Source organism: Staurois parvus, unplaced genomic scaffold (genome assembly GCF_062004578.1).
Source record: "Staurois parvus isolate SC_StPar_1 unplaced genomic scaffold, SC_StPar_1.0 ptg000438l, whole genome shotgun sequence".
NCBI lineage: Eukaryota > Metazoa > Chordata > Amphibia > Anura > Ranidae > Staurois > Staurois parvus.
This window is the reverse complement of record NW_028318234.1, coordinates 4,940-132,885: the sequence shown is the minus strand read 5'-3', so window position 1 is coordinate 132,885 and position 127,946 is coordinate 4,940. Positions and strand designations below refer to the sequence as shown.

The following is a 127,946-nucleotide window of genomic DNA, read 5'->3' as shown; positions in this document are numbered from 1 at the left end:
GGTTGCCACCTGTGCAATAAGTCCATCCATGAAATTTCCTTGCTACTAAATATTCCACATTCAACTGTTAGTGGTATTATAACAGAGTGGAAGCAACTCCTAGATTGTAAGCTCGAAAGAGCAGGGCCCTTGACCCCCTCGTGTTTTGTATTGTTACTGTATTGTCTCATGTTCTGTCCCCCACTATAATGTACAGTGCTGAGCAAACCTTTTAGCGCTATATAAATACTGTATAATAACTGGGAACAACAGCAATTCAGCCACAAAGTGGTAGGCCACGTAAAATGACAGAGCGGAGTCTGCACATGCTGAAGTACACAGTGCGCACAAGTCGCCAACTGTCTGCAGAGAAAATAGCGAAAGACCTCCAAACTTCACGTAACCTTCAGAATACCATGACAACAGTGCGTAGAGAGAGTTTCATGGAATGGGTTTCCATGGCTGAGCAGCTGCATCCAAGCCTTACATCACCAAGTGCAAATCAAATCATCAGATCCAGTGGTGTAAAGCACACCGCCACTGGACTCTAGAGCAGTGGAGACGTGTTGTCTGGAATGACCAATCACGCTTCTCTGTCTAGCAATCTGATGGACATGTCTGGGTTTGGCGGTTGCCAGGAGAACGGTACTTGCCAGACTGCATTGTGCCAAGTGTAATGTTTGGTGGAGGGGGGATCATGGTGTGGGGTTGTTTTTCAGGGATTGGGCTTGGCCCCCTAGTTCCAGTGAAGGGAACTCTTTAAGGCATCAGCATACCAAGCATACAGAGTTTGGGGATGGCCCCTTCCTGCTCCACCATGACTGCGCACCAGTGCACAAAGCAAGGTCCATAAAGACATGGTTGAGTGAGTTTGGGGTGGAGGAACTTGACTGACCTCCGCAGAGTCCTGACCTCAACCCGACAGAACACCTTTGGGATGAATTAGAGCGGAGTCCGACATCAGTGCCTGACCTCACAAATGCTCTTCTGGAAGAATGGATAAACATTCCCATAGACACACTCCTAAACCTTGTGGACAGCCATCCCAGAAGAGTTGAAGCTGTTATAGCTGCAAAGGGTGGGCCAACTCAGTATTGAACCCTACGGACTAAGACTGGGATGCTATTAAAGTTCATGTGCGTAAAAAGCCAATACTTTTGGCAATATACTGTATGACTGTATATCTTGTATATTGTGACAGCTGCTATTTTTTACAAATTTGTGTTTTTTTTTCAAAATTTAATACTTTTTTTAGCGCAGAGTTTTAAATTAATTTTTAAAAGGAAGATTATTTATTTGCAAAATTTTAAAGGAATATTTCTTTTATTTACCAAAAATGTTAAAATTACCCAGGGGTGGTTAAATACTACTAAAAAAAAAGCTCTATTTGTGGGAATAAAATGATACAAATTTCATTTGGTAAAAGTGTTGCATGACCAAGTAATTGTCATTTAAAGTGTGAGAGCACTGAAAGCTGAAAATAAGCCTGGGCACGAAGGGGGTGAAAGTGTCCAGTATTGAAATGGTTAAAAAAAAGTGCCAGTTGGAAATTTGAATTTGAAGTCTTCTCTTCCAGGATGGTTTAAAGGGCCCTACTCAGCAGACACTGAAGGGAAGCCGTACTGACAGCAACTCTGATGTGTTTCTCCTGCGATTTTCACATATCTGTCATCTCTTGTCCAAATATCCACTTGTAAATATACATATACAGTAATATATATATATATACACACACACACACACACACACATATATATATACATACACACACACACACACATATATATACATACACACACACACACACACACACACATATACAGTTGTGTCCAAAATTATTCAACCCCCACTGAAATTGAGTGTTTTGGCCAGTTTGACATTGCTTTTGATCATTCAGTCATCTTGCTTACATTTACATTAAAGAGGCACTTGTAGGTCAGACAAATATAACATAACAGTTATAATGAAATAACCACAAATGTCTTTTCTGTGCTCACAGCATTATCAGTTTTATTCAACCCCCAAGTGACATTCAATCTTAGTACTTAGTACAGCATCCTTTTACAGTTATAACAGCTTTTAAACGTGAAGCATAGCTTGACACAAGTGTCTTGCAGCGATCTACGGGTATCTTCGCCCATTCTTCATGGGCAAAGGCCTCCAGTTCAGTCACATTCTTAGGCTTGCGCACTGCAACTGCTTTCTTTAAGTCCCACCAGAGGTTCTCAATCGGATTTAAGTCTGGTGACTGCGATGGCCACTCCAAAATGTTCCAGCCTTTCCTCTGCAACCATGCTCTAGTGGACTTGGAGGTATGCTTGGGATCATTGTCCTGTTGAAAGGTCCAACGTCTCCCAAGCCTCAGGTGTGTGACGGACTGCATCACGTTTCCATCCAATATCTCCTGGTACTGAAGAGAATTCATGGTACCTTGCACACGCTGAAGCTTCCCTGTACCTGCAGAAGCAAAACAGCCCCAAAGCATGATTGACCCTCCACCATGCTTCACAGTAGGCAAGGTGTTCTTTTCATCATAGGCCTTGTTCTTCCTCCTCCAAACATAGCGTTGATCCATGGGCCCAAACAGTTCTAATTTTGTTTCATCAGTCCACAGAACACTATCCCACAACTTTTGTGGTTTGTCCACATGGCTTTTGGCATACTGCAGTCGACTCTTCTTATTCTTTGGAGACAGCAAGGGGGTACGCCTGGGAGTTCTGGCACGGAGGCCTTCATTACGCAGTGTGCGTCTTATTGTCTGGGCTGAAACTTCTGTACCCACATCTGACAAATCTTTTCTCAGTTCCTCAGCAGTCACACGGGGACTTCTCTCCACTCTACGCTTCAGGTAGCGCACAGCAGTCGAAGTCAGCATCTTCTTTCTGCCACGACCAGGTAGCGTTTCAACAGTGCCCTTTGCCTTGAATTTGCGAATGATGCTTCCTAAGGTGTCTCTTGGTATGTTTAACATCTTTGCAATCTTCTTATAGCCATTGCCCTTCCTGTGAAGAGAAATCACCTCTTCTCTTGTCTTCCTGGACCATTCTCTTGCCTTCACCATGTTTGTAACCACACCAGTAAATGTCTAGAAGGAGCTGAGTATCACAGTCATTTTAAAGCTGCCTAATTGGTGCTTATTATGCTTGATTGCTGCTCGGTGACATCCACAGGTGTTTTCAATACCTGATGGAAAGCACCTGTATGAACCTCTGTTCTTCAGAGTGGTAGTCTTTAAGGGGTTGAATAATTGTGGCAATGAAGAAACCACATAAGAACCATTTACTACTGTATTACATAAACAATTGATGTCATTTTAGTTGCATTTGGGTAGTTACAACGTCCTTGTAGGATTTGATTCTGAATACAATTCCAAATGTACACTATAGTCCCTAAACCCCTTTACAGCATTGGGGGTTGAATAATTTTGGACACAACTGTATATATATACAGTTGCAAGAAAAAGTATGTGAACCCCTTGTGATTACGTGGAGTTTTGCATGAATTGGGCATAAAATGTGCTCTGAACGTCATCTAAGTCACAACAATAGAAGAACACAGTCTGCTGAACATAATACTACACAAACATTAGATGTTGCCATGGTTTAATTGCACATAACATGTAAACATTCACAGTGCAGGGAGGAAAAAGTATGTGAACCATTGGACTTAATAACTGGTTGACCCTCCTTTGGCAGCAATAACCTCAACCAAACGTTTCCTGTAGTTGCAGATCAGACCTGCACAACGATCTGGAGTCATTTTGGACCACTCCTCTTCACAAAACTGTTTCAGTGTAGCAATATTCTTGGGATGTCTGGTGTGAATCGCTCTCTTAAGGTCATGCCACAGCATTTCAATCGGGTTGAGGTCAGGACTCTGACTGGGCCACTCCAGAAGGCGTATTCTGTGCTGTTGCAGCCATTGTTTTGTTGAATTACTTGTATGCTTTGGGTCATTGTCCTGTTGCATCACCCATCCTCTGCGGAGCTTCAGTTGGCGGACAGATGGTCGTACGTTTTCCTGCAAAATGTCTTGATAAACTCTGGAATTCATTTTCCCATCAATGACAACAATCCGTCCAGGCCCTGAGGCAGCCCCAAACCATGATGCTCCCTCCGCCATGTTTTACAGTGGGGATGAGGTTTTGATGTTGGTGTGCTGTGCCTTTTTTTCTCCACACATAGTGTTGTGTGTTCTTCCCAAACAACTCAATCTTGGTTTCATCTGTCCACAGTATATTTTGCCAGTAGTGCTGTGGAACATCCAGGTGCTCTTTTGCAAACTTCAAACGTGCTGCAATATTCTTTTTGGACAGCAATGGCTTCCTCCGTGGTGTCCTCCCATGTACTCCATTCTTGTTTAATGTTTTCCTTATTGTAGATGTGTCAACAAAAATGTTAGCATGTGCCAGAGATTTCGGTAGGTCTTTAGCTGACACTCTGGGATTCTTCTTTACCTCATGCAGCATTCTGCGCTGTGCTCTTGCAGTCATTTTTACAGGACGACCACGCCTAGGGAGAGTAGCAACAGTGCTAAACTTTCTCCATTTGTAGACAGTCTGTCTTACCATGGACACATGAACATCAAGGCTTTTGGAGATACTTTTGTAACCCTTTCCAGCTTTATGCAAGTCAACAATTCTTGATCGTAGGTCTTCTGAGAGCTCTTGTCTGCGAGGCATGGTTCACATCAGACAGTGCTTCTTGAAACCAGTAAACCCAAAACAGGTGTGTGTTTTTTAAGGGCAGGACAGCTGTCAGCAACACATCCAATATCATCACACTGATTGGAGTCAAGGTTGGCTCACTCCTGGCTCCAATTAGCTCTGGGAGAAGTCACTAAGCTAGGGCCTCACATACTTTTTCCTCCCTGCACTGTGAATGTTTACATGTTATGTGCAATTAAACCATGGCAACATCTAATGTTTGTGTATTATTATGTTCAGCAGACTGTGTTCTTCTATTGTTGTGACTTAGATGACGTTCAGAGCACATTTTATGCCCAATTCATGCAAAGCTCCACGTAATCCCAAGGGGTTCACATACTTTTTCTTGCAACTGTGTATATATATATATATATATATATACACACATATATATATATATATACACATACACACATATATATATATATATATATACATATATATATATATATATATATACACACACACACATATATATATATACACACACACATATATATATATATATATGTACATACATACATAGGCATCTAACAACACAAAGATGCCAGGAGAAAATCGAGGCTATTCACGATGTAATATCCGTGAATAGGGAGAGATATCCATAAGTTATGTGTGATTTAAGGATAGACCCAGTTCATTATTATTGTTCCTTACCAAAATGTGCTTTTCATTAATTTTTGAACTGCTCCTGTGACGCCCTATAGCACAAATACTGCTACAGGGCGGCACAGCTGCACAAAATCATGTTTATATACGTAATTTTGCAGTTCCGGGTAGGGGGTGCGCTGGCACCCGGTGATCTCTGAGGATTTCCGACAGGGAGAGACCTGTATGTAAACAATACAGATCTCTCCCCTGTCAGCTCCTGCACACTACAGTGTGCTTACAGTGTAAAGCACACACAGCACACAGTTAACCCTTTGATCACCCCTCATGTTAACCCTTCCTTCCAAGTGCCATTAGTACAGTGTCAGTGCTTTTTATTAGCACTGATCACTGTATTGGTGTCACTGGGGATGTCAGTGGCAGTTAGTCAGTTCCCACCCATTGTCAGAATGCCCGCTATAAGTCGCTGATCGCCGCCATTACAAAGTAAAAAAAAAAACAAATTCCAGTACATATACTGCCATTTGTAAACGCTATATCTTTCACATAAACCAATTAATTTACACATATCGGGATTTTTTTTTTAGCAAAAGACATGTAGCAGAATACATTTTGGCGTAAATTTTTGACGAAATTTGATTTTTTAAAATTTTTTTTACTAGGAAAAAGTCAAAAATATAGTTTTTTATTCCAAATTATCAGTTTTTTTTGTTTATAGCTCAAAAAATAAAAAAACACACAGGCGATCAAATACCACCAAAAGAAAGCTCTATTTGTGGGCAAAAAAAAGGATTTGGGTGCAACGTTGCATGACTGCGCAATTGTCAGTTAAAGTAATGTAGCGCCATATCACAAAAAATGGCCTGGTCAGGAAGGGGGGGTAAATCCTCTGGAGGGCAAGTAGAGTAGTTGTTATAATTGATGACCCCCAGAACAAAAATAGGTATTCCCATCAAAGAGAGTCAGTAATGAGTTTCCAGTCAGATCTAATATATAGGAAATAGAAGTTTGTATCTCTAAAACTAGTGGCAGGAATGGATTTCTTCAGAGGCTCATATCGCACGGCTTTAACACAAGCAGAAGGTGATCTATTTTTAGACACATAACTGTTTTTGTTTTCCAAATCTCATCAGAAAATAACTGCCAATTCTTGGAAAAGATCTTGGAGTGTTAGCTTTGTGAATTGAGCCTATGGCTGATGGAGCCACATATTTTATATTCTAGATTACAGTCATAATAAAAGATCCTACTAACAGAGCAATCAGAAATAATAAATCATTTAATGTGGTTGTAGAGACTGAAGGTTTTTTTTACCTTCATGCATTCTATGCATAAAGGTAAAAAACCTTCTGTGTGCAGCTGCCTTCCAATACTTACCTGAGCCTGATCTTGATCCAGCGATGTGCATGAGCAGGTAAGTATAATATGTTTGTTTTGCTTTTTTTTTTTAAGGAGTCTTTAAAATCACTTTAATGTTTTAGATCAGTGTTGATCTCTGATAGGTTACTCTCCTTCTGAGTGTGGAGTCATCACACACATTCACATTCTTGGCATTACTTCTTTAAAGAGGTCTTATTGTAACAAAAGACTTATGAAGCTGCTTTGTATTATTGTCTATTTGTGAAAGTTAAGTTAAAGTGTTGCTAAACCCAGGACTCTGCATTCACTATATCTGGTCTCCCACAGCACATTGACATGAATTTATTTTAGTAAATATAAAGTGCTAAATACCTTTTCTCATAAGCAGTTAGAGTAGTCTTGTGACTTGTATCAGTGTCCAGCAGAGCACTGGCCAAAGCTTGTAGGAGGTGTTTTCACTCTTCCCCAATTGTCCTATGAGGCTGCATAACCCCTGACCAGGGCTGGGACAAGGGGTGGGCAGGAGGAGCAGCTGCCCTGGGCACTGTGGTATCAAGTGAGGTGGGGGGCACCATGATTGGCAGGGAGGGGATTGTTGGTTATGTGTTAGAGAAGACACTAGTAGCTTGTGATGAGGCAGAACGTGGTTTACTTGTGTGGCTTAAGTTGCAAACATACAAAACATTTCAGCAAACTGTAACAGCAGACATCTTGGTTATAAAGAGAGAGAGAAAAGAAAAAAGAACCAACAAGTTTTACAGATATGCACAACTGGTAACCTTAGTGTACAGTGCCATCTACTGGTCAAGTGATATTAACACACAATACTGTATATAGTACATGCTGTTGCATCCCCAACAGGGATTTGTGTTGAAAGGGGGAATTTGGGGGGGAGGCAGGGGGTAAGAATTGTTCTAGAAGGGGAAATGTGGGGAGTGGTGATTTGTGTTGAGAGGAGGGATAGAGTATGAGGATTTTTGCTAGGAGGAGGGTTTTGTACTAGAAAAATGAATATGGTAGAGGGGGGAGGGGATTTGTGCCTGGAGGGGAATTTTTTTTTCTTCTGGGGGGGGGGGGGGGGTTATGCTAGGATGGGGGATTGGTGAAGGGGAATGTGTGCTGGGAGGGGGGAATTTGGAGTTGAGTGAAAAGGATTTGTGCTCGGAGAAGACATTTGAGGGCCAGAGGATTTGTGCTAGGAGGGGGAATTTGTTTTTTTTTTGGGGGGGGGATTTGTGATGGGGGCATATGGGAAGAAAGAGGATCTGAGCTAGGGGGATTTCAGCAGAGGGCAGATCTGTACTGGGAGGAGGGGGGATTTAAGTTTAGGGGGTGAACATGTGGATTGGTGCCCAATTTTTTTTTTCAGTGGGGGAGGGGATTTTTGCTAACACATAATGCCCATACTGTACATCTTGAGGGGGGTGCAATTTGGCATGTTTGCCCTGGGTTCTAGATGACCTTGTCCCTGCCCTGGGTTCTAGATGACCTTGTCCCTGCCCTGTCCCTTTGTATTGCTGTACACTGTACAGCACTGATTTGCCCTGTGCTGATCACATGCACTCTCCCAAGTAAAAAAAAACTTTTGCAATACACACCAAACTGAGCATCAGCAGCTTGCCCCCAAGGCTTTGTTCTATCAGCAGATGGACTGAGGACAGTAGAAGGGGAGGATCACAGAAGACAGGATCAAACGTTCTTTTACACAATGTGGAGAATTAACCCCTTAGGTTCCACAGTGAGTATAACAAGCATGCTTTACTGCATATACAGACTGATTTTACTGTTGTGGTTTAATAACACCTTAAGTTAGGTTGAGGTTATTAGATAGTTACGGATCTATGCTCATGCAAGTGCACCTTTTCTACTGGGAAAATGCAAGTGACTTGATGGGTGTAACTTTACATTATTACAGTGCCCCTTACTTTGTTACCAAACTAGTCAATGTCTGTTGATTATAGAAGCTACTTATGTCTGTTTAGTTTACTTGAACCGTCACTGTCCGCATACTTTAGTTTGTTGTGTGTGAAGTTCCGCTATTGCGGCTGTGTGCTTAAAATTTGAAAATTAATAATAAAAATGTATTCACCATTATTGTCAGAGTGATGATTGATCCCACATTTAGGGATTCACCATTTTTTATTTATTAATATCTTTCACATTATTGTAGTTCCATCAGGACTTTTTTTCTCCTTCACTGGCATTTATTTTCAACATTTATTCACTTTTCAGTCTTACTATGGATCCCCTAGTGCAGGGCTTAAAATTTTGAGTCTAGACCTACTAGCCAGGCACAAACCTTATGCTCCACCAGTTGCCCCACCCAACCTTGCCCAGGTCCGCCCCCAACCCCACCCCTGGCCCGCTTCCCACCATGCCCCCTTACATCTTATGAAATTACATTTTTCTTTAGAATAGAGTCTAATAGAAAGCTGGTTTACATAATCAAGTCTCATAGTGGATAAGAGGCCAGACTGAGCCTAGAACCTAATTTATGAAACCTTTGTAAACTTGTAAAGTGTATTCACAGCAACTCTGTTATTATATTAGAAAGTCACATAACACATTTCTGCCATTAAAGTATTAAAAAAGGACATTTTAATAACCGGATGTAAGGTCTATCCATAGACATAGGACAATTGTCACCAAATCCTGGCAGACTGCCAGAGGCATCCCCTGGTGACCATTTGTTGCATATACTACTGTATGTGTATGTTCATGTCACTGATGTGTAAAGGTATGACACCATGTCTGGTGAAGACAACTCAGTATTCTAAAAAGCTTGCACTAAAGTATATTAGGTTAGCTAGCAAAAAGGTGTTGCTTACATTTTCACATCCTTTCTACTATCTATGGCTAACGTGGCATATTATTATTACCGTATTGAGTACAGACACCAAGAGAAAGCACTATAAAAGTTTTCAGGTACTACTAAAAGCTATACAACATGTACAATAGGGTGTTTAATAAAAGATTAAACTTTATAAAAACTGTAGGAGTAGAGGATGGACCTCTAACCGTACACAAAGAATTGGCGGGAGAGCAGACCTCTCTTCGAGTCCTCTGCGGCGGTGGAGAGCAGGCCTCTCCTCGTGTCCCCCTTGGCGGTGGAGAGCAGACCTCTCTTCGAGTCCTCTGCGGCGGTGGAGAGCAGGCCTCTCCTCGTGTCCCCTTTGGTGGTGGAGAGCAGACCTCTCTTCAAGTCCCCCGCGGCAGTGGAGAGGGTGTCTCCTCTCAGCAGAACCTCACCTGCACCTGTCCCCTCAGCGGCGCTGCCAGTGTAATGGCGGTGCCGAAGAAGCCGGAAACTGGAAGTTGGAAACGGGAACCTGGCTTCACAATGAGGCTTGGAGTGCAGGTGCAGCCGCTCCATCCATCATCTGTGCTCGCCACACAGGAATTTCTCCTCGCATTTGGCGAGCTGCTTTTTCAAGCCCTGCCCTAGTGGATCAGTTCATTTTATGATTGGTGAGGGAGTTGCATATTTATCCACTGTATGCACTGAGGATAATGATTAGTCACCATCAAGATATATTTGGTATGAGACATATTGGGTTTTAATACCGTTTTGTAGTATTATATTTGTTTTTTTGTTATAAGTCAGTGTTATTTAGGGTAGCGCTGCACATACTCTTTATAATAAAAATGATCTGACTTGAAAAAAAAAAGGCTTTAGAAGCCTTTTTGTCCCAGAGAAACCCTTGAAATAACATTTAGATCTCGAGGAACCTCTGTTATAACCAATTCATTGGGGATGAGTGGGAAAATGCCCCTTACATTGGTGGCCAGTGGGAAGAATGCCACCCTTATAGACAGTTAAATAGTTGGTGTCATGCTGATGGCTCTACCAAGTGGTTTTGGCCCTGAAACTATGCAGACACAATCAATGGGAGGTCAGTCAGCCACAGCTCAAGGAACCCCTAGCATCCTCTAGAGGAATCCTAGCTGACAAAGGCTAGAGTAGATGAATAAAGCCTTCCTGCTCTGTTAAGGAACTTTAGATTGAAACAAAATAATGATTTGTTTTGTAATTACTCTGAATTAAATTAAGTCTGCTGTTTTATTTAGCTTTTTATTTGACAAACATGACAAAGGTCTTAAAGGGCCAGTGTACCTAAAACTGATTTATCCTTTTTTGGTAACTGATAATGGGAAAAGTGAAGCTCCTTGTGTCATTGGGAAGGAAGTGAGTAGAAATCTCATCCGTCTCTGTCAGTATAGTCTCTATAAGGGGTTTACTGATTTATGTGACAGTATTCCTGGACAGCTAAGTGCAACAGTTTGCAAAGTTCAAAGATAGATTTATTACTGAAGGTAAGACAGATTACCTTAGATTGTACACCCCTTGAGGGTTAGGGACTGATGTGAATGTACAATATATATGTAAAGTGCTGTGTAAATTGACAGCGCTATGTAAGTACCTGCAATAAATAAATACATTTCCACTCTCAACAGACAGGTAATTAAGAAGTGACCAGGGTCAGGTTTATTGCAGTCGCAAGTGCAGCCAAAAGGAGGAATTTATGACTCAGGTGGTAACTTAATAAATCGGTTTCATGATGGAGCTCACTGCTCCTGTTTACCTTTGCTTTACCTTGTGACAGGAGTGATAAATGTTTCAAGGTCATTGTTGTGATTTAATACTTATGAAAAAAATCAAACTTATGAAAAAAAAAAAAATCAAATTTAAAGAAATATTTTTAATTTGTCTTTTAATGGTCTCATTTATTGTTATTGCAGGGCAAGTCTCTCCCATAACTCAGAGATCAAGATCTCTACTGCGGGGTAGACCGTCTGAACGTCATTTCCACCAGAGATGTTAGAACCCTAAATTCTACCCTGAGACACAAAATGCAGTCATCCTCCACGACTGCACATGAGCTGCAGCAGAGACATCATCCTGATTGTCCCCAGAGATAACAGCGTAATGTGGTCATTCAGAACAGCCAGATCCGGGGGAACATTCAGAGTCCCCTTCTTCATGATCAGTAGAGGAAGGAGCGTCCTGCTTACAGCAATTGGAAGAAGGAGCAGAAACCACCAGCCTATCCTGCTCCCACCAATTTCACCACCATTGTATCATGAGAGGGGCACTGGAGAGGGACTCCACCTGTCCTATCTGCCAGCAAAGGTTCTCTTTTTATATAAGACGTGTCATTCCTATACCAAATTACGGAACCGTGACCCTCATGGCCTCTGGCCCACTTTGGGTCAGTCGGGCCTAATTTTCCATCAACTTTGTTAATGGAGAGTCAACTATACAAGGAATGCCAGGTAAAATAACATAATATTTGTTGGGTTAGCGGAAAAAAAAGCCTTCTACTCTGTGAAAGAAGCTTGGGTTGGTTACAAAATGAACAATAGCTTTGTATTTGCTGGGTACACACTGGCCAAAAACTGGCTGGTTCAGCAGGACCCGACTGACTTTCAGCCAGTGTGTACAGCAGTCTGTTCGATAGAAGCCAGTCTAATTAACAGCTTTTCTCGAAGGGACAAGCTGAAAAACCAGCATCCAATAGCCCTTGCAGTCAAGGGCTGCAGTCGCTGATCAGTGTATTCTGGTTGTGGGGGGGTCCCGCTGTCAAGATACAAAAGCATGTCGCTTGTGTTGGTACAGAAACCTTACAGTGTGTACCAGGCTTAAGAATCTTCTCTGCTTTTTTATTCAAACGGTTTGCTTGGCTGCCAGAAAACAAGCAGCTCTTAAAGGGCCAATCCATACAAAACTGAGATCTCAAGGTAAAAGTGAAGCTCCTGGTGTCACTGAGGAAGGGAACAGAAATCTCCCTCCTCCCCAGGAAGCAAGCTTTACTTGTAAACAAAACATATGTTTATGTTTGGAGCCATATACATGAGGATCAACGCATCCTCCACATAGATATACAAATGAGTATATACATTGCTGGAGATCATAAAAAATTAGGTTAGCATTGCAGAAATTTGTCCCATGTCTGTTTGCCCGCAGGGGGGGGCTATTCTCCATATTGGATACTAAATAGATTTGATAATATAGAGAATAGAGGGACATTCTATACTGCTACTGAGGATAATGTCTTAGGATCCCCGCTGTGACTTTATAAAAAAAAAAAAAAAGAAAAAAGTTAAAAGTATAGAAATAACATTTGGAACATGTCTTTAGCATTAGAGAGGAGGGAAGCATTTCCCATTTACTAAACAGGTTCTCCTATCTATCATATCAAAGAACCCAGAGCTTCAATATGGGCCGCAGAGCCTGAAGAACAGCTGTCCCAGGGTTCTGGAAGAGATCAGAATTCTGACATTAACTATTCTCCAGTTGATTAGAACCATCCACAACCAGGGAGCTTCCAAAGTCCACCTGTCTGTAACCAGGACAGGAAGGAGCTGCCTGAGTGCAGGATCTGTCTTCTGGAGATAGAAGAGGAGCTGCATCCACCAGAACTCCCTGCTGTAACCAATTTCACACAGACTGCATTACACGGTAGATGCAGGAGAGCAGAACCTGTCCACTCTGCTGGGATAGGGTCGCTCACTATGTAAGTGCCTTACATCTGTTAGTATTTTCTATCACTTTTACTATTTAGGAGTAAAAAAAAAAGTGATTTTTTTAAATTTCTGCCAAACATGTTTAGAAATGAATTTGAAACTGCCTTTTCTTCTCTCACCTACAGTCCATGTTTGATTTCCCAAATTATGGACAGATGGTTGCTGTCATTCCTGGAGAATTTTAGTCCATGGATCCACCAATTACTACAGAGTTTAATCTGGCAGCATGAACGCTGCAAATTCAATAACTGAACAATGACATCTACAGCAGATAAGCCATGCCTGATATAAGGATAGATTTCCCCCATTACAATATTATTCCCTCCAACTACCAAAATTGTCACTTTCGGAGAAATAAGGATCCTTATCCTTGTGTGAAAGCTTTGTGAATAGAGCCCATTCACAATGGAACCCGTTCTAATGAATTTAATCCGATTGGTTTGCTAAAATGCAGATCCTTATTACACAGCGATCAGACGGGTAAAATCTATTAATACATTGGTGGATCAGATAAATAAAGCCTTCTACTGTGTGAAGGAAGTTTGGGTACTTACAAAATGAACGTTATCTTTGCATTTACTCAGAAGCATGACCACCAACTTTATTTGGATTGTCTATTTATCTGCCAAAGGCTATAGAGCTCTTACAGGGCTAATTCACCAATATTTGATACCAAATTGTTGGTAAATGATGGAGGTAAGAGTGAAGCTCCTGATGTTAATGAGAAGGACATGCTAAGCTTTCTATGCTCTGTGCAAAACAAGAAAACATTTTGTTAGGTGCGATTAGTGGTTTTGGATGAATCATGAGATGGATGCAAGACAAGAATCTGTCCACTGAGCTGGCAGGGGGTCACTCCGCTGATTCTAGAATGTGTCTTTTACCAGTCGCTCTTTTCTCCTAAACAGCCCACCTTGACCATTGTTGGGTAACAGCAATTGTTTTGTTAGCTGGTAAAATTATTCAGAATTTTTTTTTTTTGGATAAGCATATTTTTCTTTTGAAAAACCCTTAAAATTTTTTTTCTTCTCTCTCCAGATACAGCTGCCGAATTGTGAAAAGGTGATCAACATCACCGGACCAAGCCATCCGTTTCCATTTAAGATACATGGTTAACTAAATAACTTTACTAACTTAATTACATATGGGCAGCACAGTAGCATAGTGCTTAGCACTCATGCCTTGCAGCACTGGTTCCTTGGTCTCTTATTCCAACCAGGATACTACCTGCATGGAGTTTGCATGGTTCTCCCTGTGCTTAAGTGGGTTTCCTCTGGGTACTCCAGTTTCTCCCACTCCAAAGACATGCTTTATAGGTTAGGTTAAGTAGAGTAGGAACTGGCCAGAGAGGGATGACTTTGACATAGTTGGCCAGCTTAAACATGCACTGCAATGCAGGTAAACTAAAAATCCCTGATTTTATGCAAAGTTTCTTAGAAAGGATGTATAGCAGTGTGCAGAGAGCTCATTCAGAATTTTTAGTGTTAACGTGGTCGCACCCAATAGGTTTTCTAATTCTACCTTTATACCTAAAAAAATAAGGAATAATTCAGAACGCCAATCTCCATTGCTGGAAACTGTTGTGTCATCACAGCAGATCCAAATCCGTAATTAATCACCTATTGGGTAGAAATCTGCAATTTAACATCCTAAAATAATTTTCAGCGGTACTCCGCTACTGAATTGGTGCACCAAAGCTAAAAATGCCACAGAGTCAGTAAAAAGACTTTTGAAAATCACATCTATAGGAAGAGAACATAAGCTCTCTCTTTTTATTACCCAGAAAAGTGGCAAGCTTAATCACTTGAATACCAGCCTGTAATAGCCCTTCATTATCAAGCCATTTTTCATAGTTTGATAGTTTGACTGACAACTATTCCAACACATCCCTCAAATGAAATTTAAGTCCTTTTACATACAGACAGGAGAATGAAGATGTGGAGGTTAAGGTGCAGTCAAAGGAGGTAAAGGCCTAATATACTGGTTGCAGAGAGACAACAAGGAGATGACATGTATGGGGAGGTTGAAAGGTTTTAAAAAACAAAACCACACACCAAAAAAAACAAAAACAAAAAAAAAACCCCACTATTAGTTAAAACACAATTTCAGAGTGCTGTTGCCGATGATCCCTTCAGTTAGCCAATCTTCATTTATAGTGATTTCTTCCCCCATTATAAGAGGAGGGGGAGGTGTCTCAGATGTAAATACTACAATGGTTACTGTAAAATTAGCGATTACTTTGATTGGTCTTGACAGCAAACACAAGGTGCACAGTTCTGTTCTGCCAGGCAGCAAAGCCAAGCCGCTGCCCTCACCTCTCTATTGCAATTCAAGCAGACCTTCTTCCAGGAAAATACCGCTCTCTATCCCGATTCCTCCCCATTGCTCTTGTGAGTGGAATGACATATGGTTCTGCCCATTGCCTCCTGGGATGTCCATGTCATATCTTAGGAGGCAGTATTTTTGCCTAGGGGGTGCATGCTCAGACATGATACCGCTCTCTACCAGTTATCTGGTAACGGGCAGAGACCCTCAGCATGTCTATACAGGGCAATTCCTGTTCATGCACGCACATGGAACAAGTATCTACAAAAGGTACCAGATGCCAGGAACCAGTAGCATCTGAGCACATGCATGGGAATTCCTGCACGTGTGCAGATGTGCCGCAGGTCTCAAAGACCCGGCAAAGACCCGTGCTACATCTAAGCATGTGTGGCATAACTAAAATGGCAGCACAGAAGAGCTCCTGAGAGTCAAGAACGTTCCAGGAATTAAGTTCATATTTAAGCAACATAGCTTGACCACCTCACTACCCCTAGCTTGTAGCTGGACAAAGAGGGAGCAATAATATGCCAAGAAGCTCATCTCTTCGCGCTATTCTGTCAGAATAGTTCTTGTTAATATATTTGATTGCACCGCACCTGATTGTCTGGGAGAGCGAGGACAGCACTGCAAGCCAAAGTTCTACAGTAAAGAGGATTAAAACAGGCAGATGCCAAGTAATCCTTAGACACGAGCTGCATTTAAAAATACATTTTTTGTTAAAGAATACATAAGTACATTAACTGCTTTAATTCTTTATTTATATTTTGCAAAAAAGAAAAATGCAGACAATTCTACATCTTAGTGTATCATAACAATTCAGAGAGATATACAGCACTCATAGGTCCATCCACACAAGGCAATGTGCAGATTTATAGAACCGTTTGTATGACAGAGGACAACAAGACTATACTGAGACTGTATGTAATGGGCTAAAGACATAACATTGGGCCCTCAGCTGTATGACTGCGAACATGCAGTCATCTTAACTATTTGAGGAAACAGTTTAACAGGCTCTCAAACATTGAGGTAGAATATGAAGAACGCCCCGTTATTAATACTTCAAAACCCGTCATCAAAAATGTAACATTCCCATTAGCTAAATATGAAGGTCAGAACAAGAGAAATGGCAGATAGACTTCAGCAAATAGGCTGAGCAACCAGGTAGAAATGTGTGGGCAAGTATTCCATGAGGGCAGGGGTCCCTCACAATAAAGAAACTCTGGAGAAGAGAGAAAAAAAAAGCTGGAGTAGAGATAGGGGAAGAGAAAAAAAGGGGAGCAAGAGAAATTAAAAAAAAAAAAAAAAAAAAGGATTAGTTCCCCTTTTATAAGATGTGGCACCCATATTCAGGTGTAACATGTGAGATGTTATGAATGGACTGGGCTCTGCCCGCCCGGCCGCTTCACTCACAGTATTCTGTGAACAAGAAAACTACAAGTCCCGAAAGTGTTAGAAGCTATCTGCTTGTAGTTCTCAATGAACTGCCACAGTGCTATGAGCGTTGTGGTAGTTCATAAACTCTTCCTGTCAGAGTGTATCGGCTTGCTCGTATGGGATGTATGGGCAAGCAGATATACTGACAGGTCTGCAGGAAGGGGATGGACACACACACACGTATTTGATCCCCTGCTGATTTTGAGTGTTTGCCCACTCACAAAGAAATGATCAGTCTAAAAATCTTATGGTAGGTGTATTGTAACACAGAGACAGAATAGAAACAAAAAATTCAAAAGAAATGCATGTCTAACAAATTATACACTGATTTGCATGTTCATGAGGGAAATAAGTATTTGATCCCCTTCACAAAACATGACTTTGTGATTGCCAACAAGGGATTTGCCACCAAATACTGAGGTCAGATGTTTCTTGTAGTTGGCCACTAGGTTTGCACACATCTCAGGAAGTATTTTGGCCCACTCCTCTTGGCAGATCTTCTCCAAGTCATCAAGGTTTGGTGGCTGACATTTGGCAACTCGAACTTTCAGCTCCCTCCATAAATTTTTAATCAGATTAAGGTCTGGAGATTGGCTAGGCCACTCCAGGACCTTAATGTGCTTCTTCTTGAGCAACTCCTTTGTTGCCTTGGCCGTGTGTTTTGGGTCATTGTCATGCTGGAACACCAATCCACGACCCATTTTCAATGCCTTGGCTGAGGGAAGAAGGTTCTCACCCAAGATTTGACGGTACATTGCCCTGTCCATCATCCCTTTGATGCGGTGCAGTTGTCCTGTCCCCTTATCAGAAAAACATCCCCAAAAGCAGAATGTTTCCACCACCATGTTTTACAGTTGGGATGGTGTTCTTGGGGTCATAGGCAGCATTCCTCCTCCTCCAAACACGGCGAGTTGAGTTGATGCCAAAGAGCTCAATTTTGATATCATCTGACCACAACACTTTCAACCAGTTGACCTCTGCATCATTCAGATGTTCAGTGGCAAACTTCAGATGGGCTTGGACATGTGCTTTCTTGAGCAGAGGGACCTTGCAGGCACTGCAGGATTTAAATCCTTGTCGGCGTAGTGTGTTACCAATTGTTTTCTTGGCGACTGGTACCAGCTGCCTGAAGATCATTGACAAGATCCTCACGTGTAGTTCTGGGATGATTCCTCACTGTTCTCATGATCATTGACATTCCACAAGTTGAGATCTTGCATGGTGCACCAGACCTGGGGAGACTGACAGTTGTTTTGTGTTTCTTCCATTTGAGAATGTTTGCACCAACTGTTGTCACCTTCTCACCAAGCTACTTGGCAATAGTTTTGTAGCCCAGTCCAGCCTTGTGTAGGTCTACAATCTTGTCCTGACATCCTTGGACAGCTCTTTGCCATGGTGGAGAGTTTGGAATCTGATTGTTTGATTGCTCCTGTGGACAGGTGTCTTTTATACAGGTAACACAATGAGATAAGCAGCACTCCCTTTAAGAGACTGCTTCTAATCTCAGCTTGTTACCTGTATGAAAGACACCTGGTAGCCAGAAATCCTGCTGAATGATAGGTGATCAAATACTTCTGCACTGATTTGCATGTTCATGAGGGAAATAAATTTGTTAGACATGTATTTCCGTTGAATTTTTTGTTGCTATTCTGTCTCTCAGTGTTACAATACACCCACCATAAGATTTTTAGACAGATCATTTCTTTGCGAGTGGGCAAACATTCAAAATCAGCAGGGGATCAAATACTTATTTCCTTCACTTCTCTCTCTCTCGTAACGTAAAAAGCAAAACTAATGAAGCGGCTGCCACGAATGTCATTTAACTGCTTTTTTTCCCCTTTGAGTTCAGCTATAAAATGCTCTAAGGGTCATGAAGAGGCATCATCAAAAGGGTTTTGGAGGGGGGTTTGTGTCAAATTATAAAGACATATAAATCAAAGCTAATCCAACCTGGGCCTACACATCTCCAAATCCGAACATTGTCTGCATTTCTTTTTTAATGTATATGACTTGTTCTGTATTGTAAAATATGAGTGACTCATCGACTTATTCATCCATTTGAACACTGCTGATATGATCTAGCAGCTAGAGGAAGAATTACGCCCTCCACCTGTAGTAATACCAATATTAAAGCGACTGATGGAACTGCCGCTTTGATGCCGAAATCTGCTCTCCATAAGCCAGAAGTTCTGCACTGAAAGTCACAGAGACCGATAAGCTGCAAATTTATCTCTTGAACTTTGGTGCCGCAAGTAACAAATCAACCAGGGCCAGTTATGAGGACAAGAACTGTAAAAATGCACTGGAGCATAGATGACACAGGCTTTTCCAGGTTTCAAAGTCTGTGATTTTGTTCTATATAAATAGTTTTGACTAATAGATTTGCTGAATTTATATAATAGAGTATAAGGACTATACAGTACATGGACTGCTTACCAGTGACCCATTTCTACCACTCTAGAATTTATGAAATAATGACTTAAATTATTAACCACTTGCCCTCCAGAAGATTTACCCCCCTTCCTGATCAGGCCATTTTTTGCTATACGGCGCTGCGTTACTTTAACTGACAATTGCGTAGTCATGCAATAGTATACATAAATTAAATTTATGCACTTTTTTCCCCACAAATAGAGCTTTCTTTAAGTTGTATTTGATTACCCCTGCGTTTATTTTTTGCACGGTAAACAAAAAACACCAACAATTTTGAAAAAAAAAAAAAAAAAAAAACAAACAAAGAAAAACAAAACAAAAAAAAAACCACATTTTTACTTTTTGCTATAAAACATATCCCATAAAAAATGGAAAAATAAAAAAAATCTAAATTTCTTCATAAAATTTAGGCCAAAATGTATTCTGCTACAAAAAAAACCCCAATACATGTAAATTAATTGGTTTACGTGAAAGTTATAGCGTCTACAATAGGCGGTATATATTATTATTATACAGTATTTATATAGCGCCAAAGGGTATGCTCAGCGCTGTACAGTACAGGGGGGACAGAACATGAGACAAGACAGTAACAATACAATACACGAGGGGTTCGAGGGCCCTGCTCTTTTGAGCTTACAATCTAGGAGGGAGGGGAAGGTGGTACAGGAGGAAATGGCTGTGGGGGATGGAGTGGTGGGAGGAGTGGAGGAGGTTAGTTGTTAGGTGAGGTCAGGTTGGTGTAGGCTTCCCTGAAGAGGAGTGTTTTCAGGGAGCGCCTGAAGGTGAGGAGGGTAGGTGACAGTCTGATGGATTGGGGTAGGGAGTTCCAGAGGATGGGGGAAGTCCTAGAGAAGTACTGCAATCGGGCGTGGGAGGAGGAGACCAGGGAGCTAGAGAGTAGGAGGTCCTGTGAGGAGCGGAGGGCATGGGTAGGGTAGTATTTGGGTATCAGGTTGGTTATGTAGTTTGGGGCGGCATTGTGAATGGCTTTGTAGGTCAGAGTTAGCAGTTTGAATTTGATACGTTGGGCAATCGGGAGCCAATGAAGGGATTGGCAGAGGGGGCAGGCAGATGTGGAGCGGTTGGTGAGGTGGATGAGTCTAGCCGCTGAGTTTAGGATCGACTGGAGTGGGGATAGCATTCTAGCATTCGTTTGGGTAGGCCAGTGGGAAGGGAATTGCAATAGTCCAGAGATAATGAGGGAGTGTACGAGTTGTTTGGTGGTGTCTGGGGTGAGGAATGTGCGTATCTTGGAGATGTTGCGGAGGTGGAGCCTGCAAGATCTAGATAGCAGTTGGATGTGGGGTAGGAAGGAGAGGTGGGAGTCCAGGGTGACACCCAGAACTTTGGCGTGTGGGGTGGGAGAGATGGTGGCATTGTTAGTGATGGAGAGGATGGGGGGGAGGCCAGGAGCTCGGTTTTGGATAGTTTAAGTTTGAGGAAATGGAGCGACATCCAGTCTGATATGTCGTTTAGGAGGTGGGCGATGCGGGCGGAGAGTGAGGGGGTGAGGTGGGGGGTGGAGAGGTAAACTTGGGTGTCGTCGGCATAGAGGTGGTAATTGAAGCCGTGGGAGTGAATACGTTTGCCAAGGGAGGAGGTATAGATGGAGAAGAGGAGGGGCCCGAGGACAGAGCCTTGGGGGACCCCAACAGGGAGGGGGAGGTGGCAGTGTTGTAGGTGACGCTGAAGGAGCGTTGGGAAAGGTAGGAGGAGAACCAGGAGAGAGCAGCATCCCTGATGCCAAGGGAGTGCAGTTTGGCAAGGAGGAGAGGGTGGTCAACAGTGTCGAAGGCCGCGGAGCAGGAAGATAGAATAGTGGCCATTGGCTTTGGCGGTTATACAAGGAATTTAACATTATTATAGTAGTATTGGGGGCGATCAGCGACTTATAACGGGAATGCGGGTGTTTCTAATTCTATAAAATTCCAGAGTCTCCTGAGTAGGAACACATATAGCAATGGATCAAGGGCAAGTGTGCCTAGAGGGAGCCCATTCCTCCTTAAAAGGCACAGTGGATGCCTGTGACTAAGGAGATTGAAATTTATAGAGAAGCCTTGACATGGGCACTGCAGCTTATGCATATATTTGCAAAATGTGTGCAAACAAAACCCTCCATTTTAATGATTGTTAGGGCAAATTGGTTGTTTTGCAGGCTGGCTGGCAAGTGTGCCATGAAATCTTCTGTTTGTGACAAGCGTTGCAATTCAATGTGCACCTTACTACAAAGGCTAGTTAGAATCATCATCATGACAGAACGAGGAGAGGGAAAATCTTCCAATGATGACAAAATGATAAAGTGACATCTGACTTGAGATAAAAATTCCCCTCACTTTTGGGAAATTCGCTTTTAATGTTGCATCTCCAAATTCAGGACATGAAGGGAAATCTCTCCAGTAGAACACAGACAGCAAAAAAATAACGTGACAGGAACTTTGACACTTCCCTACCCGGATCATGATTTAACCACTGGCCCTCCAGAGGATTTACCCCCCTTCCTGGCCAGGCCATTTTTCACGATAAGGCCCTGTGTTACTTTAACTGACAATTGCGTGGTCTTGCAACACTGTACCCAAATGAAATTGATGTCCTTTTCCCCCCACAAATGGAGCCCTCTTTCGGTGGTATTTGATCGCCTGTGCAGATTTTATTTTTTGCGCAATTAAAAAAAAAAAAAACAAAAAACAAATATTTTTGCCTTTTTACTATTAAAACTTGTCCAGTAAAAAAAAAAAAAAAAAAATTAAACAGCCAAATTTCGTCATAAATTTAGGCCAAAATGTATTCTGCTACATGTCTTTGTGAACAAAAAAAAAAACACAAAAAAAAACAAACACGTGTAAATTAATTGGTTACATGAGCATTATAGCGTCTACAAATGACGAATATATACATATATATATACACATACATACATACATATATATATATATATATATATATATATATATATATATATATATATATATATATATACACACATATACATACACACACACACAAATTTTTTTTTTCCTAGTAATGGCAGCGATCAGCAGCAGCCATTCTGACACTGGGGGGAAACTGACTGTCACTGACACGAATACAGTGATCATTGCTAATAAAATGCACTACATTGATCAGTGTTAATAAAAAGCACTGACACTGTACTAATGGCACTGGGCAGAAAGGGGTTAACATGAGGGGTGATCAAAGGGTTAACTGTGTGCCGTTTTACTGTGTGCTGTGTGTGTCTTTCACTGTCAACACATTGCTTTGTATTGCTCTTCTTCGCAGACTAATACAAAGCAATGAGCAAGAGTTGACAGGTGAGAGATGTGTATTGTTTACACACAGGTGTCTCCCCTGTCAGTGATACTCGGCGATTGCCAGGTGCTGGCAGGGAATCACCGGCTGGGACCCGGTGATCGACAGCTGAGGCCACCAATGGCAGCACGTGTAGGGCACACGCGCCCCCTACCCGGAAATGCAAAATCATATATATACTGTAGACGTGATTTTTCACAGTCCTGCCACCCTGTAGCAGTATTTCTGCTATAGGGCAGCAGGAAAACGGTTAAAAAAAAAAAAAAAAAAAAAAAAACATTTTTTTTTTTTTTGGCTGAACACGTTACGGTGACTGAAATAAAAAAAAAACACAACACTAATTATGCCCCTAGCACAGTGTTCTCCAAACTGCGGCCCAGGAGCCGGATGTGGCCCTTTGCCCACCTTTATCTGGCCCTTGGGGCATTACTCCACCAATGACAGAGAACCAATTACCCTACTAACATCATCAATGGGGCAGTATTCTTCTTGTTGATAACAATGGGGAGCTTTTCCTACCATTAAAACCAATAATGGCACTGATGCCAGGCATTTTCTACTCCCACTGGCCACTGTCCGGCCCCCTTAAAGCCTGAAGTACAGTAAACTGCCCTTTGCTTAGAAAGTTTGGAGACCCCTTACCTAGCAGATAGATTCCTCCAATTTCTAACCTGCACTAGAAAATGAAAATAATGCTATGCTTTTGACATTACTTTGCAGTGATGTATAACCATCTAAAAGAAAAAACATTTGATGGAATGGTTTTTATTAAGAAAAGAGACCGCAAACCTTCACTCCCATCATTAGAGGCACACTGTCACCTAGTCCAGGCTTCCATTTGCAGTATGACAGTCACAATTTATGTCGGACCACTGCCAGCAGTACACAGTATAAATATCCTCCGATATCCTAAGTCATGTGCAGCAGATTTTACTTTCTGGAGGAAAGCAGTATGTCAATGTCTTTTATGGCCTTTGATGTCTTTTCCAAAATAGAATGTATATTCATGTCACCCATTGTCTGCTGCAGGCTGTCATCACTGCCGTGCTGGTTGTGGAGTTTCACATCAGCTCCGTGGCGCTCTGTACTCCCATTCTCCAGAAGAACTAGACACCGGATGGTTAAGGATGTAAACCAGAAAGTACAGTTTTTGCTTTTTAAGTAAAAGTAATCTATTTAAAAAGCAGGTCAAATGCTTCTACCTATTTTCAATGTAATGGAAATGTAGCTAATATGTACCACCTCTCATAGCCTCAACATAGCTACACTTCTATATTCACTCCCCACCAAGACAGTATGCTGATTCACAGCACAGATTATCACAAATATAGGACAGTGCTACTAAACTGTGTCAAAAACAAAAGTAATGTGAATAACTAAAACGTGTATATACTCCATTAATAAGTGATATGCATAAATCAATATAACCATAAATCTCCAAAGTCATCCAAAAAACACCATGGGGGAGATTCACCAAGACTGGAGCACTCAGAATTTGGAGCAACTGTGCATGGTAGCCCTATAGCTTCTAACTTCAGCTTGTTCAAGTAAGATTTGGCAAAATCTGGAAGCCGATTGGTTTATATGCAGAGCTGCACCAGATCTTGCACTAATTGCAGTAAGTAAGCCCCAAGTGATATTTTTCAAACTACATAAATTCATTCAAGTGTCCAGCACAAGAAAACTGCATCAAACAAAGTGTCCTGTGCTTCAAAAGGGTGCACAAATCTTCATCCAGGGTGCTCACACCCCCTGTGTATCCACCACCTTCCAATCTAAACTCACCAGGAGGTACGTTTTCCCTGATAAGCAGACCCAGGGCCATCTGTAGTACACCTTCCCAATGTCCTGCTCCACAGGCTAAACATGTACGGCAAGTGTTCCCAATTACAACATAACCGCTGCCAACCAGACCACAGTGATCCCTGCTTCTGTGCTCAGTACTCTACAAACAGTTCTGTTCTCTGACATGGTTTGCACTCACACTGAAGCAAACTGTTCCAGACCACAAATGAACTGTGCATGGGATGACCTCTTTCAAGTGGTCCTGGAATTGGTGCATTTAACTGTTGAAAGGCATGGTTTGGAGCACTCACTACCAGGGTGGATTTGATTTAAATCAAACTGATTTAAATCACTAGTCAGTAAGGCTTGATTTAAATCCTAGTTTTCTACATAAAGACTAATTCTTGCTGGTATAACTTTAATATGCAAGTAGACGACGTTTTTTAGAATAACAACTTTTCATATTAGTTTTTTTATCCCCAGTTTAATAGGTTAATCATTCATATTTGGACAACTTTTCTGTTGTACTTAGGAAGGAGAAAAATAATCATTACCTTAATAATAACAATTTAAATAGATTTATTCAACTGAAACAACAACATTACAGCATATGGTATTTGCTTAAACAAACATCCATGTTTGTTAACTAATTTGGCTAAACAAAATATATATATTTTAAGAAACCTAGACTGTCAGCCCCTTCCTCCTCACACTTAGTTTCACTTTCTTCTTGTGCAGATCTATTCCACTCCAAACAATCAGAAAAAATATTGTTTGTATTCTATTCACTGAACTTCTTGAAACTTAGCACTGAAGGGGTTGATTCTGTATTCATAGGTTTGTAGAAGTTAGGATGAAGGTCTTTTTCTTAACTCTGTTCATGTTATAACATTTTTGCTGTGAAGAAGAGGCATGTGATCTCCGCTGAGTCAAATTCAGTTTTAAGAACTGCAAAAGTAAACCAATCATCTGTGATAATATCTTGTAGGCAGAGAAACTGCCCAATAATCTTACAAAAACCTCTGGAAGAGCATGACATTGTGAATGGATTCATGGAATTTATGTACCAAAAAAATTAAACATATACAGCCTTATTCTACATAATTAAAAAACAAATCTTTATTTTATGATGGAATAACCTTTGGGTGGTAATATATTTTCCTCAAAAAGCATTTTATTTAAAAAAAATCCGATTTAAATAAAAAAAATCCGATTTAAATAAAAAAAAATCTAATTTTTAAAAAAAAATAATTGATTTTTATCCACCCTGCTCACTACACACACTGGCACTTTTAACCGTGTCTGGCCATGATTTACCACCTTTTTACAGTTTGAGTGCATCCATACACACCCAAGGGTGGCACGTGTCTGCCCAGTAGTGAGTATGGTCCAAAACAAAATTCACAAAATCTAAAAACACACAATGACGTGTCAAAAAGGATACACTGAAACCTCTGAATTTTCTTGAGTTCATCTTCCACAGACCTAGGGAAAACAACAAGGTCTTAACAATAAAACTTATTTTTTTGATTAACATTTATTCTTTTAATGCTAGAAAAGTGCTTCAGCACAATTTAGCAGTATTAGAGAAGAGGGGGCACACCATATAAATGTAACTTGCAATGATGCTTGAACAAGAATATGTAAATGCATTCACTTTGTGAGTCAAGCTCAGCATGTTAATATGGTTATCTAAGGTTGCTGAGATCGGCAGGAAAGTAGCTGATATAAGCAGAGTTTTGCCCGGAGGCGACTGAATGTTGAAGAAGGAAGTGCTACTGTGCTTGGTGATAAGAGTCCTGGACCTGGAATCCTCGGCCCACTCGGAGGTGTCAGAGATGGGGGTCGCCATGTTCAAGGGGGCGTGGTTTCACGCTTTGGGGCTCTGCCCCTTTGTCAAACCTACCAGAGCACAGCTGCTTGCCTTGCTGATCTCTGCAATCTTACAGATAACCATGTTAACATGCTGAGCTTGCTTCACACAAAGTGACTGCATTTACTTGTTCAAGCATCACTACAGAATACATTTAAATTGGTGCACCCCCTCTCCTGCTCTAATCTAGACTATCTCAAGACCTGATCTAGGGGAGCATTGGGCATCACCCTCATGACCTTTTTCAATGGGGACTCAGTAGTGCCAGAGTTTTCATTTATACTTTTAAATAATTTAGCATGATGTCACTCCACAAATCAGCGATAGAGGAAGGCAGATTGGACTCATGCCAAAGATGTTCAGCAGTTTTAAGGTCAGGGTTCTGCACAGTCCACTCAAGTTCCTCCACATCATCCATCAAACCATATCTATGGAGTCGACTTTGTAAACAGGGACACAGTCATGGTTACGAAAAAATGCCTTTCCCAAACTGCTGCCACAAGTTTGGAAGTGGACAATATTCTAAAAAGGACTCTGCATGTTGTAGCATTAACAGTGCCCTTCACTTGAAACAGCTAAACTCAATATTTTGGAGAACCTACTTTATGTCATATAGGTAGATGTGTTGGTAAGGTGTCCAAATGTTTGGCCATATAGTGTGTCTACTAGAACAGATCTATGGCCTGGTGTTTTTAACGATAAGATTTAGATCTATTGCTAGTAAACCAGATGGAGTAAAAGTCATAAAGAAAAAATTTACTTTTATTGTAGCTTGCCAATCCTTTAAGTGTTACTAAACCCCGGACCCTGCATTCACTATATCTGGTCTCCCACAGTACACAGAACATGGAAGTTATAAACTGCTAAATACCTTTTCTCATAAGCAGTTAGAGCAGTCTTGTGACTTCTATCAGTGCTCAGCCAAGCACTAGCTAAGGCTAGTAGGAGGAGTTTTCTCTCTGCTCTAGGAAGATGCAAGACCTCTGTCTGACCAGTGCTGATTGGCCCTGTGCTCATCACATGCACTCTCCCAAGTAAAAAAAAAAACCCCTCTCTAGCAATATACACCAAACTGAGCATGTGCAAAATGCCTACCCGTTCAGTCTGTCTTATCAGGAGAAAAGAAGTGGTCGCCTAAACAAGGGGAGGAACAGAGCAATCAGGATCAAAAATGGCCTTTTTACACAATGCAGAGGATTAACCCCTTAGGTTCCACAGCAAGTACAACAAGCATGCTTTACCGCATATATTGGATGATTTCACAGTGGCTGAAAAAAGGGCTGAAATGTGGAAGATAATTTACTTATGGTTATTTTAAAGTGGTCTTAATTGTCCCTAAGGTTCACTCCAGGAAGAAATGGAGTACTGCCTCATGTACATAATATAATATATGCAGCACCTACTACCATCACCTACCAATTTTCTGTAACAACTGGAGCTTGTATACTTCTCTGAGATCTGTCATCCAGACTGCGGCACCAGGCTGCTGCAGGTCTGATGTAGCTGTAAGGAAGAAGAACAATGTGTAATCAGCCTGGCTGCTGGTAACTATCATGGAGTGTATTTGGTTATCTTAGGTATACCTTGCATACTCTTCGGGACTCTCCAGTTCAATCAGTTTTGATGCACCATTTGGAAACTGCAATCTGCACCATCTGAGATGATTGTGTTTACGAACAAAAGAGATGGGAGAAACATTCATGCTGTCTTGCAGCTAAAAAAAGAGCAAAGATAAAAATAGGTTTTCTTTTAGACACATAATAACATTTCAAACACACAGAGGAACACGCCTGAACTATGGTGGAAACTCTAGTGACATACTGGTAAACCTGCTCCATCTTCAAAAGCTGATTAACTTATTCAATGCTGCTCATTTTTTTTCAAGCGTTTAAAATTAAAATAGTTATAAAAGAGGATCACTGACATTACAATGGTAGTCAGGCAATGTACGATTTCACCTCCAATTACTTTTTCAAACTTTCAAAAAGGTCAATGAACCCAAATGAGAGTGCTGCTACAAGAACCTTGGGAGCAAAAGCTGCATCTGCGCAGAGGATTGGACGACTACCTGGTAGAGTTTGGAAAAAGCATGAACAGAAGATCACAAGGAGGCCTTACAAGGTTGGGCAACAGAGACTGCTCCTTTAGTGTGTAAGCTCTTCAGGACTTATCCAACAAGAAATGGTGGATCTTGAAGCAAGATGTCCCTTGTGAGGTCTTGAGGTTAGGACAAATAGGGTTCCATCTTCCTGATAGAAGCTGTAGCATTTAGGTACCCTCTGGTGGTTCTGACTACATCCAGACAGTCAAGAGCCAACTCATTTGGGTGTTTAGGAGCAGAGCCAAAGGATGGAAGGATTTTGCCTTCTTCAGGGAGGGAGGCTGACACCACCTTAGGAAGAAATGAGGGTCCTGGGTTCAAGACTTTATCCTTGTGAAAAATTAGCAACAGCCTCTTATAAGAGAGAATTTATCCACAATGTTCCTTGATAGGCTTAAAAGGGTGTTTTATTCAGGCTGGCGAGGACCAAATGAGATCCCAAGGAAGCACAGGGTACTTTAAAGATTCTCAAATCTGAGAAACACTTTTCCAAAAAAAACTGACCTAATTTTCTCTGGTAAAAACTTTTATTGAAAAGGATGGACAAAGCTGAAACCTGTCCCTTAACTTAAGACCAAGTATTTGTCAAGTCCTGATTGTAGGAAGGCCACAATGCGAGGCACAGAGTAATCTCTTGGATTGAAGTGTCTGCGCTCACACCAAGCAAAAAGGGATTTCCAGTTATGATTGCAGATCTTTCTGAAAGTGGATTTCCTTGCTTTTAGCAAGCTGGAAATGACAGAATTAGAGACCCCCTCTGTTCCTGGATGTGGACTTCAATAACCATGCTAATAAAGCCATTGACTGAGAAGACGGATATAACAGGGGGCCCTGAGACAGCAGGTCTGGTCCATTTGAAAGAAGTCAAACTATGTCTGTACCAGGTGCTTGAGGAGGGCCAGTGAAATCACTTGTTTATTCTTTTGCTCCATTTTGTGGAATAGTTGAGGCAGAAAGACAAACTATCCTGAACGGAGTACATCAGATGTCAAAGTAAAAGGATTCCTATTCACAGACAGAGGAAATTTGTTTTTGAACCTGGAGGGCAGAATATTCACATCTGGAGTACCCCATCTTTAATCAGGCTGAAAAATGGTGGGGTGAAAGGCCTATTCCCCTTGGTGCAGTTGGTGACGACTGAGGTAGTCTGCCTTCCAATTTCCACTCTTGGGATGTAACTGCAGAGACTGCTGGACAGTGTTTCTCTATCCAAAAGATGATCAGGCTTACTTCCCCCAAGGTTGCCTGACTTCTAATACCACCCCCCCCCCCCCCAGTCATTGCGGTAGGTCACACCATGGCATTGTCCCTGAAGAAGGAGGTCTAATTTTGCAAAACAACGTTCGCTTTGAGCTCTAAGATGATGTTGGGGAGCTGGTCTTTCTTGGATGATCACATTTTTTGCACAGTGAGAGGTCAGAACATGCGGAGAGGCTGGCATTAGTTAACACCTTCCATTAATATGAAAGAAAAGACTTCTCCATTGTCAAACCTGGGTTGGATATCCAGCAGACTAGGAGTTCTTTGCTTGGCTAGATAAAACATAGGGAGGCCAAGAAACAGAGCTTGTTGGAAAGGCCTTGAATGGATTGGGCAAATGGAACAGCCTTGAAGGCGTCCACCAAAAAGCCCTTTAACTCGCTAAGAGAATCTCACAAAGGTCTATTGACCTTAAGGCCTGAGTGTGAGATCTCAGAGAGACCAGTTTGTGTTTTCTGAAAGAAAAGACCTTTGCTTGGGATTTGTCTAAAACATGGCCCAATTATTCCAGGCAAAATGAAGGAAGGAGAGTGCAATTTTGAAAGTTGATTACCCAACCAAAAGCTTGAAAAATCTGAATAGTGTTTGCAAAAAGCTGGAAAGGAGAGGATTTCTTCAGAAGACAGATATCTAGATACCCTGTAAACTGCCATTGGTTCTTAGGAGGGCAAAAAGGTGTGCAAGTACCTTTGTGAATACTATGGGAGCCAAAAATTGACCAAAGGACAGTTAGACAAACTGGAAGTGTGTCTCTCCTACTGTGAAGTGCAGAAAGTGCTCATGAGAATCTTTTCAAGAAGCAATATCTTCCATAGGTACAGTGAGATGTTTGTTTAAAGCTGAGATGGCAGGGTCTACTACTAGAAGCATGTCTTTTTTTTTGTGAACTCTTTTTCCACTGGATATAGCTCAGCAGTAATTCTTGGCTGAAAATCTTTTCAGGACTGACCCAATTGTCAGAAATTGACCATTGTGTTTGTTCAGGAATAAGACAAGTCTTTTTGACTTAGCAGGTCTCTCAGTACTAATGACAAGATAGAAGAGCATCAATGACAATGCGTGACAAATGCCGAGGCTTTTACGAACAGCTGAAGTGATCATATCAAAAGTGGCAAACAGACTGCATGAAGTCTACACTCAGGTGTAGAAGAGGAAGAGGAGTACAGGATGTAAGGCCAAGCAGATATTCTGACAGGAAGCTTGAATGAACTACCACAGTGCTCCACAAAGCCATGGTAGCTCATTGAAAACTACAAGCCGACAGCCACTAAGGCTGCGAGGACTTGTAGGTACTCATTCACAGAATTCACGGCCTTCACTGCGCTATTTTCAAATCTTGCAGATTGTACAGGGCAACATCTTCCCATATTATCTGTAAGAGGGAGGGGGAGCGGCAGGCGCTGCTGTGGCTATGGGAACATGTTACATGTTCCAAAGGTGAACTTATCCTTTAAGGAAATATTCAGGTTACCATTATGAACATCTCTTTGCAGTACATCTATTGGCAGGACTGCAGCCTATTGCCAGTAATTGTATGTTATTTATCCCCCTTCAGAGCAATATTTCTATGCAAATGCAGTTCGGGTGTAGCAGGGATGTAACTTTTTCTTAAAAACTAGAAAGGGTCATCTATGTGGCTGGAGCTGAGAATCCCTGGATCAGCATTGCATTACCAATAGAGAATTTCACATAGGTGACTGCCCTGTTGCACTCAAATAGTGTCAAGGTAAAAAGGAAACACATGCTTCTATGTCCCCTGAATGCCTTTCTATTCTAAGCTCTGAGGAAGAACTGTATAAATAAACCACATTCATAGATACATCAGTTTCCTATGTGCAGATATGTGGGATTCCACAACTATACTATTTTAATGATGCTTAGAGTAGCCTGAATGCTTTTAGGACAGCCGTATGAACCAAAATGTATATAAATAATTTTAAAATAACCAAGCATCAATACAAAATTATCAGATTAAAAAAAAAACAAAAAAAACCCAACAACCAAGCTATTGTATTGATGTGCCATTCTAAAAACTATCATGGCTGGCTTCATGGAACCATGTAGTAACCAATACCAGTACACAGAATAAGTTGCTAATAACGTGCGAACCAGTGAAACAAAAAATATTACATAACAAAATGAAAAAATAAAAAATTACCTCTTTCTCTTTAATAAAATTAGTAAAATCCCAAATCATGAATAAAATGACACCATCCAAAAAGTTGCCAATAATTAGATTGTCAGAATAAACGGAAAACTTTCCTTTGTCCGGCATGAAACACTGTTCCAACAGAATTGGCATTGTGACTCCAGAATCAGCCCCAGATTCCTGCAATGGAAGGGAGATTTATATATTATTTATTTATACTGGGACCAAAGGAGAAGTAGGCTGGAATACAAAGCTAGTACAGGTAATTGTTTGTGGACACCAGACCATCACCAGACATGAACTTGTTAGAAAATTACACTACAAAACAATTAAACGAAAAAAAAAAGCTCTGCACCCACGGCACCCCCACCTTCCTTCCTCTGAAAAACTGACAGGCAGACCCAAAATCGGTCCACTCATGTGAAAGGGGCCTTAACTGCTTCAATACCGGGCACTTTTACCCCCCTCCTGCCCAGGCCAAAACTTCAGCTTTCAGCGCTGTCCCACTTTAAATGACAATTGCGCGGTCATGCAACACTGTACCCATATAAAATTTTTACAATTTTTTTCACACAAATAGAGCTTTATTTTGGTGGTATTTAATCACAACTGAGTTTTTTTCATTTTTTGCTAAATAAAAAACAAAAAAAACAAAAAACCCTGAAACGTTTTGAAAAAAACAAAAAAAAACAAAAACAATTTCTTTGGTGAAAATACACTAGGGTAGTACAAATACCCCCCAAATCACCCATTTTTTGGAAAATAGACAGTTCAAAGTATTTAGTAAGAGAGGCATGGGGTTTTTGGAGGTTGTATTTGTTGCAGTTTTTTGGAAAATGTAGAAAATAAAAAATAATTTTTTTTACGTACTGTCACCAGTCTAGTGCAGCGTAATTATATAACTCGAGTGGCGTTGATCAGAGACACTGACTGGTGGTAGTATGTAAAAAAAATAAAATAAAAACAATCATTTAATTTGTATTTTTTTTCTTAATTTTTCTCTTTTTTATTACAATCTTTTTTTTCAACACACTGTGACCAAAGCAATACAATATTACCATAGTAACATTGAACTGCTCTGGGCAAGTGATCAGGATTTTTTTTTTGCTTGTTTAAAACATTATAATTGCTAATACCAATGTATTTCATTGATATTTGCAATCATTGTTACTGAATGAAACGGATTCAGGTCTTTTTTCTTGTGATTAGCGGTGATTGGGCAAAGCTCATCACATGATACAGATGGGCTATGATTGGCCCGGTCTGTATCATGTGATTGCTTTGACCAGTCACAGCTAACAACATAATTGTATACAATGGATGGCATGACAGAAAGCTATCCATTATATACAATTGACATGTGATCTGTTGTGATTGATCACAGCGGTCACATGACACTGGCAACGGGGCGGTGTAGTGATATGTGATCGGCTGTGTCCCATGGACAGAGCCGGTGACAGATCGCACCACTGCACGGCCGCATGAGCGGCTCGTTTTGTCAGGACATCACATGAGGCCCAGTCACGCCCGGCTATCAATCTGCTATAGGCCAGGCGGGAAAGTGTTAAGGTAAGGGCACTGTGCAGTCTTGGTCTGAAGATGGCTTTGCTCACAGGGGCACAGTTATGCTGGATCAGAAAAGGGCCTTCCCCAAACTGTTGCCAGGAGATTTATAAAATGCACAAATTGTCTAAATTGTCCTTTTATGATGTAGTATTAACAGTGCCCTTCGATGGAAACACCTGAATATCCTTTTGGCCATATATGGTGTATCAGCTTTTACCCCTTTACCCATGTTATTTTGGGCTAGACTGTGCAACTATATATGATCAGTTATAATAATCAAACTTTGCTTTACTTAATACAGAAATTTTAATAAGAACATCACATTTCTTTAAATACTTGACTGGGATATCTTAAAAAGGTCTTGAAAACTGCAGAGCTCAATGAAAACTAATGGCTTTTGTCAATTTTATTTCATATCCTCTTTCAGTTTAAAACAAACAATGAGATTTTATATATATATATATATATATATATATATATATATATATATATATATATATACACACACACACACACACACACACATACATACATACATACATACACACACACACACACATATATATATATATATATATATATATACACATAATCTATAACAAGTAAGACACTAGACGCATTCATTTGTGACTTAAATTTCAGCTTGAGCCATTGTGCTCTATAACTGGAAGATCTGAACAGAATGAAATTGTGCCAAAAAGAGCAAGGAGTTCTACATGAGCAATATGAAATAAAATAATCATATGCAATGTTTTATACTTACCTGACTATAATAAATTAAAAAACACTGTAAATTAAATTTCTATACATTCTTTTTTTTTTTTAAGGGTCAACGTTTAATGGCTGGTGTTTGGGGAACTTCCACAATTCTCACCTAGGCAAGAAAAGTGGAATTTGGAGTAGGTACCGATCAGAAAAGAAAAAAAAAAAAAAAAAAAAAAAAAGAAGAAGGAGGAGAGCGCAGGTCTGGCTTCCATGGGTATCCATTTTCCCTGAACATGGAGATTGAAGCATACCTATCAAACGAGAGGCTGCCAGCTGTTATTGCCTTTCATTGATATGGAAGAAAGGACTTCCCCACAAGGCTGGACTGGAAAATCAAGCAGGTTTCTTCGTAAGGGAGAGGAGCTTAGGAGTGATACTAAAGTCTTGTGTTTTTTTTTTTTTTATTAAATAGCAAACATGTTATACTTACCTGCGCTTTGCAGTGGTTTTGCGCAGAGCAGCCCGGATCCTCCAGACCCTTCTAGAGTCCCCCGCCGGCACTCCTGCTCCCCCCACCCATCGGGTGCCCCCACAACAAGCAACTTGCTATGGGGGCACCTGAGCAGGCACGCTGCTCCCAAGCCACGACTCTGCGTGTCCATTCACACACACAGCCATGGTTCGGCCCTGCCCCCTCCCTCTTCTGACTGGCTCGCTGGCTGTGGTGGACAGGAGTGGGAGCCACTCAGGAGAGTCCCCGGAGAACTGAGGCTCTAGTGGACATCGCTTGATCGGGATAGGGCTCAAGTAAGTGTTGGGGCTGGGGGAGGGGACTGCTACACACAAAGTTTTTTTACCTTCATGCATAGAATGCAAGAAGGTAAAAAACCTGCTTTAAGGATACTAACAAAAACTGGGGACTCAGAGTGGGGTAGGGCTATATGGGGATGCCCAGGGGGTATCTCCTTAAAAGTTTTGCCAGTGTTCAAATCACCTAAAGGTACCGGCTTATAACCCGGGGTCTATAAATATCAAGCCCGTGTCCCCTGTACTGTATGAGTAACAAGCTGTTGTTGAGCTGCATGCAGCGTACACAGGAAAAGCCACATACAAATTAAGTATATCAAAACTTTCCAAAGATTTTTAAAGCAGATACAAAATCAATCGGCATGTAAAATACATGGCAAGCAGGATGCAAATCTGTTTAGAAGAGGGCCTTTTCTGTACCAATTTGCATTGTGGAAAGGAAATTGGTTATTCTAATAAGCAAGAAAATACATTTTCAACAGGTGGCTTATCATACCATCTTCCAGCAGCTGGAGTAGGAAAGGGAATTTAGACTAAGCTTCTTACTGCAACAGAGTTCCAGAAACCTACAAGCAGGGGAACAGATGGGAAATGTAAATATGATGCCCAGGAAGTTTAGTACAGAAAATCAGCTGCAAATACAATGGCTTCAGTTAACTGCTGAATCTGCCTGAAATGGTGTGACAGTGCCAAGTCAAAAAGTCCATCCAATTTACCATACATAAACAATACAATAAAAGGGATGAAGGTGCCATGAGGATTTAGTGAGCTGGGCAGCTAGGTACACAAGACAACCGCCTGAGGCATAGCTGGACCTACTGGGCAGATAGGCTGTGCATGAAGTTTAAACATTTTTGCATGTTTGACTAAAGGATTACTTAGGATAACCTGTTATCAGGGTCAAATTTCTGCAGAGTCAACATTCACAAGTAATACATTCTGTGTATAATAAAAGGTTTCAGATTGCTGATCTGCCTGCCAGTACTAGTGATGAGCTTGGGTTCCGTTAATATAATTGGCCCAATATAGCCACATGCACATATTTGGTCAATGATGTCAGGAGGAGCAGAGATGGATTCCTATACATGCAGCCGCACCACCGCTCTTCCCATCTAGCTTCTTTGGGCTGCACCTGAGCTGAGAGAGTTATTGCTGACAGTCCCCCCAAACCCTCTCCCCTACTGCTTCTGCTCCTCCTCCTCCCTCTGCTCCACCAACAGGAAGTTTGAAGCCCAGGGAGAAGAGGAAAGGTGATGCCTGTCAATTGACTGAGTGAAGTCCACCCCCCCCCCCTCTTTTCTCTCTTGCCTCCCAGTGTGTACTGTAATGTAAGAAGCATTCCTTTCTCTTTCTTCCTTCCTTTGCTCCTTCTCTTTCCTTCCTTCTTTTCTCCATGCCCTTCCTTTTTTCCCCCCATCTTCCTTCCTTTTTTCCTCTTTTCTTCCCTTCCTTTTCACACTCCTGATATCTCACCTAAGCCCCCCCAATGGGGCCCCTTAACAAAAAAAAAAAAAAAACCAAAACAAAAAATTGTACAAAATAAATATTTAGACCCCCCCCCCCCCAAAAAAAAAAAACAAAAACCACACACACACACACACACACACACACACACACACACACACACACACACACACACACACCACAAAAAAAACTACTGACACCAGTGGTGGAACCACCAGGGTCAGGGCCCTGGCGTTCCAACACTTTCCTTGGAGGGAAGGGTCCCTTCATGGTTTCTCACACCGGGGCCCTGAAGGTTCAAGTTACGCCACTGCTGGTAGGTTAATTGGCTCTGGTCTACAAATTGTCCCCAGTATGTACATGGATGTGGAGGTACAGATCTTATAATCAGACTGTCATCCTTTTTCCCTAGTGGAACCCATAAAATAATTTTCAGATCTCAAGAAACATCTGGTTTAATAAGTTCATTGGGAGTCAGTGCCCTTACATTGGTGGCGAGTTGGAAGAATGACCTAGATGTAGTCAGAATGCCACCCTTATAGAAAAATAAAAAGATCATTGTGTGTACATACACACACACACACACGCACACACGCACACACACACACACACACGATATAAAAAGTCTACACACCCCTGTTAAAACGTCAGGTTTCTGTGATGTAACAAAATGAGACAAAGATAAAATGATTTTAGAACTTTTTCCACCTTTAAATGTGACCTATAAACTGTACAACTCAATTGAAAAAACAAATAAAATAATGTGGTTGCATAAGTGTGCACACCCTCTTACAAATGGGGATGTAGCTCAGAATTAAGCAATCACATTTAAAATCATGTTAAATAGGAGTTAGTACATATCTGCCATCATTTAAAGTGCCTCTGATTAACCCCAAATAAAGTTCAGCTGTTCTAGTAGTTCTTTCTTGACATTTTCTTAATCACATCCTACAGCAAAAGCCATGGTCCGCAGAGAGCTTCCAAAGCAGCAAAGGGATCTCATTGTTAAAAGGTATTAGTCAGGAGAAGGGTACAAAAGAATTTCCAAGGCATTATATATACCATAGAACACAGTGAAGACAGTCATCAAATGGAGAAAATATGTTGCAACAGTGACATTACCAAGAACTGGATGTCCCTCCAAAATTGATGAAAAGATGAGAGGAAAACTGGTCTGGGAGGCTGTTAAGAGGCCCACAGCAACAATAAAAGGAGCTTCAGGAATATCTGGCAAGTACTGGCTGTGTGGTACATGTGACAACAATCTCCCGTATTCTTCATGTCAGGGCTATGTGGTAGAGTGGCAAGACGGCAGCCTTTTCTTATGAAAAAAAAAAAAACAAAAACATCCAAGCCCGGTAAATTTTGAAAAAACACATCTGAAGCCTCCCAAAAGCATGTGGGAAATGGTCTGACGAAACCAAGGTTGAACTTTTTGGCCACAATTCCAAAAAATATGTTTGGCACAAAAACACTGCACATTGTGAAAAGAACACCATACCCATTGTGAAGCATGGTGGTGGCAGCATCATGCTTTGTGGCTGTTTTTCTTCAGCTGGAACTGGGGCCTTAGTCAAGGTAGAGGGAATTATGAACAGTTCCAAATACCAGTCAATATTGGCACAAAACCTTCAGGCTTCTGCTAGAAAGCTGAACATGAAGAGGAACTTCATCTTTCAGCATGACAACAACCCAAAGCATACATCCAAATCAACAAAGGAATGGCTTCACCAAAAGATTAAAAGTTTTGGAATGGCCCAGCCAGAGCCCAGACCTGAATCTGATGGAAAATCTGTGGGGTGATCTGAAGAGAGCTGTGCACAGGAGATGCCCTCGCAATCGGACAGATTTGGAGTGTTTTTGCAAGAAAGAGTGAGCAAATATTGCCAAGTCAAGATGTGCCATGCTGATAGACTCATACCCAAAAAGACTGAGTGCTCTAATAAGATAAAAAAATGTTTCAACAAAAGTATTAGTTTAAGGGTGTGTACACTTATGCAACCAGATTATTTTTACTTTTGTCCACCTACAAGATTTCAGTTTGTTGTTCAACTGAGTTGTACAGTGTAAAGGTTACATTAAAATAAGGTGGAAAAAAGTTCTGAAAGGATTTATCTTTGTATAATTTATTTTACATCACAGAAACCTGACATTTTAATAGGGGTGTGTAGACTTTTTATATGATAGATAGATAGAGTTGTGTTCAAAATAATAGCAGGGTGTTGAAAAAAGTGAATAAAGCTCAAAATCCTTCTAATAGCTTTTATTTCCATACACACAAATGCATTGGGAACACTACACATTCTATTCCAAATCAAAACATGAAGAAAAATATATCAAATTTGTGTTGTTCCTCTAAAAGAATTGAAGAAAAGTGAATATTAGACTGTTCAAAAAAATAGCAGTGTTTGTATTCTTCTTTACAAACTCAAACATTCACTATATAAACTGAAAAATGTTTGAAGATTTTGCTTTCCTTTGAACCACTTAATTAATATTTAGTTGTATAAGCACTGTTTCTGAGAACTGCTGTACATCTGTGTTGCATGGAGTCAACCAACTTCTGGCACCTGTGATCAGGTATTCCAGCCCAGGATGATTGGACTACATTCCACAGTTCTTCTCTATTTCTTGGTTTTGCCTCAGAAACTGCATTTTTGATGTCACCCCACAAGTTTTCTATTGGATTAAGATCCGGGGATTGGGCTGGCCACTCCATAACGTCAATCTTGTTGGTCTGGAACCAAGATGTTGCACGTTTACTGGTGTGTTTGGGGTCGTTGTCTTGTTGGAACACCCATTTCAAGGGCATTTCCTCTTCAGCATAAGGCAGCATGACCTTTTCAAGTATTCTGATGTATTCAAACTGATCCATGATCCCTGGTATGTGATAAATAGGCCCAACACCGTAGTATGAGAAACATCCCCATATCATGATGCTTGCGCAACCATGCTTCACTGTCTTCACAGTGTACTGTGGCTTGAATTCAGTGTTTGGGGGTCGTCTGACAAACTGTCTCCGGCCACTAGACCCAAAAAGAACAATCTTACTTTCATCAGTCCACAAAATGTTGCGCCATTTCTCTTTAGGCCAGTCAATGTGCTCTTTGGCAAATTGTAACCTCTTCAGCACATGTCTTTTTTTCAACAGTGGGACTTTGCGGGGGCTTCTTGCAGATAGCTTGGCTTCACATAGGCGTCTTCTAATTGTAACAGTACTCACAGGGAACTTTACACCTTCTTTGATCTTCCTGGATCTGATTGTTGGCTGAGTCCTTGATATTTTGGCTATTCTTCTATCCATTTGAATGGTAGTTTTTCGCTTTCTTCCACGTCTTTCAGGTTTTGGTTGCCATTTTAAAGCATTTGCGATCATATTAGCTGAGCAGCCTATCATTTTCTGCACTTCTTTATATGTTTTCCCCTCTCCAATCAACTTTTTAATCAAGGTACACTGTTCTTCTGAACAATGTCTGGAACGACCCATTTTCCTCAGAATTTCAGAGAGAAATGCACTGTACAAGGAAGGCAGCAAATGTACAACATTTGCTGCCTTCCTTCCTTAAATAAGGGCAATAATTGCCACCTGTTTTTCAAAGAATGAATGACCTCACTAATAGAACTCCACACTGCTATTATTTTGAACATGCCCCTTTCAATTAGTGATTCAATTACACAGAATCAGCAGCATGCATGTCATGACTGTTGGGTCTGTTGGATTTCTATGACTCTACTACACCTGCTAGGAAATTATTTGCCATGTAGAAATATCATTTCTACCAAAAACAGTGATTGATCTGGTTAGTGATGTCCGACTGCTATTATTCTGAACGCAACTATATATATATATACATATATATATACATATATACATATATATACACATATACATACATACATATATATATATACACACACATACACACAAAACACACACACACACACACACACACACACACACACACCCTTATTTTTTATTTTTTTCTTTTGCTGCCTTCCTTCCTTAAATAAGGGCAATAATTGCCACCTGTTTTTCAAAGAATGAATGACCTCACTAATAGAGCTCTGAAGAAGGGGGTACAGCTCCCGAAACGCGTTAGCTTATCCGCATCACTAGACACAGCCATATTGTGACTGTTTTTGTGGACCACCTTACTGCTTTTTATCACGTTGGTTTGTGAGCATATAATCCTTTTTTATTAATAAATACGTGGACTACCACGGTAATGCACGATGAGAGTGCGCCCTTGTTTGTTTTTTTTCACTAATAGAACTCCACACTGCTATTATTTTGAACACGCCCCTTTCAATTAGTGATTCAATTACACAGAATCAGCAGCATGCATGTCATGACTGTTGGGTCTGTTGGATTTCTATTACACCTGCTAGTAAATTATTTGCCATGTAGAAATATCATTTCTATCAAAAACAGCGATTGATCAGGTTAGTGATGTCTGACTGCTATTATTTTCAATCTCTCTCTCTCTCTCTCTCTCTCTCTCTAAAATTAATAAGTAGCCACAATATCTATGGTTGATTTAAAACCTGAGCAGTGACTGCATCTGATACCATACAGTCACAATTCAGGTGAAAATTTTCCACACAACACGGACACCCATGGTTCAAATTCTAGCAGATTAAGCAGGAAGTGGATGAAATCTGAGCCATGTATGACTAGCTTATGGCTAGACTGAGGACAGTCTAAAAAAAAAAAAAAAAGCCAGAAACTGGGAGTGGGGGGGTTATGGCACAAGGGAAGTAGTAAGCAAAAATCCAGCCCCCCCCCCCCCGGTTGTTAGTACACATAGATTTAAGCAAGACCATCACAAAACTTGCTTTTGAAAGTGCAAGCTCTGGGGCTTTCATTACTACTTAATCATGCACTGACATACAACAAATATCCAGATCAGGAATAACTAACATTCACGGTTTGCATGCTTGCTTCAGGGCAGTGACTTGGCAAGGATAATGCACTGGAGCTTGTGCCATCCAAACAAGTTGAAAATAGAAGCTCCTAAATCTCTTCTGTTTCCAAGCAAAAGCCCTTTAAAAGCACAAAGTGTTAAAAGCTCAGAGATATGGCAGAGCAAGTCTGCAGACCCAATATTATAAAACCTTTTCTTCTGCAGTGTGGACTGAATACTTATACATGTGGATGAAATGACAAAAAGGAAGTGAGAACAACAAAAGAAGATGAAAAGGCTTATGTACTTATAAACCAATATTCCATTAAAGTGAAAAATGAGTCCTGCTGCAGTGCGTATGCATGATGTACAGATGATGGATATCAGAAAATTCACAATACGTACACTAACAGAATAATAAGTGATAGCCAATAAAAATTTCAAAATATAAAAATTGTAAAGATATTTTCAAGGGAAAATTCATATATGGCAGGCAAGAGACATAATTATTCATTCTTATTGCAGGGCTACGAGACCTAATTTACAATATTGGTAATTAAACAATCTCATTAATATACTGCTACTGTCACATATCACCGAAACACACTAACATGGGATCTGTCTAACCCACTAAAAAAAAAAAAAAAAAAGTCTTTAACCACTTTCCAAAAGCACTAAAAGTACTGTGGGCAGGCAGCATGGGCAGGCCGAATCACATACATGAACGTCATTCAGCCCGCTCCAGGTTAGGGGGTGTGCAGCGCATTGCTCCTGGACCACTGTGTCCAGAATGCAGATCATGGTATTTGGGACCCAGTGATCATGTGATCCCTATGAATAAACATGTATTAATTCAGAACGGCTATGTTAGCTATGCGGTGATTGGCCACAGCTATAACATGGTTCCTGAGCCAATCACAGTACCCTGTACCATGCGATTAGCTATAGCCAATCACATATCACTAATGAGCTTTGCTTTTACATTGACAATTCCAATATTTCCAACCTGACAAGTTCCTTTTAAGCTATATAGCCTTGTAGCACAACAGCGATTGCTGCATTGCTTTAACCACTTGAGCCCCAGAAGGTTTTACCCATTTTTTTTGTCATTCAGCACTGCACTATTTTAACTGGCATCTACACGATCATGCAGTACTGTACACCAATGACATTTTTATTGATTTTTGCACAGAAATAGAGCTTTCTTTTGGTGGTATTTGATCACCACTGGGTTTTTTGTTTTGCAATATAAAAATGAGTAAACAGCCAAAAATGTTGAACAGAAAAAAAAACAAAAAACGACCACACAACATTTTCTACTTTCTGCTATAAAAACATATCCAATAAAATCAAATTTCATCATAAATTTAGGCCAAAATGTATTTTGCTACAGAAAAACAAAATCCCAATACGTGTAAATTAATTGGTTTATGGGAAAGTTATAGAGTCTACAAATAGCGGTATATATACACACTGAAATTTTTATTTTATACTAGTAATGGCGGCGATCAGTAACTTGTAGCAGGACTGCAGTGGGTATTCTGACACTGGGTGGGAACTGACGGACACTGACACCCCCAGCGACACGAATACAGTGATCAGTGCTAATAAAAAGTGCTGACACTGTACTGACACTGGGCAGGAAGGGGTTAACTTCTGGGTGATCAAAGGATTAACTGTGTGCACTTTACTACAGACACAGAGAAATACAAAGCAGCATGTCCTTGTTGGCAGGAGAGAGACTTGTATTGTTTACACACAGGTCTCTCCCGTCAGTTCTACACGGCAATCGCCAACGGGGAATCTTCGGCCGGGACCCGGTGATTGGGCAGCGCGCGCCCCCTACTAGAAAATTCAACACACACACTTTTCACAGTCCTGTAGAAGTAGTTCTACTTTAGGGTGGCAGGCAAGCTGTTAAACAGAACCAATAGTGTGGAAGCAAACTGTGGCTCTCGTGCAGATACTTCCTTTACTACTCAATGGTCACTGACATGAAATAAGCATGCGTCAGGTGTCCCAAAACCCTTTAATACTTCAGCATGGCCAGCGCCATATCAAATATGGAAAGAATAAAAACGACACCTTGGGAGTTGCATCTTCAAAAATCAGTTGGCAGAGGGAGAGTCCATATTGGATAGGTTTCTTTTAAACTGTCTGTACTTACCTCTACACCTGTAATGTGTAAACAGAATACCTTCCTAGTTGAAGTCAGTATTTACATAAGGTAACCAACGTCTTCATCATAAAATGCATCTAAAAGGAACAAGTGTCCATGTTCTTAGTGCAATATGTCATGATAAACGGGAGAATCAATGGAGAAGGTTTTACTAGGAAGTACCAAAGCTCTGCCCAATCAGCATAATTTTCAGGCTTAGAAAAGACAGTGAAAGGTGGTGTAGGTTTGTGGAGGATGCTTTAGGTGCCTGCATGTTATACCGCCTATGACAGCTTTAGCAGTTCAGTAAATGAAATCCAATTGTTCCGTGGACTGATGTTTGAACCAAGCACCAACCTTTTAGCTTGAGATAGAATGGAACGGACTGAATACAAAGCTCTTGGCTTGTCTGGAGGCAGGTCTCTGACAGTATACAGTCGGTCTTCTATCTAGAACACAAAAGGAAATTGAAGTTACAGACTTGTGGGCCAGTCCAGAAGCTTATCCTGCATCTTCCATTATTGTGACTAACATCTTGCGCATCCCCCCCCCCCCCCCCCCCGGGACAAAACCTTCACAGCCCCATTACTATCCTTTGTGTGAAATATTTAGGTAAGCTGCTTTTCCCTCACAACCATCTTGGGAAACCCTCTGAGCATCCCTGTGCAAGCCTTTTAAAATACTTAATTTAATTTTATAGAGACTGCTGTTATTTAACAGTGCATAAACATCTCACTTAGCAAAACAGAACATAAAAAAAATGTTGCTCCTCTTGAAAAGTCTAAGACTGATGAAATGCAGTGACAGGGAAAAGCAATGTGACGTCATAATGCACGCAGATGGCTGGTGGTGTGCAATTTTCCGATCTTATTTCTACCTCTACCTATGGGGTATATGCTATATCTGGAACCCTATTATAGGAGGAGTAGATCAGGTCTGAGGGGCTTTGGACAAGTCTAATTTCACTTACCTATAAGTGGTCAACTGTATCGGATGAGTGTGCCTGGATGGGGGTGTCTGGGGTGGTAAAAAAAAAAAAAAAAAAAAAAAAAAAAACAACATTATGAGCACTTTGGAAATAAGTGATCAGTGCGTCAGTTGTAATGAGAGTATTTGTTGGTATTGGGGTATTGGGATATTGAGTATTGGGGCAGCACAGTGGCTAATTGGTTAGCACTTCCGCCTGGCAGTACTCGGGTTGTTGGTTTGAATCCCAGCCACAGCACCACCTGCCTGGAGTTTGCATGTTCTTCCTGTGCCTGCATGGGTTTCCTCAGGGTGCTCCGGTTTCCTCCCACACTCCAAAAACATGCCGGTAGGTTAATTGGATCCTGTCTAAATTGGCCCTAGTATGTGTACGTATGAATGTGAGTTAGGGACCTTAGATTGTATGCCCCTTGAGGGTTAGGGTCAGATGTGAATGTACAATATATACAGTCAGGTCCATAAATATTGGGACATCGACACAATTCTAACATTTCTGGCTCTATACACCACCACAATGGATTTGAAATGAAACGAACAAGATATGCTTTAACTGCAGACTGTCAGCTTTAATTTGAGGGTATTTACATCCAAATCAGGTGAACGGTGTAGGAATTACAACAGTTTGCATATGTGCCTCCCACTTGTTAAGGGACCAAAAGTAATGGGACAATTGGCTTCTCAGCTGTTCCATGGCCAGGTGTGTGTTATTCCCTCATTATCCCAATTACAATGAGCAGATAAAAGGTCCAGAGTTCATTTCAAGTGTGCTATTTGCATTTGGAATCTGTTGCTGTCAACTCTCAAGATGAGATCCAAAGATCTATCACTATCAGTGAAGCAAGCCATCATTAGGCTGAAAAAACAAAACAAACCCATCAGAGAGATAGCAAAAACATTAGGCGTGGCCAAAACAACTGTTTGGAACATTCTTAAAAAGAAGGAACGCACCGGTGAGCTCAGCAACACCAGAAGACCCGGAAGACCACGGAAAACAACTGTGGTGGATGACCGAAGAATTATTTCCCTGGTGAAGAAAACACCCTTCACAACAGTTGGCCAGATCAAGAACACTCTCCAGGAGGTAGGTGTATGTGTGTCAACGTCAACAATCAAGAGAAGACTTCACCAGAGTGAATACAGAGGGTCCACCACAAGATGTAAATCATTGGTGAGCCTCAAAAACAGGAAGGCCAGATTAGAGTTTGCCAAACGACATCTAAAAAAGCCTTCACAGTTCTGGAACAACATCCTATGGACAGATGGGACCAAGATCAACTTGTACCAGAGTGATGGGAAGAGAAGAGTATGGAGAAGGAAAGGAACTGCTCATGATCCTAAGCATACCACCTCATCAGTGAAGCATGGTGGTGGTAATGTCATGGCGTGGGCATGTATGGCTGCCAATGGAACTGGTTCTCTTGTATTTATTGATGATGTGACTGCTGACAAAAGCAGCAGTATGAATTCTGAAGTGTTTCGGGCAATATTATCTGCTCATATTCAGCCAAATGCTTCACAACTCATTGGACGCCGCTTCACAGTGCAGATGGACAATGACCCAAAGCATACTGCAAAAGCAACCAAAGAGTTTAAGGGAAAGAAGTGGAATGTTATACAATGGCCAAGTCAATCACCTGACCTGAATCCGATTGAGCATGCATTTCACTTGCTGAAGACAAAACTGAAGGGAAAATGCCCCAAGAACAAGCAGGAACTGAAGACAGTTGCAGTAGAGGCCTGGCAGAGCATCACCAGGGATGAAACCCAGCGTCTGGTGATGTCTATGCGTTCCAGACTTCAGGCTGTAATTGACTGCAAAGGATTTGCAACCAAGTATTACGAGTGAAAGTTTGATTTATGATTATTATTCTGTCCCATTACTTTTGGTCCCTTAACAAGTGGGAGGCACGTATGCAAACTGTTGTAATTCCTACACTGTTCACCTGATTTGGATGTAAATACCCTCAAATTAAAGCTGACAGTCTGCAGTTAAAGCACATCTTGTTCATTTCATTTAAAATCCATTGTGGTGGTGTATAGAGCCAAAAATGTTAGAATTGTGTCGATGTCCCAATATTTATGGACCTGACTGTATGTAAAGTGCTGCGTAAACTGACGGCACTATATAAGTACCTGAAATAAAATAAATACATTTGTTTCTACATTGTTTATTAGACTGTATATAGCATAATCTGGCACTTCTTTTACACTTACTCTGGACTTTTATTCACGTTTTATGGTCTATTTTGCTTAGCGGCATGTTTATGCACAATTGCTTTCATTTCATTTATCTACATACTGTAGAGTGGGTATAGAAAAGTATCAATCCTTCAAAATAATCACACTTTGTTGCTTTGCAGCCTGAAATGAAGACACAGTTTTTGTTTCATCCAGCTGTATTTACTCAGTGCAACCTATAACATCCAGGTGAAAGATATACCGTATTTGCCGGCGTATAAGACGACTGGGCGTATAAGACGACCCCCCTACTTTTCCTGCTAAAATGTAGTGTTTGGGCTATACTCGCCGTATAAGACTACCCCTCTTCCAATGCACACCAGTGGGAGGAATAGTGCCCCATCATTGATGTCAGTGGGAGGAATAGTGCCCCATCATTGGTATTAGTGGCAGGAATAGTGCCCCATCATTGGCATTAGTGGCAGGAATAGTGCCCTATCATTAGTATCAGGGGAGGAACAGTGCCCCATCATTGGTGTCAGTGGGAGGAACAGTGCCCCATCATTGGTATCAGTGGGAGAAATAGTGCCCCATCATTGGTATCAGTGGGGGGAATAGGTGCCCCATCATTGGTATCAGTGGGGGGAATAGGTGCCCCATCATTGGTATCAGTGGGGGGAATAGGTGCCCCATCATTGGTATCAGTGGGGGGAATAGGTGCCCCATCATTGGTATCAGTGGCAGGAATGGTGCCCCATCATTGGTATCAGTGGCAGGAATGGTGCCCCATCATTGGTGTCAGTGGGAGGAATGGTGTCCCATCATTGGTGTCAGTGAGGGGTGGAATAATGCCCCATCATTGGTGTCAGTGGGGGGGGGGGGGGAATAGTGCCCCATCATTGGTGTCAGTGGGGGGGAGGAATAGTGCCCCATCGTTGGTGTCAGTGGGAGGAATAGTGCCCCATCATTGGTATCAGTGACACCAATGATGGGGCACTATTCCTCCCACTGAGACTTGCTGACCCTGTTCTCGTATGGTGCTGCTGCAGCCAGCATATGTGGTTGCAGCAGCACCTCTACACAGAACACTTACCTGCTGCTCCGGCACTCAATTTTCGCGGGGCCGCTCGGCTCCGCCCCATCGCCGGTGATTGGCCGCCTGTGTGCCTTTCCTGAGCTACAGTTCTGGCGGCCAATCACCGGTGAGGAGGCGGAGCCGAGCAGCCGCACGAACATCCAGTGGCCGAACTGAAGGAGACGCCGCGCTTCCTGGACCGGATCGTCGTGGGACTGGATCCAGGTAAGAGACATCAGCCCCTGCAAACCCCTGTACTTAATGCCGCAGCCCCCCTAAACATGTGTACCGGCGTATAAGACGACCCCTGACTTTTGAGAAGATTTTCAAGGGTCAAAAAGTCGTCTTATACGCCGGCAAATACGGTAATACCAACATGTCAGAACCCCCCTCCCCCAAAAAAAAAAACAAAAAAACAGAATGACTGGGTTGGAAAAAGGATCACTCCCTCCTAAAAATGACTTGTAAACTAAATCAGGTGCAGTTAATCACCTTCTCAAATGGAACACAAAGCCAACTGACTTTTCAGTTCCTGGTACTGCAACTGAAGCAATCAACCAACTAAGGGTGGTAAGGCACTGTCAAAAGATCTCCTGGATAAAGCTGTGGAAAGGCACAAGGCAGGAGATGGATACAAACATTTTTCAAAGGCTTGATTAATGTTTAGAAGCACAATGAAATCTTATTAAGAAGTGGAAGGTATTTGGTACAACCAAGACCCTCCCTGGATCAGGATATCGCTGTAAACTACAGGCCTACATCAGTGAAGCAGTTGCAGAAATTTATGACAAGGTGGTCATTGTGTGCATATTACACAGTTAGTCGGGCTGAAAAAAGACAGTACATCTAGTAAAAAAAAAAAAAAAAGTTATAATCCTATATTCACAGTTGATCCAATCCAGAGGAAGGCAAAAAAATAAAAAAAACCCCAGCAAAGCATGATCCAATTTGCTCCTGCAGAGGAAAAAGAAAAAATTCCCCCCCCCCCCCCCCCCCGAGACAATCAGATGTTCCCTGAATCAACTTTAAACTTAAAATATTAGTATTCAGTTATATTCTGTGTATCTAGGATAGAATCCAGGCCTTTTTTAAACCAATCTACTGAGCTGACCAGAACCAACTCTTGAGGGAGTCTATTCCACATTTTCACAGGTCTTATTTGTGAGGAAACCTTTCCATATTTGGGGATTAAATTTCTTTTCCTCCAGACGTAAAAAGCCCCCCCCCCCCCATCCTCTAATGACCTTAAAGGTGAATAACTACACCAAGTTCACTATATGAACCACTGATGTATTTATACATGTTGATCATATCCCCCCCTTAATCTCCTCTTCTCAAGAGAGAATAAATTCAATTCTTTTAATCCTTCCCCATAGCGGAGCTTCTCCATGCCTCTCATCAGGTTGGTTGTCCTTCTCCGCACTTACTCCAGTTCCCCAATATTCTTTTTGTGAATTGGTGATCTGACAATATCACAAATTATCCACAAATGTGGGAGGTGTCCTGGTCAGAGGACACTAAAACTGAATTATCTGGCCTCAACACTAAACAATATGTCTGGCAGAAATCCAATCCAGCTCACCATCCAAATAGCACCATTCCTACAGTAAAGCAAGGAGGTGGTAATATCCTGTTATGGTGGTGTTTCTCTGCAGCAGGGACTGGAGCACTTGTCAGGATGGAAGGAAAAACGGATGGGGCAAAGTACCATCAAATGCTTGAGGAAAATGTGCTGCCCTCTGCCAGAAAGTTGTCAATGGGAAGAAGGTTTACCTTCCAACATGACAATGACCCAAAGCACACAGCAAAAATAACCACACAGTGATTGAAGGAGAAAAAAGGTGAGTGTCCTTGCATGGCCTAGTCAGAGCCCAGACTTAAACCCCATTGAAAATCTGTGGAGTGACTTTAGGACTGCAGTCCACAAATGGTCACCATCAAATTTAACTGAACTTGAGCAGTTCTGCAAAGAAGAGTGGGCAAATATTGCAAGGTCTAGATGTGCAAAGTTAGTAGAGACATATCCCAACAGACTAAAGACTGGAATTAAACCAAAACAAAAATACTGACACAAGGGGGTTGATCCCTTTTCCAACTCAGTGATTCTGTTTAATTTTTCTGACATGTTGGCGTTAGATCTTTCATTTGGATGTTACAAGTTGCACTGAGTAAATATAGCTTGATAAAAGAAGAACTGTCTTCATTTCAGGCTGCAAAGCAACAAAATGTCATTTTAAAAGGTAAGGCGATTCTTTTCTATATCCACTGTATTGTACCATTTAGGTTTTCATACAGCCGCTGACTTAATGGTTATAGATATACCTCTTAGCACATAAACTTTGGTTTGTTTAAGCCTTTTTAACTAGTGGCACCAGAAAAACTTTGATCCTCTCTTCTCACCTCTGGCCTCAAGACCTTTGAATGTCTATGGGTCTCTTTAGATCTATGGGCCTATAAGAATGATAAAATGTTTTTGCACAGAAATTATTTTTCCACATAGCAAGAATATTTTAAAATGGATCAGATTTTTTATTATATACAAAAAATACAGATGTTTAATACTTTGATAAATAAATTACTTTATTTAAAAAAAAAAACAAAAAAAAAACACCTTTGCTAAAAAGCTAGCTGCATCGGCTATACCCCTGATGTAATAATAAAAAGTGTGAGTTTGTTTAGAGGGCAATAGAGCATAGTCAGCATATAGCTTGAGTCTCACAACTCCTGCTGAAGTATCTGTAAAAACAAGCAAACATTTCAGAAAGGAAAGGGAGACAGCCATATCTGACACAGTCTACAGCAGATGGGTGGAGCTGGGGCAGAGATCTGGCCACAGAGCCCCAGAAAGTGGTAAATAATTAGACCCGCCCTTCTAAAGTATTCTTCATGAAAGTGCACCTGTTATATATTACCTGTCCCATCTCTTTATTAATGAAGCAATGCCTGAAATATTTTCCGACGTTCTCTCCCTGTGAACAAAAAACAGATCCATCTCCTGGGTATATTTCCACTGAGAGAGTGTCATCCATATTGAACCTAAAATAGATGATCAAGTTTACATATAAGTCATGATAATGATGAAAAAATAGCTTAGAAGAATACCAGTGATGTCATGTGCCTAAAGTTGGAGTAGAGCAGGGCTTAAAATTTCAAGTCCTGAGTTACTAGCCAGGCCTTAGGAGTTACTCACCACCAACAAACACACACAAACAGACACCTGTACACACACACACACACACAAAATTGTACATGAATAGACAGACACACAAACACACCACCACCCGCCCCCCCATAAAAAGTTGCAGTACTTAGTTGTTCACTCACAGATCCGGGTACTGCACTCTAGGGGGAGGCAGAGAGCACAGCACACACTCCTTGCTTTGCTTTCACTGCACTCAGCTATTGAGCAGTCTGACGGCTCCCAGTGCCAATGACAGATCCGGCCTGAGCTCTGAGCCTGTTCAGCAAGACGGCCCTGGGGGACACTCGCCCCCACCATAATTTCCACTCGCCATTGGCGAGCAGGCGAGTGGAAATTTCAAGCCCTGGAGTAGAGTATAGTATTAAAGGCAATTATAACCATTAACACTTGTGCTGAATACTTTTTTACCCCTATACTCTAGCTACTGTATTTCACACAACCATGTGCTTAATCAATATTCCTCATCAGTGTTAGCACTGTAGACTATAAGGAATACAGTATTAAAGGGTCTCTTCGTATAGCACATATATTTCAATTATTGACAGACACTGGTGGTTTGATTCCCTATAAGAGTGCTTATTACTCTTCCAATAGGTTGCACTGTGCAGAAATAGAAGTCTCATGGTTCCTGCTGATTCAACTCATGAGAAACCATCCACTACCTATATATCAGTTCTGGATGGACTCAGGTTTGCCTAAAACACCTGTTACTTAGGGAGTGACATGGGCAGACAGGAATGGCCCTTTAAGTCTTTCAACATGTCTATTACTCTGCTGGGGAGGTCCCCCCCCCCCCCTCCACAGGTATGACAGTAACTTCACAGTGATAGTACCAACACCCAGCCATGCTAACCTCCGTATGTTCCAGCACAGCGCAGATGGCAAATGCAACGCCACACCAACATAACACACCATTCAAGCAGACCATTATGATCTGTAGGATGTTCGCTGAATTTGCATATATATTTGCTAGATATCTGGATAGCATAAAAGAGGATTTTAAAATGCTATATAGTCAGCAACACATCTAACCTGTAAAGGACACCATTGAAAATCACCACTTTTAAAGGCAGAGGATGAGCTGTCAGAAAATCTTCTTGTTCCAAAGTGAAATTAGAAAAATTCCATCTAAAATAGAAAATATATTTGAGAATTTCACCTAAAGTCGGCAATGGAAATAGAAAAATAGCCAATATGAACTTCAAGTGTGTTTTTGTCATATCAAATAAAAATTACAGCCCCCATACTGGATTCAATAATTTAAGAATATGATGATATTCTTATCATTTAGAATATCAGAATACAAGGATATTATCCCCTCTTCAGTCTATCATGAAAGCTGCTGCCAGACTCATCCACCTTACTAACCGTTCCGTATCTGCCACCCCTCTCTGCCAATCCCTCCACTGGCTTCCCATTGCCCAACGGATAAAATTCAAAACACTAACAATAACGTATAAAGCCATTTATAACTCTGCCCCAAATGACATCACCAATCTTGTCTCCAAATATCACCCAAACCGTACTCTCCTCGCACAACCTCCTGCTCTCTAGCTCCCTTGTCTCCTCCTCCCATGCTCGTCTCCAGAGCTTCCCCCATCCTCTGGAACTCTCTTCCCCAATTTATCAGACTATTGCCTACGCTGCTCACTTTTAGACAATCTCTGAAAACCTCTCTTCAGGGAAGCCTATCCTGCCCTCAGCTAACAATGGAATCTTCTATTCCTCCTACCAGTCCATCACCCACAGTTATTACCTTTTGTACCACTAGCCCCTCCCTCCTAGATTGTAAGCTCCTAACCCTCTTGTATTGAACTGCATTGTTGCTGTATTGTCTCCCGTTTTATTGTAAAGCGCTAAACAAACTGTTGGCACTATATAAATATTGTGCACTATATAAATGCACATTTCAGCAAGTGATGCTTGCGGAGTGTAGCTTAGGACAAGAAGGGCTTCTTTATGAGGGAAAAATAAGATCATTCAAACACAAGAAGCCCTTATTGCACACAAAAGAATTTCCAATTTACTTCAAAAACCTCTGTGCAATCAATGGGAGCCCTTACTGTAGAGAAAGAAGGAGTTAACAATGTAAGTGTTCATTGCAAGGTATATCCCAACAGGTCTGAGGATGAAGAGGATCACCATGATGTTTTCAGTGGATATCTGTTTGTGGCTGTCCTTTAGGTGGACGTATACTAAACAAAAATAGAAGAAACCCTCTAACTCTCATTTACACCACCTCTGATCCCATCCATTAATCCGACTGCCACTGGTGCCCCTTCAAAGATTTGCTCAAAAACTGGCTTTTTCTGATAGTCGTTTATTGCACTGTGATGTGCACGCTCCTAAGTGGTGGCGCTCAGACTTCGGAATTGAAGCAGCAATGCACTGCATTTTAGGAAGTCGTAGAGCATGCACGTGTCTCATACTTTGTAAATTTCAGAAGGGCACCAGCTATGATCGGAGCAGTAGGTAGGTGCAAAAGCAGTAACTGTATATCTTAACGGGTGTCTACTGTTCAGTGAGTGAAGAGATGGGTTTGTTGGGTATTATTTCTTTTACAAAGATTATTATAGAATAGGAAACAGCAGAGAATCAGTCAAAAACATATGCAATGACCAGCAGGAATATAACATACAAAGGATTCGATGAATAATACAGAATATGTACTGATGAGAAAGCATGAAAATAAACTGTGTACATAAGTGCCATATAGGAAGAAAACACAATAAATTTCAGAAATGATAGACATTTAGAGACCAACATAATGAACTCTAAGGAAAAATTGTTACTGTATCTGCATACAGCATGCTAGAAGAATAGAAGAAGGAACCTCTCTGAATAAAGAGAGGTACTTAACACGCAAGGCTCTCTAAGGAGTCCAGCACATGGAAGCAGTGTTGCTGGTACGGGGCTCAAAACAGGAATCACAATCAGCACAAATAGCCTGAAGAAGACAGACTAGACAAGAGGAAAGAAAAGAGCAAAGAGAAAGAAGACAAACAAACAAAAAAAAAAAAAAAAAAAGAGAAGGGGGGGGGGGGGGGCTCCAGGGGGACCGCAGCAGAGAAAAAAAATAAACTGGTATATAAGGTTTATATCAACAAGAGGGACTGGTCGAATCTCGATGGTTGAGCTATATCAAGCCAAGGACGCCATGTCTGTAAAAAATTTTGTATGGGTGTCTAACAGTATAGCTGTCAACTTTTCGTTGACCATTATAAAGTTCATCCGCCAATCCTGCTGATCTAGAGTGCCCCCGAGTTCCGACTGCCAACGCTGATAAGAACAAACTGGAGGAGTCCTATGAGAAATAATGGAAGAGTAGACTAGAGAAATTAAGCCCGAAGCATGGGGTCTATGTCTACATTGACTTTCAAAGGGGGTCAACCTGTAGGGTCCCGAATGTGTCTGTATTAATGTACTGATAAAGTGGCGGAGTTGAAGGTATCCAAAATGTTCCCGCGATGGGATATTGTAAGAAGAGCGCAGAGTTTCAAAGGCGAGTATCCGAGTGGGAGAGAGCATGGAATGTATATCATGAAAGCCATTTGCTTGCCACCAAGCAAACTGTCCAGGATTGTCACGACCTGGGGGGAAATAATGGGTTGTGTAGCAACCGTAATAACGGTAAATGGGCAGAAATGAGGCCAGCTGAATATTTAATAGAGTCCCAAAGACGGAGCGTTATCGTCAGACTAAGGGATGAGGGTCGATGAGTAGAAGGAAACCATGGTAGAGAAGAGAGTGGAATCGGGTGGGAGTCCATCAAGTCTACAGTAGCCCACAAGGGAAAATGGTGAGATGCATGGAGATGGGCTAGGGGGGCAATATTGGCCGCCAGATAGTAAGACTGAAGGTTTGGGACAGATAACCCACCCTCGGTCCTACGAGCAAATAATATCTGTTTGCTGATTCTGGGCTGAGAGGAACTCCAAATGAAAGACAGGAGTGTTCACTGATGAATACGCAATATATGTGAGGGAACAGAGACTGGTAAAACTCAAAACACGTACAATAATTTGGGAAGATAAGTCATGTGGACCGCATTGATTCTACCGAACCACGAAAGCGGATAGTGAGACCAGGAGGACAACAACTCCGTCAAGTCATTAAAAACAGTGGGGAAATTAGCCCGGTAAAGTCCTTCGTAAGTTGGAGTAAGCTTGATTCCTAAATACGGCAAGGCAGAAAGCCATTGAAAAGGGAATGAATGTTTCAGAGTCTCCAAAAGTGATGGTGAGAGGATAATTGACATAGCTTTGGACTTGGCAGGGTTAACATGGAGGCCTGAGAGAACTGCAAAGGAATCCAAAACCGCAAGTAAGTTTGGCAAAGTAACCCCCGGGTTCGTAACCAACAACAATATATCGTCAGCGAACATAGATAACTTGTGTTGGGAACCAGCTACATCTATTCCCTTAATATCAGGATGCATACAAATGGCTTCTGCCAAAGGTTCCAAAGCCAAGATAAATAGTATGGGAGAAAGCGGGCAACCTTGTCTAGTTCCCCTGCCAATCGAAAACGTTGAAGACTCAAAACCATAATATTTCAGTTTTGCTTGAGGGGATGTATATAGCGAGGAAATCCAACGCAAGAACAAGGGACCAAAGCCAAAATGATGAAGGACCGACCTAAGATAAGGCCAGGACAAGGTGTCAGAGGCCTTGTTGATATCTAGAGATAGGAGCATCATATCAATTTTGCGAGTATGGGCCAAATGTTGTAACTGTATAATACGTCTGATGGCATCTCCGGCTTGTCTGTGGGGGACGAAACCCACCTGATCCTTCTTAATCAAGCGAGAAAGGAAAGAATTCAAACGAGTGGCTAAGATCTTAGTGAGGATTTTCATGTCAATGTTAATAAGAGAAATTGGTCTGTAATTTGCCCAGGAGAAATGATCCCGATCCAGTTTGGGGATCATAACCACATTAGCAGTCAAAGAGTCAGGGGAAAAGTTTGAACCTCCCTTCACCGCATTGAACATAGCGGCAAGGTGAGGGGCAAGCACATCAGCCAATTTTTTGTAATGTTGGGTATTATTTCAATACACTAGATGGACACAGATGCCACCAGACAGATCCTGTCAGGAGGGAACCAGCAATCATACACATTTGAATACCCATTCTAATTGTCATTATTCCCCTCCTTCAAAGCTCATATCTGCAGACACTACTCTGATGCATGCTTTCTCTATTTATGTCAGCAGACATGAGCTGACAAGCTATTGAAACACTCTCCTAACTTTGTAGACTGTTGAAGGTCTGATCACGCATACGTACTCAACAGAGGTCCAAACTCCGGTTAACTTTAGTATAATATGGCCCTGTGGAGAGCATCAGGCAATACACAGGGTAGAACAACAACTGAAAAAGGGTACCTGTGCATGTGTGGTGCAGGACAGCTGAGAGGCATGGCACGTGGTAAAACAGATACAGCTCCTTTTCTGAGATGTTTGGAGCATTCATCGTCATCAATAATTGTACAAGTATCTGAAGATCCCTCTGTATCTCTTTGTGTGGACTGTCCATGGAAACGAAGAGCTAAGTTCATGGGATGTTGGAATGACAGTGGACAGGATGCTGTAGAGTAGCGCTGCACCAGCCACGTATACTCGAAGGCATGCTTTGTCACACATGACTGGGAGTCTTCTTGCAGCACACAGGAGGAATATTTCCATCTTTTACGGTCTCTAGTTTTATCATTTGCTGGGTTTGGATCACTACTCACTGGTTTCTCTTTGTTCTGTGATGTGGGGATACAGCTGAGCTGACATAAAAACTCCACAGTGAACTCCTGCTGGGAGATGGGCATGTAGAAATGGGCATGTCCATCTACCGAGGAAACCTTTACACTGCCATCTTCCAGACGTGTCACACACCCAGTGTCATCCTCCACGAAGGGCCATGTGATTTCACAGATATCCTTCATAAGTCTCTGAGAGAATAAGAAAATAAACAGTAGTCATTACACTATCTCCTATCATTTGTGATAGAATTCTGCTTTAATACATTTGTCTACTACAGCTATTTTAATAAATGAATAAAGTAATGCAATCGGTATAATACTAGGTGATGACACAAAATAATAAACCAAAATGTATTCAGTTTTATTCAGTGTCTCTGTATAAAAAATAAACAACCAGTGATATTAATATTTTTTTAGTGCATATTCTTATTCCACAAGTGCCAACAGAATCCTCTTCCTCCTCTTAGTGCCCTCAAAAAAAATATAAAAATCGCATATAGTGCATTATCTACAACGCATGATATTCAACATAGGAAAACTCATTTACAAAAATGCCAATGTGTGCAAAATCCACTCCACCGTGTGTACACCTTTAACCATCCCAACTCTTACCCTCTTGTAAATTAAAAAAAATTTCCACACAATCTTCCTTTGTGGTTAGGTTCCTAAATCTGTCTGCCTTCGCATAGGAAATATACCTCCAAAAGGAATCGCATATATTATTGTATCCCAAAAATACTTTCACTCTGCTCGTGCTCCCCTCCTGACAAACTCCCAGTGCTAGTGTGCACATTGACCGCCACCTCTTATCTTATGCACCTTACCAGATGACAAGATCGTACGCTTCTCCGTACGCTTTTTTTGGATATTGCGGTCAGTACTGGACTATACATTACTAGGTTTATCTGCACTGTGCTTTTGTGGCCCATTCATTAAATACAGGCTACAGTGTGGAGTCTTCAATATGCCATGGAGTGCTTTCTGCAACAGAGAGAACTCAGAGATTAAAGTAAAGGCTGACCCCATGACTTTGTTCTACTCAAGGCTTTTTGTTTTGTCATTGATTATATTAGACTGAAAGGGGGTGCGAGTAGAGAAAAAAAAAAAAAAAAGTACAGTTAGGCTTTTAACCAGTTGCCGACTGCAGATAGCCGAATGACGGCTACACTGCGGCCGGCCAGTTCTGGGAGGGCGTCATATGACGTCCTCCCAAAACGCGCTCTCCTGCGCGCCCCCGGGCCTTTTACCACGTGATCAACCGTGTCCAATGACACACTGATCACAGGGAAATGCAATTGCCGGTTCTTGGCTGCACTTTCCTCACGCTGTCAAAAGCGCGAAGAAAGTACTGCCGAGAACCGGCAGTTGTCAGAGCAGGGATCGGCACCGATCATCAGGGCACTGATGATTGGTGCCCAGCAGTGCCACCCACCAGCTCCGCCCACCTGTGCCACCCACCAGCTCCGCCCACCTGTGCTTATCAGTGCCACCCACCTGTGCCACCCACCAGTGCCCAGCAGTGCCACGCACCTGTGCCCAGCAGTACCACACACCTATGCCACACACCTGTGTCCAGTAGTGCCACCCACCAGTGCCCATCAGTGCAGCCCAGCAGTGCTGCCAGTCAGTGCCACCAGTCAGTGCCCAGCAATTGTGCCAGTCAATGCCCAGCAGTGCCGCCTATCAGTGCTGACTATCAGTACCCATCATCAGTGCCGCTTATCCAAGCAAACCTCATTAGTGCTGCCTATCAGTGCCCATAACTGCTGCCTCATCAACGCACATCAGTCAAGGAGAAAAATTACCTGTTTGCAAAATTTTATAATAGAAACAAAAAGAATTTTTTTTTTTAATTTTTGCACTTTTTGTTTATAGCGCAAAAAAGTAAAACACCCAGCAATGATTAAATACCACCAAAAGAAAGCTCTATTTACGAGAAAAAAAAATGATAAAAATTTCATATGGGTACAATCTTGCATGACCGCGCAATTGTCATTCAAAGTGCGACAGCGCTGAAAGCTGAAAATTGGCCTGGTAAGGTAGGGGGTATAAGTGCCCGATAGGCAAGTGGTTAAAGGCCCATTTACAGTAATTCACAGATTACCAAAACGCACCATACACAAATTAGTTTTTAATGGCACTCCAAAGCACTAAACGAATGAACTTCAATTGCAGAGCACTGCATGGTAAAAGAACTGTACAGTACGTTGTGGTGTGCTGTTACAAATAATGGTGAGTTTTAATTTTTTGTGTGTTGCGGTGCACTGCCAGAAAATTCAAATGAATAGGCTGCCTTGACGTAAAAATAATTTGTGAGTAATATAATGCACATTAACACATACATTATAACAGACTGAAAAGCTGTGAATAGGCCCCCTGGTTCACTGATCTCTAATGACCACACAGATCTAAAAAAAAAAAAAAAAAGTAAAAAACATTTGTCCTTTGCATGTCTAGATCAACCATTTAAAGTACTAGAGAAAGCAGAAAGCACGAAGTTAGCATTTTCAAAATGAGAGCTTAGCAACAGTTACCATAGTTCCTACATGACCAGTTCCTTTTACAGCCATCATATGACCATAGCAGAACCAGAACACCTAAAGTGGTAGCAAAGGAAAATTACAATTATTCTTCAAAAATGCTGCCTACCCTATCCTCCTACCTATGCTGCATAACCTATGTAATAAAAAATAATATCTGTGTAAATACCTATTTTTAATCCAGGTCACATGATCCAGCAGCTGCGGCTCCACAGTGTAAGAGAAGCTTGATAACGGCTGTGAATTCCCAGAGACATGATGTCACCCATAGGCTCCCACTGCTCCCTCCTCTCCCCTGCAGCAGTCGCTCACAGACACAGGGGAGACCAGCTTCTGGATCACATGACCGGACTGAACAGGATTACAAAAAAAAAAAAAAAAAAAAAAAAAGTACACAGATCTTTTTATACAGGTTATGCAGCATAGGTAGGATGATGCAAGGAGGCAACAAATTTAAGAATAAATGGAAATAGCCTTGTTATGCACTTTAAAGACCAACACCAGACAAAAACTATCATTTGCCTTGTACAGGGTAATAAAAACAAAAAAAACAAAAAACACACAACACAAAGCTAAAAATGTTTTTTCTGCACTATTATCGGAAATTAAAGTAGAACCAGAAGGCAAAATGTTTTATTTCCATTTTGGATAGAGGAAGGGATATACCCCCTGTCAAGTTTTTATGCGATCTGCGTCCCACTGGGTACACTTCCCTTCATTTCCTGCCCCATAGGCAAAAACAGAAAGTGAAAGGGAACTCATCCAAGTTTTGCCTATAGATATTTTAAACCTTAATTTTGGGGATGTTTACAACTTGAGTAGAGAATTTATAGGAAACTCCTTTTCTAGTTTGACTATAAATGAACACTCTCTCTATGTAACCAAATCCTTGTTATTTCTCAGCTATATCTCCAAGTTTGATGTGCATGTAACACGTCTTTGTTACATTTGTGTAAAAGGCTAGAAACTGCCATAAAATCATCATCTTTACACATAAAATACATACAATCCTTTTTTCCGCAGGGATGAGATTTGATGGTAGAAAAGGACGACTAGAAAAAGTGTTGCGAAAGCTCAGGGCCTGAAGAACTTGATCCTAAGGAATAAAGAAATAAAAGTAAAAGAAGCGGAATAGAACATTTCAGATTTTTAATTTTCATTATATAAGCAATATAATTTAATTGTGACATTTATTGACTTTGTTGAAAAGGGACATGCTGGAAAGCTTTTATCGTTAAGCAGCTGCAGCCACTGATCAGTTTATTATGACAGTGGGGGTCCCGCTGTCAGAATACAATGTCCCAGAGGGAAAATTCCTCCATCTACCTTTTCTGTGTGGATGGAGGAACCTGTTAGATTTTTTTCATTTCAGCCTCCTGGCTGAAAAAAAAAAAAAAAAAAAAAAAAAAAAAACACTACTCATCTATGGCCAGCTTTATGGCTCGTTCAGACAGGCGATGAAGGCCGCATAGTCAGTTGTTGTTCAGAGGTGGTCAATAGCCACCTATGGATGCAGCAGCATGATGTGCTATAAGCAAACTCACAGTAAATGATCAGTTTGTGTACAGCCAGAAACATGGTCCCTGGACGCAAAGGGGGAGATTTACTAAAACCGGAGCACTCAGAATTCGGTGCAGCCAGTCAGTTTCTAACTTCAGCTTGTTCAGTTAAGCTTTGGCAATAACACCTGGAAGCCGATTGGTTTCTATGCAGAGCTGCACCAGATTCTGCACCTTTCAGTTTTCATAAATCTACTCCAAACTGCATCCAGGACCAGGCAGAGGCTCTATATTAATGTAACTGCTTGGAGCGATTCTCACCGACAGGCATGGAGAGTGCAAAATCTGGTGCAGCTCTGCATAGAAACCAAATCAGCTTCCAGGTTTTAATGCCAAAGCTTAAACTGTTACTAATCCTACAATAGTAAAATCAGTCTGTATATGCAGTAAAGCATGCTTGTTATACTCACTGTGGAACCTAAGGGGTTAATCCTCTGCATTGTGTAAAAAGACTGTTTGATCCTGTCTTCTCTGATCCTCCCCTTCTACTCTCCCCAATCCATCTGCTGATAGAACAGAGCCTTGGGGGCAAACTGCACATGTTCAGTTTGGTGTGTATCGCTAGAGAGTTTTTTTTTCTTGGAAGAGTGCATGTGATCAGCACAGGGCCAATCGGCACTGTCCAGACAGTGGGGCAGGGGTTCTGCATCCTCCTAGAACAGAATAAACTCCTCCTACAAGCTTTAACATGTTGGCTGGACACTGATAGAAGTCACAAGACTGCTCTAACTGCTGATAAGAAAAAGGTATTTAGCAGCTTATAGTTACTAAAATAATTGCACTTTCATGTTCTATGTACTGAGGGAGACCAGATATAGTGAATGCAGAGAACTGGGTTTAGAAACACTTTAATTGAAAAAGTGGAAGTTAGAAGCTGATTGGGTATTATGCAGAGCTGCACCAGATTCTGTGTGCACCAGTTTTAGTAAATCTATCCGAGTGTGTGCGAAGAGTGACTTCCAGCAGCCTGTACAAATCAATGGCAGGCTGAGAAGCACCGCCACTGTACATACACATTGTGGGCATATCCATGGCATAGTGCTAGTCTGAATGATCCCTGAGAGGTCAGTGCCTTTACTTGCACCTGCTCATGGAGATGTTTTACCAGTTCAGGTGGGAAAGCTTCTCTCTGTGCCTCTGTCAGACCATTCTGCCTCAATCATTTATTACCGGCACTTATAAAGTGAGTATATCTATTAAAAAAAAATAAATCTCCTTAGGTTTTAGGGCAGGATATATAGTTATGCTAAGGGTATCCTAGAGGTATACAGTTACAACCAAAAATATTGGCACTAGAGATGAGCGAAGTATTCAAAAATTCGATTCGACTGATTCGGCGAATTCGTAGAAAAATTTCGATTCGAGTCGAATATATTCGCTGTGAATTTAACTTAAAAAAGGGTGTTTCTAGGCTTCAGAGAGACTTAATATTAGTGCTGAACACTGTACCTTTAATTTAAATGCCCTTGGAGTCTGCTGGGGAAGAGAAATAATACTGTCAGGCAGTATGACATGCAGATGAGTGCCGTCGATCTTAGAATCACCGCACACTTCACTCATTTGGGCAGTCACGGGGCCAAAACCAGAGTGTGGAGCCACAGTGTGGCGGTGGAGGCAGCAGCAATGGGAGGCCATACAGCACCCTATGACAAAAATGGAAACCACCAGCAGTGTGAGGAGACCTGAAAGTGGCACATGGCAGAGTGTGGCGATAGAGACAGCAGCAATGGGAGGCCGTACAGGGACCCATGACACACTCTGGACCTGGCAGCAGCATGAGGAGGCGGTACAGGGGCCCATGGCAGATTACGGGCCTGGCAGCAGCATGAGGAGTCGGTACGGGGGCCCATGGCAGATTACAGGCCTGGCAGCAGCAATGGGAGGCCGTACAGGGACCCATGACACAATCTGGACCTGGCAGCAGCATGGGGAGGCGGTACAGGGGCCCATGACAGATTACGGGCCTGGCAGCAGCATTTGGAGTCGGTACGGGGGCCCATGACACACTCTGGACCTGGCAGCAGCATGAGGAGGCGGTACAGGGGCGCATGACAGATTACGAGCCTGGCAGCAGCAACTTGGACAGGAGGACGTTCAGTTTCTGCACCGTCTGGTGCGTGCTCGCAAACTGTTGTCTCTTGGAAACGGATTCCAAGAAAGACTGCTGACGGAATCCGTGAAGAGGAGTAGCAGGAGAAGGAGCATCTGAACGAGCGGAATATGCCAACAAGCGACAACAGGGGCCCATGGCAGATTAGGGGCCTGGCAGCAGCTATGGGAGGCCCGTAATCTGCCAGCACCCTATGACAAAAAATGGAACCCACCAGCAGTGTGAGGAGACCTGAAAGTGGCACATGGCAGAGTGTGGCGATGGAGACAGCAGCAATGGGAGGCCGTACAGGGACCCATGACACACTCTGGACCTGGCAGCAGCATGAGGAGGCGGTATATAGGGGCCTATGGCAGATTAGGGGCCTGGCAGCAGCTATGGGAGGCCCGTAATCTGCCAGCACCCTATGTCAAAAAATTCTACACACCAGCAGTGTGTGAGACCTGAAAGTGGCACATGGCAGAGTGTGGCGATGGAGACAGCAGCAATGGGAGGCCGTACAGGGACCCATGAGAGACTCTGGACTTGGCAGCAGCATGAGGAGGCGGTATAGGGGCCCATGGCAGATTAGGGGCCTGGCAGCAGCTATGGGAGGCCCCTAATCTGCCAGCACCCTATGACAAAAAATGGAACACACCAGCAGTGTGAGGAGACCTGAAAGTGGCACATGTTTGGGGCATGATTCATGGCGGATTTAGTCAGTTGTGTCAGGAACTGGTGGTTTGAAATCCAGACTAATCCACGCCTGATTCATTTTCACAAACGTCAGTCTCTCCACACTTTGGGTGGACAGTCGTGTCCTCCGCGGAGTTGCAATACCTCCTGCCGCACTAAACACGCGCTCCGATGCCACGCTACTGGCCGGGCATGACAGCCTTTCAAGGGCAAATTCAGCTAGTTGGGGCCAAAGGTCAAGTTTCGTTGCCCAGTAGTCAAGGGGATTGTCTACCTCGGTTGGCAGGGTGCTGTCCAAGTAGGCCTAAGCCTGTTGTTTGAGGTCCTGCTCCAGGTCCACCTGATGCTGCTGCTGCTGCTGCTGTGGCTGGTTAGTAGTTTCCTCACTGCGCTGGTGAAGAAAGCTACTCATCATCGACTGCAGACTGAGGCAGCCGCTGCTGGTGGAGCTGCCACTGCTCCTACCACCCCACCCCTCCCCTGCTGCCATGGCAGCGGAACGCGAGCGCACAGGGCCCACAGTGTCTGAGGATGGACGTTGGCGCAGACAGGCAGAGACCAGCTGACTACATAGGTGGTTTTTATAGTACGTTATTTTGGCCTCCCTCTCAGCAGGTGTGAAAAAGGCCACCATTTTTGAACGGTAGCGAGGGTCCAACAAGGTGGACAGCCAAAAGTCATCCCTCTGTCTGATGGTTATTATTCGGCTGTCGCTACGCAAGCAAGCGAGCATGCTATGGGCCATTTGTGCCAAGGAATGCGAGGGACTCCCTGCCTCCATCTCCACAGCATACTGCCACGGTGCGTCTGGGTCCTCTGTCTCCTCCTCCTCCTCTACCAGATGCTCCTGCTCCTCCACTCCTGTCCGCTGAGTGGAAAAACCACCCATTTCACTCAATAATTCCTGAGCACCAATGTCCTCCTCTACCTCCTCCTCTTCTTCCTGTCCTGCCCCCACAGGGGTCATGTGGCGTTGAGATCTGTGCGCCACGTCTACCGCACCCTGACCAGCCATTGTTAACAGCATTTGTTCCAGGACGTGCAACAGAGGAATGACGTCGTTCATCCCATAGTCCTGCCGACTCACGAATAGCGTGGCCTCCTCAAAGGGCCTGAGCAAGCGCAGGTGTCACGCATGAGCTGCCAATGGCTGACATCTAAGTTACACAGGGGAGTACCTTTATCCGCTTTTAACATCAGGAAATCTGTGATGGCCTTTTGCTGTTCGTAAAGGCGGTCTAACATATGTAGGGTTGAATTCCACCTTGTTGCAACGTCACAGCATGAGGAGTCGGTATAGGGGCCCATGGCAGATTAGGGGCCTGGCAGCAGCTATGGGAGGCCCGTAATCTGCCAGCACCCTATGTCAAAAAATTCTACACACCAGCAGTGTGAGGAGACCTGAAAGTGGCACATGGCAGAGTGTGGCGATGGAGACAGCAGCAATGGGAGGCCGTACAGGGACCCATGACAGACTCTGGACCTGGCAGCAGCATGAGGAAGCGGTATATAGGGGCCTATGGCAGATTAGGGGCCTGGCAGCAGCTATAGGAGGCCCATAATCTGCCAGCACCCTATGTCAAAAAATTCTACACACCAGCAGTGTGTGAGGAGACCTGAAAGTGGCACATGGCAGAGTGTGGCGATGGAGACAGCAGCAATGGGAGGCCGTACAGGGACCCATGAGAGACTCTGGACCTGGCAGCAGCATGAGGAAGCGGTATATAGGGGCCTATGGCAGATTAGGGGCCTGGCAGCAGCTATGGGAGGCCCATAATCTGCCAGCACCCTATGTCAAAAAATTCTACACACCAGCAGTGTGTGAGGAGACCTGAAAGTGGCACATGGCAGAGTGTGGCGATGGAGACAGCAGCAATGGGAGGCCGTACAGGGACCCATGAGAGACTCTGGACCTGGCAGCAGCATGAGGAAGCGGTATATAGGGGCCTATGGCAGATTAGGGGCCTGGCAGCAGCTATGGGAGGCCCATAATCTGCCAGCACCCTATGTCAAAAAATTCTACACACCAGCAGTGTGTGAGGAGACCTGAAAGTGGCACATGGCAGAGTGTGGCGATGGAGACAGCAGCAATGGGAGGCCGTACAGGGACCCATGACAGACTCTGGACCTGGCAGCAGCATGAGGAGGCGGTATATAGGGGCCCATGGCAGATTAGGGGCCTGGCAGCAGCAATGGGAGGCCCGTAATCTGCCAGCACCCTATGTCAAAAAATTCTACACACCAGCAGTGTGAGGAGACCTGAAAGTGGCACATGGCAGAGTGTGGCGATGGAGACAGCAGCAATGGGAGGCCGTACAGGGACCCATGACAGACTCTGGACCTGGCAGCAGCATGAGGAGGCGGTATATAGGGGCCTATGGCAGATTAGGGGCCTGGCAGCAGCTATGGGAGGCCCATAATCTGCCAACACCCTATGTCAAAAAATTCTACACACCAGCAGTGTGTGAGGAGACCTGAAAGTGGCACATGGCAGAGTGTGGCGATGGAGACAGCAGCAATGGGAGGCCGTACAGGGACCCATGACAGACTCTGGACCTGGCAGCAGCATGAGGAGGCGGTATATAGGGGCCCATGGCAGATTAGGGGCCTGGCAGCAGCAATGGGAGGCCCGTAATCTGCCAGCACCCTATGTCAAAAAATTCTACACACCAGCAGTGTGAGGAGACCTGAAAGTGGCACATGGCAGAGTGTGGCGATGGAGACAGCAGCAATGGGAGGCCGTACAGGGACCCATGACAGACTCTGGACCTGGCAGCAGCATGAGGAGGCGGTATATAGGGGCCCATGGCAGATTAGGGGCCTGGCAGCAGCAATGGGAGGCCCGTAATCTGCCAGCACCCTATGTCAAAAAATTCTACACACCAGCAGTGTGAGGAGACCTGAAAGTGGCACATGGCAGAGTGTGGCGATGGAGACAGCAGCAATGGGAGGCCGTACAGGGACCCATGACAGACTCTGGACCTGGCAGCAGCATGAGGAAGCGGTATATAGGGGCCTATGGCAGATTAGGGGCCTGGCAGCAGCTATAGGAGGCCCATAATCTGCCAGCACCCTATGTCAAAAAATTCTACACACCAGCAGTGTGAGGAGACCTGAAAGTGGCACATGGCAGAGTGTGGCGATGGAGACAGCAGCAATGGGAGGCCGTACAGGGACCCATGAGAGACTCTGGACCTGGCAGCAGCATGAGGAAGCGGTATATAGGGGCCTATGGCAGATTAGGGGCCTGGCAGCAGCAATGGGAGGCCCATAATCTGCCAGCACCCTATGTCAAAAAATTCTACACACCAGCAGTGTGAGGAGACCTGAAAGTGGCACATGGCAGAGTGTGGCGATGGAGACAGCAGCAATGGGAGGCCGTACAGGGACCCATGACAGACTCTGGACCTGGCAGCAGCATGAGGAAGCGGTATATAGGGGCCTATGGCAGATTAGGGGCCTGGCAGCAGCTATAGGAGGCCCATAATCTGCCAGCACCCTATGTCAAAAAATTCTACACACCAGCAGTGTGTGAGGAGACCTGAAAGTGGCACATGGCAGAGTGTGGCGATGGAGACAGCAGCAATGGGAGGCCGTACAGGGACCCATGAGAGACTCTGGACCTGGCAGCAGCATGAGGAAGCGGTATATAGGGGCCTATGGCAGATTAGGGGCCTGGCAGCAATGGGAGGCCCATAATCTGCCAGCACCCTATGTCAAAAAATTCTACACACCAGCAGTGTGTGAGGAGACCTGAAAGTGGCACATGGCAGAGTGTGGCGATGGAGACAGCAGCAATGGGAGGCCGTACAGGGACCCATGACAGACTCTGGACCTGGCAGCAGCATGAGGAGGCGGTATATAGGGGCCCATGGCAGATTAGGGGCCTGGCAGCAGCAATGGGAGGCCCGTAATCTGCCAGCACCCTATGTCAAAAAATTCTACACACCAGCAGTGTGAGGAGACCTGAAAGTGGCACATGGCAGAGTGTGGCGATGGAGACAGCAGCAATGGGAGGCCGTACAGGGACCCATGACAGACTCTGGACCTGGCAGCAGCATGAGGAAGCGGTATATAGGGGCCTATGGCAGATTAGGGGCCTGGCAGCAGCTATAGGAGGCCCATAATCTGCCAGCACCCTATGTCAAAAAATTCTACACACCAGCAGTGTGTGAGGAGACCTGAAAGTGGCACATGGCAGAGTGTGGCGATGGAGACAGCAGCAATGGGAGGCCGTACAGAGACCCATGACAGACTCTGGACCTGGCAGCAGCATGAGGAAGCGGTATATAGGGGCCTATGGCAGATTAGGGGCCTGGCAGCAGCAATGGGAGGCCCATAATCTGCCAGCACCCTATGTCAAAAAATTCTACACACCAGCAGTGTGTGAGGAGACCTGAAAGTGGCACATGGCAGAGTGTGGCGATGGAGACAGCAGCAATGGGAGGCCGTACAGGGACCCATGACAGACTCTGGACCTGGCAGCAGCATGAGGAAGCGGTATATAGGGGCCTATGGCAGATTAGGGGCCTGGCAGCAGCAATGGGAGGCCCATAATCTGCCAGCACCCTATGTCAAAAAATTCTACACACCAGCAGTGTGAGGAGACCTGAAAGTGGCACATGGCAGAGTGTGGCGATGGAGACAGCAGCAATGGGAGGCCGTACAGGGACCCATGAGAGACTCTGGACCTGGCAGCAGCATGAGGAAGCGGTATATAGGGGCCTATGGCAGATTAGGGGCCTGGCAGCAGCAATGGGAGGCCCATAATCTGCCAGCACCCTATGTCAAAAAATTCTACACACCAGCAGTGTGTGAGGAGACCTGAAAGTGGCACATGGCAGAGTGTGGCGATGGAGACAGCAGCAATGGGAGGCCGTACAGGGACCCATGACAGACTCTGGACCTGGCAGCAGCATGAGGAAGCGGTATATAGGGGCCTATGGCAGATTAGGGGCCTGGCAGCAGCTATAGGAGGCCCATAATCTGCCAGCACCCTATGTCAAAAAATTCTACACACCAGCAGTGTGTGAGGAGACCTGAAAGTGGCACATGGCAGAGTGTGGCGATGGAGACAGCAGCAATGGGAGGCCGTACAGGGACCCATGAGAGACTCTGGACCTGGCAGCAGCATGAGGAAGCGGTATATAGGGGCCTATGGCAGATTAGGGGCCTGGCAGCAGCAATGGGAGGCCCATAATCTGCCAGCACCCTATGTCAAAAAATTCTACACACCAGCAGTGTGTGAGGAGACCTGAAAGTGGCACATGGCAGAGTGTGGCGATGGAGACAGCAGCAATGGGAGGCCGTACAGGGACCCATGACAGACTCTGGACCTGGCAGCAGCATGAGGAGGCGGTATATAGGGGCCTATGGCAGATTAGGGGCCTGGCAGCAGCTATGGGAGGCCCGTAATCTGCCAGCACCCTATGTCAAAAAATTCTACACACCAGCAGTGTGTGAGGAGACCTGAAAGTGGCACATGGCAGAGTGTGGCGATGGAGACAGCAGCAATGGGAGGCCGTACAGGGACCCATGACAGACTCTGGACCTGGCAGCAGCATGAGGAGGCGGTATATAGGGGCCCATGGCAGATTAGGGGCCTGGCAGCAGCAATGGGAGGCCCATAATCTGCCAGCACCCTATGTCAAAAAATTCTACACACCAGCAGTGTGTGAGGAGACCTGAAAGTGGCACATGGCAGAGTGTGGCGATGGAGACAGCAGCAATGGGAGGCCGTACAGGGACCCATGAGAGACTCTGGACCTGGCAGCAGCATGAGGAAGCGGTATATAGGGGCCTATGGCAGATTAGGGGCCTGGCAGCAGCTATAGGAGGCCCATAATCTGCCAGCACCCTATGTCAAAAAATTCTACACACCAGCAGTGTGTGAGGAGACCTGAAAGTGGCACATGGCAGAGTGTGGCGATGGAGACAGCAGCAATGGGAGGCCGTACAGGGACCCATGACAGACTCTGGACCTGGCAGCAGCATGAGGAAGCGGTATATAGGGGCCTATGGCAGATTAGGGGCCTGGCAGCAGCTATAGGAGGCCCATAATCTGCCAGCACCCTATGTCAAAAAATTCTACACACCAGCAGTGTGTGAGGAGACCTGAAAGTGGCACATGGCAGAGTGTGGCGATGGAGACAGCAGCAATGGGAGGCCGTACAGGGACCCATGACAGACTCTGGACCTGGCAGCAGCATGAGGAAGCGGTATATAGGGGCCTATGGCAGATTAGGGGCCTGGCAGCAGCTATGGGAGGCCCATAATCTGCCAGCACCCTATGTCAAAAAATTCTACACACCAGCAGTGTGTGAGGAGACCTGAAAGTGGCACATGGCAGAGTGTGGCGATGGAGACAGCAGCAATGGGAGGTCTCCCATTGTCCCAACATGGCCCAAATAGTCCCAACATGGGCCCCCTGGCCACGCTTGACTTTCTGGCCACATAGTCGACATACGGCTACGTTTACTTCCTCGGGCGGCTTGACGAAAAATTGCCACACCGCCGAGTAGGAAACTTTGCCCCCGATACTCCTCACTGGCTGACTGCTGCTTCCTCCGTGCACACCGGCACCACTACTGGCCGTGGTGGTAGGCTGCAGTGGAGCTGGTGCTCTACTCCGTGGACGTTTGGCTCCACTGACACTGCTGCGACCCTGCTGCTGTCTCCTGGGCAACCCACCGACTGTTTTGCTCGCTGCCAAGCTGCCACCCTCTTCTCCTGATGATGCGGAAGAAATTGCCTGATGACGACGAGGCTGCCAAGTGCGATCAACCTCCTCATCATCAAGTAGGGTCTCCGCCTCACTACTAGCCCCCTCGGCTGCGTCTGGGTCAGGAGACAGACCTGTCTCTAGACCGGCTACCGAGCCACTCTCCTCGCCACTACTTCTTCGCCTGGCTGCTGAAAAGGCGGATGTCTCCCCCCGTTCCTGACCGCCCTCTGTTAGCTCTTCCTCACTGTACAGTGGGGCTGAGCCCACAGCATGCGATACTTCGCTTGGTGAGGGAACACCAAAGGACAGGGGCAGGTAGAGGACACGTGATTTCAGTGGGCTTGGTCCCGGGCCATGCCAACTAACGGTTGTGTCTGACGTACCCACCGACCGTTGGCTGTAGGTGTCAGAGGTGACCTGGGAAGAGGAAGACGACCGAGCCAACCAATCGACGACGGCAGGGTTGTCGGTGGAGACACGACCGCTGGATGACACCGGGAGCACTGGCCTCTGGCTGCGAATAGTGCTGCCTCGACCCCTTCCTCTGCTGCCACGTCTGCTCGCTCCTAAAACATTGCCTCCTCTGCCACTCCTCTGCATGTTGTCTGACATACTCTTTAATTAAACGATTATGTGTCCCTGAGTAACAATTCTGTGTCCCTGAGTAACAATTCTGTGTCTGTGCGAGTAACAATTCTGTGGCCCTAAGTAACAGTTCTGTGGCCCTCAGTAACAATTCTGTGTCCCTGATTAATGTTTCTGTGGCCCCAAGTAACAGTTCTGTGGCCCTCAGTAACAATTCTGTGTCTGTGCGAGTAACAATTCTGTGTCTGTGCGAGTAACAATTCTGTGGCCCTAAGTAAAGTTTCTGTGGCCCTAAGTAACAATTCTCTGGCACTCAGTAACAATTCTGTCTGTCCCTGAGTAACAATTCTCTGGCACTCAGTAACAATTCTGTCTGTCCCTGAGTAAAAATTCTGTGGCCCTAAGTAAAGTTTCTGGGGCCCTGAGTAACAATTATCTGGCACTCAGTAACAATTCTGTCTGTCCCTGAGTAACAATTCTCTGGCACTCAGTAACAATTCTGTCTGTCCCTGAGTAAAAATTCTCTGGCCCTAAGTAAAGTTTCTGTGGCCCTGAGTAACAATTCTCTGGCACTCGGTAACAATTCTGTCTGTCCCTGAGTAACAATTCTCTGGCACTCAGTAACAATTCTGTCTGTCCCTGAGTAAAAATTCTGTGGCCCTAATTAAAGTTTCTGTGGCCCTAAGTAACAATTCTCTGGCACTCAGTAACAATTCTGTCTGTCCCTGAGTAACAATTCTCTGGCACTCCGTAACAATTCTGTCTGTCCCTGAGTAACAATTCTCTGGCACTCAGTAACAATTCTGTCTGTCCCTGAGTAAAAGTTCTGTGGCCCTAATTAAAGTTTCTGTGGCCCTAAGTAACAATTCTCTGGCACTCAGTAACAATTCTGTCTGTCCCTGAGTAACAATTCTCTGGCACTCCGTAACAATTCTGTCTGTCCCTGAGTAACAATTCTCTGGCACTCCGTAACAATTCTGTCTGTCCCTGAGTATGAATTCCGTGGCCCTAACTAACGTTTCTTTGTCCCTAAGTAAAGTTTCTGTGGCCCTCAGTAACAGTTCTGTGTCTGTGCGAGTAACAATTCTGTGTCTGTGCGAGTAACAATTCTGTGGCCCTAAGTAAAGTTTCTGTGGCCCTAAGTAACAATTCTCTGGCACTCCGTAACAATTCTGTCTGTCCCTGAGTAACAATTCTCTGGCACTCAGTAACAATTCTGTCTGTCCCTGAGTAAAAATTCTGTGGCCCTAAGTAAAGTTTCTGTGGCCCTGAGTAACAATTCTCTGGCACTCCGTAACAATTCTGTCTGTCCCTGAGTAACAATTCTCTGGCACTCAGTAACAATTCTGTCTGTCCCTGAGTAAAAATTCTGTGGCCCTAAATAAAGTTTCTGGGGCCCTGAGTAACAATTATCTGGCACTCAGTAACAATTCTGTCTGTCCCTGAGTAACAATTCTCTGGCACTCAGTAACAATTCTGTCTGTCCCTGAGTAAAAATTCTCTGGCCCTAAGTAAAGTTTCTGTGGCCCTGAGTAACAATTCTCTGGCACTCCGTAACAATTCTGTCTGTCCCTGAGTAACAATTCTCTGGCACTCAGTAACAATTCTGTCTGTCCCTGAGTAAAAATTCTGTGGCCCTAATTAAAGTTTCTGTGGCCCTAAGTAACAATTCTCTGGCACTCAGTAACAATTCTGTCTGTCCCTGAGTAACAATTCTCTGGCACTCAGTAACAATTCTGTCTGTCCCTGAGTAACAATTCTCTGGCACTCCGTAACAATTCTGTCTGTCCCTGAGTAACAATTCTCTGGCACTCAGTAACAATTCTGTCTGTCCCTGAGTAAAAATTCTGTGGCCCTAATTAAAGTTTCTGTGGCCCTAAGTAACAATTCTCTGGCACTCAGTAACAATTCTGTCTGTCCCTGAGTAACAATTCTCTGGCACTCCGTAACAATTCTGTCTGTCCCTGAGTAACAATTCTCTGGCACTCAGTAACAATTCTGTCTGTCCCTGAGTAAAAATTCTGTGGCCCTAATTAAAGTTTCTGTGGCCCTAAGTAATAATTCTCTGGCACTCAGTAACAATTCTGTCTGTCCCTGAGTAACAATTCTCTGGCACTCCGTAACAATTCTGTCTGTCCCTGAGTAACAATTCTCTGGCACTCCGTAACAATTCTGTCTGTCCCTGAGTATGAATTCCGTGGCCCTAACTAGCGTTTCTTTGTCCCCAAGTAAAGTTTCTGTGGCCCTCAGTAACAGTTCTGTGTCTGTGCGAGTAACAATTCTGTGTCTGTGCGAGTAACAATTCTGTGGCCCTAAGTAAAGTTTCTGTGGCCCTAAGTAACAATTCTCTGGCACTCCGTAACAATTCTGTCTGTCCCTGAGTAACAATTCTCTGGCACTCAGTAACAATTCTGTCTGTCCCTGAGTAAAAATTCTGTGGCCCTAAGTAAAGTTTCTGTGGCCCTGAGTAACAATTCTCTGGCACTCCGTAACAATTCTGTCTGTCCCTGAGTAACAATTCTGTGGCCCTAAGTAAAGTTTCTGTGGCCCAGAGTAACAATTCTCTAGCACTCCGTAACAATTCTGTCTGTCCCTGAGTATGAATTCTGTGGCCCTAACTAGCGTTTCTTTGTCCCTAAGTAACAGTTCTGTGGCCCTGAGTAACAATTCTGTGTCTGTGCGAGTAACAATTCTGTGGCCCTAAGTAACAGTTCTGTGGCCCTCAGTAACAGTTCTGTGTCTGTGCGAGTAACAATTCTGTGTCTGTGCGAGTAACAATTCTGTGGCCCTAAGTAACAGTTCTGTGGCCTTCAGTAACAATTCTGTGTCTGTGCGAGTAACAATTCTGTGTCTGTGCGAGTAACAATTCTGTGGCCCTAAGTAAAGTTTCTGTGGCCCTAAGTAACAATTCTCTGGCACTCAGTAACAATTCTGTCTGTCCCTGAGTAACAATTCTCTGGCACTCAGTAACAATTCTGTCTGTCCCTGAGTAAAAATTCTGTGGCCCTAAGTAAAGTTTCTGTGGCCCTGAGTAACAATTCTCTGGCACTCCGTAACAATTCTGTCTGTCCCTGAGTAACAATTCTCTGGCACTCAGTAACAATTCTGTCTGTCCCTGAGTAAAAATTCTGTGGCCCTAAGTAAAGTTTCTGTGGCCCAGAGTAACAATTCTCTGGCACTCCGTAACAATTCTGTCTGTCCCTGAGTATGAATTCTGTGGTCCTAACTAGCGTTTCTTTGTCCCTAAGTAACAGTTCTGTGGCACTGAGTAACAATTCTGTCTGTCCCTGAGTAACAATTCTCTGGCACTCAGTAACAATTCTGTCTGTCCCTGAGTAACAATTCTGTGGCCCTAATAACGTTTCTGTGGCCCTAAGTAACAATTCTCTGGCACTGAGTAACAATTCTGTCTGTCCCTGATTATGAATTCTGTGGCCCTAACTAGCGTTTCTTTGTCCCTAAATAACGATTCTGTGGCCCTCATTAACAAGTCTGTGTCCCTGAGTAATGGTTCTCTGTCCCTAAGTAACTTTTCTCTGTCCCCAATTATCGTTTCTGTGGCCCTAACTCTGTCCCTGTCCCTAGTACAGAGCGGTCTGCCTCTGTTCAATAACTGCAGGCAAATGAAGAATTCCAAAATGGCCGCTATTTATAGCTCGACCATTACACAGTGCTGGCTGGCTGGCTGCTGATAGGCTGATGCGATCACATGTAGTTGAGGAATGCATTATGGGTCAGCGCGCCTTGTCTGCGCGCCTTCCCAGACATCCCCGCTCCGTCGCCGCATATGTCAGCTGCCATTTTCTGAAAAATTTTGATTCGCGCGTCCGAATTAGGCTATTTTTCGGATTCGGCACGAATCGAAATTTTTCCGATATTCGACTCGAATTCCACTTCGGATACTTCGATTCGCTCATCTCTAATTGGCACCCCTGCATTTCTATCAGATAATGCACCACTTCACCCAGAAAATTGTTACAATTAAACAGGAGAATGCCGAAACATTTGTATTTCTTTTGTTTGTATTGGTATGAGAAAATAAAAAAGGAAGAAGAAGGGGAAGAAGAAGGGCAGAGAAACAAAAGACCAAATCTAAAAACGCATTCCACGCAAAACCCCAAAAATGGACTGGACAAATATATTGGGAACCTCAATTTAACCACTTCAAGTCCGGACACTTTCCTCCTCTTCGAGTCCAGGCCAATTTTCAACTTTCATTGCTATAACACTTGGTGTGACATTTATTCAGTCATGCAACACTGTACCCATATGAAATTTGTGTCCTTTTTTTGAGATAGAGCTTTCTTTTGGTGGGATTGATCACCGCTTGTTTTTTTAGGTTTTGCTATATAAAAATGAAAAAAAATACAGAAAATTGAGAAAAAAAAAATTTTTTTGCTTAGTTTTTGTTATAGAATTTTGCAAATAGATAATTTTTCTTCATACATTTAGGCCAAACTGTATTCGCTACATTTTGTGGATAAAAATAACCCAAAACAGTTTATATCATTTAGTTTGTGTGAAAGCTATAGAGTCTACAAACTATGAGATATATATCTGAAAATTGATCAGCTGAGATTCTAAACTGCTGGATGCTGGTATGGCAAATGGCAGTGATCAGGACACTGGTATGTGGTATGACGGTGATTAGGACGCTGGTATGGCAGTAGCCAGGATGCTGTTATGGGTTACGGCCGTGATCGGGGTGTGTTTGGAGTATGGGGGTGTTTTGTGTGCACTGGGACAGGTGAAAGGGCCTCGCTGCATTATTTATTATTGATATTGTGGGGCAGTGATCAGGGACACTGGGACACTGGGGCGGCTGGCACTGCAGTGTGTGAGTGTACAAGCAGCCTGACAAGTTGCTTGTACACTCACTCACTGCAGGATTGCTTCTCTCTACTCTCACACTGACAGCACACAGAACTGATCTTTACCTTTTGTTTCATTGTTTACTATGAGTGCTGTGATTGGTCACAGCAATCACATGCTAAAACACCACGTGATCACCAGAACACCGTTCACGATCCATCCATGCGGGCTGACGTACAGGAGCGTTAGCCCACATCGGTGCTGCTGCCCGTTTGCAGTCTATGTAGAATGGACAGACAGAAAGAAGAGGTTAATATTAGGCAGCACACCGCTTGGAAAAAAATAACGGAAATCAATCGCTTCCGGTAATCAGTCAATGAGTTTCTTCCACCTCTCTACTGGAATTTTGGAGCGCTCTTCTTTCACCAACTGCTCCAGGTGTCTCAGATTGGAAGGGTTCCTTTTCCCAACTGCTGTTTTGAGATCTCTCCACAGATGCTGTATGGGATTTAGATCTGGACTCATTGCTGGCCAGTCCAGTACTATCCAGCACTTTGTCTGAAACCATTTCTGGGTGCTGTTTGATGTGTGCTTTGGGTCATTGTCGTGCTGTAAGACCCATGACCATGACGAAGTACTGGATAGTACTGGCCATGTACAGACCATGACGAAGTACCATGACGAAGTACTGGATAGTACTGGACTCATTGCTGGCCAGTCCAGTACTATCCAGCACTTTGTCTGAAACCATTTCTGGGTGCTGTTTGATGTGTGCTTTGGGTCATTGTCGTGCTGTAAGACCCATGACCATGACGAAGACCCAACTTTCTGACACTGGACCCTACATTGCCCCCCAGAATTATTTGGTAGTCTTCAGATTCCATAATGCCATACACACGGTCAGGACATCGAGTGCCTGAAGCAGCAAAGCAACCCCAAAACATCAGTGAACCTCCACCATGTTTGGCTGTAGGGACTGTGTTCTTTTCTGTAAAGGACTCATTTCTTTTTCTGAAAACAGTAGAATGATGGGTTTTACCAAAAAGCTGTAATTTTGTTTCATTGAGTACTGCCTAGACCAGGGGTCCTCAAACTTTTTAAACAGGGGGCCAGTTCACTGTCCCTCAGACCATTGGGGGGCTGGACTATAGTTTAAAAAAAAAAACAAAAAAAAAAAAACTATGAACAAATGCAGACACAGTACAGGAGATGACCAGAGACTGCGGACATACAACGGCAGCGGGAATACTGGGCCGGCCGCTCCATAAAACGCACAGATATTTCCCCCAAGTGTGTCTTATGGAGCGAAATAGTGCCCCATCGTTGGTGTCAGTAGGGGGAGGAATCGTGCCCCATCGTTGGTGTCAGTGTGGGAAGGGGGGGGGGGGAATAATGCCTCGTCATTGGTGTCAGTGGGGGAAAAGGATAGTGTCCCAACATTGGTGTCAGTGGGGGGTGGACTAGTGCCCCATCGTTGGTGTCAGTGGGGGGGGAGGAATAGTGCCCCATTGTTGGTGTCAGCGGGGGGGGAGGAATAGTGCCCCATTGTTGGTGTCAGCGGGAGGAATAATGCCCCATCATTAGTATCAGTGACACCGATGATGGGGCACTATTCCTCCCACTGACACCAATGACACTTAACTTGCTGACCCCTGCTCCAGCCTAGATGCTACTGCAGCCAGCATACCTGGTTGCATCAGCACCATCAGCACAGCACACTTACCTGTCAGCTGTCCTTCACTCCGGTCTCTCCCTCACTCGATGTTCGCGGGGCCGCTCGGCTCCGCCTCCTCGCAGGTGATTGGCCACATGTGTGCCTTTCCTGAGCTACAGTTCTGGCGCCCAATTGCTGGTGAGGGGGCGGAGCCAAGCGGCAGGAGTGAGGGAGTTGCCGGAGTGAATGAAGGAGCAGCGCATCCTGGACTGGATCTGGGACCAGAGCCAGGTAAGGTACAGCAGCCCCCTGCCCACCCCTGTACTTAGTGTCCCTTCCTCGCGGAAAATACACACCGGATAAATGGCCTCGGCAGGCCACATGTGGCCCGCGGGCCGTAGTTTGAGGACCCCTGGCCTAGACCTTGAAGAAGAGGACATCCCCCGAAAGCTTGTCCTCAAAATTGTATGTTAGTGCAAATAAAAAAAAGTATCACGTCAGTACTCAATTGCATTTGTTCACAGCACATTCTTCCAAAAGGATTTTGGCTTCCTCAGATAAGTTTTGGCAAACTCCAATTTGGCTTTTTTGTGTATCTGTGTCAGCAGTGGGGTCCTCCTGGGTCTCCTACCATAACGTCCCTTTTCATTCATAGGACGATGTATAATGCGAGCTGACACAGTTGTGCCCTGTGCCTGAAGGTCAGCTAGAATTTATTTGGAAATCAATCAACATGAGATTGTCCATGCTTTGTCGCTATTCTTGTTCTGAAATCCTCAGACAATTCTTTGCTGTTCTCTCTCTTCGCCATACTCCATGTGACACACAACAGAAAGGGTGAGTCAATTTTTCACCATTTTCAATGACTGTCGGTGTGATTTCTATATTGTCAGCACCTGTTAATTGCTACAGGCGAGTTTAATTACAAATCACAGGAGAATCAAAAACGTGGAATGCAATTATTTCTTACAATTTTGAGAAGGTGCCAATAATTTTTTCCAGTCCATTTTTGGATTTTGCGTGGAAAGTGTCAGATTTGGCTTTTTGTTTCTCCACTCTTTTGTGTCATATCAATACAAACAAAAGAAAACATGAGAATGTCTAAACATTTATAATTGCAACAATTTTCTGGACGAAGTGGTGCATTATCTGACAGAAATCAGGAATGTTAATATTTTTGGCCATGACTGTAGCTGCTCAGTGTTGTCCCAGCTCTTGCAGTGTAATAATAACATATGAAATCACTCTGCCGTGGCTACATCTGTGACATTCTGTGGATGCCCGCTGACACATCGGTGACAAATTCCATGTGATAGTGTAACCAGTGATGCAAACGCTGATGGAATACTGATTGTTGATACTGACATGTTGGCCAGGAGCAGCAGCCAATAGGGTTCCTGAACACTGCACATGAATGTACACGATGCAGACACTATTATTATACAGGATTTATATAGCACCAATTATTTATGCAGCGCTTTACCATATGGGGAGACAGTACAGGTTACAATACAAGAGGTTTTTAGCAGGGCCCTGCTCAGGAGAGCTGACAATCTAATAACGTGCCTACAGCACATACATAGGATGTTTCTGCCAGATTCTGCATAATGAGCTCCACAGCTGTCATGCACCATACAATCTGATTGTACAATTGCCTTCAGATCTACCATCAACTATGTAGTATGAGGGCTTTCCTGATTGGATACAGAGTTCTGTTCAGCCACTTGAAGATCACAACACGTATATAAACGTTGCAGTTTTCAAGTCGTTTACTAGACTTATGGCTGAGGAGATTTTTTTTCCGGAAACGGCCGGCTTCCTTCTGAAAGTGGTCCTAGCAGCTCTTGAGCCGCTGGATTCTTTTCTGTAGTGGTGGGAGGGGACATCCCCCCGCTTTCGATGCTCGCCGATAGTTCTTGGGCTTACCGTTAAGGGCAGTCGTCCAGAGAAATGATCCGATGGTGCGGCCTGTTCAAGATGGAGGCGATGAAAGACTCTGGTCTTTGATTGCCTCTATGATGGAGGACCGGAGCGACGTCATATCTGGTCAGCGGATGAGGTAAACACATTTTTTTCTTTTTTTAAAAGCAAAAGTTAAAAAAAATTATATATATATATATATTTTTTTTTTTACATTGTTTTCTTTTAAAAAAGGTAAAGAAGAGGTTTGGAGTCTCTGCCACCAGACATCTTCTTAGTGCTCGTTCATATATATATGCGGATTGGATGTGGTTTGAACTGCATCCAATCTGCATGATATATGAAATAACATTGCTCCTATGGTGCCTGTTCACATATGCCCGGTGCACTGCCAGTGAATTGTTTACTAAAGGTAATGCGCAAGGTTGGTGCGCTTTGTTTTTTGTTCTCTACTACAGTCTATATCAAGCTTCCCCAGCTTTGTGTTCGAGCCGCATAACCTTTGATCAGTGTTGGATGAACAGTTATCATTTTATTCGATTGGCCTTCTTCTGATCTGAGTCCCTGAGCACAGGAGGTGGTGGATGTGTGTTAACCACTTGCCCTCCAGAGGATTCCCCCCCCCCCTTCCTGACCAGGCCATTTATAGCGATACGGCGCTACATTAACTGACAATTGCGCAGTCATGCAACACTGTACAGAAATGAAATTTATGTCCTTTTTTTCCCCATAAATAGAGCTTTCTTTCGGTGGTATGTGATCACCTCTGCGATTTTTAGTTTTAAACATAAAAAAAAAACAACTATATGAATTTTGCTATTAAAACATGTCCAATTAAAAAAAAAAAAAAAAAAAAGTAAAAATCAAAGTTTGTCATAAATTTAGGCCAAAATGTATTCTGCTCCATGTCTTTGCTAGAAAAAAAAAAAAATCCCAATCCCAATGATGTCGTCATGGAGGAGTGGAAGAGGACTCCAGTGGCAACCTGTGAAGCTCTGGTGAACTCCATGCCCAAGAGGGTTAAGGCAGTGCTGGAAAATAATGGTGGCCACACAAAATATTGACACTTTGGGCCCAACTTGGACATTGTCACTTAGGGGTGGACTCACTTTTGTTGCCAGCGGTTTAGACATTAATGGCTGTGTGTTGAGTTATTTTGAGGGGACAGAAAATTTACATGTTATACAAGCTGTACACTCACTACGTCACATTGTAGCAACGTGTCATTTCTTCAGTGTTGTCACATGAAAAGATACAATAAAATATTTACAAAAATGTGAGGGGTGTACTCACTTCTGGGAGATACTAACATATATTAACGGTGCACCGAAATGAAAATTCTGGTGCCGAAACCGATACTGAAAATTCAGAATGTGGCTGAAAACCAAACCATCTGTGTATATGGGGGTTGGGAAGCTCCCTATACAGTGAGGGAGCAGAGTATACAGAGAGGCTCCCTCATTGGCTGTCACTATATGTCAGTTCCGGTTTTTAAATGCAATTGGTGCTTTTTTTCCCTTCACCATAGCTCACACAATTAGCTGTCACTTTCCCTGGAGTTGAAGAAAACTTTGTTTCTTTTATCTGGGGGGAAAAAAACTAAAAAAGGAAAACTGTTTCTTTTAACTCTGGGAAAGAAACTAAAAGGAAACTTTCTTTTAGCTGGGGGGAAAATGACAGGTAATTCTGTGAGCTATAGTGACGGGAAAAAAAAGCTGGTAATTACATCTAAAAACCGGTACTGACATATAGTGACAGCCAGTGAGGGAGCCTCTCTGTATACACTGCTCCTCTCCTGCCTTTCTCAGCCAACCCCCCCCCCCACATCTGCAGTACACAAAGTCTTCTGTATCAGCTACATTTTCGGCCGATATGTTTTGGTGGCCGAAAATTTGGTGCATCCCTAATATATATATTTCATATGTTTGGGGGTTATAAGTAATTTTCTAGAAAAAAATACCGATTCAAACGTGTAAACAAAACATCCCAGAAGATGCTTGGTCTTCAAGTGGTTAGGTTTAGCCTCCCATTATAAAATTTTTGGACCTGAAAAGCAGATTGTACAATCACATTGTATAGTGTATGTCCATCTGAAGAGTTAATGTTTCAGAACAAGTTATTGGAGTGAACGTCTTCTAGGTCCAAGGAGCACATTTTCTGAAACGTCTCTGTATCAGTACCGCTTAGACCCAGAAGGAGATAATGCCAAATCCTTGTAATGAAAAATGAACTGATAGGGCTTAGTTACACCAGTGGCAGCCTTTGCTGCCCCCCTCTGAAAAGCAACTTGTAGTGGTTTCATGTTCAGAGGGTGTTTGCAGTGCACCCATAAACTTGAACTGGTTGCACTTGGCTGTGGTACTGCCCACCGATGGTGACAGGGAGTATCATGATTGCCAGGGGCTGTGAAGAAAAGCATTGCAGTGGTGGAATGTATACAACTTCCTCTAGCCACTGTGTTGAGTTAAGGAGGTGGGGGGCAGTAAAACAGCGGATCAAACCGCCTATTATTTCCAACTCCAGCTGCAAGTGTGAAAAAGCCCTTAGGGCCCACTTCCACGGAGCTGTGCTCATCTGCAGAGCTCATCACCAGGTCCCAGTTGCTTTCTATGAGCCCTGGTCATAGCGTGGCGTGCAATGCAGCATGTCTGGATTTTCATGCAATGCACCTCACTGCAAATCACAACACAGCACGATGCATAGAGGTCAATGACGTCATTCTGAAAGGTTTCAATAAAAAAAGGTGCTACACAGAGTTGTGCATAGTAACATCCCTGTGTCGTTCACACCGACACCCTATAATGTCTGCGGATTGGCTGCCCCATCTAGAAGCTCCTCTGCTCCGTCCTTACCCGGCAGCTGCTGGTGACAAACTCAGTCCTGTGCCGCCCCCTCTCTGGCTCCCGGACAGGGTGAGCTCCAAGCAGAGGCTTCTCATACATGAACTCCGTGCCGCACGCTGACAGGCAGAGCCTCCCTTCCCCTCCATACTGCACCTCCACAGAGTCATCGGAGAAGAGGCACAGCCTGGCGCCGGACGACATTGTTGTCACGTACAGGACGTGTGTCTGCCTTCCCGCTTCTGTCCATGGACTTTCTGTTATGCCACTCCCACCCACCATCCAATCAGAGTACGCTAAGAGAGTCCTAAGGACGTGTTGATTGGATAGTAGGAGTTGAGGGGCGGGGATGTAGCTCCAAGTTTCTGTCACTTAGTAACCAAGTGATGCCGGTCACTAGAGAGCCAACTCTCCCTCCCAGAAATGTCTCCAGCCATGGAGCTTGGATTGTTGAAAGCCTTTCAACGCCTCCCATTCAAGTCTATGATGATGCTCCGGAAACACCTGGCAGGCGTTTGCAGTGCGATTGTGGCGCGTTAATACCATATTTATTATACGTGTTTGTGATGCAGTTTTAAAACGCTTATAAAATGCCTCAAAACCGCACATAGGGCATTTTGGGAGCATTTTCAACGCTTTTCTTCTTTTCCTTTCCTTTCTGTACCCTTTTATTGAAATATCTTAATAAAAAATAGTACAAATTATGGCAGTAAAGAAACTTGTACCGAGCAAATATGAAGGCTGTCATGCTAATATCTCCTGAAAGTGACAATTGCCTGGCAGTTATGCTGCATCTATAGGATCAGTATTCCAATCAGAGGCCAGTGACTTAAAGAGATCAGCGTCAGACAGCCAAGCAACTAGCATGTTCATAAGGTCAGCAATGGCAGCCTCCTTTCCATCCATACACCATGATGCTTTAACCACCACCGGGCACTTTCACCCCCTTCCTTTCCAGGCCAATTTCCAGCTTTCAGTGCTGTCACACTTTGAATGACAATTGCGCAGTCATGCAACACTGTACCCAAATTCAATTTTTATCATTTTATTTTGGGACAGATAGAGCTTTATTTTGGTGGTATTTAATCACCTCTGGGTTTTGTATTGTTAGCTAAAGCAAACAAAATTAAGACCAAAAAAAATTGTTTTTCATTTGTTAGAAAATTTTGCAAATAAGTAATTTTTCTTCTTCACTGATGAGGCTGCAATGATGGACACTGATAGGCTGCAGTGAGGGACACTGATGAGGTTGCACTTATAGGCAGCACTGATGGGCACTGACAGGTGGCACTGATCTGCACCAATTGGGCTGAACTGTCAAACAGGGCACCGATCAGTGCTCTGATTATCATTGTAAATGTCCCCTCTGATAATTGCCAGTTACCGGCTTTCCTTGTGAGGAAAAGACTGCCAACAACCAGCAAGTCTGTTTACACTGTGATCACATGGTAAAGGACAGCTGTGATTGGCCCTTTACCTCACCCTGTGATCAGCTATGCCCGAAGGATACAGCGATCACAGAGCACACCCAATGTGTGCCAAGGGGGACACTCAGGGGTGGGGTTCTGGGAGAGCGTCAATAGATGCCCTCCCAGAACTGGACGATCGTGCTGTAGCTGCCATTCAGCTATGGCACAGTTGGCAAGTAGTTAAAATAATAAAAACATTTTTTTAAAAAGCTACAACTTTGTTATTTAAGTGGAATTTTAGCTATTTCTTGATAGAATTAGAACCTTTTATTTCCTCTCCCAGGTAGAGGAGGCCACTTGATGAAAAAGTTAAATGCTATGGAAAAAACAAAAAAATTGAATTACAGGACTAGAGAAACATTTTTAATGCTAAAGATCCGTGTTTGCTGATTCAACTAAAAAGAGTGATTTAACTAAAGAATTACAGTATGTGGCAACGGCTGGAGACAAATGATAAATGTTATACAAGATAAAGAAGAAGTGTTTTTTTGTCTCACAAATGTATTCAATGAGCAAAAGCTAGCTCCTGCACAACACCCCAAAAACCTTGTCAATACCTATCCAAGTATTTCAGAACCCTGGACAGCACACAAGACATTTCCTAAATCTGTCACAAGTCTGGGCAATGCAAAATACATATGATGAAAAAAATATAATATACAAGTAGAGATCATCTTCAGTGAAAACTACATGTTAAAAAATGTTCAGCAGATCTGGAGATGAGGGCAGCTGATATTATATAGAACTGTTTATAATAAAGTCATCTTACCATACTTGTGACTTCCTCCAGTCCCCCAGGTGGCAAAGAACATGGAGCGCTTTGTCCTGTTTTAATTGGGTGTGTGGATTCTGAGCTAATGGGCTCAACAGCTTGCCCCCTCCACTCACTGCTATCTGACCAAGCTGCTCACAAAGAGATGAATATATAATTCATTCATTTGTGACAGCGCTCATCTCAGGTAGCAGAGGCACACCTAAGACAAGCGCCATCACTATTCATGCAAAGAGGAACCTTGTAGTGATTGGAATTAATGGTTGAATTTACTCTGTAGACTTTGCTTGTTGGAAGAGCAGCAGTACAGAAGTGCAAATATAAATGGTTAAATGTCCAAAAAAGTGATGTACGGAAGATACAATGATGATCTTCAATTGCTGGTGATCTATAACATCTATCCAATGGTATGGTGATGTGTCCGGTAATGTAAGAATTGCGCACTCACCAGATGCACTATCAAATCACGCATTTAGAGATAACACTTTTAGTAGGTCAGCTGAAGGGCCCTTTAAAGGTAAGTATGGTCTTGTCTGGAGTTCCCCTACTGCTTCCTCTGCTGTCAGCAATGACTCTGCTGTCCTCCAAATGCAACTCTGTGGGTTGTAAAAGCTCCTTGCTGCTCTTGATTCCTTCACATGTGTTTGTCTGTGCTCACCTGTCCACAGGTTTATTTATTAATTGATTATTGCATTTGACACTTTATATGATGTTATGTATTTAGCGCTGCACCCATTTTATATTGATGCTTTGGAAGGCTTTTTTGGTACCTTTTGGTGTTTCAGCAGCTCACTTACCTCTTTGTGCTTTCTAGTACAGTACTGCAGCAGGGCATAGTTTGATTCTAGTTGCTTTTCTTAAATTGTTTACTTTTTTTGAAACCTTGATATTGGGTCTGTGCAGGGGCGGACTGACCATTTGGAAACTCAGGCACTGCCCGAGGGCCCGGGGTCAGTAGGGGGCCCCATGAGATGCCCCTGGTACCTTTTTCATAGGCTTTTTTGAGTTTGGGCAAGGACACAGGGGCCTCATGATCCCCTATTGCCCGGGGGCCCCATGAGTTGTCAGTCCGCCCCTGGGTCTGTGTTGCTACTGGTTATTGTTTACTAAGTACTGGAGTAATTGTGTTTTGTGCTGCTGAAGTGTTGAGTACTAGGTGAGGGCAGATCATGTCAGACTAATGTGATTGGATATTTAGACTATAATACCAATGTTTTGGACCAGGCTGGTGCTGCGGACATAGAATATCTTGATTTCAACAGGACATTTGATACAATTCCACATAATGATCTCATATAAAAGTTGTACAATCTAGGACTTAGCCCTTGGGTGGTTCAGCGGATATGCAGCTGGCTAAAATATAGATACCAGAGCGCTGGTGTAAAAGGGGTTCACTCAGAAAAGAGACCAATCACTAGTGGTGTACCACAAGGCTTTGAGCTAGAATTATAGATCCTGTTCTGTTTAATCTATATATAAGTGATATAACTAAAGGTTTGTTAGATAAGGGATTTCTTTTTGCTGATGACACTTTCAAAAAATAAAAGCCAGCAGCTACAAAAACTGTAGCTGCTGACTTTTAAAAAAAACAGCCGCTCACCTGTTCCACAATCCCGCAGTGTCCTCCCCACAGCCCATTTCCACAGCCATCTGGTGTTCCAGGCGCTGGCATCTTCAGTGTGGGCACCTGGCTGTGACAGCTTGCGGCTTCACAGCCGGGTGTCCACTGCACATGCATGAGTAGCGCTGCGCTTCCTGAATGGCCCCATAGTCTTCTAGGACCTGTCACGTGTCCCACAAGACTACGGGGTGAAAGGGTAGGAGGACAACCTCCGCTTCTGATTGCCTAGGTGATTGCAGCAGAAGTGTCAATTTCAGGTACCCGCTCTCCCCTCCGCTTCCCAAAGGTGTCAATCCTTAATGGAGAGTGGGGGACCAGTCTTTAAAGTGGAACTTCCCTTTTTGGGTGGAGCTCCGCTTTAACTAAGTTACATACAAGCAGCACAGTGGTTCCTTGGTCTCTTATTCTAGTCAGGATACTACCTGCACGGAGATTGCATGTTCTCCCTGTGCTTAAGTGGGTTTCCTCTGGGTACTCCGTTTTTTTTCACTCCACAAAGACATGCTTTATAGGTTACGTTTAGTTAAGTAGAGTAGTATCTGGCCAGACAAGGATTACTTTGACGCAGCTGGTCAGCTTAAAAATGCACAGCTAAGTAGGTGAACTAAAAATCCCTGATTTTATGCAAAGTTTCTTAGAAAGGGTGTATAGAAGTGTGCACAGTTCATTCAGAATTTTTAATGTTAACGTGTTTACACTGCTTTAGCAGCTGATGGGTTATATACAGTATATATGCATAATCTACTTGGATTTGAGCACAGGCATACCTTATTTCTATTGCATGGTGCAGGTCAGTGGCCAGACCTGAACCTGTAGCTCTCCTACTTTTATTTGTCCTATATTGGCAGTATATCCACTTTATTTTGATGTAAGCAAGCATTTTGCAGAGTAGTACATCCTGGCCTTTTAGACACCAGCACTACAGTGTCACTTGATGATGTGGCAAGTTCCACAAGTGCAGTCCAAGCTGGTGAAGTGGCTAGCATTAGTAGCATCCCACAGCCACCAAGAATTCGGACACAGACCCATAAAGCCCAAAAGTGTCCTTTCAGAGGTTCTTTCAACCTAAAAAAGTTAAAGTAAAAAAAAAACTAAAATAAAAAAAAAAGTAAAACTAATAGGTAAAAAAAGTTTTTTATTGAGTTAATGTTATATTGTTACAGTGTTTTATTGTTAACTGTTGTGGTTTGCTTTGCAGAAACATCAATCAACTACAGCATTGATCTGTTTATTCACAGTATTGACAGTAGCAGGTTGTCGCTCTCAAAATTCATACGTCAGTGCCTGGACATTTTTTTTAAAATAAAAAATACATTTGTTTTCTTTCTTCCTTTTTCAAAAATGTGTGGCAACAAATGAGATCTGGAAAATACTCGCCATGCCTCTTGTCTACTTGCACTCACTTCAGGGCCTCCAAATCTGTGATAAGTACCTAGTGAAGAAGCAACATGAGGAAATTTACACCCCTTTGAAAGCTTTAAGGTGGTCATTGGATTTTGGGCTCCTGTCCACAGCTAGGTTGCCAAAACGTTTCTCACATGTGGTATCCCCATACTCAGAAGTAACAAAATGTGCTTTGGGATGCAATTCCACATATACCCATGGCATGTGAGAGCAATACATCATTAAAGTGACATCTTTGTCGGAAAGGAAAACATTTTAAAAAACACATACGACAAAAAAAAAAAAAAAAATCCAATCTTCCACTGGCTCAACATGCCTCTCGACAAATCCCTTGGGGTGTCTATTTGCCAAAAGCGGTTATTGGGGGGGGGGGCTTTTGTACTGCTCTGGCATCTTAGCACCTCAAGAAAATGTAATTCCAGTATATATACACATAGTTTGCGGACGCTATAATTTTCATACAAACAAATTAAAATACCCTTTTTGGGATTTTTTTTTTTTTTACCAAAGCAGAATACATTTTTGCCTTAATTTGACGATAAATTTGAGTTTGGATATTATTTTTAAAACAGAAAGTAGAAATTGTTATTTTCCAGATTTCCAGTCTTTGTTCATTTATATAAAAAAAAAAACCAGTGGTGATCAAATACCACCAAAAGAAAAGAGCTTTTTGTGTGAAAAAAATATGACATCTCATTTGGGTACAGCCAACGGTGTATTTAGGTTTTGTTCTGCCCTAGGCATGGAGAGAGCCTGACATTGACCAACATCACCCCTGCTCCCCACATCGAAAGAGCCTTCCACTACAACCCCCCCCCCCCCCCCCCCCGGCGAAAGAGAGAAAGACACTCATCTTCAAAGCTCTGGTCATCCCTGGGAGCGAGGGTCAAGCTCTACATACACCATCAAGCACTTCGGAACCTCTCTTGGATCCCACCTGGTTCCCATGGCATGCGTGTCCCTTCTTTCATCCCTTCTTCTGAGGGGGGGTGCTGCCCCCTGGGAAAAGTGCTGCCCTAGGCAATTGCCTTGCGGTAAATAAGCCCGTGGGTACAGTATTGCATGACTGAGCAAGTAGTGCAGTGCTGAACAGCAAAAAAAAAAATGCTTTGGCTAAAACCTTCCAGAGCTCAAGAGGTTAAAGTGATTGTAAAGGTAGCTTTCATTTTTAAAAACAAACGTTATACTTCCCTGCTCTGTGCAAAGGTTTTGCAGAGAGCACCCCCGATCCACCTCTTCTCAGGTCCCTCACCTGCACTCCTTGCTCCTCCCCCACCACTGTGTGCCTAATAGCAATCTTGCTCTGGGGGCACTGGTGCATATTCGCTCTCGAGACAGCTCTGTGTCTAAGATATAGAGTGCGGTTGGGCCCCCCCACTGGCTGTGATTGACAGCCAATGGCTCCCACTACTGTGTCTGAGCCAATGAGGAGAGAGAATGCGGTTGGGCCCCCCCCCCCCACTGGCTGTGATTGACAGCCAACGGCTCCCACTACTGTGTCTGAGCCAATGAGGAGAGAGGAAAGCTGGGAGGGTTGCTGCTCTTATGTACAATGCTTGATCGAGATCGGGCTCAGGTACTAGTGGGGATTGGGGGAGTCTGGAAAGCTGCATGCAGAAGGCTTTTTATCCTTCATTCATAGACTGCATGAAGGTTACAAACCTCTGCCTTTACAACCACTCTAAATTGTCTGGACCTTGGAGGTTACTAGTTTAAAAAGGAGCTTACAAAGAGATTGTACAGACTAACATGTGAGCAACTTTATGCTAGGTAGACCCTTGAAATTTGTATTTTAAATCAGATCTCTTATGTACTGATTCTGTATTTTTATGTTTTCAAAGGATTATCTAGTCATACTGTAATTTGTGATCAGCTAAACATATGTGTCAAAGTTTAATGTATCAATATTCTGATGTAATAAAGCTGAACTGAAAGATACCCTTTCAGTAGAAGCCGGCCATAGACGGTTCTCCTAAATTGGCTGAGATTCCAACCATGTATGGGCAGGCTGATAATACCCAAGTTGATCGATTGATTGATCAACTTGGTACAACCAGCCTCTCAGATTTTATATGCGATTATTGGTAGCAGCTAAAATAGTCACTAGCAGTAATCACTTTGTCCTCGTGGGAGGGATTCCCCCATCAACACTTGACTGTGTTGATGGCGAAATTGAGCAATTTTAGTTCCTGCAACCTGTGGTTACGGGAAAGAAAAATCGCTCTATGGCTGGCGTCAGTCTAGTTATAAGGTCCAAACTCCCACCCAACACACACACACACACACACCGCCCCCCCTCCACGCTGTGGCCGATCTGACAACAGCTAAAAAGAGATGGACTCCACATAACGGCAGCTTGGCTCTTCTCATGACACTTTCCTGAAAGAGAAAAATGCAGAAGGGAGATCGTGTCAGCCTCCTGTCTTTGCATTTCTGTCTTGGGAAAGTGTTTTGAGCAGAGACAAGCTGCCATATGAGAAGTCTATCTCCTTCGAACGGTTGTCAGATTGAACACAGAAGGGAGGGGATAAAAGAGTAAAAAAAAAAAAAAAAAATTGTAATAATTTTTTATCTATCCCTTGCAATGGGTGAGTTCCTCTGCAAGCATATTCTTTTTTATTTTCCCCATTATTCAACTTTAAGTAAAATGCATGTATGATGTATCATGTAAAGTACCAAGAATTACATATGCCTGTACAATCATGTGACGCGCCGGGCACACATCAGTTTCTTCTTTCAGTTTTCTTTCATCAGAATAGTAAAGATTTTCATGTTTTACCACTCAATCTATCCTTAGTGATTGTTACTTCCCCCTCCCCCAAAATACAAAAACCAGACAGGTAATGTAAAATCTTTTATTTACTGTATTTGTACAAGGTAGAACAGAAAAGATAAATAACTCACAACAATGAATGTACAAAACCTGTTAAGTGCTCATACATAATGCAGTCTGGGATGATGCGGGCAGCCGGAAGCAGGCAGTAAGTGGATATCAGAGTGGGTAGGTGTACTACAGGAAATAGACTAACTACAGGGGGACAATCTGCCAGAAGACAGGCAGTGAGAAAAGTGACCAGTAAAGGCCTGATAATACCAAGAATGCAGGAAATATGTCATTGCAGAACTAGGAAATATTTTTCTGAAGGATATTCTGCTTGTTCTGAAGGGGGCACATCATCAGTTTCATCAGATGTACATTTTTTATAATTCCTAAGGCATATAAGAAAAGAGAAATTCCTCAGTAATGGCTTTATCACTGACCACCAGGCAGGGTGCTCTGTGCTCCCTTCCAATTATCCCTTTGCTGAAGAGGAAATCTGGAGCTGTGGTTGTATTCATTTTTTGGAAATCCCATCTGATCCCCATCCCATGTAGTAACATGAAGAGTGCTCCTACCATCAGCCACCGAGATCTGAAACTACAGACTCTACCTGCGTTCCCACCTACTGCTGAAATCTGATATTGGGCCCCTTTCACTCACATGGGTGGATAGAATTCAGCTTTAGATGAAGCAATCTACTGTAGCTAAACTCAGACAATGCATTCCTAGAGCCCCATTCACACACTGCGTTTTGTGACAATTACATTATATGCAGTTTAGAAAAAAAAAAAGCTGACTGCGTGCGTCCAGGACCGATGTATCACAGCTATCTGTGCACTGCGATTACCTGCGGTTATGTACAATTTCACCTGCGGATAGCAACAGCAAGAAATGAAGCAAAAACAACAGGAAGGATCAGAATCGCAAGGGATACCTGGGAATGACCCAGGAAGTTGCAGGGAGGGTACAAATAGAGAGAGGAGTGACGGTGACCCATGATATAGCTCTCAGTCTCCTCATTTTCACCCTCATAAGCATATGGGAATAGCAATCAAACTGCTTCTGTAATCCATTTTCAATGAGTACACGTCAACAAAGGTGAAAGATCTCTAAATGAACAAAGAAACAGGCACTGAACAAGGACAAATGAAATGGGAGGGCACAAAAGCATTATGGGTAGTCAGGGGATCAAAAAAAACAAAACCAAAAAAAACCAAAACACACAGTTGCTATAGAAATGACAAGAATGTACCACCGCAGCTAACCGCACGTAATCACAGGTAACTGCAATGTACAGCCGCAGGTATTCGTTGTACCTGGAGTCTTGGAATTTCAAAACAAAATATGCTTTTACCTGCGGCAAAACAGCCGCCCGTGTGAAAGGGGCTCTAGAGTGCAACTTTGAAGCAACCTATGACTACATTATGAAAACACTAACCACCCCCTCTATGATGATGACTGGACAAAATTACCTTGGGAGAGAGAAAAAAAAAAAAGTTACTGGACAGAGGAAGTGACCATTCACACACATGGCAAAATCTGTACCATCCAGGCTATGAGGAATTCTTGCAAATTAAAACCGATTATGGCTAGGGTTAACTGACCACAGTTCTATGCAATACTACTCCACATGCCAATATATTCTGCATGGTTTTGGGTAGAAGGAGAACTTCCTGACTATGTATTGTATAGACTATCAATACTAAGCCATGTGAACACTGTCTAATTGTGATCACCATTTTTGTACATCCTTGCTACATTTTATAAGTAAAATATAATCACTATATAAAAAAAACTATGGGAGAAAATATGGGAGTCATGGCATGACTATGGACAAAAAATATAACCCGGAAAAAAAAAAAAACCCTAACTTGGCCAATAATCAACTTTAATACACTGCAATCCGATAATCACTGACAAGGTGGTTATAAATAAGAACCTTTTCTAAAAGGAACACCTTATGCCAGAATGCCGCCATGCCTTTCTTATCAGAAATAAGAGCTTTAGCAGAGAATTGCAGCCTATGATCAGGAATTGTCTCCAAAGAGATGAGATACAGGATGTGCAATTCAGTGTTAAAATACTTGGGGCAAGTAAAAATATCCGGAAGACTGAACCCAGAAATCATATTCTATGTCGTCATATGAGAATTACAAGTTATTACGGTCTACTGATATGCTTTTCAAACATGTCACATTTGTTTTTCTTTACTTGTTTGTTTTTCTGCAATTTCTGTAATTTTTCGCCATTTCACAGGTGTATGCGTGTGTGCAAATATTGTGCAACATATACAGTTACAACTGCCATCTTTTTTCTCCAGGGCCAGTTCTTAAAAGTAAAAAAAAAAAAAAAAAAAAAAAAAAATGATATGTTCTGGGGCTTATAAGCAATTTCATAGCCAAAAAAAATGCAGATTTTAACATGTGTGAAAAAATTGCTTTAAAAGGGGAACTGGTTAAGAATGAATTTATATCAACTTAAATTTGAACAACCACAAACTCTACCTAATTAAAAAGGTATATAAAAACACATATTTGTTTGTATATTTTCATGCATTATTTTTTAATTAGATCAGCAGTTTAGAGGCATCACCATCATTCAAAATCAAAAATTGCACTTATCAGTAAACCTCTATTGTTTGAGTCCACTAGGACAGCTCTATCTTGGGATTGCATAATAGGGGGCCGAAAATTAATATGGAGGGAATCGATTTGCAAGGGGGCTGTCTTAAAGTGGTTATTAAAGGAGAGTTTTTTTTTTTTCTTTAAAATAACAAACATCTCATACTTACCTGCTCTGTGCAGCCCTGATTCTCCTCTTCTCAAGTCCCCTGCCGGTGCTTCTGGCTCATCTCCCCTGCTGAGTGCCCCCAGAGGAAGCCACTTGCTTTGGGGGCACTCATGTGTGCACACTCCCGAGCCACCTCTGTGTGTCCCATAGACAGTCAGAACCCCCTCCCCCCCGCTCCCTCCCTTTGTACTGGCTGTGACTGAAAGCAGAGGGAGCCAGTGGCACATTTGCGGTGTCTCAGCCAATGAGGAGAGAGAGACCAGGGAGAGCCTTGGCCCTTGTGGTGCACATCGCTGGATTGGATGGGTATGCTGTCTCGTCATGCACCAGTGACATCACTGGCTGCTGCTCAACTACCACTTAAATGTATTAAGGTAAAAAAACTTTCTGTGGGCAGCTACCCCCAAGCCCTCCCTTATACCCGATCTCAATCCAGCACTGTGCCTGACAGCAATGGCTCTCTCTCCTCACTGGCCATAGAAGCAGCAGCAGTGTCACTGGCTCCTGTTGCTGTCAATCACAGTCTATGAGGAGAGAGTGGGGGGGTGGGGCTGAGTCCGCATGAGTTCCCCCCATTGAAAGCAGCTTGATTTGGCAGCACTGGGGATGGGGGGGCGGGTGACCCGGAAAGAGGAGGATTGAGGCTGCTCTGTACTAAATGATTGAACAGAGCAGGTACATATACAACATCAGTTATTTAAAAAAAAAAATCCCTTTACAATCACTTTAACTAAAGCATTAAGACGCAGCGAGGAGATAATACACATCATACTTAAACACATTAAGGACAATCTAGCATTAATCTATTAAAAATTACAGTATGGCTAAATTTGTATGCTGCCTGGTACATTATAATTATCCTAACACTAAATCATAGAAGCTGAAATTGTCTGGTAGGATTGGAGCCTCTGAACTCTGGACCATCTGACAGATGGGACAATCTCAAGAAATTGTTGTTATAAAAATCAAAGAGGGAACTATGCTTTGTCTTTGCATATAAAGTGAGGCCCTCTATCCTCAAAAGCCAATATTGGGTTCAATTTTTACAACAATCTCACAAAATGAGAGTGAACCAAGAGAAGTTAATGAACTGCATTTGCTATAGGACTGCTAAATGCAGCCCCCACCAGCGCACTGTATCTCAGCTGCCATGATCCTAACACATTGTTCTAGTCCAGGAAAACTGCTTCTTCCGCTATGCATTGGTGACAACTCCACTTAAACAAGTCGGGTAGGGGGCAGGGCTCATCTCAAGAGAGGTTTCTCAAAAAATAAGTCTTTAGCCCCACCAGGGAAAGTAAACCAGTTACTGAATAATTCACAATTTCTGCAATGTATATTGACAGACTAGAAGTGTGAGCTCATTAAGTCATGAAATGTTGTTTGTCTTCCACATGGTCATTAAGTTTTATTGCAACCAAAACATACTTTCCTTTGAACTGTACAGAAATTAAACTATAATATATACACAAACTATTTATCTTTAAGTTACAGGGTATCAGCATACACTTTTTTGGCATTCAGTTTATCAAGGAGTTTTGCATAAACTTCTAGGTTTCTGATAAGCTCAAACTTAATAAATTTGGTGTAAGAACAATAAGTCTGCCCAGTTTGCTAAACATAATACCAAACTCGCATCGTTCATTCTTCATTGTTTTCTTTTACGTTCTGACTCCAAGCAAAACTTCTCATAAGCTTCTTCCATCTCGGGGTCCATTTCATCATCATCTAAACCATCAAGGAACCTAGAAAGGAAAAAAAAAACCTTTCACAATCTGCTGCCATCTTGTTTTCAGAATTAAGGGCTCGCTCACATCATACATGCATAAAAACTGTTGGGAAAACCACGCAGATTTCACTTGTAAAGACACGAGATCACATTTGTTGTCATGAGCATCTCAGTCATTGTTTTCATGCGTGTCTTTTTAATGCACAGACTGACATCACATCCTGTGTCCTCACCTTTTCAACAGACCCCCTCATTAATGATCCCCACATCATGGACTCCCTCATCTGTGAGCACCTCACAGCAGAAACGCCTCATCAGTTTCCCCCTAATCAAAGAATCCTCATCACGGTCCCCCGCCATCCGCGACCCCTCACCGCTCCTCCGCCATCCGCGACCCCTCACCGCTCCCCCGCGACAACCCCTCACCGCTCCCCCGCGACAACCCCTCACCGCTCCCCCGCCATCCGCGACAACCCCTCACCGCTCCCCCGCCATCCGCGACAACCCCTCACCGCCCCGCCATCCGTGACCCCCGCACCGCCCCCCCGCCATCCGTGACCCCCGCACCGCCCCCCCCGCCATCCGTGACCCCCTCACCGCTCCCCCGCCATCCGTGACCCCCTCACCGCTCCCCCGCCATCCGTGACCCCTCATCTGTCCCCGAGAGCAGTCCCTGCTCAACCAGATGAATTTTGATCCATCTATACCTGACTTTGATATAGCTCCAGCCAATTTTATAAAAAGCTTTGAATAGGTTCAAGACACATAAACATTTCTGTAAGTAATAAGAAGTGCTCTCTGACCCCACTAGAGAGATATTCCCCAACCTTTTATCTCTGTGATGCCCCTACATGAGATAGAAGCACGATTGTGACCTGTGCATGAAGGGAAAGATCTCATTTAAAAAAAATTTCTAAGTCCTAAACCTTTCTTATTTTACATAAATGCTTTTAGTTGTGTCTGTGGCTTTTCCTGACAGGAAGTGAGGGGCCCCATTCATCAAGGCAAAACTGGGCCACTCTCTTTGTTCACCAAGTCAGAAAGAAAGGGCAAATCTTTCCAAAGTGGAAAAAGAAATTCGGCTTTAAAACAGTCTAATTTCCTGATTACATAGCATAAATACCTACGGTGTATATAAATATCTATATATCCCAAATTCAGAGCTACAAATACTTAGTAAATGTTTGTGCACATTGAGGGAAATTTATTAAAACTGGAGCAGCTCTGCGTGGTAACCAATCAGGTTCTTTCATTGTAAAAGCTTAATTGAACAAGCTGGAGATGAAAGCTGATTATTTGCCATTCACAGCTGCCTCAGATTCTGGTGGCTTTAGTTTTGATAAACACTCTCCATTGTGGTTATACTTAACATGTTACTAAAGTCAAAAAATGTTTTTTTAATTAAAATAACAAGCATGTTATACTCACCTACGCTGTGCAATAGTATTGCAGAGCAAACCCAAACCTCCTGTTCTTGGGTCCACTGCTGGTGCTCCTGGCTCCTCCTCCTCTGTGTGTGTTCCCATAGTAAGCCGTTTGCTATGGATGCGCACACGCAGTGCCTGCTTGCTCCTGTATGTCTATGGAGCCTCACTCCCCAATTCCTCCTACTTTGATTGACAGCAGCAGGAGTCAATGGCTTCTGCCACTGCTCGAGTGTTGTGTGGAGAGGAAGAGAGCGGAGAATAGATGTAGCTGTGCACAGTGCTGGGTCTCTTCTCCACTCTATTCCCTTTCACAAAAGGAAAAAGGGGGGGGGGGGGGTGGAATAATAGAAACATTTTTTTAAGTAATGCAAGGAATGCATTAAGGTAAAAACTGTTTTTAGCTTTAGTATCACTTTAAGGATCCCTGGAAACTAAAACTAAGCAGCAGTAAAAGGTACAACTGCCACTTTTCAGACTTTCAGCCCTGGTTCACACATGCATTTCTGGATGTGTTTTCAAATGAACAGATTCTCGTGACAGGCTAGACATTATGTGTTCCTATTGATGTGATTCACAGGCATTGCATTTCGAGTGTGATTCCAAAAAAGGGCCTGCGTGACTTTGAAGTAGTGCGTTCCAGACTCACAAGTGATAAGAGTATAGCGCCATGTGGAGGTCAGTGTTCACATAGGACTGCTCACGTGATTGACCGGCGATTTGTCACTGAAGTCAATGGAAATGCAGAAGCCAAAATCGCACCTCTGGTGAAATCACACTCAAACTGCAATGCTATTCACACAGATACGCATGCATAAATTACAATGCGACTTCAGCCTGCATATGTGTGAACCCAATCAGCACTGTCCAGACAGAGGTCAGGGGTTTTGCACCCTCCTAGAGCAAAAAGAAAACTCCTACAAGCTGTAACCAGTCCTCTGCTGAAGTCATAAGACTGCTCTAACTGCTGATGAGAAAAGGTATTTAGCAGTTTATATTTACAAAATAACTGAATTGTTCTGTGGAGACCAGATATAGTGAATGCAGAGTCCTGGCTTTAGTAACACTTTAACTATCTCAGCAAGAAGGAAACCATTGGGAAGGGATTCGCATTGTCAACACTGCTGGAATTTCTGCAGTGGTCTTACAGGGTTGCCGTCTCTCTCCAGGATTTGATACTGTTCAAGAGAGGTAAAAAGGACATAATTTATGGAGAGGTTTAGTTTGCAATTAGGATGAATGCTTTTATTTAGCAATGTTGATTTAATTGAGAAATCCTCATCTCAATCATTTTTGCCTGTGGTAACACTTTCATATCAATTTTCCACCATCATTACGCTCCCCTGCTGCAGCCCTGAAAAATCCCCAATACTATGAGGTATTGGGGAACATGCAACCTTCTTCTCTGCCAATGCATGGTGCTTGACTGGCTCATGGTCAGCAATATCTTGATCCCATGAGGAGAAGCGGTTTTAATTGTAGCTTTGCTCCAAACTTTGCGTTTTGGAGCAAAACTGTTTGTATACCTACCCTTGTGCAGCAGCACATTGCTTTTTCTCTGATCTAAGCTGAGGCAAGCCTCCCTTCCTCACCAAATATCTGGGCAAAAATATTATATAGATAAAGGCTACGGAATGTTTACCATCAGATGGAAAGTCAACGAAAGGCTTCTGCAGACAATACAGAAAAGCTAAAATGTTTTTTTCCCACCAGAGGCAACAATGCAAATAAAGTTTCAATATGTTACAATCTACATGAAAAAATTCAATAGGAGATTTCAAATTAAAAAGACATACGAGTCCCCTGAACCAGGTAAGTCTGTTCCATTCTCCTCATAGAAGAAATCCTCTCTATCCAGCATCTCCTGGTACTTCTCTTGATAATCTGAAACAAAAAACAACAGTTGGCACCGTACCCAATTTCTGTATTAACAGTATCAACAGGACAAAGTACTTACTTAAAGGGTAACTCCACATTCACAGAGGAAGAAAAAGCAAATTAAAAAAAAAAAAAATAATATAGTGTATACAATTGCTGCACAAGTCATATTGTACTTGAATGTTAATAAAATATTACCTATCCTTTTCAATCTGCAACGAATGGAATTTTCTGTAAAATGCAAGGAAAAATGACTACCTGGAGGAGTTCTGTACACAGTTGGTATAGAAAACGCCCCCCCCCCCCCCCCACAAATGTAATTTCCTGCTTGTGCAATTGGCTTACTGATTTTCCCAGAAGTCTGCCTGAAGATACAGGGTAGATTTTGAGCATCCCCTGCAAATAAAAATTGTTTTTGTGAGATATGCCCAAAGGAAAATCACATCTAAAAAGGGATGGAGACCCTGCTGCTTTCCTCATTGGAACCCTACAGGTGCAGAAGCTGATTGATAATTATAAAACCACTTCCATTCTCCTTCACTCCACATGAACACAGGCAAACAAACAGCCGTTTGTTCAGAACAACAAAAGGTAGTAATCTGCAAGTTTGTTACAATCCTTGCAAAGTACATAGATCACCCAGAGAGGAATGTTACTTTCTCAATAAAAGTGGAGTTACTCTTTAATCATAATGTCTATGTAGCAGAATGAAAACAATTCTCACCTGGATCTGCTGCAGTGAAGGGAATGCCTTCGGACGTATAAAATGTGGGCTCATTCTAAAACAAAAGAATTTAAAAAAAAAATGCATTAGTGACAAAACCTGTCAAAAATATGGAAGTGTGGCTCTCAGGTTATGTTTTTTTTTCTTACTCCCCTTTACACTCAATAACTGTATCTTGACCACCACTCCTTTTCTTAACTTTCATCTGATTCTTTGGTAACATAGGGAAGTGAAAGGATACACCAGGTCATCCCATTTTCTCTTACCATAAATGCAAACTGGAAAACATTGGCCACTACTGACAACTAACAATGAGTTATAGAACTGCAAAACAAGGACAAACAACGCTGTTGAGTTATAATTTCTTTTAAAAGGTGCAGCCTCAGCTCCAGCAATGGATCTTACTTATCCTTAAAGTGGTTGTAAAGGCTGAAGGTTTTTTACCTACATGCATTCTATGCATGAAGGTAAAAATCTTCCGTGTGTAGCAGCTCCCCCAGCCCACTCAAAACTTACCTGAGACTCATCGCTATCCAGCGATCTGAACGACAGCCTAAGATGTCCTGGGTCTCTCCCTCATTGGCTGAGAGAGCAAGCGGGAGTCAATCACAGCCAGTCAGCCAAAGAGGAGAGAGAGGGGGCGGAGCCAAGCCACAGCTCCATGTTTTTATGGACACACAGAGAAGCAGGTTCCCCTACAGCAAGCTGCTTGCTGTGGGGGCGGCCGACAGCCAGGACAGCCTGTGAGGGACCTGAAAAGAGGAGGATCCAGGCTGCTCTGTGCAAAACCACTGCACACAGCAGTAAGTATAGACATGTTTGTTATTTTATGAAAAAAAAAAAAAATTAACCTTCAGAATCGTTTAATTTACTGACGTGGAATAATTATGCATATCTCAGGTGTCAGGGCTTACATTTTAGTGGAGCAATGATAAACAAGACGGCTTGGAGCATGCACCTTGTAAAACAAAAAACGCAAGATGCAAGGAAATACACCAAGAGCACACACACACATACATACATACACACACACACACACACACACATATATACACATACAGACACACATACGTATATATACATACACACACACACACATACATACATACATATACGCACACAAAAACAAAATTAATAGGCTGCAGTGCAAGCTACTTGCTCTGGTGGCACTCGGCAACAGGAAGGGGCCAGGAGTGCTGGTGGGGGACCCAAGGTGAGGAGGATCAGAGCTGCTTTGTGCAAAGCCATTGCACAAAGCAGGTAAGTTCATGTTTTTTTTTTAATATCACTTTAATTGGACCAGAAATATTACCATAAAATAATTGGGGTCATTTTCAGGAGTGGATTCACTGAAAGTTGACGCTGTATAAACTCTTCCCCAGTTACTTGACCGAAGTTCCACCAATTTCAAAAGCATTTGTTTCACATCCCTGAAGCAATAACACAAAAAAAGACATAATTTTAATTATTAAAAGAAACACTGTGCTTATGAAAATAAGGTTTCACATGACATCAAAGCCTAAATTTGATACAAACTGCGAAGGGCTAATTGCCATTTTCAACCTGCTACAGTGTGCATCCAGAACTACATTCTTCATTCTCTGAATCACTTCTTCCATGTAAGAGTTCCCTTTCTCTTTCCATGCATCTTCAAGGACTGATCCAGTTAACTGGGAGAAAAAAAAAAAAAAAGTTCAACATTTTACATTGATTGTTTTAAAAACTTTGACAGGCGGGTGCATAGACATGACCTGGATGCACATGACCATCTTTATCTGAATTTGTACCACCTGGTCGATTTAAAAGGGTAATTTCACTTTTAAAGCAGATTAGGTGCCAATAGAAAAAATTTAAGCTTTGACAGGTAAGAGGTATACATTGTGGTACTGGCACTTCCTACAGGTACTCTTTTTCATTTTCAGCTGTACAGCTCACTTCAGTGGTCAGGCTGACAGAAGACTATTTCTTTAGCATGGGGTACAATACTAACCACTTGCCCTCCAGAGGATTTACCCCCCTTTCTGACCAGGCCATTTTTTTTCGTTACGGTGCTATGTTACTTTAACGGACGATTGCGCGGTCATGCAATACTGCACCCAAATTAAATGTACGTCCTTTTTTTCCACGAATAGAGCTTTCTTTCGGTGGTATTTGATCGCCTGTGCGGTTTTTATTTTTTGTGCTATAAAAAAACAAAAAATAGACTGGCAAATTTTAAGGGAAAAAAAAAAAAAAAAGACACAAATTTTTTTGACTTTTTGCTATTAAACATGTCCAGTAAAAAAATTTTTAAAATCAAATTTCATCATAAATGTAGGCCAAAATGTATTCTGCTACATATCTTTGCTAAAAAAAAAAAAAATACCAATACAGCAAGTCCCCGACTTACGAACATTCGAGTTGCGAATTTTCACAGATACAAACAGACCTCGCATTACGAACATTTGTAGATGCGAACAAACGTCGGAAGTAGCTCACATGTCTGCCGGACATTGTCACAGCTACACTGCTGTGTACTTACTGTACAGTGCGATAGTGTACTGTACAGAGCCCAGGATGTCCGGAAGCAAGAGGAAAAGCAGTGGTGATGTGGAGAGGACTACTAAGAAGCACAAAGCAATAACCATGGAAACAAAAGTGAAAATAATTGAGAAACTGGACCGAGGCGAAAAGATGGTAGACATTGCTCGTTGTTATAACATGAATCGTTCAATCATTGGCACAAATCTAAAGAACAAGGCCAAGATCATGGAACATGTAAAGTCTGCTGTGTCCTATGAAGTTCCTCTCTTAGTTTACCATTCAGAGAACTCCAAGGCACTCAAAAATATATCCAAGGACGCTCTACCTGTTGTGTGGAAGAGTAACTCCAAAGCCTGGGTTACACAGGCCATTATCCAGGACTGGGTTTTCCACCACTTTATCCCAGAGATAGAGAAATATTGTTTGGAGAAAAACATTCCATTCAACATTCTTTTGCTGCTTGACAATGCACCAGGTCACCCCCAATTCATGGATGACTTTCATCCCAACATCAAAGCAGTGCATCTGCCACCGAATACTACGGTGCTCATCCAATCTATGGACCAAGGAGTTATTGCGACTTTTAAGAAATATTATTTATGCCACACTTTTCATCAGGCAGTGAAGGCTATTGATGAAACGAGAACAACCTTGTGACAATTTTGGAAAGACTATAACATCTACAAAGCCATAAAAAACATCAGCTTTGCTTGGTGTGAGGTTTCGGCTGTCACCATGAATGGGGTTTGGAAGAACCATTGCCTGCACTTTGTTCATGAAGTTCATGGACTTGAGCAGATGGGTAAGGAGTCCAAAGAGGTCTTCAACAACTTAGTGACCCTTAGCACAAAGCTGGAGCTAGATCTGCAAGAGGATGACTTCACTGTACTCCTTGCTGTGCAACACGAGGCGCTTACTAATGAGGACCTGATGGAATTAGAGGCCCAGCGAAAAGATGGAGAGCCAAGAGGAAGATATAACTGAAGAACCAAAGAGATGCACAACACAGGAAATGGAAAGTGGATTTTCTTTGCTTGAAGAGGCACTGTTAGTATTTGAGGCACAGGACCCCAATGTAGAAAGAATACACAAGTTGCAGCAGCCATTCAGAATGCCATCCAGTGCTACAGAGTCATCTATGATGAGAAAAAAAAAGAGCCACTGCTCAGACATCACTGGATCATTTTTTCCCCAGAGGGTAGACAGAATTGAATCCATCAAAAAACCTGTGTCATCAACATCAGGTGTGAGTGAAATTCCATCTTGCCCTCCATCTCCTATTGATGATCCTTCAGCTCCATCAACATCAGGTGTGGGCCAAATTCCATCTTGAATCGGACACAAGGGGGCGCCAATCTCAGTGTAGATGGATCCTGGTTGTGCAGGAAGAGCAGAGACGCAACCATCACTGTTCAGCAATGCAGAGAATTTTTTTTAAAAGGAACAGGGCCAGGTGACACGTTTGGAAGTACGTCTTCTTGAGACAACTTCTTCAGTGGTCTGAAGAAGAAGCAAGTGCTTCCAAACGCATCACCTGACCCTGTTCCTGCCCTGCCATTGGTCGCCTGCTGAGGTCCTGACTTCCTTGCTGTCCATGCTGGTTTCGGCGCCATTTTTAAAAAACTCTCTGCATTGCTGAACAGTGACCGCTGCATCTCTGCTCATCCTGCACAACCAGGATCCATCTTCACATCACAGTCTTCACAGACTGAGGGCTTACCAAAGGCATTCCTTTACCATGCTACTATACTTCTTATGTTTGTGAGTAGTTTTTAAACCTTGTGTTACCAATACATTTTTAACCCTCTACACTGAGTATGGCGCCCCCTTGTGTCCATATTTTCTACAGAGTTCTGCTTCGCTCTATGGGGATCTGCCTTCACCATCCATCACCTAGGACCCTTTGACTATGGACTTCCCTTTCTCCATTTGTCGTTTCATTGCCACCCCATTTTGAACTCATTACTATTGTATGCTTATTCCCCTATTTGAATTTGTATTTTTCCTGCTGTATCCGTCATTTGTCACTAACCTATCTAGACTCTTCATGTGTGGTCCTCTCCCAGCGCTGTTTTGTTTTTCGTTTATACAAATTCCATCTTGCCCTCCATCTCCTATTGATGATGATCCTTCAGCTCCGTCAACATCAAGTGTGGGCCATATTCCATCTTGCCCTCCATCTCCTATTGTTGATGATCCTTCAACTCCAACATCTACCACCTACCCTCCCTCCTCCAGTTAGTAACTCTCTTCCACTATATGCCAGTTGTGGTACTGTACCACCATTTTAAGATAACTGTAAAAGCAGAATAGTTTATTTACAGTTGTACTGTCCTACCATTTTAAAAAAATTAAAGTAAAAATTGTTTATTTACAGTTTTGTGGGGTTTTTTTATGCTTTACATTGTATAATTGTGTCAACAGTGTATAAGACTGACTTTGTCGGACTTACAAACGAATCCGATTTACAAAACGTTTTCCCGGAACAGAACTCATTCATAAGTCGGGAACATACTGTACATGTAAATCAACTGGTTTACGTGAAAGTTATAGCGTCTGCAAATGGCAGTATACAGTGGGGCAAAAAAGTATTTAGTCAGCCACCAATTGTGCAAGTTCTCCCACTTAAAAAGATGAGAGGCCTGTAATTGGCATCATAGGTAGACCTCAACTATGAGAGACAAATTGAGAAAAAAAATCCAGACAATCACATTGGCTGATTTGGAAAGAATTTATTTGAAAATTATGGTGGAACAGTTCATCTCAATACTTTGTTATATATCCTTTGTTGGCAATGACAGAGGTCAAACGTTTCCTGTAAGACTTCACAAGGTTGGCACACACTGTTGCTGGTATGTTGGCCCATTCCTCCATGCAGATCTCCTCTAGAGCAGTGATGTTCTGGGGCTGTCGCTGGGCAACACGGACTTTCAACTCCCTCCAAAGGTTTTCTATGGGGTTGAGATCTGGAGACTGGCTAGGCCACTCCAGGACCTTGAAATGCTTCTTACGAAGCTACTCCTTCATTGCCCGGGCGGTATGTTTGAGATCATTGTCATGTTGGAAAACCCAGCCACGTTTCATCTTCAATGCCCTTGCTGATGGAAGGAGGTTTGCACTCAAAATCTCATGATACATGGCCCCATTCATTCTGTCCTGTACATGAATCAGTTGTCCTGGTCCCTTTGTGGAGAAACAGCCCCAAAGCATGATGTTGCCACCCCCATGCTTCACAGTAGGTATGGTGTTCTTTGGATGCAACTCAGCATTCTCTCTCCTCCAAACACGACGAGTTATGTTTCTACCAAACAGTTCTATTTTGGTTTCATCTGACCATATGACATTCTCCCAATCCTCTTCTGGATCATCCAAATGCTCTCTAGCAAAACTTCAGACGGGCCCGGACATGTACTGGCTTAAGCAGGGGGACACGTCTGGCACTGCAGGATCTGAGTCCCTGGCGGCGTAGTGTGTTACTGATGGTAGCCTTTGTTATGTTGGTCCCAGCTCTCTGCAGGTCATTCACTAGGTCCCCCCCGTGTGGTCCTGGGATTTTTGCTCACCATTCTTGTGATCATTTTGACCCCACGGGGTGAGATCTTGCGTGGAGCCCCAGATCGAGGGAGATTATCAGTGGTCTTGTATGTTTTCCATTTTCTAATTATTGCTCCCACAGTTGATTTGTTCACACCAAGCTGCTTGCCTATTGCAGATTCAGTCTTCCCAGCCTGGTGCAGGTCTACAATTTTGTTTCTGGTGTCCTTCGACAGCTCTTTAGTCTTCACCATAGTGGAGTTTGGAGTGTGACTGTTTGAGGTTGTGGACAGGTGTCTTTTATACTGATAACAAGTTCAAATAGGTGCCATTGATATAGGTAATGAGTGCAGGACAGAGGAGACTCTTAAAGAAGAAGGTACAGGTCTGTGAGAGCCAGAAATCTTGCTTGTTTGTAGGTGACCAAATACTTATTTCCCACCATAATTTGCAAATAAATTCTTTCCAAATCAGCCAATGTGATTGTCTGGATTTTTTTCTCAATTTGTCTCTTATAGTTGAGGTCTACCTATGATGCAAATTACAGGCCTCTCTCATCTTTTTAAGTGGGAGAACTTGCACAATTGGTGGCTGACTAAATACTTGTTTGCCCCACTGTATATACACTAATACCTTGGATTACAAACGCCTCCATTAATGTAATTTTCGGTTTATGAATGAAAATCCACTGAAAATAATGCCTTGGTTTACAAATTTTTTTTGCAATACAAAGTGTATGTCAGGGCTGATTTTTAAATACAATTACTGGCTTTTTTTTCCTTCATTATAGCTCAATGAATTAGCTATCACTTTCCCCGGAGTTACAGGAAACTGTTTCTTTTAAGAAACTAAAAGGAAATATTGTTTTTCTTAACTCAGGGAAATAAACTAAAAGAAAAAACTTTCTCTTTCTCTCTTTCTTTTAGCTGGGGGGAAAGCGACAGCTGAATTTCTGAGCTATAGTGAAGAAAAAAAAAAAAAAAAGCGGTAATTACATTTAAAAACCGGCACCATAATAGAAAAAACTGTGTGGGGTTCCCCATCCTATCCATACCAAGCCACATGCCCTCAACATGGGGGGGTGCTTTGGGGCATGGGGGCGTTTTGGTTTACAAATTTTTCGCTATACGAAAAGTCCTGCAGAACGAATTAAATTCGTAAACCGAGGTATTACTGTACTGAGATTTTAAATTTTTTTTAACTAATAATGGTAGCGATCAGCGACTTATAGCGGGACTGAGATGGGAATTCTGACACTGGGCAGTTTTACTGTTAGGGTGTGTGTGTGTAGTGTGTGTGTTTCACTGTAAGCACACTGCTTTGCATGGCTCTTGTTTACTTACAGTTCTCTCCCTCCGGGTAGAACGGTTAAGTAATTTGTACAGATCATCAAGAGGCTTTTTAAATATTTGCAGGGGTAGCTGCTGGAATAAATCATTGTAAGAGTGCTGTAGGTCACAGTCTACTGACATAGGCAAGCTCCTCAGATATAAATTTTCCATTAGTTTTTCCCAAAAACACAATTTATAGGTAGGTGAATGTGGGGAGGGGAAACAGAGGGGTGGGGGACAGGTGGAAATCTGTAGTCCAGTAGGGGAGAACTCAAGGATGATAACACTGCCTATGATTTTGTGCATCAGAGGCAGTGTTCTCAGCCAACTATGGGAAGTTTGAAGCTCAAAAGATTTCTGTCAGAACAGAAATTTTCTGTACTTGCAGGAAAAAAGGACAAAAACATGGGGAAATATTTTTCACCCCAGACATACAGCAAACAAAGTGTTTAACAAGTCCTGTAGACTACGGCATGTGGCAATCACTGTGTTTTCTCTTATTACAAGTTCTAGAGTATGAATATGCAAGTTTCAGGCTGTGCATTCATTTGGACTACTAAAGGATACTAGTATCATTGATAAAAGATTACTGCATGTTAACAAAATCTGTCGAGAGAATGCAGCTTTGGGCTGATGATTTTACCTTCAGCAGTTTCACGGCACAAATTACATTATCATCTACTGGATTGGAGAATAAGGCATCCAACAGCTCCTTGAGGCCACTTTGCAGGATCTGTGCTCTAGTCACCTGACCCTTCGCCCCTTTTATCTAAAAAAAAACAAAACAAAGCCAGACAGGTTGTAGAGCCAAATTAAAAAAGTGCACTGATTCAACCCTCCAAATTCTCCCCTCATATGCTGGAATCAGGTGCTGGCTTGGAATCCATGCTTCCCCCACTCCAAAGAAAAGTCTCACATCAATGATGTCACAGGCAAAATTTTAACAACCGACAAGCTTTAGCACATGATTCCACCACCAGGACCACCCCCTCAGACATGAGCTTGATCATAAAGGATCCTCTATGATAAAAAGCTTTACTCAAGGTTTGATTTAACTTAAATAGTTTGTTTGGACCATGCTGGTCCAAACAAACAATTTCCTTCACCAATACATGCAACCGCTGGGAGTACAGTATACACTGTATGTAGCAACATTACATACAGTATATAGCACTGTGTTCTGGCAGCAGTACCGGGCCTTCCTCTGCTCAACCTGACTCAATTTTGTTCTGGGAAAGGAAAGTCTCTGTATCGCTGAAAGAACTCACAGAGCTGCATACTGTATGTGCTCATGCATACAACGGCTACAAACAGTTTTTACAGCACTCCCAGTGTATACATATAATAGTGAAGGAAATGGTTGGTTTGGGACAGCTTGGTCCAAACAAACGATTTAAAAGTTAAATCAAACCTGAAGTTTAGCTTTATGCCCATACGGTGAAACATGTCAGAGAAGACATCATCTTTCCTTTTTACAGGATCTTTCCTTTTTATTCAGGCACTTCATGTTACCACTTCTGATAAGCAAATCTTTAACAATCTTACAAACATTTATTAGCTTCCAAGTCCTCAAGTGTAAGGCTACTTTCACACTGAGGAGTTTTTGAAGCATTTTGCATTAAAAAAAGTGCCTGAAAAGCTCAAGAAAAACGCTTCCCTATGTATGTGAATGTGTATCTTGTAAAGCGCTGAGCAAACTTTTGGCGCTATATAAATCCTGTATAATAATAATATCTATGTTTTCACACTGAGGCATTGCGCTTGCGGTGTAAAAACTCCTCTTTGCAGCATCTTTGGGGCATGTTTGGGGAGTTAAAAAAAAAAAAAACGCCTCAAAAATGCATCTTTCCATTGAAATCAATGGAAAACGCCTGAAAAGTGCCTCTGAGAAGCATTTTTGGTGCAGTTTTTAAGTCGTGTGTCCTTTAAAAACACTCAAAGTGTGGCAAAAACGCCTATGCTGTGAAAGTAGCCTAAAATCCCTGGTGCTTTCCTGCGCCCAGTGAGCCATACGGGCTGCATATAGCCGCCAATACAAATGCATGGATTTTGTACTCGTCTAAACACCAATAGCTTCCCCGTGGTGTTTACCTGCACATGTGTGTATTTCCGCACACCACATTTGCATATGAGGAAATACACCATACACGCATGTGCGGATAAATGCCCAAGCAGAAGCAATCAATGTTTACCAGAGTATGGCTGCCAATACAGGTGAATGTTTTTGTTTTTGCCATCTTTCCCCAAGAGCAGGCCGCTTGAAAACTTGTAAACTAATAAACCTGTGTCCCCTGACATGTACCGTGGCTACGGGAAACAGTAGTGATGTAGGGGGCAGAGGACAGAACTGCAGCACATATTGGAGAACACACATTTGATACAGGCAGAAGAGTACGGGATGTTAGGATTCTACTGGCAGTTTTCCAACAGCATGAAAATTTAAAGACTGGACAATGGGACACATAGGGCCTGTTCACACTACAAACTGCATGTGAAATGCACAGGAACGCTGTGTGGTTCCTGTGCGATGCACTAGTATTCGGTGCAGTGTGATTTCAGCCCATTCAACTTAAATAGGCTGAAATCACACTCCAACAAAAGTAGAGCATGGACTATGTTTGGAAACACACTGCAACTGGATCACATGGTACTTCTGTACAGGGCTCGACAAATCCCAGGAGCCAGGTCGCCATGCCAACTAGAAATTGCATCTTGATGCCTGGGGTTTGTCAGCCGTCTGCTGGCAGGTACTGGGACGCCACTCTGAAGGAAATCCCTGTGCCTTAATCTCCTAGCTGTTCTCCCTCTTCAGCCAATCACAGCTCAGGGATAACACAGGGTGGCAGGCTCCACCCCTCCATCCAATCCCTGGCTGGCACCATGTGTGAAGTGTTCCAGTCCTGCCCTCTCTCTGGCAGATAGTGATGGCAGCTCCGGGGATGTGTTCCGGAGCACTGGTGGCTCTGCTGGAACTCTGCTGGGGGAGGGGAGACCATTGTATGAGTACATGTGTCTGGCAAGGGGCCTCACTGATATATATGGGGCCCCTGTATTATACCTATGGGGGGGGCCCACACTGTTTCTCTTTGCTCTGATCATATGTCTAGGAAGGGGCCACATTGAGCATGTGCGGATCATATGTATCGTGTGATATGGGATGGGGGGGGGGAACCTGTGCTGTGTGATATGGGGGGGGGGCTGTATTGTATGATATGGGGGCTGTACTGCAGGGCTTGACAAATCTCAGATTGCCAAGGTGACTATAAATTGCGAACTGACACCTGGGCTTTTGTCAGCCATCGTGCACCGGGATGCCGCTTTACTGATCCAGGAATTGGAAATCTCCTATCGGTAACTCTCAGTGTACAGAAAAGAGGCATTCTAATTGGTCATCACGCGGACAGCGCTGACCAATCAGAATCTGTCTAGCCTGTCCTCTCAGTGCTTGGAAGAGAAAAATCCACAGAGATTTCAAATCCCCGAACTGGTGAATTTGTGTCCTGGTATCTCTTTCCTTACGTTCGCCCTTTCAAAAAATTGGCTCCCAACTTTTTTAGCTGGCTCCTAGATTCAAAGCAAATTTGTCAAGCCCTGCTTTGTATGCGATCCAGTGCAGGCAAACACACTGCATTTGCAACTTGCATTTGGGGTGTCATTAACTTATTGACACCCACTACAGATCGCACATAGAGTGCGTTTTGAACGTGGTGTGGGAAACGCACATGGAACGTGGATTTCCAGCACCGCGTTCTGGTGTGAACCGGGCCATAGTATTGTCTTTTGCAGGGAATTTGTATTTTTTTTAAAGGGCAATAGAGTTACTTTAAATGTCAGAACTTAACTTTGAATTATTTCTACAGTACTTTCAATAATATTTAAAAAAAAATTGTTTTTTGAAACTTGGAGGTGGCATCAGGTAGATACCCTACATGTCAAGCCCAAAACATGGGCTTGCGCCCATGAAATGGCAAAAAAAAAAAAACCTCTATACACAAAACTGTCCATAAGTGATGTTTAAAAGCTCCTACAAGTCATTAGAGCTCCAACTGTGGAGTACATGGCGATATATACCACATGTAGCGCAATAGCCATTGCCCTGACACACGTATTTATGGGTTTGCACATGGTGGCTTAAAGTGGAAGGGAAGTTAACCCTAGCAAAGCTTAAATCTACTCCATTCTAAGCCTATTCTATCTACTCTGTAAAAGGAAAGATGCTTCTACTAACCTATTCTTAAATTGCTCTGGTCCGGTTACATGATCTCTCCAGTGGAGAGAGGAAATTGTCGACAAATGGCTGCATAGGCTATCTATGTGGAATCCGTTGTTGGCGGTCCCTCTTCTACACTGAAGCCGGCGCTGAGACCCGATCATGTGACCAGACTGAAGTGACTTCAGAACAGATATGTATAGACACCAATCCTTTTACTGAGAAGATAGAAGTACAGAATGAGGGTGGGAGCAGATTTAAACTTAGTTAGGGTTTGACTTACCTTCCATGTTAAACATTTTTTTTGGTCACTTTAAATGTTTAAAACTTTTTTTTTATAACAACTTTATTGCTATCACATAGGGGAAAATAGTCCCTTGTGTGATAGCAAACACCTTGTGACAGATTATGTTTATTGGGAGATCAGGGGTCTATTAGATCCCTGATGTCTCTCCTGCACTCCACTGCAGCTAATTTTTTCCTTAGTCAGTGCTGCTGGGGAATGACAGTTCTGAACCAGGAAGGGATATAAAACACGTAGTGGATGTTTGCTGAGATCCCTGCACCCTAACAAGGGACACCCCGCCATGTGTGAACGTTCGCTATTTATGAATGAACTACCAGCGATGTTGTCCCAATGCCATGTTTAAACACAGCTCATTCATAAAACTGACAGCACTGCAGCCACCCATCCATCATCCATTGGCCGGACTGTATTCGTAAAAGCAACCCTTAACAGCACTGCTGGCTGCGAGTTCTTTTTTTGGGGAATAGCAACTTAGGCGTCTGAGACAGCCCTTGCTGCCAATCACAAATTTGTCACCTTCCTGGCAGTTGCATCTGACTAGGGAATGGTGGGGGGGGGGGGGGGGGGGAGCCTAGCCAACCACCCTGTTAAGGAACGAAGGGATGGATTTTAACAGGACCACATGCCAACATGGTTTATTAAGGCAGTAAGCAGACAGGTTATGGTATGGTGGAATGAAAAAGCCCTCCCTTAGGCCCATATGAAACACAGAGGAACTAAAAGTATTCTTAAAGAACAATTTATCTACATGTCCCATTAACATAAAAAAATATCGGCGTTTGTTTATCTTTGAGGATAGTATCTGGAGCCATGCAAACAATTCCTTTTTGCCCTGGACCATTAGTGAACTGAACTGGAGGGTCACAGCACAGGTATAGTACAAACTAATCTACCCCCACAAACATAAATGTATTTCTAGAAATTTATGCGGTTTCTGGATAGACCTTTAATGAACTAATAGATCTTGATGAACAAAACTCAATAAACACAATAGGGGAGACAAGATTTTTTTTTTGTTCATCATTTGCAACTAACCTCAAGGTTAAGATAAAGTTCACCCAGGAAAAGTACAAAAGCATGAAATCGCTTTCTTGTAGCTTCATCGCCCTTTGCTGCCTGGTCTCTCTTCTCAAATTCTGTCTGACACCTGAAATGAGATCATAAGAAATGAGAACTTATGTGAAGGAGACTTAGCTCAGTTAAAGCCAAGCTGCTATTTCTCATTTTTAGGTTCAACCAAAAGGTTGTTGTATAACGTACAGGATCATCACAAAATTAGAAGAATGGATAAACAAAAAAAACAAAAAAAAGTACAATAAATTAAAAAGGTAGAGAAAAAAAATAAGAATAATTGAACAAAAAATACAGATATGAATACTGTATCCCAGGACCAGGGTAATGGTCCTGGGTGAGCAATGTATAATACTCGTCTTACCATAGTTACAGCAAAACGTACTAGATACAATGGCTCTGAGCTAAATGCAGGCTGAGGAACACTGAACCAGTGGAAATGGTGGTAGACCAGCAAATCAATAGTGCAACCAACAACACTGGATAGCATGAGGACTGGAAAAGAAGTAGTGATGAAAACAAATGGATGTGGATCCGGGATGGATGTAAGGGGAAGGGAGGGGGGAGGGGGTTGGAATGGAAGGATGAAAAACACAATGGGGGGGGGGGGATCTCATATTTCAGAGGATTCCCTGTATACATTCCAAGAGAGCCATGTCTAGTAGATTTGCTGTGAGCTGGCAGCAGCTCGCCTAGCATAAAAATACATTGCTGCTGCCTGTCTCCCGGGTTCTGGATGCACGTACCCTCTGCTGTGACTGGACAAAACATGTGTTTGTCAGCAGGTTTCAGCCAATGATTATAGCTGAAACCTGCTGATTGGCTGTGTCCAATCACAGAGTCCTGTGTTTACAAACACAGCACAGAAATCTGGCTGTTTCTGCAGAGAGAGAAAAAAAAAAACAAAAACAGCCTAATCTGTGAAAGCAGCACATATTACACACATCACACTTGTTAGGCACACAATTAACCCCATTGCCTCTAGATGTTAACCCCTTCCCAGCCAGTGTCATTAACATAGTAACAGCGTACAGTATTATATATGATCAATGTATTTAGATAGACACACATATATACATACATACTGTACATAGTATAGTGAACGCTATAACATGGAAAATGGTGTGGAAATTTTTGAAAAAACTACTTGTCCAGGGACTAATTGGGGCCCCAATCTACTTAAAAAGTAAAAAAAAAAAATTTAACTAGATCAGTATTTAAATCAGAAGTGATTTTATGAATATCTGGGGTTTTTAAAAACAAAAGAGGCTTTATGGTGACTTAAACGTGTAATATTTTTAACATTGTGCTGTTTATCTCCTCCTGCCCTCCCTGCCTGTCTCCAGCACCACCCCAGGGGGCTAGTAGAGAGGAGAGAGACCTTGCAGTGTATTGAGCACCGATTGGCTGCTCGTCAGGAAAGGGGAGTGTCAGGGCTTATACTTTATCCCTTTCGCTACCAGAGCCATTTTGCATTTTTGCACACGTTTAAAAAATCATTTTAGATTACATAAAACCCCCAACATTATATATTTTCTGAAAGCAGAGTCCCTAGAGAATAAAATAGTGGTAGTTTCAATTTTTTTATGTCGCATGATATAACCGCAAAATTTCAGTAAAAAATACAAGTAAGTTCATTTTAGGGCACAAAAAAGCAATAAATTGCTTTATTTTTTTGTAAAATTTAAAAGATGAGGGTGCAGCGAGTAAATAGATATCCAACTTGTCAAACTTTAAATTTGTGCGCGCTCGTGAAATAGTGACGAACTTCAGTACCCTATATTTTCTATACGTTGACAGTTTTAAAGCCCCTTATAGGTCATCAGTATAGTGTTACAGAGGAGGTCTGGTACTAAAATTATTGCTCTCATTCTGGCGAGCGCGGTGATAAGTAACATCTGTATCACAATCGATGGTTTCATGCGTAGGGCGCCCCAGCGTGTGCTTTTAAGTTTGTAAGTGCGTATATGTGGGAGTGGGGGCCTCGAAAAAAATTTTTCGGGGGGGGGGGGGGGGGGGGGGGTTTGGAGGAGGATGGTAAGTGCTTGGGTGCAACTTTAATTTTTTACAATAAAAAAAGCAACTTTATTTCCCCTATGTGATGATTTTTGGTGACATCCAAGATCTAAAAGACCCTGGATGTCTCCCCTCTGCTCCACTGGGTATTGCATTACAATCTCTCAACGGGGACCCGGAAGTGACATCATAACGTCATTTCCGGGTCAGCACAAGAAGGGGAGTGAACTTGTCCACTCATCTCCCTCCCCTCTAGCCGACGGCGAGCCAGGCCCGCAGATGGGCAAGCGAAGCCCGGGAGACCTCACGCCGAGGGCACGGAGAGGCTGGCACTGAGTGGAAGTAATCAACAGCAGCAAAACAAACAAGTCACAACAGGACTCAATGTGCTAAAAACCTCCAACCGGAACTATAAATTTTTTACCATATAAGCGTGATAAGTGTGATAAGCATGACGATACGCGTTGGCGGTGACGCACTTCCGGTCGGACATCATCTTTATTTACATTGGACACCCATGCAAGTATATCTGATCTGAGGTTTGATTTGTGATGTGATTCATGTGATGAACAAGATGATTTAAAATGTGAGCATATTTTGTTATGTGATACTTTGGTGAATAAATAGTTTTACACTATGCAAGCATTCACTTATATTTTCTGAGGGATCAAGTGGCTGTAGCCACCTTATGTGCCTGAAGAGGAGATCTGCTGCCCTGTGAACCTGTGCTGGAATCTGTACATGAGGGGAGACCAGTGTGGAGAGCTGTGGAGGATTACCTATTATTAAGGATTTATGTGTTAGTGATCCTGAAGGCCTTTTGACCCTGTGCAGGTCGCAAGAGGGAGGTGAGCGGGCAATTCAGCCATTTTGGGATATCTCTGCACATCTATCAGCACATTTTTTCAAGAATTGCTGTGGACTTTATATATTGTTAGGTGTTTTTCACCTCACAGGACTTTATACATTTATTTATTCATGTTTGTCTGTATGATCAGTCCTTAGTTTAAGCATTGATTGAGATGCACGTGTTTTGGGTTATATGATGGGAAGAATTTATAGTTCCGTTGGAAGGTTTTTAATCACATTGAGTCCTGTTGTGACTTACTTGTTTGTTAAGGAGCACTATTTGATCCCATTGGATTACTGGGGGCACTATTTATGTTATTTGGTCCTTTTAGGACCTCGTATTGACACTTGTCACACATGATTTGTGAGGTTTTTTTGCATTATTTATTATTGTGCATTTATGTTATTTGTGTCACTATTTTTGCACTGTTTCACATATTCATCTATGTGTGAAGGATTTTTATGGTAGTAGCGCTGCATTATGTTTTTTATTTCTATTTTTTGTCTATGGGTATATGACTGTATGTGGCAGCTTTACCTTTGTTAGTAGGTATTAGTTTTTAGGTAGGAGCGCAGGAGATTTGTCATATTTAATCAACGACAGCACTGCAGCCGACTGCTTGCCCACAGCAGGGCTAAAGGTAGAAAGAAACTACCTGCCCGACGCCTGGAACTACATGTCCCAGGCGTCGGGCGATAGGAATCCAACATCCCTGACATACATACTATAGTGGATGCTATAACTTTCACACAAACAAATTAATATACACTTACTGGGATTTTTTTTTTTTTAACCAAAGACTGGTAGCAGAATACATTTTGGCCTAAATTTATAAAAAAATTTTAATTAGATATGTTTCATAAAGTAGAAATTATTTTTTTCTCAAAATTTTCAATCTTTATTGTTCATATAATAAATAAAAAATCCAGTGGCGATCAAATACCACCAAAAGAAAGCTCTATTTGTGTGAAAAAAAGATAAAAATTTAATTTGGGTACAGTGTCGCATGACTGAGCAATGGCCAGTTAAAGCAGTACAGTGTTGAATAGCAAAAAATGTCAAGGTCAAGTGGTTAAAATGGGCCTACATTCCATAGATAGATCAACAATTCTAGCCCTTTACTGCTTTGATGAATATATAGTCCAGTGAAGGGCAACAAAATAAATAAGGGGGGTGGTTGACCCCAGCTATAAGGATCAATTACATAGATTAGTTATTCACTCTGGAGGAGAAGAGCTTAAAGTATAACTAAAGAGAACATTTTTGTTTTAGTTTTGAATAGAGTGGAGAAGGATTAGAGCGCCTGTCAGTTATTACAGCTGGCTTTGTCCTTGTTAGGGAGAGTCACCCTCTCCATTTGTCATGATTACCATTATCATTGAAAGTTAAAGTAAAAAAAACCCCAAAATTTTGGGTTGTCACCAGAAAAGTAATGGAGGGGAAATCTTCCAATGGGGACACTAGTTATGGAAACCTGGGGGTCCCCAAGGAATTCCCTTAATTTGCAGGGATTATTTTTCCCATTGCAGAAACTTCCCTTCACTTCCTGTCCCCATAGCCAAACAGGAAGTGAAGGAAATTCTCTCTCATATATATATATATATATATATATATATATATATATATATATATATATAAAAATACAAACCCCAAAGCATTCTAAATATATAAACGCCCTTTTTTCTCCTTTTTTTAGAAAGTGATCACATACCCTCTGTTCTCCGCTGCATAAGGAGCTAAGAGAGCTGGGGGAGGAGAAACGGCAGTTCATCGGTCTCATGCTCCCTTATTCCACCACTTGTGAACAAGACCCTGGGAAGTGTGAACCCCTTCACACTGTCTTATCAGAGAAAGCAATCCACTTCCCTCCACGGGGAATCTCCAATTTAGAGACATGAATTCAGCAAACGCATGACCTGTTTTGCAATTTATTGTGGATTTTATTTTTTACCAATATTTATACCCATACTGAGCACTTTCCACTTTCAGTTAGAGTGTGCAATGTTATTGTGTATTATGTTTACTGTGCATATATTGTATTTTGGCACGATCTACTCAGCAAACGCATGACCTGTTTTGCATTTTCAGCACTTGGCACTTATATATTTTTTTGGGGGATTATTTAGCACTAGTTATCTATACCTTTCAATACAGTGTGGTCACTTTATATGTATTTTTATATCATTGCACCTACTTAGTTTTTCATGTGAAGCACTTCACCAATATTGTTTTTTTTTTATGAATTCATTTACTTCACCTCTTGAGCAGCAACTGTCTGAAGTTCCAGTTCTGTGGGTTTATCACCAGGTTACTAGACAGATGATTGCACAGACGTGCTCCTGTGTATGAGAAGTTTGGTACCGATGTTGCCTTAAAAACAATTTCAAGAGCATAGTTTTAGACAAAAGAAGACATGCTCATCTTATTGGTTTACTTTATTTAGAACCCTGCATGCAAAGATGACAAAAACAGTTCACACATTAGAAAAATGTAATCAATACCGATATGTCCGCACTCTTCACACTTCTCTACCCACTATTTTTGGCTGCAATAGTAAATGAATGAACTACAAGTCCCGACAGCTTAGCGGCTGTCAGCTTGTAGTTCTCAATGAACAACCATGGCACTGTGGAGCACCGTGAAAGTTCATTGAATCTTCCAATCAGTATTTCTGCTTGCCTGTACTGGAGGTATGGGCAAGCAGATATTCTGACACAGTCAATGAACAACCACGGTACTCTACAGCACCATGGGTGTTCATTGAGAACTACAAGCTGACAGCCGCTAAAGCTGTCGGGACTTGTAGTACTTTTTAGAGCAGCCACAAGCAAGATGACTGGAGCTCATCCATACGCGACTCAAAACACATGCTCAACCTGGCTACATTCACAACCCATTTATACTTCCAATGCTATGGACCAGCCTTTCACAACCTTACTACCCTGGAGGAGGAACCCTTAAACATGTTTAAGGCCCTGAAGAAACCCGATAAAAAAATAACACTAACACGTAGAAAGTTTTAAACATAGGAATAAATAGGCATACCTAGTATATTTGACACCGTTCGGTTTTTACAGCATAAGTGCACCCTTGCACTGGTGGCCTGTGCAAGCTGGAGATCAATTCATCATTGCTCATGTCTCAAGGAACCCCCAGAGACCTCAGGAGAAACCCTGCTTGAAATAGGCTGCTATAGATGTCCTTTTGCCCCTTACTTTACAGCCCGATAAGTACCTGCTGATAGACAAGTTCCACAAGTTCCTGTAAGGATTCTTCTGTGGTAATGCAGTTGTTTAGCACATCTGTAAACTGGTAGACTTCGGCCTCAAAACTCCCAGGCTGTTGAGTTAAATGGTTCAGTAGGTCTTGAACATATTCTGACAAGCTCATCTCATGGACTGGATATGCTCCATTTTCTTCTACAACATTCTAAGACATGCAGTACAACAGGTTAACAGTGTCAGACTCATTACACAAATAAAACATTTAAAAAACAAGGCTTACAAACAAGGCTTGCTTCAGGCACCACATCCTGAATGGTATATAAGTAACAGGACAGAAAATATGGATTTTTAAGGTGCCAAGCCAAAGTCAGACCATGAATACCAAATTTTATTCACATGAATATAATTATCATTAAAATCAGCAAAAATCACCCCACTTTAAAATCACATTTTATTGCTTTGTAACCTGAAATGAAGACAGACACAGTTTGAGTTTTATCCAGCTTTACTCAGTGCAACTTATAACATCCAAGTGAAAGTTATACCACGTCAGAATTTTTTTTTTTTTAAAAATTCAAAAAACAGAACCACTCAGTTGGAAAAAGGACCACCCCTTGTGTTCTGTTTAACCACATTTTGCTTTAATTCCAGCCTTTAGTCTGTTGGGATATGTCTCTACTAGCTTTGCACATCTAGACTTTGCAATATTTGCCCACTCTTCTTGGCAGAACTGCTCAAGTTCAGATAAATTTGATGGTGGCCATTTGTGGGCTGCAGTCCTAGTCATTCTACAAATTTTCAATGGGGTTTAAGTCTGGGCTCTGACTAGGACATGCAAGGACACTCATCTTTTTCTCCTTCAACCATAGTGCTCATTTTTGCTGTGTGCTCTGGGTCATTGTCGTGTTGGAAGATAAACCTTCTTCCCAGTGACAACTTTCTGGCAGAGGGCAGCAGATTTTCCTCAAGAATTTGACGGTAATTTGCCTCATCCATTTTCCTTCTATCCTGACAAGTGCTCCAGGTTATTACCGTCTCCATGCTTTACTGTAGGAATGGTGTCATTTGGATGGTGAGCTGGATTGCATTTCCTCCAGACATATTGTATAGTTTATTGTTGAGGCAAAATAATTCAACTTTAGTCTCATCTGACCAGAACACCTTTTCCTATGTGTCCTCAAAATCTTCAAGGTGTGCTTTGACCAAAGCTCAGTCATGACTGCATGTGGCCTTTCTTGGAGGAGTGGCTTTTTTCTTGCAAACCTCTCATACAAGCCACATTTGTTAAGAATTTCTGCTATTGTTGTCACATGCACACAATGAAGCAGTTGCAAGAATTTGACAAAGAGTGGTCAAAGTTGCTGTAGGCCTCTTGGTAGCCTTTCTGACCAGCTTCCTCCTGTCTCTTTTCTCCTAATCCAGGGAGGGTCTGTGTTGTACCAAATACCTTCCACTTCTTAATAATAGACTTCACTCTAGTTGCATAACCGGGGACTGAAATGCTCCAGGAGAGCTCTTTTCATGCTGAGCTAATCGAAATGACCACAGCTGATCACAGTTGAAAGTCAAATGGCTTTATGTGCCATTGAGAAAGTGACTAACTACTCCTGAAGTCATTTTTAGGTGGGGATGGTCATATTTCCAACTCCAAGATTCTATTTTTTATATTGTTTTTTCTGGCATGTTTGGATGTCATAAGCTGCACTGAGTAAATACAGATAGATAAAACAAAACTGTGTCGGTCTGCATTTCAGGCTGCAAAGCAACAGAATGATTTTTTTTTTCAAAAGCTGGGCAATCCTTTTCTATACCCACTGTAAGCTAAAACATGTCCCTAGGGGAGATATTGCAGGACAATGCTGTCGGTTTTTTGTTTTGGAGTGTGTGGACCCTTGACATTATATATATATATATATATATATATATATATATATATATATATATATATATATATATATATATTTAATAATGAATTTTAAATGCACAAAAACAAAATAGAATACCCAATTGTTTGGTAAAATATAAAAGATGATGTTAAGCCAAGTAAATAGACACCAAATCTGTCAGACTTCAAAATTGCGCACACCTGTACAACAGTGACAAATTACGTACATTTTATTATCCATAGGCAACGCTTTTAAAAGTCTTTAAAGGTTACCACTTTAGATTTACACAGGAGGTCTGATGCTACAATTATTGCTCTTGATCTGATGTTCGTGGTCATAACTCACATTTGTGGTGCGATTGCTGCTTATGTACCGATGCAGGACCAACATGTGCATTCGCCTTTGGAGACGGGGGTGCGTTAAGATTTTTTTTTTTTTTATTTACGCTGTCCTTTTACTTTTTTTTAAAAATCACTTTTAATGTTATCACAATCAATGCAAACATCCCTTGAAATAGCAGTGACAGGTTCCCTTTACTGAGATTACAGTTTTAGACCCCAGATCTATCCTCTGCCTGGACAAGCTTCAGATCATACAAAGAACAGCATGGCAACTTTGCTCTGAATTTAGCTGAAGTGCAGCAGTTCTTCCAAGCCATCACAGGAAGCTGCATTAGGTGAACCTCATTGGAAAAACTGAACAGGTATTTGTGGGACTTTGCAGAAAAGCTTAGAAAAACAAAGTGCAGATGCTCATCTAAATAAATGCTGTGCAACATTTAATTTATTTTTTAATAGGAGGCAATATCTCTACTTTAAGTTTTGGAGGAAGAGAAAACACCTCTGTCAAGTTTCTTGCTCTCCCTGAGCCCACTTGGGAGATAACTCACTTCCTGGCCCTCTGATGGCAGAATGAGAGGAATTGGTGTCACGGCTCTACTAGAGTGATTTCCAGCTTCCACAGCGGCCCATCAAGTAGGAGATATACATACTTACATTGTGCCAAGCTGGACCAATGCAAGTATGCAATAATATCATTCCGGAGTTCAGCTTTAAAAAGGGAGACTCTGCCAATCAGAAAATCCACATTCTAAGTGTCATACTCACATTGCACTCTACAGAGTATCCAGCAGGGTAAAACTCAGCAGCATTCACAGACAGGGTGGAGATGACTGTCCCTGATTCAGGAGGCTGGGTTTTGGATACTGCCATTGTCTGGGTAAATAATGGAGTCTTTTTCTGACTTATTTGATCTACAGAGAAAAGATAAAAAATAAATAAATGACATGACATGTAATACAATTTACATATTCAAAGTGAAAGTAAAGGTTCAAGGTTATTTACCTTCATGCATTCTTTGCATTAAGGTAATACTTACCTGAGCCCCATTGCAATCCAGCAATGTGCTTGAGAGCCTCCGCTCTCCAGGGACTCTACATCCTCATTTGCTGAGACAGCAGTGGCAGCTATTGGCTCCCATTGCTGTCAATCACAGCCAGTGAGCCAATGAGGAGAGAGGAGGCAGGGCCGAACCGCAGCTCTGTGTTGCTGCTCTTTGGGCACTTGGCAGGAGGGAGGGGCCAGGACACTGGCGGGGGACCCGAGAAGAGAAGGATCAGGGTTGCTCCTTGCAAAACCACTGCACAGAGCAGGTAAGTATATGTTTGTTATTTTTAAACAAAAACAAATCTGCTTTTAACCACGTTCTGGAAGATTTTGCCCAGGCCATTTTTTTTTTGCTATTCTGCTGTGCTACTTTAACTGGCGATTGCACAGTCATGCAACATTGTACCCAAACAAAATTTATATCTTTTTTTTTTTATACTACTAATGGTGACGATCAGCAACTTATAACAGGGCTGCGATACTGCAGTGGGCAATCTGACACTGAGGGGGGAACTGACTAACTGGCACTGACATCTCCAGTGACATTAATACAGGGCTAATACTATATACTGTCCTAATGAAACTGGCTGCGAAAAGGGTTAACATCTAGGGCAATTAAGGGGTTAATAACACTCACTGGCCACTTTATTAAGTACACTTGTTCAATTGCTTGGTAACACAAATTGCTAATCAACCAATCACATGGCAGCAACTCAATACATTTAGGCATCTAGACGTGGTGAAGACAACTTGCTGAAGTTCAAACCAATCATCAGAATGGGCAAGAAAGGAGATTTAACTGACTTTGAAAGTGGCATGGTTGTTGGTGCCAGACGAGCATTTCAAAATGACTTGTTGATGTCAGAGGAGAACGGACAGACTAGTTCGAGATGATAGAAAGGCAACAGTAACTCAAATAACCACTCATTACAATGAAGGTATGCAGAATAACATGTCTGAACGCACAACATGTGGAACCTTGAAGCAGATGGGCTACAGCAGCAGGAAACCACAGCGGATGCCACTCCTGTCAGCTAAAAAAAGGAAACGAAGGCTACAATTTGCACAGGCCCACCAAATTTGGACAATAGAAGACTGGAAAATATTGTCTGGTCTGAGGAGTCTTGATTTCAGCTGCAACATTCAGATGGTAGGGTCAGAATTTGGCATAAACATGAAAGCATGGATCCATCCTGCCTTGTATCAACGGTCCAGGCTGGTGGTGTCATGGTGTTGGGGATATTTTCTTGGCACACGTTGGGCCCCTTAGTACTAATTAAGCATCATTTAAATGCCACGGCCTACCTGAGTATTGTTGCTGACCATGTCCATTCCTTTAGGACTACAGTGTCCCCATCTTCTGATGGCTGCTTCCAGCAGGATAATGCACCATGTCACAAAGCTCAAGTCATCCCAAACTTTTTTCTTGAAATTGACAATGAGTTCACTGTACTCCAATGGCCTCCACAGTCACCAGATCTCAATCCAATAGAGCACCTTTGGAATGTGGTGGAACGCATCATGGATGTGCAGCCGAGAAATCTGCAACAACTGCGTGATGCTATCATGTCAATATGGACCAAAATCTTTGAGGAATGTTTCCAACACCTTGTTGAACATATGCCACAGAGTTAAGGCAGTTCTGAAGGCAAAAGGGGATCCAACCCAGTACTAGCAAGGAGTACCTAATAATGTGCCTGGTGAGTATGTGCCTAACTATGTGTACAGCGTGTTACTTTTACTAACCAGGGTGGATAAAAACCAATGATTTAAAAAAAAAAAATCTGATTTTTTTTATTTAAATCTGATTTTTTTGATTTAACTTGGATTTTTTTGCATAAAGTGCTTTTTGAGGAAAATATATTACCATCCAAAGGTTATTCCATCATGAAATAAAGATTAGTTTTTTAATTATGTAGAATAAGGCTGTATATGTTTAATTTTTTTGGTAAATAAATTCCATGAATCCATTCACAATGTCATGCTCTTCCAGAGGTTTTTGTAAGATTATTGGGCAGTTTCTCTGCCTACAAGATATTATCACAGATGCTTTGTTTACTTTTGCAGTTCTCAAAACTGAATTTGACTCAGCGGAGATCACATGCCTCTTCTTCACAGCAAAAATGTTATAACATGAACAGAGTTAAGAAAAAGACCTTCATCCTAACTTCTACAAACCTATGAATACAGAATCAACCCCTTCACTGCTAAATTTCAAGAAGTTCAGTGAATAGAATAGAAACAATATTTTTCTGATTGTTTGGAGTGGAATAGATCTGCACAAGAAGAAAGTGAAACTAAGTGTGAGGAGGAAGGGGCTGACAGGCTACGTTTCTTAAAATATATATATTTTGTTTAGCCAAATTAGTTAAACATGGATGTTTAAGCAAATCACATATGCTGGAATGTTATTGTTTCAGTTGAATAAATCTATTTAAATTGTTATTATTAAGGTAATGATTATTTTTCTCCTTCCTAAGTACAACAGAAACATTGTCCAAATATGAATGATTAACCTATTAAACTGGGGATAAAAAAACTAATATGAAAAGTTGTTATTCTAAAAATCTTCATCTACTTGTATATTAAAAGTTATACCAGCAAGAATGAGTCTTTATGTAGAAAACTAGGATTTAAATCAAGCCTTACTGACAAGTGATTTAAATCAGTTTGATTTAAATCAAATCCACCCTGTTACTAAGGCTACGTTCACACTAGCCTTGTGTGCAGGCGGCAGAGAGGCGTTTGGGAAGCGTTTTTACCGCTTCCCAAACGCCTCTGCCAATTCTGCACATTACAGCACATGGTGCTGTTCTAACGGGAGCGTTTGCGTCGCGGCAAAACGGACGCCTCTGGACGAGTCAGGAGGCTTTGAAGCCTCCTATTCTCGTCTATGGTGCCGCTCCGCAAACGCCCGGCCGGCGTTTGCGGTGCGGTTGCGACGCGGTTGCGGGGCGTTTGCGGAGCGGTAACACCACTCAAACTGCATTATAGGCGTTTGTGGGGCGTTATTAACGCTCGGCAAACGCCTAGCAACTGCCGCTAAACCGCGCATGCGGCGTTTGCGGAGCGTTTGCCGAGCGTTAAAAAACGCTCCGCAAACGCCGGACCAACGCTTGCCAAACGCTATAGGGGCGTTTGGCAAGCGTTGGCAAAACAGCCAAGTGTGAACGAGCCCTTACTGATCTCTGAGTTTGCATGCGAAATTGACAGATCGCTCCCTTGGTTCAGAGCTCCTTGTTGCTTATCATTGGGCAGGACTTGCCGACAGGCTCCCGCTATGTGCGTGCCCTAAACCCAGAAGCAAGCGGCGACGTACCAGTACATCGCGTTGCCTATAGTACAGTGAGGGTGTGCGGTCAGCTAGTAGTTAATATCATTAGAAGTGAGGAATCTTTTATTTCCAAGTCAGATAGTATATGGACAGTTTTACATCTGCAGACAATTTCTCATATAAATGATAGTAAATATTTCCCCAATATGGGTTGTTTTACAAGGCAAAGTCTCACATATACTTTAACTAAAAAAAAAAAATGTCAACAGCTACAAATACTTTAAACTTACAAGCCCAGGGATGTGGTGCGGTCCCCACCTACTGGTCTTCGGGTCTCCAGCACTGCCATCTTGGATGTGGGAAGCCAGCTGCGACTCCCTGGTGTTTCGCAGCCAGCTCCCCATTATACATGCATAAGATGCTCTGCGCTTCCTGCATGGTTCCGCAACCTCCTAAAACCTGTGATGTGTCCCACTAGGTTGAGGTTTAGCAGAACTTCACGTTAAAGTGTTACTAAACCCAGGACACTGCAGTACACAGAACATGGAAATGCAATAATTTTAGTAAATATAAGCTGCTAAATACCTTTTCTCATCAGCAGTATACAGCTGCCTTGTGACTTCTATCAGTTTCCAGCAGAACACTGGTTAAAGCTTGTAGGAGGAGTGCTAATTGGCTCAGGGCTTATCACATGCACCCCCCCCCCCCCAAGAAAAAACCTCTCTAGCAATACACACCAAACTGAGCATGTGCAGAGTGCCTTCTAGGGCTCTGTACTATCAGCAGATGGATTGGGGACTGTGGAATAAGGGAAGGATCGGAGAAGACAGAATTAAATAACTCTTTTACACAATGCAGAGGATTAACCCCTTAGGTTCCACAGTGAGTATAACAAGCATGCTTTACTGCAGATACAGACTGATGTTACTGTTGTGGGTTTAGTAAAACTAAGTGAGTTCCGCTTTAAACGTAGTCAATTGTAGACAACCAAGAAGTGCAGGTGGAATATGAAACCACTGAAGAGTTTTTCTCTTGGGGTAGATTTTGAGCCTCTGAAGCGTCATCTGTGTTCGGATTGGGTTTCAGAGGTTACAGACAAGCAGTGAGACCTCCTCCCTGCCTGACGTAACCCCCCCCCCATTTTTTTTTTTTTGTGCACTGCATGCAGCTGCGGGGTGTTTGCGGAGCTTCTCTATTTGCTTGACTGTGTAGTGTTCACTTCATGTTGTGTGTACTTTGCCACGGGCACAAAGTGATGCATTGCTAATTGTGACTGTGGCATGTAGAGACCCCTGTCCGCTGTCTACTGCAGCTTAAGGGAGGCAGTTGCAAAAACCACACATTTCTACTGCCCCAACCGCAAGTCTACTCAAAGCCCTAGTGCAACACAAATAAAATGTTAACAACTGTAGGGCGATGGAGCTATCCAGCCTTATGTATATCCAGCAATAGAGGCAGGCTGTAATGCAAGCTTCTTTCAGGAGTTAATGGTAGTAAAAACTTGGTATGAAAAGGTCTGGATGAGCAGGCAAAAGAAAAAAAAAAAAAGTTTAAATTTACTTTGTCCAGAACCCAACATACTAACTACATGTCAAATGCATCTGTTCTGTTTCAATGTATTTATTAAAAAGAAAATTTTGAACAATATAACAGGTTCATGATATGCCCACGCAGGGGCAGAGCTAAGCAAACACATACAAAAGCAGATACAGATCAGTAATAGGCATTAATCAGTCAACGCAATGCCAATCATAATTAAGGATCAACAGAAAAATAAAACCAAATGATAGCAACATAACGGAGCCGTCCTTTACGAAGCAAATATCCCTACTGAGAAGTATCAACCCAGAAAAAAGAAGAAGAGGAGAAAGAAAGAAGAGAAAGAAAGGAGGAAAAGTCAAGGAAGAAAGAAAAAAAAAGGAGGAAAAGTCAAGGAAGAAAGAAAAAAAAAGGAGGAAAAGTCAAGGAAGAAAGAAAAAAAGGAGGAAAAGTCAGGGAAGAAAGAAAAAAAGGAGGAAAAGTCAGGGAAGAAAGAAAAAAAAGGAGGAAAAGTCAGGGAAGAAAGAAAAAAAAGGAGGAAAAGTCAGGGAAGAAAGAAAAAAAAGGAGGAAAAGTCAGGGAAGAAAGAAAAAAGGAGGAAAAGTCAGGGAAGAAAAGAAAGGAGGAAAAGTCAGGGAAGAAAAGAAAGGAGGAAAAGTCAGGGAAGAAAAGAAAGGAGGAAAAGTCAGGGAAGAAAGAAAAAAGGAGGAAAAGTCAGGGAAGAAAAGAAAGGAGGAAAAGTCAGGGAAGAAAAGAAAGGAGGAAAAGTCAGGGAAGAAAAGAAAGGAGGAAAAGTCAGGGAAGAAAAGAAAGGAGGAAAAGTCAGGGAAGAAAAGAAAGGAGGAAAAGATCACGGATCCAGGGACAGCGTGGGCAATAGCAATAGTGGTGGGAGGTAAGGAATCATTTTTCCAGGGTTCTTTAAGGCATTTCGGATTTGAATCTTTGAGGATGCTGGACATTTATTCATTAATCATCATGGCATTCCTCCGGTTTTTCACACCCTGGAAGGCAACCACAGAGGTCCCCCAGGCTTGAGCTATAGTACATTTGGCAGAGATGAGGTAGGAAGCCAATTTCAGCTGGGGTGTGAAAAGGCCTAGAATAGGGCAATGTAGGAGGGCCAACTTGGCATCCTTACGAACCGTTACATGTAACAATGTTTGCAGCAAGCCAAAAACCCTAGACCAGAAGCCTATCAAACATGGGCATGACCACCAAATATGCAGGGCATCCCCACGCCGACCACAGTTCCTAAATCACCTATTGCTAACACTCGGATAGATGAGAGCAGTCCGAGCCAGGACCCAGTACCAACGCAGTAGAACTGTGTAGGCGGCCTCAAGAGTAGCGGTATTGAAAGAACATTTTGCCATCATCTTCCAGGCCTTACTCCAGTCCTCAACCTCATTAGATGAACCAAGGTCTCACTCCCATTGAGTTACATAAGGTAGGGATGTTAAGGAAGTCCTATTGTTAAGGGAGGCATAGAGAGTAGAGATGAGACCAGGGGGACACAGAGGAATGTTGGCAAGTGTGTTCAAAGGACATTTTGCAATAAGGATGTGTGAAAGTGCGATGGAGGGACATAATCCAATGTCATAATTGCAGATAGTGGTAATGTTCCCTCGATGGGGCCTCCCAGGATGGAAATAAATGAGTGGTTAGGAAGCTGTGCATATTTACAAAACCATGAGAGGTCCACCAAGAGAAAGAGAGGGGATGTTCTAATCCTGATGGAAAGAGAGGGATGTGAGTGATCGGCAAAAGAGGTAGGAAAGGCGACTGTGAAGCATAATGGGGCTGAGGTCCAGGGAGCACAATTAATGTGGAAGTCAGAGCAATGCATGCAAGGAGATTAGGGCACAACTGGGTAATTCCAGAAGTACCCATGATGGGATATCAGCCGTGGCGTGGAGCATGGACAGCTGAAAGATTTGAGCCGCCAAGTAATATCTGGAAACATGGGGAACTCCCAAGCCACCCTGCAGTTTATGAAAATATAAGGTAGATCTGGGAACCCTGGGGCGTTTGTGAGCCCAGATAAAGTGGAGAATCTGGTTCTGTAATAGATGGAGGAAAAAATGCAGGGATGTGAATAG

The 127,946-nt window shown here is 42.7% G+C and overlaps 2 protein-coding genes across 3 annotated transcripts; both read right to left on the bottom strand.

Annotated features, from left to right (window-relative positions):
• Positions 1 to 23,424: 23,424 nt before the first annotated feature.
• Positions 23,425 to 82,301, bottom strand: CUNH5orf34 (chromosome unknown C5orf34 homolog). Its single transcript, XM_089687795.1, has 12 exons — positions 82,075 to 82,301; positions 60,190 to 60,279; positions 56,276 to 56,832; positions 51,922 to 52,017; positions 50,600 to 50,723; positions 43,805 to 43,896; positions 35,418 to 35,487; positions 31,853 to 32,023; positions 27,917 to 28,047; positions 27,750 to 27,836; positions 25,905 to 25,945; positions 23,425 to 23,781 (listed from the first exon to the last, which is right to left on the bottom strand). Exons 1-12 carry the CDS (start codon positions 82,264 to 82,266, stop codon positions 23,606 to 23,608), a joined length of 1,827 nt encoding a protein of 608 aa, XP_089543921.1. The 5' UTR covers positions 82,267 to 82,301; the 3' UTR covers positions 23,425 to 23,605.
• A 7,868-nt stretch (positions 82,302 to 90,169) lies between these two features.
• Positions 90,170 to 120,904, bottom strand: PAIP1 (poly(A) binding protein interacting protein 1). 2 transcript variants are annotated; one of them, XM_089687793.1, is made up of 10 exons: positions 120,753 to 120,904; positions 117,771 to 117,965; positions 116,794 to 116,906; positions 111,635 to 111,746; positions 106,726 to 106,851; positions 100,231 to 100,364; positions 100,007 to 100,124; positions 98,695 to 98,749; positions 97,889 to 97,976; positions 90,170 to 94,684 (listed from the first exon to the last, which is right to left on the bottom strand). In XM_089687793.1, exons 1-10 carry the CDS (start codon positions 120,855 to 120,857, stop codon positions 94,588 to 94,590), a joined length of 1,143 nt encoding a protein of 380 aa, XP_089543919.1. In that variant the 5' UTR covers positions 120,858 to 120,904; the 3' UTR covers positions 90,170 to 94,587. The 2 variants fall into 2 exon arrangements, with proteins under 2 accessions (XP_089543919.1, XP_089543920.1); XM_089687794.1 differs by having other exon boundaries at positions 100,258 to 100,364.
• Between the last annotated feature and the right edge of the window lie 7,042 nt (positions 120,905 to 127,946).

Excerpts from the sequence above, each read along its gene's own strand:
- CUNH5orf34 (XM_089687795.1), bottom strand. The coding sequence starts at position 82,266 with ATGTCGTCCGGCGCCAGGCTGTGCCTCTTCTCCGATGACTCTGTGGAG. Across the intron at positions 50,724-51,921 it reads TTCAATGGTGTCCTTTACAG|GTTCAATATGGATGACACTC; the intron begins GTTAGATGTGTT and ends CATCTATTTTAG. Across the intron at positions 43,897-50,599 it reads TTAATAAAGAGATGGGACAG|ATAGAAGACCGACTGTATAC; the intron begins GTAATATATAAC and ends TTTGTGTTCTAG.
- PAIP1 (XM_089687793.1), bottom strand. The coding sequence starts at position 120,857 with ATGGCAGTATCCAAAACCCAGCCTCCTGAATCAGGGACAGTCATCTCC. Across the intron at positions 116,907-117,770 it reads TGGAACTTGTCTATCAGCAG|GCAACATCGGTACCAAACTT; the intron begins GTACTTATCGGG and ends ATTGTTTTTAAG. Across the intron at positions 100,125-100,230 it reads ATGGCAATTAGCCCTTCGCA|GGATGTGAAACAAATGCTTT; the intron begins GTTTGTATCAAA and ends TTATTGCTTCAG.